General features: G+C 32.0%; 9 protein-coding genes across 10 annotated transcripts in view; 5 read left to right on the top strand and 4 right to left on the bottom strand.

Moving 5' to 3' along the window:
• Positions 1 to 34409: 34409 nt before the first annotated feature.
• On the top strand, positions 34410 to 36710 carry LOC139510708 (galactoside alpha-(1,2)-fucosyltransferase 2-like). Its single transcript, XM_071297242.1, has 2 exons — positions 34410 to 34547; positions 35571 to 36710. The coding sequence occupies exons 1-2, from the start codon at positions 34505 to 34507 to the stop codon at positions 36521 to 36523; spliced, it is 996 nt and encodes a 331-aa protein (XP_071153343.1). The 5' UTR covers positions 34410 to 34504; the 3' UTR covers positions 36524 to 36710.
• Positions 36711 to 38493: 1783 nt separating this feature from the next.
• Positions 38494 to 39288, top strand: LOC139511075 (galactoside alpha-(1,2)-fucosyltransferase 2-like). Its single transcript, XM_071297647.1, has one exon. The coding sequence runs from the start codon at positions 38494 to 38496 to the stop codon at positions 39286 to 39288; it is 795 nt and encodes a 264-aa protein (XP_071153748.1).
• Positions 39289 to 46298: 7010 nt separating this feature from the next.
• On the bottom strand, positions 46299 to 88602 carry LOC139513359 (F-box/LRR-repeat protein 4-like). The gene is made up of 15 exons (XM_071301766.1): positions 88358 to 88602; positions 85687 to 85777; positions 81147 to 81276; positions 80261 to 80353; positions 79617 to 79980; positions 78839 to 78909; positions 71985 to 72054; positions 70587 to 70699; positions 70071 to 70180; positions 68809 to 68938; positions 55174 to 55266; positions 54621 to 54728; positions 53187 to 53273; positions 52507 to 52611; positions 46299 to 49900 (listed from the first exon to the last, which is right to left on the bottom strand). The coding sequence occupies exons 1-15, from the start codon at positions 88571 to 88573 to the stop codon at positions 49771 to 49773; spliced, it is 1911 nt and encodes a 636-aa protein (XP_071157867.1). The 5' UTR covers positions 88574 to 88602; the 3' UTR covers positions 46299 to 49770.
• Positions 61472 to 65239, top strand: LOC139513360 (putative nuclease HARBI1). Its single transcript, XM_071301768.1, has 3 exons — positions 61472 to 63343; positions 64181 to 64381; positions 65118 to 65239. The coding sequence occupies exons 1-2, from the start codon at positions 62512 to 62514 to the stop codon at positions 64378 to 64380; spliced, it is 1032 nt and encodes a 343-aa protein (XP_071157869.1). The 5' UTR covers positions 61472 to 62511; the 3' UTR covers position 64381; positions 65118 to 65239.
• On the bottom strand, positions 64393 to 66807 carry LOC139513361 (myb/SANT-like DNA-binding domain-containing protein 4). The gene is made up of 3 exons (XM_071301769.1): positions 66380 to 66807; positions 65291 to 65469; positions 64393 to 64692 (listed from the first exon to the last, which is right to left on the bottom strand). The coding sequence occupies exons 1-3, from the start codon at positions 66767 to 66769 to the stop codon at positions 64476 to 64478; spliced, it is 786 nt and encodes a 261-aa protein (XP_071157870.1). The 5' UTR covers positions 66770 to 66807; the 3' UTR covers positions 64393 to 64475.
• A 201-nt stretch (positions 88603 to 88803) lies between the features above and the next one.
• LOC139513357 (peroxisomal bifunctional enzyme-like) lies at positions 88804 to 117274 on the top strand. 2 transcript variants are annotated; one of them, XM_071301761.1, is made up of 18 exons: positions 88804 to 88897; positions 96904 to 97082; positions 100093 to 100232; positions 101072 to 101210; positions 101469 to 101625; positions 102914 to 103043; positions 103878 to 103927; positions 104530 to 104676; positions 105254 to 105403; positions 106032 to 106175; positions 106598 to 106717; positions 108494 to 108715; positions 109819 to 109921; positions 112903 to 113049; positions 113822 to 113946; positions 114590 to 114687; positions 115380 to 115489; positions 116447 to 117274. In XM_071301761.1, the coding sequence occupies exons 2-18, from the start codon at positions 97012 to 97014 to the stop codon at positions 116545 to 116547; spliced, it is 2154 nt and encodes a 717-aa protein (XP_071157862.1). In that variant the 5' UTR covers positions 88804 to 88897; positions 96904 to 97011; the 3' UTR covers positions 116548 to 117274. The 2 variants fall into 2 exon arrangements, with proteins under 2 accessions (XP_071157862.1, XP_071157863.1); XM_071301762.1 differs by having other exon boundaries at positions 88816 to 89044.
• A 7230-nt stretch (positions 117275 to 124504) lies between these two features.
• LOC139513355 (uncharacterized) lies at positions 124505 to 133483 on the bottom strand. The gene is made up of 5 exons (XM_071301759.1): positions 133192 to 133483; positions 129959 to 130098; positions 128638 to 128750; positions 127656 to 127862; positions 124505 to 127025 (listed from the first exon to the last, which is right to left on the bottom strand). The coding sequence occupies exons 1-5, from the start codon at positions 133377 to 133379 to the stop codon at positions 126681 to 126683; spliced, it is 993 nt and encodes a 330-aa protein (XP_071157860.1). The 5' UTR covers positions 133380 to 133483; the 3' UTR covers positions 124505 to 126680.
• LOC139513356 (uncharacterized) lies at positions 131802 to 132860 on the top strand. The gene is made up of 2 exons (XM_071301760.1): positions 131802 to 132092; positions 132545 to 132860. The coding sequence occupies exons 1-2, from the start codon at positions 131897 to 131899 to the stop codon at positions 132796 to 132798; spliced, it is 450 nt and encodes a 149-aa protein (XP_071157861.1). The 5' UTR covers positions 131802 to 131896; the 3' UTR covers positions 132799 to 132860.
• Positions 133484 to 143155: 9672 nt separating the features above from the next.
• Positions 143156 to 144179, bottom strand: part of LOC139513354 (3-ketoacyl-CoA thiolase A, peroxisomal-like) — a 13428-nt gene continuing 12404 nt past the window's right edge. Inside the window, exon 12 of the mRNA XM_071301757.1 lies at positions 143156 to 144090. Coding sequence (XP_071157858.1) covers positions 144015 to 144090 — 76 coding nt within the window. The 3' untranslated portion in view covers positions 143156 to 144014. The remainder of the gene's footprint in view (positions 144091 to 144179) is intronic.

The raw sequence follows: 144179 nt of genomic DNA, 5'->3' as shown, positions 1-144179 counted from the left end.
TTTTAAGACGTGCATGAGTATCACGTCTTCTTTAATACACACATGAGCCGTACGTGCCACCATGTTCAAATCTTAATCCCTGTCATCAAAAATGTTGATGTAGGATGTTTAGGGGTTTTCATTATAAGACATCCTTCAGATTTTGCTCTCAATATTTTCATCAAACTTTTTAAAAGTGTGAAGGATGCACACTTTTTATTTTATAAACAATTCGAGGTAATAGATATTAATAATACACTTTTAAGTACTTATATACCTTTTTTGAGAAAAAAGCATCTCGTCATACTGCGCCATCTGTAATATAAACCTGTCGTTTGTATCCATAAAGTTTAAATTGTTTGGAATTAATTAGTTTAATTTTATTATAAGATGTAATAGGGGAATTTTTAATGAACATAATCTCCACCAGAGACTGACTGAAAAAGGAGTTAGCAAGTATAGATCACTTTACGGGCTTACAATGAACAAACCCCATACCTCATAGAAACAAAAAAAAACAAAAAAATGACAAATATAAAGCAATTCACATGAAAAAACTAATGGCCACATGTATGTACAAAACACTGACAAAAAACTAGCAATAAAAATCAACAAACAACAACAACTTTTAAAATTACATACATGTGAATTGCATACAGAATGACCCTGGGGAAGTAGTAAACATGTTTGCTGTTGCCAACTCTCCCCAAGTCTTTTACAGTTTCATAACATAACAGCAATAATCTAAAAAAATAATTGAAAAAGACCTAACTAATCACATCGATACAAAACAGAAACATAGACGGGACATGGTAAGGAATTTCCATTCCCACAACAAAAAGTCTGAGAGTATTCGCAGGTAATGACAACTATGTAAAGGTAATAACAAATAATGAAAAAAAATGATTTACCATAGACTAAAATACCAGTCAGTACACATCACACATCAAATAAATATAGTGTAAATAAGTCATTAACAGTCAGAGTAAAACTTGGCTTTGTGCAACGCAAAAGACAGGGATTGACAGATTACAAACCGATGATGTGCACATGTATATAAGTACAGCGTTAAATGGTAACCTTTTAGAATAAATTTATAATAAGGATCGATAAGTTTATCGGGATCGTATTTGAATTTCCGGCCTTGATAAACAACATCTCGGTAAAGAAGGATGTTCTATCCTGTTTGAAATAAATTTTCTACAGGTTCATTCCAACTTCTAATCGATTTTGTTTGTGTCTATGGAAGAATTTAGTAAAGGTTTTAAGTAATTTGTTGTAACGACTTAATAATTCACCCGTAATACACACATTACGTTCATTGAAAACAAAATTATAACACATACACAGGCTTTATCAATAAATTAGTATTCATCCCGATGAAGACAATATCCATATATCTTATTACAGTAATACTTTAGAAACCTTTCAGGAAACAAATATGTGAAGTAAAACCGAATCATATTTAAGTGTATCGTATTCTCGGTGCTTTAATAAAAGAAAATCGATTTTGGGGAGGCAAAGCAGTACATTATTAGAAATTCCTAGAGCAACGAGAAGCTTGCAACCTCTTTCAATGGTTTGTCTCGTCTTTTAAAAAGAGCTAAACGGATTTTTATACCGAACAGTCGCAATTTAAATGCATAGGCAAAGCACATTCACAAACGACGAAACCAAGAAGAAAGCCGAAGCTTGTGAACAACATTTTCCAATGTAACCATGCACAATAGGGGATTATTCTATATAAAAATGTTATTTATTACAGTTGTTTATCAAAAATATAAAACATGAGATTCTAGACGCAATAAAAGAATTGCACTTTTTACTAGACGTATCGAACTTTCAAGTTAAAGAAACCTCGTAATTCATAACGTAGATTGTGCAAATTTTACAAGCTGTATACATATTGTATTTCGGTATACTATGTAAATGTCTGAATACTAATGTTTCGACCTGATGAAGGAAAATAAATCCTATCATAAACTACTACTTGTCAGGATGAAAGGGTAGGATTTTTCACTACACTAATATAACTGTCCACTCGTCTGTGTAAAAGCATTCATAGATATTTAACGTCATGTCATTGTCATTTTAGTTGAGAGGAGACCTACTACATATTTTTTATTGCTAGGAATCTAAACACATTTTTTTTAAAGAGAAGTCCTACCATATATTCTTACGGGTTAGATATTAAAAAAAATTATAAAGTTTTCTTGTTTCGAATAATCTGTAGTAACATCGCTTAAAAAAATTATGTTCTGAATTTTATTAATTTTATGTCAAACCTATTTTTTGCTATAAGAGAGATTTTTTTATTAATATACTTCTGAAAACAGATGTTTAGATAAAAAAAGATTCAGTGTTTAAGTTTACACTACTAGTATTCTGCCATTAAATATTTTGTTTAAAGGGATTTTAGTTGCAGATTTACGAATAGAGAGTATATAAAGATAATCAAATCTTTGGTTTAAAAGAAATCTACGAAACATTGATTGGCAAATGGTTTTATTGTTTTTGGAAATCTGAGCATGTTGTCATTACGATAACTAACAAGCTCCGGTCTTTTTTGGTCATTTTAAAATACTGAACTCCGAGGAATAAATTTTTAACGGAAAGTCCCTAAGCAAATGCAAATTTCAAAAGCTTAAACACATCCAAGGAATGGATAACAACTGTCATATTCCTGACTTGGTACAGAGATTTTCTTATGTAGAAAATGATGGATTTAAAATGGTTTTATAGCTAGCTAAATAAAAGCAACAGTAGTATACCACTGTTCGAAAGTCATCAATCGATTGATAGAAACAAATCAGATTACAAACTAAAACTGAGGGAAACACATCAAATATAAGAGGGAAACAACGAAACAACAGAAACAATAAGGTGCAACAAAAACAACAACAACAAAAAACAATCTACAAGGCAACACACACAGAAACGAACTATAAGATTACAATTGCCATTGTACTGACTTGTTACAGGATAATTTAAGAAAAAAATGTGGGTTAAACCATGTTTTTGGCTAGCCAAACCTCCTGCTCTTATGGCAATTTTAAATATAACACTAAAATGACAATATTACCTGACAGGACTACAATACAAATAAACCTCTCGTTTGTATGGCAGTAGCATTAAATTCCATTATATTGACAACAATGTGTGAACATAATAATAGGTAAAAATGTCAAAAAAGGGGTACAGAAGTTAACAGTGTGTTAAAATTTTAATTACTAAGCATTTTTGTTTTTATGAATAAAAGTAAAAAATAACTTAAACAGTCTGTAATTAATATTATAAAACTAACTATATGTATGGTATTATATCCCTGCTTTGATGAAATGTCGTTTGTCATTTCTTAACAATATTGAGTTTTGCAAGTTTTAGTTTTTATGGACCACAAAGTGAAATATCTCCAAACATTGCAACATGAGTGTGTTAATTTCATTGCAAGATGAATATTACTGTCAATTCGTTCACTCAACTTCGTTAATCTAACCTTTTAGATATTAGTAATCGGAACTATTGAACCTAACAGATTTGATATTTCTTGATAATTGAAATTTCATTAAAAAGTATTTGCGAAAATGTGCAATATCCCCGGTATTTGTCTTACCGAATATTTCTTAATAATCATATATTAACGTGTTGAGAAATTACTGAAGAAAATATTTATTTTTTCTGTGCCTTTGGTGTAGACAAATTGTATGATAAAACTACTGATTGTTGTATGAAACCATTTTAGTTTTTCATGATTTAAGATTTTCACAATGTTAAAACTTTAAACACTATCAACATGTAAAGTTGAAAGAAATCCAAAAATCATTTGAAAAAGAACAAAAACCAACAAAAAAAAGCATGTTGAATGATTCCAAAGAGACAAAAATATAGGCTTAAGATAAAAAGGGGATATTCAAAACTGAAAATTTGTGATAAACTGAACTATAGGTGAAATTATTATATGTAATAGTATGTCTCAAAGTATAAGGAATATCTATACCGAAATATACTATTAACGTTCTGATGTCAGGTTATTATTAACTTTTCTAATATGACGTGCTTCTTTTGCTTTGTGAATAAACCCATGCTCTAAATCCAATAACATTTGTTTGGACATGCGTATATTGACTACTACAGAATAATGAATTTTATCAAATTGGCATGCATTTAAAATATTTCATTAACTTAAAACACTTCCAAACTCTTAAATGATGCACATGTTGTTACTAATTCATTTATAATGGCTATATTGTGCTGCAATTGGAAATTGACAAATTTGACCTAGATACGACTACCGTACAGTCATGCTGGCTGTTCAAATCTGCTTCCTCTGAAAAATCACAATGCCAGTCGTTTGCTTGTTTACAAACAAAAAAGGGAGATTCATGGAAGAGCCTACACAAACATCGGACATAAACATTACCTTAATTGTCCTAATCATAATCGAAATAATTGATGCAAGCTATACTTCATTGTAGTTTTAACATGAGTAGGCATTATATTCGTGTTATTTTAGCCCTCACATTTTTCGCTCGGGCAAAAAGAATCACTAATTTTATGCCTACCTATGTTAAAACTACAGTAAAGTATAGCTTGCATCAATTATTTCTTAAAGAAATCTTTAAACAATGAAAGTCAAACGCATATATTTGTGAACGCCAAGCCCGTTAATTATGATTTTGAATTCGTAGATTCAATAGTTTATTATATCATTATTTGGATTTGTGAAAACGGTTAACGGAGCATTTCAAGATGATAGCTATTGCCCGTAACACATGATGAGGCACACTGCTTGACTTAATATCACTGGGTTGATATCAAAGTGGGTAAACAAAAAACAAAGTAAAAAGAAAAAAAAATCAATTTTGTTTCATTGTGGTGTAAGACAAAGAACACTCACCTTTTTGGAGGTACATGGTTTAAAATAAAGTTATTTCAAGATGAAACTAAAGGCGTAATGAATACTGCGTTATATTTTCAGAATAATTGTTCCTGTATGTATTTCTTTTAATAACGCGAAAAAGGTGGGTATTTTTTTTAGAGATTGATACATTCTTTTGTAATGAATATCTCGTGTTTCATATAAGAAAATATCTTTGTTATATAAGAAGCAGGAATTTTATTTTTCGATTTTCAACATATTAAAACATAACTTTATATGAATTACTATATAGTTAGAATCAAGTCGTAGAAAAACTATTTTGGCATTGTTTTTTTTTCTTTAATTGTGTATGAAGTTTTGACACATTTTCATTTTTTTGAATGTACTGATTGACATCGGAGTCTGGTAAACATGACGTATTTATTAGTTGTTGTCACCATTTGAACCATTTAGAGTGTAGTATAGATTCTAGCATCTTAGATAAGAGCTTTGTGTCTTTTGTTATTTTGTTATTTTTTTAGATGTTTTTTCGTCATGTGCAAATCATTTTTTTTTTTTTTTTTTTTTTTTTTTTAAAGCAGCCCCACCTCTGCTCAACGTGAAGGAAAGGTAACAAGCGCTCAGAAATTGTACAATACCATCCTATTCAGATCTATAAAGATGATGAAAGATTTAAAAATCTTGTTTGATTTTTATTTTAGTTTCTTGTGTATAATTCTGAGTTGAGTATGACGTCCATTATCACTGTACTAGTATACATATTTTTTAAGGGGCCAGCTGAATGACACTTACGGGTGCGGGAGTTTCTAGCTACATTGGAGACCCATTTGTGGCCTTCGGTTGTTGTCTGCTCTATGGTCGAGTTGTTATCGCTTTGACACATTCCCCATTTCCTTCCTCAATTTTTATTAAAAAAGAACTGTGTGAAGGAAGCCGATTATTTTTCTCAAAGAAAAAAATGCCTGAAGGATTTCAGGTTAGTAAATTGAATCGTAACTGATAGAAAAATTGTTTTCCTGAATGGTTGTTATTATTACCAAATGAATATAGTTATCAAAGGTACCAGGATTATAATTTAGTACGCCAGACGCGCGTTTCGTCTACATTAGACTCATCAGTGACGCTCATATCAAAATAGTTATAAACCAAACAAATACAAAGTTGAAGAGCATTGAACAGTTTCCATATTTTCTTAAATTACAAAAGTACTTGTCAAATTGTGCAAAAAGTAATTTAAAGATTCATATATTCACGTTTTAAGTTTTTGGTGTTGAAATATTTGTAAAAGCAGATTATACAAATGAATAACCATTTTACAAATATGTCGTCTGGATCAAATCTGTAAAGCTGCTTGATTTTTTTTTTGAAACAACGTACACTGAAACCTGTCTTAAGAGTCCACTTAAAGGAAAGCACAAGTGGTCTTATAAGACAGGTGGTCTTTTAATACAAGTTCAACTAGTATTTAATGCACTACAAATGGACCTAAAATTAATGGTCTTAGAACTAAGGTTTTGGCTTAAAGCAGGTGGTCTCTTAAGCAGATTTTGCCTGAATATGTTATAAACCGATTTCATGCATATAAGTGCAGGGAATAAATCAAGGGTAAAAAACGGATAAACAATACACTGATGAGGGATTGATATATACCCAGCCGCGTCATGTCTATGTTTCTGAAGCTTTTCTTTGTATCGATCTGTTGAGTTAGGCCATTTGTAATTGAGTTTTATAGTTTGTTCTTATGTTGGGATGTTACACAACTGAGCACCAATACACATGTTTAAACCCACCTCATTCTTTATGTGTCTGTCCCAAGTCAGAAGCCTGTAGTTCAGTGGTTGACATCGGTTCTTATAGTTTGTTCTTATGTTGGGTTGTTACACAACTGAGCACCAATAAACATGTTTAAACCCACCACATTCTTTATGTGTCTGTCCCAAGTCAGGAGCACATAGTTCAGTGGTTGACATTGGTTCATGTCTGTCATAGTTTTTGTAAATCGTATTGTTATAAATTATGCCATTAGTTTTCTCAGTGGAATTATTTCATATTTTTCAAATCGGGGCCTTTTAGATATCCATAGTTGAAGGTCTTTCGGTTGCCATTTATAGCCTACATCAACAACCACTGCAGAAGATTCCAAGGTGACAACGCCATGGCAAAAAAAAAGTCAACGAAAAGACCGAAGGCCAAACTATTATAGGTCACCATGTGGTATTCAATTATTAGCCATATATTTACCTTAAAATAAGAAACAAAGGTAACGGTATTACAAAATAAGAAGCATGTGAATAATGAATACCAGATGACTATGTTAGTATAGGCCAATCCTGTTTATAACTTGGGACAATGGCAAAACAACACAACATGAGAAAAAAAACCTAATTTATTGCATCGTTTGGAAATTTTATGGAAGTCATCATGGGTTGAAATGGTTACAATTGCATTTGAAAAACAGCCGTGAAATATTATACAATATACTTACATGTAGGGACAATTTCGTCGGGCACTCATACTAATAATTTCTAAATATTAGAAAAAGGTGACCTAAAGTTGAAGTCAGAATTTCCGTACTTGTGAACAGATCTGCTCCCCATTTCAGAGAAGCTTGCATTACCCGCAGATTTGATGAGGTTTTGGGTTGTTTAGTCAATAGTTGTATCTGTATTATTTAGTCTATTGTTTAAGATCATCTTATTTATATACCACCTCAAGTATTTTAGATCCTTTGCCTTCAGTAGGTTGGTTTTAAGCAGTCTTGATTAAGGTAAAGCGCTTGCTTGTGACGTACTATCTATGTAATTTATTTGTTTTCTCTTATTTGAGAAACGCCATCACGAGTTGGTTGACCGTTATGGAATAACCGTTTCACAAATGATATCGGATATGTTCCTTACGTCGTAACTACAATCCCCTTCCCTTTCACGAATATGACCTACCGAATTAGACTATTTACCGGATTTGTAATCACATAAGCAATACGACGGGTGCCACATGTGGAGCAGGATCTGCTTACCCTTCCGGAGCACCTGAGATCACCCCTAGTTTTTGGTGGGGTTCGTGTTGTTTATTCTTTAGTTTTCTATGTTGTGTCGTGTGTACTATTGTTTTTCTGTTTGTCTTTTTCATTTTTAGCCATGGCGTTGTCAGTTTGTTTTAGATTTATGAGTTTGACTGTCCCTTTGGTATCTTTCGTCCCTCTTTGGTTAGAAGTAAGCAGAAACGTTGGTATCTTGCTAAATTGTGCTTATAGCATCATCCAATCATCGAAGTATTACTTAAAAAAAAAAATAGAATATATTTGTAAATGATGGCTCTATTTTTACGTTTGAAGTTGGATTCATAACAAACTGCACATATATATATATATATTATAGTTAATTGCTATTAATAAGTATTGCAATATGCATTGTGTTTAAATGCAATATCAGTATTTAGTTCTATTTTATCTTTAATCAATCCTAATTCTATCTTACTTTTGAGATATAGTTTTTCATATGTTCAAATGTGACGTAATTTTTAATGCCTTTTCACCATCGTATGTGACGTAATTTTTAATGCCTTTTCACCATGGTATGTGACGTCTTTTTCATAATTTACTGCGTTGAGGCCTGGACTGAATCGGGTGTGTCTATTCTGTGTTGGTCATTCATTATGTATTCGTGTTTGTTTTATGTAATGAGTTAATACTTCAGTTTCATTATGTATATCTGTTATATTCATTTGATAAAATTTACTGTTTGCAATAGCATTAATTGTTCTAAATAATAAGGATGTTCTTATCCCAAGCATAAAAACTTAGCCGTATTTGACACAACCTTATTTAACTTTTGATCTTCAGTGCTGTACAACTTTGTACTTTTTTTCGCTTTCGATCTTTTATATCTGGACGTCACTGGTGAGTCTTGTGTGGACGAGGCGCGTTTTTGGCGTATTAAATTTTAAACCTGATGCTTTTTGTTATTCATTAATCATGTGTTTCGTTGTCTAATACGTTTTCCTATTTATTTGTATTATAGTCCTGTAATATTATGTTGTCATTTCTATGTTATATTTAACATTGCCATTACAGTGCGAGGTTTGGCATGCCACAAAACCAGGTTCAACCCACCATTTTTTCCTTTAAAAATGTCCTGTACCAAGTCAGGAATATGGCCATTGTTATTTTATAGTTCGTTTCTGTGTGTGTTACAATTTAACGTTGCGTCGTTTGTTTTCTCTTATTTTTGAGTGTAAATTGACATTGCGATAAGACGTGTCACGGTACTTGTCTATCCCAAATTCATATATTTGGTTTTGATGTTATATTTGTTATTCTCGTGGGATTTTGTCTGATGCTTGGTCCGTTTCTGTGTGTGTTAGTTACATTGTAGTGTTGTGTCGTTGTTCTCCTCTTATATTTATGCGTTTCCCTCAGTTTTAGTTTGTTACCCCGATTTTGTTTTTTGTCCATGGATTTATGAGTTTGAACAGCGGTATACTACTGTTGCCTTTACTTTGCGACACTAGCCAGTCTTATAATGAGTAACACACGTCTTTATTGTTGAATTATAAGATAGGTACCGTCTTCAGTTGTGTTAAGATGTTTGTGTTATTTGAAACTACAAGGTTTGTTTTGAATTCTAAGAACTGGTAGCCTTGGCCTACCAACCTGCATGAACTTTGTTGTTTTAATGATTTTCGTGACTGATTTGTCTTCCAACTATTATGTTATCAGCGCTGATGATTAGACAATTGTTGACGAAACCCACCTGTGACATATTAATGTAAAACCCGGGTTTGGTAAATGTATTTCTTTACAATTAACCAATGACATATCTGTTATCTCTGTACGTTCGGATACCGTTCTGATATCGATGTTGTCATTTACAAAGTTTCAATAAATACCATTGCTATTTTCAAAACATACTTCCCGAACGAATGGTTTCAGATTATAACATGCCCTTTAACGTATTGGTTCTGGTTTCATTCCGAGGCTCATGCCGAGCGCTAATATGGGTCGAGTGAGGCTAATTTGGAAATATCATGTTATTAAAGTTCTACAGAAAAGAGAAAAATAAATTTTCAATTATTACCATTTGATAATCCACAACATGTAAAATCCAAAAAGATCTATCACATTATTACGTTGCCCTTATTTTTTAAAATGATAATACACAAAAGCGAGAATTTGGTATAACTTGGAAAAAATCGATAGTTGTTTGTTGGACATTGTTACTAGTGGCCTATGTAGCAGAACTCTCAGAACTTTCAATACAAACACTGTCATTATTTTTCTTTGTCGTTAAGAAAGCAATGACGTCACGTATTTTTAAATCAGGGCACAATAACCAATAAAAACTTTTTGTCCCAATATGCGTAGAAAAATTTTACGGTTATTACAAAACTCAATGTTTTCGTACCAAATATGTGATAAGAAATGATATGTAATCAGATATAATTTAATTTTGGATGAAACGCGTCTTCTGATTGGCCGACGTTATTTTGTTATCAGACCATAGAAATAATTTATTCATGTGACCGTGACGTCATCAACGTTTTTTAAAGGTTTTCTACGGTTTAAAATGGAATTTAGAATTAAATTAATAACATACTCCTGACTTGGGAAAGACTCAATCCATACCTTGGACAACGATGTAGTAATATGGCACAAGGAAACCAGTAAAAATCAGCTAGTATAAATGACTTCATTCATCAGTTCTGCACGAAGCAAAAAATAAAATACAAAAAACATGAATACACAACGTTACGATATAAGTGTACTCAGAGTCATATACAACCCAACTTTATAGGGCTCGATACACAAATGTTGTTCTGCTTGTTTTGTTTGATATTGATTGATTAACAATTTCTCACAAATAGTACTTGTTAATTGTCTCCTACAAAGATCTTCACAGAATGTAACTGTGTGGTGTTAACTCTTAAAATCATGTGTCTTGAATTTCAAATATAAATGAGTGTATTATAAGTTTGAATATGTTTGTCAATTTATAATGATCACACTCTTTTATTAATGGTAAAATTGAGAATAGAAAAGCGGAAGGTATCAAAGAGACAACAACCATAACAAAAGACAGAAAACAGAAAACAGCCCAATACCACAAATGGGTCTTCAACACAGCGAGAAAATCTTATTTGTGTTGATAATGGTTAATCTTTAAGTGTACTTGTAGTGATAAGTTGATTTTTCACTTTTTGTTTATTTTGTATTAATATACATTTTTCTCTGACATATATATTTTTAAACCTTCTCTTCCTTTAGAAAAGATCTAACACAGATACATGTTTAAACGAGTTTCACGTTCCTATTTCAAAAGAAATTAGATTATTAATACAAATATGGTTTCTGCCAAAATCATTTCAAAACAAAAATTGTGTTTAAACTTAAAGTCTGATATGTTAGGTCACTGGACGGAAATATGTTCTTAAGGATGATACCTCCAAACTGTTTGATATGGTCTGTTATTTGCGTTTATGAAGGAAGCTTAATTACATTTTTCCGAGAAAAAAACCCCAGTTCTTTTGATGGAGATAAAAAATTATCAGTATTTCATTTAAGATAAGAGCATACGTGAAAGTGGAGAAATGTTTGTAAATGAGTTTGATTGAAGAATACAGTTAAAATCTACTAAAATATATATTAAGCTGTAATGACTTAAGATACCTAACATTAAAAAAGAGTTGAATACGTTTTATATCCTTGAATGGCTCAGTTTGAATATAAAATACGTGTCCATGGACTTTATTTTAAAAGAAACTCATTTATCTTATCAAAGTCTACAGAAATATTCTGCAATAAATTTTAATGTCTTTCCGTTTTGTAACTGCCGACATATTTCCGTACGAAGATACCTTAATGACGAAACCATCCTTCAGTTATAAAAGAAGAGGGACAAAAGATACCAGAGGGACAGTCAAAAATCGAAAATAAACTGACAACGCCATGGCTAAAAATGAAAAAGAAAAACAGACAAAACAATAGTACACATGACACAACATAGAAAACTAAAGAATAAGCAACACGAACCCAAAAATTTGACATCCACATCCAGCAAGAGTGAGAAATATCCACGATGAAAGAAAAAGAAAACAAACGTGACATTGCGACTAATGTTAATTGATTCTGAAAGAAGCATTCTGGTACCGTAAGACCAAATCATTCAACAACTGTTAATAAAGTCGAAATAGAAACCTAATTCCACTCAAGACAATATAAGAGGTCCAGAGCTAATTCACCCCTAACATTGGACAGTGATTGCAGTTGTTATCACATAGCTCGTTTCTATGTATGTTGGCGTTGTTTTTGTTTTTGTTGATCAGCAATTTTGTAATGAAATTCATGCTGTTCGGTTACATTAGGGTCTAACAATAAGAACCCACGTTTAATATTTGCGAAAAACAAAACGATAGGATTCAAAACCCTCATGGTTTCTGAGTATCAAAGACCCTTAAACATAAACTGCTTATTCGCTAAAAACAAAACTGTGAGATTCATAAAAATCAAACGTGGTCAAAGGTAATGTATGCTAACCCGACTAAATATGTGTTATTTTTAAATATTGAAAATAGTGTAATGTCTGTGTCATTTTGGTCTCTTGTGGACAGTTGTCTCATTGACAATCATACCACATCTTCTTTTTTATATTAGGCCATTAAAATTAACACATACATATTAGATATGTAACAACAAGTGTCCTGCACATTTAAAAGATATTTTTTAGAAAAGCAAAGTTCAACACTAGATCACTCTAATTCGATGTTGTTCTTCCTTGTTGTTTAAGTGGACTCTTTATTTTAACGCGTTTACGATGAACTATCAAGAGCAAAACGACGGGTGTCAAGTTTGGAGCAGGATCTGATTAGCTTTCAGAAGCACCTATGATCACCCGAATCTTTGGTGGGACCGTGTTATTTCGTTTTTAATTCTGTGTTGTATTTTGTGTACTATTCATCGTCCGTTTGTCTCTTGATTTTTTTTGACATGGCATTGTCAGCTTATGTTTAACTTATGAGTTTGAATGTCCCTCTGATATAATTCCGAAAACACAAAACATCTATAGACAGTGACTTACACTGTGTGCTAGTGGTAAAGAAAGGCAACAGTAGTATACGGGTGTTCAAAAGTCATTCAACCTGTTTTAAAATTAAAATGAATAAGACGTTAGGTGTAATTACCAGGTAAAAACGCTTTGTTTAAAAACCAAAAAAAAAAAAACGAAACAAAACATAATATTTATAGTAGATAAATAAATGATGGTTCCAAGATTTAAAATCAACCAGTAGACATCAAAAGAATTTCGTGTAAAGACGTAATAATAATTCTGGATGAGTCATTAACTTGTGTAATGTCAAAATTTATGATCTACATGTGGCAGGACCTTGATTTCTTGATTGCCAACATATCTGTTACGTTCGGAGGACGTGTTTTTCAACAGACTGTCGGCATTCCAATGGGAACAAACTGTGCCCCTCTACTTGCCGACTTGTTTCTTTACTATTATGAGGCTGACTTCATGCAGGAACTTCTTAGGAAGAAAGACAAGAAGTTAGCAATATCCTTTAACTCTACTTTTCGCTATATAGATGATGTTCTTTCACTAAATAATTCAAAATTTGGTGAGTATGTGGATCGCATCTATCCAATCGAGCTAGAAATAAAGGATACTACAGATACAGTTAAGTCGGCCTCATATCTTGACTTACATCTAGAAATTGACAATGAGGGTCGGTTGAAAACAAAACTTTACGACAAAAGAGATGATTTCAGCTTTCCAATTGTGAACTTTCCATTTCTAAGAAGCAACATTCCAGCAGCACCTGCATACGGGGTATATATCTCCCAATTGATACGATATTCCCGTGCTTGCATTTCCTGATTTTCTTATAGAGGGTTGCTGCTCACAAGGAAGCTATTAAACCAAGAGTTCCAAATGGTGAAGTTGAAATCATCCCTTCGTAAATTTTACGGACGCCATCACGAGTTGGTTGACCGTTATGAAATAACCGTTTCACAAATTATATCGGATATGTTCCTTACGTCTTAACTACAATCCCCTTCCCCTTCATGAATGTGACCTACCGAATTAGACTATTTACCGGATTTGTTATCACGTAAGCAACACGACGAGTGCTGCATGTGGAGCAGGATCTGCTTCCCCTTCCGGAGCACCTGAGATCACCCCTAGTTTTTTGGTGGGGTTCGTGTTGTTTATTCTTTAGTTTTCTATGTTGTGTCGTGTGTGCTGTTGTTTGTTTGTTTTTTTCATTTTTAGTCATGGCGTTGTCAGTTTGTTTTAGATTTATGAGTTTGACTGTCCCTTTGGTATCTTTCGTCCCTCTTTTAGTGCTCTTGACTATAAAACAGGAGTATATGTTTTGTTATATTTTATCTGTTATATTACAAAATCGGTATTAGTACCAATGATAATAATATATATATCTTTCTACAAGATTAAATGGATATGTTTTTAGTATAATTGTTTGAAAGTATCGATTGTTTACATGGATAGTATCTAAATTCTAGATTAAAGTGTATCTATCTTGAAGCAAAGTGTTTGTCGACTGAAAACCGTAATACTTTTTTTTCAATGTCTACAAGACAGTGTCACTTTAGCTATTCCTATTATTCGTTCTTTCTGAGTATCACAGCTACAATAAACACAACGTTTTTAGTCCTTGCTAAAACAAACTTTCTGTTCCTCCTGGTTTCTGAGTATGAAAGACCCTTAGACAAAACTTCGTATTCGCTAAATACAAAACTATAAGATTTATAAAAAAACCCAAACTTGTTCAAAAGCCCTGTGTCTTCCAACCCGATTTTTCTAGTGCTAATTTTTCAAAATTGAAATTCAGAGACACATATAAGATTTATAAGAACAAATGTGCTGATATTTAAAAGAACATTTTCAGAAAAACAAAGTACAACACTAGATCACCGAAATTCAATGTTGTTGTTCCTAAAGTTATTTGAGTGGGCGACTATTCTTGATTTCAATGCGCTTACAATGTACTATGATGAACTAAACTATGGGTGCCACATGTGGAACAGGTTCTGATTACCATTGCAGAGCACCTGAGATTGCACCCAATTTTTTGGTGAAGTTTGAGTTTTTAGTCTTTAGTTTTTTATGTTGTGTACTATTGTTTGTCTGTGACTGTTGATGTTTTTCTTTTGTAGCCATGGCGTTGTCAGTTTCTTTCGACTTATGAGTTTGAATGTCCATCTGGTATCTTTCGCCTCTCTTCTACAAATTATACAAAATTGATACATGACTAGGATGTATTCAAAGCTGCAACAAAGCAACATCTGAAAAAAGGTAAATCTGAATTCCCTTAGAGGCTGAACTTCAATAAATACCATGCCTCCACTGATTTTTTAATTTAGATCTTTTCGATATACTCTCTGAGGACCAAATTAAAAAAACCAGACTCGCTTTAAGGAGTTTTCCTTGAAGGGATATCAACTTGTAATTGCATTTAAGCCTTGCTGTGTGTTTAAAATTTCATTTTTTTATTTACGCATCATTTAAACTGTTTTTTAACATTGTTGATAATAATTACGAGAATACGTTGTTATAAAACATCAATAGACAGTATACTACAATGTGCCCTTGTGGTAAATGAAGTAGTATATTTGTGTTAAAAAGTCACCCAACCCGTTTTAAAATAAAGATGATGGAGACTTTAAGTGTTAGTTACAAAGCAAAAACGCATTGTTAAAAAAAAAAAGACAAAACAAAGCATTACATTTATAGTTATCTTTAATATTTCATTCAATATTTCTTTTACACTTCGTGAGCTCTGTAGACGAAATAGCCGATCAGTTTTCTATCTTACTAAAAGTCTATCCAGTGTGAATGTTATCCGTTCCATAAGCAATGTTAATATCATCTAAAGCTTCCGTCAATCGTATAATTGTCCTATTTTAGTATGAATTATAATACAAGAAAGGAAATAGATTATGTTCAAAATAATCACAAACGCGAAATCTAGACGAATCAAAATCTCCCACATGTATGATGCGGTTGTGAGTTGTTATATTCTGTCATCTTCGACACTATTTGATTACATGAGCAGCTAACAAATATTCTGCATGCTTTGCACGTCTGTTCGTCGTACGTCTGTTTTTCTATGGAAAACGATGATGAGAAGACAGTATATTTGGCATCAAGTGTAAGAGGCATTACTATTGACATGGTACTAATAACAAACAGCAAATCTTACCAATGCGTCGTGTATCTTGACATATGCTATAAAATTCTTAGACACTTGTTTTTATAGTTTCTTATAGGATTCTCACACTTATCACGACGACTTAAAATGTAGATCAAGTATTCTTGATTAGTATAGAATCTCATTGGATAAAGCTAAACGTATAAGAGCCTCCTACTAAAACAGAGTGAGAAATGTATGTAACACGTTTTTCTATTAAATAAACTCATCTTAGATACCAGGATTGATTTTTTTTATTAACGTCAGACGCGCGTTTCGTCTTCAAGAGACTCACCAGTGACGCTCGAATAAAAAAAAAAAAGTAAAAAAAAACAACAAATAAAGTACGAAGTTAAAGAGCATTGAGGACCAACAATTCCTAAATTTTTTTGCCAAATACAGCTTAAGCAGTTTATTCCTGAGGTAGAAAATCTTGAGTAATTTATTCATGTCAAATGTTGAAAAATCTTTTGGTAATGAACATTAACTCACACCACATTTACTTGTTTATTGATAGAGACTGGCAACAACAGATTATCGATGTTCAAATTTCACACATCATCAAAGAAAATACAAATCAATATAAAAATTAAAAAACAACAACAAAGGGAGAACCACATCATACCCAAAAAGGAGCGTACACGTGGTAAGCTTCTCTTGCTATGCATGCATCACCTACCTGTAAATTCCGCGCTCAATCAAACTATCACAATCTGGAAATGACATAATCGGTACATTTCGTCCTTAACAGATTTAGACAACTATTCTGAGAAAAGAGTCTTGGATGCTTGAAATTTATAATGTGTTGGTTTTATTCCCTTCTTTGAATGCTTGAAATTTATAATGTGTTGGTTTCATTCCCTCCTTTGAATGCTTGAAATTTATAATGTGTTGGTTTCATTCCCTTCTAGTATTGTGTGTGTGTCAGAAACATTCCCTTGTTATTGAATCTATATATTGTGAGCATGCACGATCGTACTAATTGATACCATGGGACAGAGGGTATGTTGCTGCAGAGAAATGAGAAGTTAATCACGACCATATAGCTTTATTATGTTTTAAATTTATATCTATTAAGAGTTGTTTTGTATTAATTTTGTAAAGTTACATTATTCACCTGATTTTTAATTTTTATTTTAACGTCTTCTGATTCCAGCCACCAATTGACTAATTTGTTGCTGAGTGATCCGCAAGCATTCCTGATGAAGGGCATTATTTATTTCATGTCGTGTTTGAAACTTGGGGTGTCCTTTCGCGCACTTCACTTCCAATAGTGTCCCATATATGCTCGATCGAGCCAAGGAAGATAAACCGAATTCCACCAGTAGCGATGACTCGATCTCGAGCATTTCTTGTTTAAAGTCTTCTGTATGGCAACCACTCCTTTTTTTAGGAATGTATTGTTTGCAATGAGTTTCCTTCTGACCAACCTTCATTATGCTTGATTTTCCCTAGCAGATGTTTGAGGGGGTCTTCTTGATCTCGGAAAGTCTTTAACATCGTTTGCTGCCTGATTTTTATTCTGAAAACGACTTAAAGTGGAATGGTGTATCCAACAATAAGTGCAATTGTCACAGCGACATACCTGCTTCTCTCATGCTGATAATCTGCCATCTTGCTTTAGTTGAGAGTTGTAGAGGACCCAGTTCAAGGTATCAATCACATAACTTTATCAACTTGATTAACTTAAGTGTTACGGGTACAGTAGCTGCATGTGCAGATAAGAACTTATCGACTTGATATTCATTTATTGAACTCAGGTGAGATTTAAATAATGTTTAACTAGTTCTATTTCAACAAATTATATCCCAAAAAAATAAAGAGTTTTTTTTTAATTTGAATTTCAATTCGATGTTGCAATACTTTTTACCATGTGTATATATTGTTAATGTCCAAATTATTTGAAAACATAAACAGGAAAGCTGATTCCCCCCTTTTTTTGGGGGGGGGGGGGGGGTCAGTACTCCTGATGTTGAAATACTGATTGACCAATTATTCAATTTAAATTTGAGCATACACGTAAATGACGAACTTTTCAAAATGAATGTGACAAATAATAGACTTAATTAACACTAAAATATATATTCGTAGTTCTTACAATTTCAGAAAAGGTTGAATACGTTTTGTATAGATTAACGGCTAATTTTTACTATGAAAACATGTACATTGATTTCTGTTAAAAGACATTTTTTTGTGTTATCTAAATCTTCAGAAATTTACTGCAATTAGAATTATTGTCTCTCCGTTTTTTATTTCAACTATAGGTTTTACATACGCAGTTACCTAAACTACAATAACTCTTGTTTGTACTGGTTCAGAAGGACCCTGAGAGTGTAAGAACAAGCCGCGAGGAAAGTAAGAACAAATCAACGTGGAAGTGTGATAGTTTTAATTCATTCTGAAACCAAACACCAAATCATTTCATTCAACAATTATTATGACAAAATGTATGCAAACAAATACACACGCATAGAAAATATAGTGTGACATCAACAATGGGTTTTCGTTAAGTCATTGACGACTTTCAAGGGTCAAAACAATTAACATTTCCTCAAGGGCAACATAGAAATGATATTTTTCTAATAACAGTTTTTGAGTGTCGAGGCCATTTCTTTTTAACACGAAGAGAATGTTAAATTGGCATATGCTACGAAATATAAAAAAAAATATATGAGTGAAATAATGAAATAGTAATTCGCTTTTGACAATCATATTTGTTCAACTTTGTCAAAATAAGCTAGGAAATATCGTTAAGTGTTAAAAGTAGCGATTAAAGTTTGTAAAATATGTTTGAAGCTCTTCTTCATTTAAAAGTACTTGTTTGGCTTTATAACTATTTTGATCTGAGCGTCACTGATGAGTCTTATGTAGAAGAAACGCGCGTCTGTCGTTTTAAATTATAATCCTGGTACCTTTGATAACTTGTAAGCTTTTTTTTAAATTTGAAGTTTCATATGACTTTAACCATAAGAGAAAAAAGGTCTAACAAAAATGCCTTTTGGATACATTTTGATACCAACTCTCGATATTTAATTTAAAAGAAATAATATACTCGCTGTATGCGATTTTATAAGTAAATGTAATAACTCGGGTTGATTTCAAGCAGTTTCCATTTTCACCTGTTTTGAGACTTAAAAGATATCACTTTTTTCATAAACTTTGATATGACCTTTTTTTGTGAAGATTTTTCATATTCATAATTTTTGTCGGAAAGTTTTGTTCTCAACCTGCCTGATTATATAGATGTGATAAGATATAACGCATACTCTTTTATATCTATTTGACAGGCTCGATGGATATGTGCGTTCAACTTAGTCACCAAACTTTAAATTATATAGTAAGAGGACATCATATATAAAGCAAAAAGTAAAATTGAAAGATTATGCTTGCCTCTTTTCATTCGTCGGTCTCAGTCAGAATTAAGCCGAATGAATGAAATGAATATGTCTTTCGTCAGAATAAGAGCACATTGGGTTTCCAATGATATATACATTGTTTGTTGAAAACACATCTTCTAAAAGATCTTTCAAACTTGGGGATACGCATCAACCTTTGATAGATTGCAGCTTAAAAACACGTTAGAAAACCATCGATAATCTGGCGTAAACATTTTTAGTCCTGGTATTTCTATTGATTTTGTTTACAACCACTGGGTCGATGTCATTGCTGCTGAAGTTTGGAAGGATATCCCATGCCAGTTGTCAGCACGCGTGTTTTGACATGAATGATCATTGATATAGTCATAATTATAAATCAACTATTTTTAAAATTTTAATTTTGAAATACAAATAAAATTGAGAATGGAAATGGGGAATGTGCCAAAGAGACAACAACACGACCATAAAGCAGACAACAGCAGAAGGTCACCAACAGGTCTTCAATGCAACGAGAAATTCTCGCACCCGGAGGCATCCTTCAGCTGGCCCCTAATCAAATATATACTGGTTCAGTGATAATGAACACCATACTAAACAAATTGTACACAAGAAACTAAAAGTTAAAATGATACAAGACTAACAAAGGCCAGAGGCTCCTGACTTGGGACAGGCGCAAAAATGCGGCGGGGTTAAACATGTTTGTGAGATCTCAACCCTCCCCCTATACCTCTAGCCAATGCAGAAAAGTAAACGCATAACAATACGCACATTAAAATTCAGTTCAAGAGAAGATTTATATTTGGCAAAATGTGAAAAAGGTTTCGTCCTTGATGCTCTCCAATTTCGTACTTTGTTTGACCTTTGCTACTTTTCATATTCTAACGTCACTGATAAGTAATTTTTTTGATAAACGCGCATCTGGCGTACCAACTTTCCATCCTAGTATCAATGATTGGTTCATCTATCAGCATTTTCTTTCTTTTGATATTAAGGTACAAATGTATATATTTTCGAATTCCGTATGTGTCATGCAAAGCTGCTAGTTAATGTTGAAAAGGGGATTGAAACCAATGCTATATAACTAAAATCAAAAGGTTTCTTTTGAAATTTAAAAAAAAAAAACAAACAAAAAACCAAGTGCATTAATATTTGTTCACCAGTGTTCGATTGGACTTAGTCTGACTGAATACAAGGTTTAAAAGGAAATGGCTTTTCATATTTTGAATTTTGTATTATCTATATTCCGGCATTTATGAAAATTGCAGTTACTGTTCTGTCCAGTTGTTAGAAGTTTCCTTTTCATTTAATTTTCCTTCCCTTATTGGAGATAATCCGTTTGCTCAAAAGCAATATTTCTCTCGTCTGGTTCAATTTTCGTTTGTGTTTTGGTTGGTCTCAGATATCAGTAAAATCTGTTTTCATTGCTTCAAAACTATCCAAAACCCAGGGTAAACAGTTATCCTATGATTCGATATTTGTTTGTTTTGTTTGTTTTTATAGGTCTCACGTGTAGAATATAAATTGGACAAATAAATTGGAAAACGTAACATTTCACATCAAGTCTCAGATATGAAGCAAACAAGTATCATTATTGCAGATTATATTTTTAAAAATAAAAAAGAAAAAAAGTTCACAGTTGTTCAATCAGAAAAAGCTAACATGAATATAAGTTTTATCTAATTTCAGGCCAAAAGAAAAATTTAAGTAACGATCTCCTCTCATCGGAACATTTATATACATTCATTGTTATTCATTTAACTATATTCGTTTAATATACATATTGACAACACAGACAACAGCTATCCAAGTAAATTTATGCATAATTTTCCTTCCAAATGTTAACATAACATACTGTTACGCACCATCTGGAAATCGTCTTGTAATCAATTAATTTACGACAATACAAACGGTAAGTTTATATATTAATTAGTGGTAGTGTTATGATTCAATACTGATTAAGAGCGACAATTAATGCTACTCTAGCTCTTTCATACAGAAAAGTTATCATACCAATAAACAAAAATGGTCTAAAGTTAAATTAGAAACTTAAAACTACAAATAATCACATACATAAAACAATGTTTAAAATTTAAAAACGCAATTTGTCTCGAAGATTGTCCCACAGTTTATTTTTTGCTTTGGATTTGATAAATCGGTGGGTCGTGATTTAAAAAAAGCAGAAGATTTTATTGTAGAAAATAATCGGCGGGCTCTTGATAAAGCCGAAGATTGAATAATTGATAATAATCGGCGGGGTCATGATTTCCAAAGTCGAAGATTTTATTATCGAAAATAATCGGCGGGGTCTTTATTTTTAAAAGCCGAAGATTTTAGGATTGATAATAAACGGCGGTGTCGTGAATTTCTAAAAGCCCTGAAGATTTATTTGTATCCATGTATTTTTAAGGGAAAAATTATAATGATTGGGGTTCACTGTGGCTTTCCATAGCTATATATTGTGTAAGGCATTTATTTGGTACAGCAACAATTGATTAAACAGCGACTTATTACTTGAAGGTGGCATCTTTCAGTTCGTGGGTTCAATGTAGATGTTGTACACGTTGCAACTTAGACAACGATATATATGTATTTTTCATTAATGATTTAAACATGTACTATTGCAAACAAAATTGGTTATGAGCTAATAAATGATCATTTGTAATCACTACATAAGTCAAACTAATGACCCTATTTCCAGAAAATAAGACCAGACAGAGTTAAGAAAATTCTCTTTTGTATCAAAGTGAACAAGCTTCTTGATTATATGCCGGCATAAGATGTCAAATGTAGTAAATCTGTTGTTTCGTGTCAGATGACATTATTCATAATATGTTATAGCTACATGCGTTTCCCAAATAGATTGTAAGAGAAGGATTTAGTTAAACTGCAACATAAAATAAGTTAATCCATATCTTTGTCCTTTCCGTGCAGAGCACCTTACCGGGTTTATAATAACTTGAGCAACACGACGGATGCCACATGTGGAGCAGGATCTACTTACCTTTCCGGAGCACCTGAAACCATCCCCAGTGTTTGGTGGTTTTCGTGTTGCTAAGTCTTTAGTTGTCTTTGTTGTGTCATGTATACTATTATTTGTCTGTTTGTCTTTTTCACTTTTAGCCATGACATTGTCAGTTTGTTTTTGATCTATGAGTTTTAATGTCCCTCTTGTATCTTTCGCCCCTCTTTCATGGATATCCATACTATTAAGACTGCTTTAAGATGTGTGTTCTGCACTTGATAAATACCTTGATAATGCTGCTATTATGTCCGTTTGTTTTGTTTAAACATCGTTGTCAATATTATGAAATTTGATTCAACTGTCATAAAAGTGAGAGGTTAAGCTAGCTATAAAACCAGGTTTAATCCACCATTTTCAACATGAGGAAACGCCTGTACCAAGCCAGGAATATGACAGTTGTCTATTTGTTTGATGTGTTTTAGTTTTTGATTTTGCCATTTGATTAGGGACTTTCCGTTTTGAATTTTCCTCGAAGTTCACTATTTTTTGTGATTTTCCATTTTTATGGACTTTTCAAATGCAATATTCTGTGATAAAATATCGGCTTGTGGCGTTTGGTCGTCTGTTAAATATTGTGTGATGCGTCTAGTGTGCTGTGTTTTGTGTCTGTGTGCTTGTCACCTCTCGCTTTCAGCACCGCTGGCTAACAGAAATGTGAAAAAGTGAGCAGTTTGTCAGTCTCATCCTGCCAGTACATAGCCTCTCCACATCAAGTCCTATGTAGTACCTCCCCGTGGTAACAAATGGATAATGAGCACCGAAAGGACTCAGGCATAACTACAAGGGCGACGGGAAGATGGGTCTCGTGAGCCTAGGAAAGCAGCCTGTCTAGGAGAAGGAAAATTCTGATTTTAAATCCCGGTTGGTGGTAACCGTTGTCCTTTCAAGACAACCACTCCAGCTATTGGACAAATAGTGGGGAGATCACTGTCCCAGCAGAAGATTGCTGCCAAGCGACAACGGTATAGGGCGTATGAGGGCAAACAATGCCCCACCGGCCAGTGACCCGTATGGGGAAGGCTACATTCTAGATACCTTAACAAAACCACCTGGAACCTTTAGGTAGGCTAATCCCCCGCTTAGAGGTTAAAACGGATTACAGAAACACGAAACGAAAATTTACAAACCTTGGATGAAAGAGAAAGAAGACCTTTACATAGAAGGAGAATGACGTTGGATGACTAAAATCGAAAGGAAGCTACACAACTGAGACTTTTGAACTCTAAATCAGCAACAAAGATAGGAACATGGAATGTGAGATCTATGTACATTCCAGGAAAAGCGCAAACCATCGACAATGAAATGAAGGCATATGAAATAGGCATACTAGAAATAGCGGAAGCAAGATGGAATGATGCAGGACAATCAAAACTAACATCAGGAGAAATGATTATATACTCTGGACATATGGAGGAGAACACACTCAACATTCTGAAGGAGTTGCCATTATGCTGTCAAAAGAAGCTCAGAAAATATTAATTGGATGGGAGCCAATAAGTGCAAGAATCATCATGGCAAAATTCAAGACCAGAAATAAAAGGATATCATTAAACATCAGCTATGCCCCTACAAATGGCGCAGAGGACAATATCAAGGAAGAATTCTATCGATTGCTGGAAAAAAAAACACCAGGAAATGTAGCTCCAAAGACATCACAATCTTAATGGGAGACCTACATGCTAAAGTAGGAAGCGACAACACCGGTTATGAACAAGTGATGGGAAGACATGGGCTAGGAGAAATGGAGAGCTCTTTGCCAACCACTGTGCAAATCACAATCTGGTCATCGGTGGAACAGGTTTCCCACACAAAAAATGTCATCTAGCAACATGGGTATCTCCAGACATGAACACTGAAAACCAAATAGATCATGTCTGCATCTCCAAGAAGTTTAGGAGAAGTTTACAAGATGTCCGAGTTAAAAGAGTAACTGACGCTGAAACTGAACATCACCTTATTGTAGCTAAAGTCAAATTGAAGCTGAAGAAACACCAAAATATTGAATCAACAGGAAAACTATTTAACTTATCAATGTTGGAAAACAAAACAAAGAAATCAGAATTCCAGATAGAGCTAAAAAAAATCGCTTCTCAATATTTCAGAATGCAGCAGAGGAAATAATTTCATTAGAAGATCACTGGCAAGAGATTAAAAATGCTTTCTCGGCAGCTTGCGAAACACCAGTTGCTTTAATAAATAGGAAACATCAGGGGAATGGATAACGCCAGAAACACTTCTAAAAATAGAAAAAAAGGAAAAATATAAAAAATATCCTGAACAACAGCAAAACAAGATCAGCAAAACAATCAGCTTCAAGAGAATATACTATATAGCTAACAAGGATGTCAGGAACAGGGCAAGGAGAGATAAGAGGGCATTTGTAGACAAACTGACAGCAGAAGCAGAAGAAGCAGCCAGAGCAAACAACATCAAAGCTCTGTATGACAACATAAAACTGCTAACAGGGAAATACCAGAAAGGAAGTAGACCAGTCAAAAGCAAAGAAGGGAAAACACTCAACACACATGAAGAGCAAAGGAAAAGATGGGTTGAGCATTTCAAGGATGTGCTAAACCAGGACCAACCTGTAAGAAAAGCTGACATCCCACCCTCGGAAGAGCTTTTGGCAGTAGACTGTAAAAGACCATCAACAGGAGAAATAAAGAAAACCGTAAAAATGCTAAAGAACAACAAAGCTCCAGGTCCTGGTAACATACCTGCAGAAGCACTGAAAGCAGACATTGAAACATCAACTCAAATGATATATGAGCTGTTTGCTGATGATGTAAAGATCAGAATTGGCAAAGCCAGATCTGCATTTAACATGATTGGGGCAATCTGGAAAGCACGAAATATCACGCTTAAGAACAAAATACGCTTGTTCAATTCAAACGTAAAAACCATACTATCAAATGGAGCTGAGACTTGGAAAACAACAAAAATCCTGCTTCATAAACTTCAAGTCCTCATTTACAACTGCCTCAGGCGCATCCTTAACATCAGATGACCTGAGAAGATATCAAACAAAGATCTTTGGGAAAAGACTAACCAATCCCCAGTTGATGAAGAGTTAAAAAAGAGAAAATGGCGAAGGATAGGACACAGACTGAGGAAGCCAAAAACTAACTTTACAAGGCAAGCCTTACAGTGGAACCCACAATGAAAGCGTAGCAGGGGCAGACCAAGATACACCTGGAGAAGGAATGTTGCAGCCGAGACGGAGAAAGAAAGGTACAAGTGGCACGATCTGGAGAGGCTAACAAAGAACAGAACAAGGTGGAGAAAAATTGTTAGTGTCCTATGCTCCACCAAGGGGCAACAGGATTAAGCAAGCAAGTATGGCGTTTAGGCCTATCTAGTTTCTCTTCTTAAATCATAGCGGCCAGATAGATAGAAACCAGCTGATAAAATTGATATCTGTTCTCAGTAGCTGGTAATAGATCTAGAAGGGGAGACCCAAAGGATCTATCATTGTATCTGTCCTTATAAACATGTTAAAACATAATTGTGTATATTTATCAAAAAGAGACTACAGTCCAATTTTTAGATGATAATTAGTTTTCTTTTATAATTTATAAATCACCGCAAAAAATGCATTTGTAAATTTGACAAAACATTAATATCATTTTATTCTATTTGAAAAATTCTTGTCAACTTTGGTACGTTCGGTTGAGATTAAAAATATAGATATATTTTTATATGTTGGTAAAACCACGTCTAGTAAAAATCCTTACAATTGCTCTTGGTTTTACAAAATTGAACCAAACCATATTTCTTTATAATAATGAATTATCTGAATCAGCGATATATTTTAATATCAAAAAGCTTTAAATTAAAAATAAAACAGAATGAAACCATTAGATACAATCATATTTTTCGTTCATTAAAATAAAAGACCCCTTAAATATTCAGTTTTTGCATCAAATGTGCTATTCAGTTTGGTTAAAATATAGGCCGATCATTATTATATTTGCAATTGAAAATTAATTTAAAACCCCGATATACATTAACTTAACCAGACCACTATTCCATGTGTTGTATTGCTTGTATTGATTTGCTACAACGACAATATCAATTTATATAAAGTGCAATAAATTAAAAAAAAAAATTGATTATTTGAAGAGTCAGGAGAAACGTTTTTTGGAGAAGAGATTAAACTAAATAAGAGTCAACTACATTAAACAATGACAAAATCATTGTGCACTAAATAATCTCTGTTATAGGAACGTTACTACACGTGTTCTTTGAATTATCAAATATAATAAACGTGGGAGTTGCACCTGCCTTCTATTAGCACTAGATACCAGTGTACATGAATATATGACTATGTCAATAGGCAAACAGCAGAAGGAGAAAACGTGGGCTAAGAATAAAAACTAAAGTTAATATATGAAATAAGCATCCTACTATGGCGTTATTTCAAACGTGTTGAGTGCACGACAGTGATAAGATACAAATATATTATATCATCAAGCTCACAAGAGACGCCTTAAATAAAATAGTTTAAAAGGTCAGATGAATTACAAAGTTGAAGCTCATCTCAGCTGACAGTATTCATAATATATTAATGTTTTCCAAATAGATCGTAGAAGAAGGCTCTTAAGTTTCCCCACAACCCAAGAAAATTAGTCAGTAAGGCTATCAAATTACAGAATAGAAAGTTTCGAATTTCTTTCTTCCAAAATTTTTGAATTATTTTTAAGTACAACTTCGTGATGATAGTGATCCTTTTATTAGCTCACCTGACCTAAAAGGTCAAGCGAGCTTTTCTCATCACTTGGCGCCCGTCGTTCGTCGTCGTCTGTCGTCCGTCGTCCGTCGTCGTTAACTTGCACAAAAATCTTCTCCTCTGAAACAACTAGGCTAAATTTAACCTAACTTGGCCACAATCATCATTAGGGTATCTAGTTTGAAAAATATGTCCGATGACCTAGCTAACCAACCAAGATGGCCTCCATGGCTAAAAATAGAACATTGGGGTTAAAATGTATATTTTGGTTTATATCTTTAAAACCAAAGCATTTAAAGCAAATCTAACACTCGGTAAAATTGTTCAACAGGTCAAGATCTATCTGCCCTGAAATTTTCAGACGAATTCGACAACCCGTTGTTGGGTTGCAGCCCCTGAATTGGTAATTTTAAGAACATTTTTGCAGTTATTTGTTATATTATCTTGAATATTATTATAGATAGAGATAAACTGTAAACAGCAATGATGTTCAGCAAAGTAAGATCTACAAAAAATTCAAATGACCAAAATTGTCAGTTGACCCCTTAAGGAGTTATTGCCCTTTATAGTCAATTTGTAACATTTTTTTTGTAAATTTTTGTATTTTTTTTATAAAAATCTTCTGCTCTGAAACTACTAAGACAAATTTAACCAAACTTGTCCACAATCATTATTAGGGTATATGTTCGATGACCCCGCCTGCGAACCAAGATGGCCGACATGGCTAAAAATAGTACATAGGGTAAAATGCCGTTTTTGACTCATATCTCAGAAACCAAAGCATTTAGAGCAAATTTGACGAGAATAAATTTGTTCAATTGACCAAGGTCTTTCTGCCCTTAATTTTTCAGACCAATGAGGCAACCCGTTGTTGTTTTTCTAATTTTAAGAAAATTTGAAGCTTTTGGTCATCATCTTGAATATTATTATAGATAGAGATAAACTGTAAACAGCAATAATGTATAGCAAAGTAAGAACTACAAATGAGTCATCATGATCAAAATGGCCAATTGACCACTGAAGGAGTTATTGCCCCTTATAGTAAATTTTTAACAATTCTCATCAATTTTGTAAATATTTTAACTACTAGGCCAAGTTCATTTTAGATAGAGATAATTGTAAGCAGCAAAAATGTAAAGTAAGATCTACAAACACATCACGATCACCAAAACACAATATTGTCATGAATCCATATGTGTCCTTAGTTTATGATATGCACATAGACCAAGGTGAGTGATACAGGCTCTTTAGAGCCTCTAGTTCCATATATTTGTCCTTTCATAGCTGGACAGAAATATCAAACCACAATACTAAGACTGCTAAGGTTGTTTTCTGCATTTGATAAAAAGTCTTCATATTGCTGCATTTCACTGCCGACCACATGATATTTTCTTTGACAAATTATCAGCAAGTTATACCTTTAAGATAGATAAAAAGTAGCAGATATAATAATAAGCGTTTTTAGTATCTAGTATGACATATAGAAGAAAAGGCAACAGTACTGTACAGCTGTTCAAAAGTCGTAAAAAGATTGAGAGAAACAAATCCGGGTTACAAACTAAATCCGAGGGAAACACCGAAACGAAACCACAGAACAACGAAGTGCATAAAAAAAGCGACAATGCAACATACATAGAAACAAACTATTAGATCATAACTGCCATATTCGTTTACTTGGTACAGGACATTTTAAAAAGAATGGTGGCTTGAGCATGGTTTTACAGCTAGCAAAACCTCATAGAAGGGGATATCCCAAGGGTTTATCCTAGTGTCCGTCCTTATGAACATGTTATTACATGATATTTTTTATCTATCAAAAAGGGATTACAGAACAAGTATTCATATGTTAGTTTTCTCTCTTTTTGTAGCCCTGGTTATGATTCTTTAATTTCAAAATAGGGATCTGAGTCACCTAAACTAATACATTTGGTTCCTGGTGAATGAAATGTAAGCAAATACGAATGAATCTAAAATTTTGGATATTGATTAAACCACAGTTACTAAGTACTGTGTAACACGAATTTGTTTTCTCTTCATGGATTAATGACTCTTGAACACCGATATACTGCTGTTGCCTTTATGTATTGACACGTATTGAGTTCTTTTCTAAAACTTAACTTTTCACAAACGTTAATTTATAAAGTTTGCCTATAAAACATTTAAAACTGGCATAGCAAGTTATTCCTGCGACTTAATCTCTGAGGATACTTATAAGATAAGAAAACGAAATAACTAGACATGATAATGATTACTTATCTTGACATTAGAAAAAATATTACACTAATATCCAAATATAAAGCTTATCTTTTATACAAAAAAGGAAACAAAGTAAGACATTTACACTTTTTTTTAAACAGGAACTCTTATTCTACCTTAATAAAACAGTTGTTCAGATTTTGATACAAAAATTATCAATGTATATGTTTTCATAATTTGCTTAATAGCAAGAAAGTAAACATTAAAATTACAAAAAAGGGAAACATTGTTCACTCCAAATGCCGAATTATTGTATGCACGTGTGTAATATCGCGTTCGGCAATATACGAACCTTTTTATATTAAGGGTAGACTGCTGATTTTATCAATAGTTAGGAAATTTAAAAAATGCCAATGTAAAGAACATGTTTTGCATTTTTCGTAAGTGGTATCATGCATAAGGCTTACAACGATTTTCTAAGAGTAAATTTAAATGCACTTCCTGCTTTCGTAGAAACATTTTAACTGAAAAATGCCAACAACATTTTGTCAAAAACATTTGATTAATTAGATATTAGAAGGTGTGATATGAATGCCAATAAGACAACTCATCCAAATCACAATTTGTAAAAGTAAACCATTATAGGTCAAAGTATGGTTTTCAGCACGAAGCCTTGCCTCGCACCGAACAGCAAGCTGTAAGAGGCCACATAAATTACTAGTGTTGAACCATTCAAATGGGAAAAACGATAAACGAGAAACACTTATGAACCACATTAGACGATAAATGGATAACCCGTGTTACGAGAGAGCAATATTTCTTGCAGGTAAAAAAACACCCTGGTAGATTTCAAAAACGAACAGGCTAATGCCGCTACAAGTCTGCACTCGCACCCGCAAAGTGTAGAGAGATTACTATAAGTTGTTATAACTTCTTTCCAAATCCACTATGAATAAATATGTTTATTATAAAGACTATATGTACACATCTTTTGAATTTATATAATTTTTAAATCACCGAAAAGATTGCATTGGTAAATCCATGTAAACAAATTGATATCATTCTATTCGGTTTAAAAGATTCTTGTCAAGTTGTCTACGTTCATGTGACTTTTAAAAATAGGAAAATGTGTTGAAAACGTTCAATAGAATACTCCTCTCTATTTGTCCAAAAAACAATGACAAAGGATGAATATTTCGGGTGACAATCTTTATAGAAGTAACGTGTTTAAAAACATATAATTGTGTAAGTGATAGAAAAGCAGCATTTTAACATCATCAGAACTGGGTAAGGCCTATTTGTTTAAAGATTTAGAACCTATGACTACTTTGGTTACTCTTTCCACTATGTATAGCTTTGTAAATTATATACAATATTTATATTTTTGCTATTATATATAATGGAGGTTATTTCCTTCAATGGATATAATTAATACCGGTTACTATTACAAGTAATAATTCTTTACTCAGATAAGTTATTTGACGGTATCAAAGCTAGCGCTTATGAACTGATGGCCCGAAATTATACATCCATCAAAAAGCACATTTTTTTAATGCTTACCTTATGCAAAATTGATTCCTCGAACAAATTGTAATTTAAACATGTTAAAGGTTGCATGCATATGAAACCAGTGCGTTTGAATTATTGTTCACCAAGACAATTGTGTATATATCAGTGATGTTTTAAGCAAAATTGAACCTTTGATAATAATTTATCTGAACCAGTCATATCTCTTAATATCAAAAGGTTTAAATAAAAAATAAAACAAGATGTAACCATTAGATAAAATCATATCTTTCGTTTATTGAAATAAAACTATCCATAAATATTTCGTTTTTACATCAAATATGCTTATTAGTTAGGTTAAAATAAAGATCATTTATATATTTGCAATGAAAAATCAAGATAGAATCCCGATACAACTTAACTTTACCAGAATTTGTTTTTCATGTTTTGTATTGCTTGTAACTACAATTTCAATTTATAAAACGTGCAATGAATTCAAAGTATTATTTGATCATTTTAGCATTTTAAAAGAGTCAAGGGAAATGAATTTTAGAGCAGATCCTAAATCATGGTCAAATACATTAAATTATGACAAAATAATTGTACTAAATAATCTTTGTCGTGTCAACGTAACTACACGTGTTCTCTGAAGAATCTATTACAATAAATGTGTGATACATTAAACTCGTGAGACGCATTTGTCTTCTATTAGCACAAGATACTAGTGTAAATGAGTATATGAATATTTTAATAGCGAAAAAAAAACCAACCAATAAACAAACGTGGGCTTACGATAGAAACTAAAGTTAATATCTAAAATCTACATTCTAATATGGCGTTAATTGAAAGTGAGTGTACACCAGTGATAATATACGAATATATAGGTATGATGCTGTTTGAAAATGATGTTAGTAACTAGTTTACGAGCATTGTTAATAACTTACTGAATCAATACTAATAATGTGTTCCACTGAATAAGAAAAACTGATGTGGTTTTAGTGGAGATTTTTCGACTGTTGATTCTTTGTTCATTTTCTTTCAAGTCTTGAAGTATAATACAAAAATGTTAAGTTATGCATTTGTGAACTTCGAAAAGGTTTCTGATACTGTATGTCAATAAAATAACTTATACCCCAAACGCACGTTAAGTCTGATAAAGTTCACCAGAGAGGCTCAAATAAAACGATCTAATAGGTCAAGTTCGTAGTGGAAGAGAATGGAGGACCAAAAACTCAGAAAGGTTTTGCCAAATATAGCTAAGTTAATCATTCCATGTGGTTTTAAAACCCTTATCATTTTGAACTTTTTTTCACGTCTACACAGACATATGCTTCCTTATATCACATTATCCTTTATAGAAAAATATTTGGAAAACTGAAAATCGTTTTTTGATTTGATTTTAAACATATTTTATTCATTAAGATATGAAAAGGATTGAGCAACAGGCACAGCCTATAAAAGCTCTCTCCATATTACATGTTCAAGGTATAATTCAATTATAGCAACTGTATTTAAAATAATGCAATATAGTGGAACATGCATGCTACTTATGAGCACACACGAGCAAATGTATGTTTACAGTGTTACTTACTAAATGCAAAATATATTTAAGTATATAGGCAATTATTCATCATGTATTCAAGAACCTTGAAACATCCAAATATCCTTTATAAGTCATTAGAAATATATACATGGCTTAAAAGAGACACTAAGCTTGCTTAGTGGATAAAATGAATTAATGTTTAAGTGGAGGAGAGAAAAAAAACCTAAATGAAACAAAAAATAAGTAAGTTTCAAACAAAACGTTGAGTGTCACTGATATATTTATGAACAGATTTAAAAATAGCAATATTCATATCATATGAAAATAATCTGTTTCAAAAAGTAATAATTCAATATTTTTATCAGCAATGGAGTTAATGGAATCAAGAAGGATTTGTCTAACATCATTGTACTTAGGGCAAATGAAAAAGAAATGTTCGTTATCCTCAACAGGGTGATTACAGTTTGCACAAAAAGTGTTCTTGGATAAGAACTGATTAAACAGATGAGATTTTAGGTTGCTAGCATTATTTCTGAGTTGACAATGACTTATATATAGTTTCCTTATCCCATAGTTGAAAGGTTTAAATATATCATCAGTCCTATAAAACTTTTCCATTCCACTTCTAAATATACCCAAACTTGGGGATTTTTGGAAACTCAAAGGAAGACTATTCCAAAGTCTTATAGTGGAAGGAATAAAACTATTAAAATAAGAGCTAGTTCTAGCAAGAGGCGGATGAAAAGTGTTATTTTCATTCCTTAAAGTATAAGGGGTTTGTCTGAGAAGATATGGCTGGACTAACTCATATAAGTATGCAGGTATAATATTTTATAGAATAGTATAAGCTTATGTTTATTTCGTCTATGCTCCAGAGTTTCTAAACCTAATTCAATATAAAGTTTTTGTCTGGAGGAATTACGTCGTAAACCTGTAATAATTCTAGCGGCTTCTATCTGAATATTTTCAAGAAGCTCAGACTCGTGCTGGGAGCAATTGGCCCATACAACATCACCATACTCTAATATAGGTCGAATAAAAGCATAATAAATACGTATAAGTGAACTCCTATCTAATAAATGTTTAACTTGACGAAGCACAGATAGACGAGAGCATGCTTTTTTATAAATAATATCAATATGTGAGTTCCATGAAGCTGATGACTGAAATGTTATCCCAAGATGACAGTGAATATTTATTTTCTCAACCTCTTCCCCATTTATCTAAAAAAAAATACAGGTGGGTGATCCCTTTCCCTTCTAGTAAATACAATATTTTTAATTTTCTTAGAGTTTAATTGAACAGCCCATGATTTTGCCCAATTTGAGATAACATCCAAGTCATCAGTCAAAAAAGCAGCTGCTACAGCAGGATCATCATCTACTTTAACAAATAAAGAGGTGTCATCTGCAAAAAGTCTAATATTATTAGAAATGTCATTTACTATATCATTTATATAAATAAGAAACAGAAAGGGTCCTAAAACTGATTCCTTGGGGACACCTGCATGTATACTTCTTAGAGTTGACGAAAATCGTTTTTCGACATGTATTGCATATCGAAGTATGATTATCAATTGTCGACGAAAATCAGTTAACTTTGAATACTTAAAATGTTTGCAAAGATAAATGATAAAGAAGAATATCAACAAACAGGAATTATTACCTGATGATGTACAAACCATAACGAAAGCTAATTGTAACTAATGTCGGCACTTACTGAACATTTTCTCTCTTTGATTAAATTAATGATTAGGTAGGGTGCAGCGGCGTGAAGTCATTCGTGGGCAAGGATTCTCTTATCCCAGAAATAGATTACTTTGGCCGTAACTAGTATCACCATCCAAGTAATCAGGCTTGTGTAGACGAAACGCGCGTCCTGCATATTAAAGTATAAGTAACGTACCTTTGAAAAATATTAACACCACTGGGTCGATGCCACTGCTGGTGGACGTTTCCCCACCAGTCTGGAGCACCTAATAAAGACATTTGTTAATAAATATGTTCATGTGGAAATGCTATAATATATTCCTTATTTAGATGCAAAGGCGATATTCAATACCATGAGAATAATACAACGGTGTTTTAGGAAAACACTCCTCAAAAGTAAGTAGTTAATACATGTTCAAGTTAAATCCCGCCTTACTATAAATTGTTTACCGATTATAGTAAAATTAAGAAAAGATTTATTTAGAACCGTATTTGTCTTTGAAATCATGTTGTGCATAGGAAATCATATGTAGTTTTTTTTTCAGTAGAACTAAAGCACTGGTTTCATTTATTATTAAATTGAAACAATTGACACATACTATTCCGAAGTCATCATTCCAAAAAATATTATTTAGTCTATATAAAAAAACCCTGATCTGTTAAATACAACTAAACCACCGTATGACCATTAAAGGGTGTCACTATCACAAATGGCATCTAAAGCATTAGAAAATCAAAATAATAGTTTATGGTCTTTATCCTTAAACACACACAATAGGCGGGAAAAAATGGATTTTATTCAACAATAACGTTTATAAAAAAAAGAAATTCCCGGAATTGGACTGAGACACTCATTTGTTATACATTACCTTCTAACAGTTTACTGGTTCACAACGAATGATGCTATGTCCGATTAAAGACATTTTAAAAACACTAAAATGAAACAATTTAGAGAATTTAACATTCTTAATTTTGTTTTTAATTTTGCTTTATGATTTTACCTATTTTGCATTATGGTATTTGATCCTATACAATAAAGAAAAAATAATAATAATTTGTAAGCGTGTATTCAATCATGGTTTTTTTCTGTCTTTAATTAAACTATTCTTATTTTTGATTTCACTAAAGACAATCTCAGTATTAACAACTGTCTTTGAATCTTCGACGTTCAATTTTGTTTATATCAAAATATAACAAGGAAAATAATTGCAGTAGTGAACTTCATTCTATATATCTTTATTTCGTTCGTAGTATTTGATGATTTTTTTAAAGTCCTGTAGGGAAAGCATGCGGGTGAAATATGAATGGACTGTTTATATAGTTATTAAGACAAAAGATATAAGAAGATGTGTGGTATATTTATATATATTTATTAGTTTGTTATCTTTTAAACAAGTGTCACTTTTCAATATTTTTCAGTGTTAATTTTCCTTCTTTGTGGCATCACATTCCTGATTTTCATTGCTGTAATGCTAAACATAGTGTTAATGCAGAAGGCAGATTTACTGGGTCGCCAACAAAATCCTCTAATAGTATATAAAAGATCGCACGTAGTATGTGTTGTTGCAAGGGCTAGAATGGGAAATAACATGTTTCAATTTGCCGCTGCCCTAGGAATAGCAAGATCTAAAAGAATGATACCCGTCATTACTGAATATTTCCCTCTTAGAAAAATATTCAAACTAACTGTCAGTGTGGTTCCATTTAACAGTGGCATTTGTGACAGTAGTCGCATTATTACAAGAGTAGAACAAAAACCATCTAGTTATGACAAAGAACTAGTCAATTTTACAAATTCTCATGACGTGCGTTTGGTGTCATATCTAGGATCATATTTGTATTTTGACAAATACAGCAGTGAACTCAGGAAGCAGTTTTTATTTCAGGACAATATTCAATCGGAAGCAAACAAAACGATGGAAGGTATACTCAATAGATTAAAAATCATTACTCGACGAAAGGTGACTTTAATCGGGGTTCATGTTCGTCGAGGAGATTATGTAAAAAACAATGAAGGGTACTTACCGGCAACAAGAGAGTACCTTTATCAAGCGGTTGAGTGGTATGAGTTAAGGTACACAAATGTCTACTTCATTGTAGCATCTGGTGGAATTGATTGGACAAAAAATAATATGCCAACTCATATTAAAGTCGCATATTTAGAAGGACATAGTCCGGCGGTTGACATGGCAACTGTATCCATGTGCGATCATTTCATATCGACTGTAGGTACATTTAGTTGGTGGTGTGGATGGCTTACAGGTGGAAATGTTTTGTATTACAAATGGCCATGTAAAGAAGGAAGTCTAGTTCGTGCAATGTACAGTTCAAATTATTCAGATTTCTTCTATCCCCACTGGATTGGATTGTGATTCTATATCAGTCATATGACCTTTACTTTCGAATGTATTAAATATCTATAAAACGCCATAAGTCATCCTGTTGCATAAATTCTGCCATCTGCAAAGTGCTGTTCAACTCTTCTGTATATGATAAAAAAAAATGCAGTCAATATCAAGTGGTAGAAAGAAATGTTTCAAAATGATAAAAGTTATAAGTTTAAAAGAGGGACGAAAGATACCAAAGGGACAGTCAAACTCATAAATCTAAAACAAACTGACAACGCCATGGCTAAAAATGAAAAAGACAAACAGAAAAACAATAGTACACATGACACAACATAGAAAACTAAAGAATAAACAACACGAACCCCACCAAAAACTAGGGGTGATCTCAGGTGCTCCGGAAGGGTATGCAGATCCTGCTCAACATGTGGCACCCGTCGTGTTGCTAATGTGATTACAAATCCGGTATTTAGTCTAATTCGGTAGGTCACATTCATGAAAAGGAAGGGGATTGCAGTTACGACGTAAGTAACATATCCGATATCATTTGCGAAACGGTTATTCCATAACGGTCAACCAACTCGTGATGGCGTCCGTAAAATTTAAAACATGTTAAATAAGCAGGATACTTGCTTTTAGTGGTGACTTAGGTGTTTCAATATGTATTAAAATTTCCGATTTGTGTTTTAATTTCCTTTATAAATTAATAATACAATTAAGGAATTAGAATGAAAGTAAAAAATAAATATAGTTTCCTCGTATTGTTTGTATAAAATAGGGAATACTATTCTAGATTAAATACTATATAATTTTGAACATGTAAACATTTGTCAAGCGATGAAGGAGTTTTGCATACTATACTTATTGACAAATCGATGGGTATATAGATGGAAAGAAAAACGACACCATAGATTTCAAGATAAGCTACAGGGATACAGGCATATACAAAGACTAGAAAAATGGATATAACATATCAGACATCACCATGATTACTTCTGGTTATAAACTACTTTGACTATACTTTTCGCTTTATATAGCTTATTAAGTTTTAAAGAAAAAGGAAACAAAGACAGACATATTCAAACTTTTAAAACAGAAATAATTAAAATTCACCGATTAAACACGTTTAGAAATATTGAAATTGAAGAAATTTTACCAAAGACAATACAATATTTTTACTTGTAATAAGTTACACAAGTAGTAAGTAAATTCTTGAAGAAACATATGGTACTCTGATATGACATTTACTGTTACAGTCAATTAAGTACAAAAATTACTCATTTATCATGTTTCAATTGATTTCATGTAGAAGATGTGTGACATGTTTATCATATATATTTATTTTCATATTTATAAATTTACACGATTATCGGGGATACCCTACTTCATTTATTGTCTTTTGGAGATAACATGAATTATATTTGCGATCAAGTAAAACAGACGGCTGTAAACGAGAGACGACGGTTTCAAAAAGGCACATTTAAACTCATAAATAAACTGACAACGCCATTGCGAAAAAAAATCAGAAGACAAAGAAGAGTTCACAAAACACAACATAGAAATAAACGGAGCAACACGAACAGCACCAACACCGAGTGTGATTTCAAGTTGTCTGGAAACGTAAGCAGATCCTGCTCCAAATGTGGAACCCGTCGTGTTGCTTATGAAGTTACAAACATATTCCTTTGATGGGATGGGCTCACGTCATGGTGTTATTATTGTTAAATTTGTCCTTTATAATTAGAATATAATGTAATTACATCATACGAGTAATAGTCGTTTGATGTATAAGATAGTTTGGTATCTTTTAGATAAGTATTACTATTCAATATTTTTCAGTATTATTTTTCCTTCTTTGTGGAATCACACTCCTGATTTTCATTGCTGCAATGCTAAACATAGTGTTAATACCGAAGGCAGATTTTCTAGGCCGCCAACAAAACCCTCTAAAAGTGTATAAATGATCGCACGTAGTTTGTGTTGTTGCAAGGGCTAGAATGGGAAATAACATGTTTCAATTTGCCGCTGCCCTAGGAATAGCAAGATCTAAAGGAATGATACCCGTCATTAATGGATATTTCTCTCTTATGAAAATATTCAAGCTAACTGTCAGTGTGGTTCCAGTTAACAGTGGCATTTGTGACAGTAGTCGCATTATTACAAGAGTAGAACAAAAACCATCTAGTTATGACAAAGAACTAGTCAATTTTACAAATTCTCATGACGTGCGTTTGGTTTCATATCTAAGATCATATTTGTATTTTGACAAATACAGCAGTGAACTCAGAAGGCAGTTTTTATTTCAGGACAATATTCGATCGCAACCAAACAAAACGATGGAAGGTCTACTCAAAAGATTTAAAATCTTTTCCCGACAAAAGGTGACTATAATCGGGATACATGTTCGTCGAGGAGATTATGTAAATAACAATGAAGGGTACTTACCGGCAACAAGAGAGTACCTTTATCAAACGATTGAGTGGTATGAGTTAAGATACACAGATATATTCTTCATTGTAGCATCTAATGGAATTGATTGGACAAAAAATAATATGCCAACTCATATTAAAGTCGCATATTTAGAAGGACATAGTCCAGCGTTGGACATGGCAACTGTTTCCATGTGCGATCAGTTCATATCGACTGTAGGTACATTTAGTTGGTGTTGTGGATGGCTTACAGGTGGAAATGTTTTGTATTACAAATGGCCATGTAAAGAAGGAAGTCTAGTTCGTGCAATGCACAGTTCCAATTATTCAGATTTCTACTATCCACATTGGATTGGATTGTGATTCTATAGTTTGAAGTCATATGACTTTTACTTTCGCATGTGATTTATCTATAAAAAAAAACCGCCATAAGTCATCCAGTGATTCTTGCTTTCAGTAGTGACTTAGGTGTTTCAATATGTATTGAAACTTCCGATTTGTCTTGTTATTTCCTTTACAGATTCATAATAAACATTTTAGAAATTAGAACGAAAATTAAAAGGAAATAGTTTCCTCGAATTGTTTGTATAAAATAGAGAATACTATTCTAGATTAAATCCTTAGGTGTACTATTCAATTGTAAACATAGTAAACATTTCTCAAACGAGGATGGAGTTTTGCTTACAATATCTTTTAACAAATCGATGGATATATAGATGGAAAGAAAAAAGACAGAAAGATATCGAGAGAAGCTATAGTCACATACTAAGACCAGAAAATATAACAACTGGATATAAAATATTATACATCCCCATGATTACTTCTTGATATATACTACTTTGACGACTGTTATACATTTCTCTATATAAATCTTATTTTGTTTTAAAGAAAAAGGAAACAAAGACAGACATATTCAAACTTTTAAAACAGAAATAAAATGAAATTCACCAATTAAACACGTTGAAATTGACGAAATTTTACCAAAGGCAATAAAATATTTTTTCTTGTAATAAGTTACACAAGTAGTAAGTAAATTCTTGAAGAAACATATGGTACTCTGATATGACATTTACTGTTACAGTCAATTAAGTACAAAAATTACTAATTTGTCATGTTTCAATTGATTTCTTGTTCCTCAATAAGTACAATCGAAATGTATGATACTAGTTATTCGTTGCTCTATAAAAGGAATTTCTATCTTTGTATTGATAACAATTTTCTTGTAACTTATTTAGTTATTTAGTGAATTTGTTCATGTTGTTTACAATAGTGAACGTAAATGCTAGAACGGGTTACATTCTGAGGATTATACTTCAAGTAAGCTTTTCGAGATAAATGATAAAGTGATGTTAGGGAAACCAGATGTCGATTTTTCTACAGACTGACTGTAGAAGATAAATCTTTTGCATATATAAAAAAACATAAAGTACAAAAAAAAACCACCCACCAATACTTACAACAAATCAACCAAATTGGTGGTAAAAGAAACAACAAAATCATTAGAAAAAGTATTGGCAGTGTAATAAAATCAATTTGAACGTTTTTTTCTCATGAAACCGAGAAGCCTTGATGAATAACAAAATATTGTATTGAATGGTAACTTTAATAAAATATGTTTGTGTACTTGTCATTTGTTCTCTCGTTTATGTTTATTTTATTCACGTAGGAAAAAAATAATTCAGAAATCGATTGACTTTTTTCTTGAACTATCATTCACCTGTTAGAATCACTTACGCTAATGTGACCAACTTCGATTCGACGTAACTGTGAGTACCTTCGATACTAAAACTAAGTCCATTTCTAAGTAAAATACGAATTAACAGGATTGTTTTGACAAAATTTATTTCTGGATACTATCTTATGATCATAAACAAGCTTATGTCTATGTTTGGTAGAAATCCAAAATAGTTTAAGAAATCTATTAAAATTTAATTTTTGTTTACCACAGAGTGAATAAACTCATTAAAGATACCGGGATTGAAATTTTATATTTACGCCAGATGCTCGTTTCGTCTACTCATCAGTGACGCTTGAATCAAAACATGTTAAAAAGGCCAAATAAAGTACGAAAGTTGAAAAGCATTGAAGACCAAAGTTTCCTAAAAGTTTTGCCAAAAACAGCTAAGATAAACAGTTAATTTATTATTATTAGGGCAGTGGTTATTTGACCGGCACCGGCAAAATAGAAAAAATGCTTTTTTGCCGGCTCTGAATATAATTGTTGATTAATGTAATTAGAAGAGAATAAAAAGACTAAATAATAATTTAAAATCGTGTTATCCCAACATCAAGCAATAAAAATGCAGTACAATAGAAAATAAGATATTGAAGATGTTCATAAATAATAGTTTATAACTTTATAATATTAACCAAAAGCATGAAAACGCATTTGTATATAAATTATTAAATATGTTTTTTCTAAAATATTAAAAAAAGGTTGATTTTCAAATCTGTGTAAGCTCTATGGGTTAAATATCCTGTCATGTGATAAAAAAAAAGTGCTATGAAAAACTACATCACAAAACAGACAATATTAATAGTTGTTTGCTACGATTTTCAAATGGACACATGATCTTATACCGGCGTCTATTTTGCATAGCAACCATCAGCGTATAGCTCCGACGTACGCCGGGCGAGTTAAAAAATCATGCACGCTGACAATACGCTAGTAATTTTGGAAGATGCATTCAACTTGTCAATCATATCTGTAACGTGTCGGAACGGGCTTTAAGCGTGTATTGGGCGTACGAGAAGCGTTCAAGAAACGTATGGTTGCGTATCTCTGGCGTTTGTCTAAGTTAACGTAGATGGAATGCACGCTACCAAGGAAAAAGTTTCTTGAACGTATTTGAGAAATGTCCCGGTCGTATCTTAGACGTTCTATCATGGGCTGTTTTTTACAAACACACCCGCATACGTTTTAGTTAAAGTCGAACGATCTCGAAGCGTATACAACGTGCCCTAAACGTGTCTCAAACTTATCTGTAGCGCGTTAAACGCGCTTGTAACGTATGTATAACGTGCGTTTAGCATACAGGTATACGCTAGACACACGCTTGAGCTGGATGAAAATTGTTAACTTATGTAGCGTTCAACAAGCGTATACCTTTGTTTTTCGACGTACTTCAAACTTATGCAACGCGCGTTTAACGATTGCTTAGCGTTCCTCTGGCGTGCAACTAACATATACCGACTTTGTAAATTTTCTCTGTACGTTTGGTGCACGCCGGTCTATACGCCAATGTGTGACGCCGGCATAACATTTGCAATTGTTACAAAACCAATTATTTGCCTTTTGAAGTTGTTTTAGTCTAGCACAAGATTAATGATGTCACTCCAAACAGGAACTTTTGAATCAGCGTCATGTGTGCATTTGTTACATACGTAGATATAATACCGTCTTCTCTTTATTGCGCTGTGAATAGCTTCCCATGCATCTTTTTGACAATAATTTTTAATTAAATCAATGTTTACAATTGAGTCCAAACAAGAGGCATGTTAAACGATCCGGTCTTGTTTCAACTTGGTCCTCGGTTATTAAAATGTTGTTATTAACAGCATTTTTGGTAAATCGCTTCCAACAAACCATTCTAATATAAGGAATCCAATTTCTTTGGAACTTTTCTTATGAAATGGTAAACAATTGCTTTTTCGGGTACGCCTTTTTGGAAAACCAAGGACAGTTTAGGTCAAACCTTTTGGCCTTCCACGTTTCGTTGTTATTTGGTGGCAGTAACATGTGCGAAACACGCGATCCACAACATTTTTAATCCAGAATGTGTTCTTCATGTTGAGCTGTACCTCGTTCTTCTTCTTGAGAAACTAGTTCTCTTGAATTTTCCAATATTTGGACTTTATCAGTTTTATTATAAGAATCATTTTCTTTATTATCTATTACATTTAGGTCATCATTGATGTCTTCACTTTCCTCATTAGTATGCACGTCTGTTTCGTGTTCGTTGCCACTTGAACCTGTATTTTCCCTAGAATCAGATTCAAGAACTTCAAGAACCATAAACTTCTTCCCATGACTCCAATAAATTTGTAATTCTCTGAATAACATATAATCTATGTTGATATTCACCACCAGTAGCTTCGGATGCAAGACTTGCCATTTGTTTTAACAGTATTATGTCACTCTGCATTTTGTGCTTTGGGACATTTTCCTCACTCTTTTTGGTGTACATATAATAGAAAACACTGATGACTGGGTTTCTGATATATCGTCAAATAATCTCATAGTATGTGATGTCCTGACTGTGTTAATCTTCCAACAAGCTGACACTGCTCCAGCAACAAAAAGTACTCACCCTTTCAGTTCATTTGGTTTGTACTATTTTTCTAATTTCAATAGAATTGCCCTAAGTTATATACAGGTATATAATTTTTTTTTCTGTTAAAGGAGAGTTTATTGTATATCAATTTACGTTTGAAGTTGGATTCATAACAAACTGGACATATATATATTACAGTTAATTGTTATTAATAAGTATTGCAATATGCATTTTGTTTAAATGAATTATCAGTATTTAGTTCTAATATAATCTTAAATCAATCCTAATTCTATCTCACTTTGATAGTTTTTCATATGTGACGTCATGCTGTTTCTATATTTCATAAATTCAAATGTGGCATAACGTTTGTGCCTTTTCGCCATCGTATGTGACGTCACATTTTTTTTTAATTACGTTGACGCCTGGACTGATTCTGGTGTGTCTATTCTGTGTTAAACTTTAATAGCATTATGTATTCGGGTTTAGTTTTCTGTAATTAGTTAATACTTCAGTTTCATTATGTATATCTCTTTCATATTCATTTGTTAAAATTTACTGTTTGCAATAGCATGAATTGTTCTATATAATAAGGATGTTCTTATCCCGGGCATAAAAACAATGCCGTATTTGGCAAAACCTTTTCAACTTTTTATCTTCAGTGCTGTACAACTTTGTACCTTTTTCACTTTGAATTCGATCTTTTATATCTGGGCGTTATGTATTCGGGTTTAGTTTTCTGTAATTAGTTAATACTTCAGTTTCTTTATGTATATCTCTTTCATATTCATTTGATAAAATTTACTGTTTGCAATAGCATGAATTGTTCTATATAATAAGAATGTTCTTATCCCGGGCATAAAAACAATGCCATATTTGGCGAAACCTTTTCAACTTTTGATCTTCGAGTCGTTTGTGTTTTCTCTTATTTTTGAGAAATTGAGATAAGACGTGGCACGGTACTTGTCTATCCCAAATTCATGTATTTGGTTTTCATGTTATATTTGTTATTCTCGTGGTGTTTTGTCTGATGCTTGGTCCGTTTCTGTGTGTGTTACGTTTCGGTGTTATGTCGTTGTTCTCCTCTTATATTTAATGCGTTTCCCTCGGTTTTAGTTTGTTACGCCGATTTTGTTTTTTGTCCATGGATTTATGAGTTTTGAACAGCGGTATACTACTGTTGCCTTTATTTAGACTCTATTCAATTTGATAGTTAAAAGTTTAATTTAATCAGAGTCGGCAAAATAACATTTTTCTATTTTGCTGGAGCCGGCTAAATAGCACATTTGCTATGTTGATGGTGCCGGTCAAATAGCCACTGCCTATTATTAAAAACTTTTATCACAGAGTGAATATTTGTGGAATCGCTATGTCTCGACAAAAATGCAATATTGACAGCCAAAAAACAATGTTCTTTTATCAAAATGGGGGACAGAATTTTATTTTAAAATGTTGCTTCATGCATAATCTTTTTATCACAAATGTTCTTAAGTGTCGTAAAATTTGATGAAGGTTTGTCTGTTTGTCTTTTTCTGTATTAAGTCATGGAGTTGTCGGTTTATTTTCGATCTATGTGTTTGACTGTCACTCTGGTATCTTTCGCTCCTCTTATTTTGAAAATATTTTTTTTGCATGAAAAAAATTAACCAATGTTAATTAAGTCTATAACTTATCTATTGTTACTATCTTTTGATCTTCAAAAAGCTTCTGTCAAAGTTTAAATAAAATTCCATGATATATTGACAATGCAATGGATGGCTGAAGCAGTTTTTAACCATACTGAATGTTGACCACGCAAGCAGAATGTCTGACAATAAGCCTCGACAATAAGGCAATGGAGGAAACAGAATAACGTACATATAAGCAACTTTAATGCATCAATCGAGTGTTAGGGATGAGTAAAACCTTTAGCATATAAATAAAATGTGAGTAACTTGGGTCAATGTAGCCTTTCATTGATGAGCAAAACCCATACCCTTAATCATGTTTAAAATTTTGAAGAATTGAAGAAGTAATTTGCATGGGCCATTGTACAAGTTCCAACTCGTTTATCTGTCTCCGTCAAAACGAACATTAACATAAAGCCTTTCATGACCTTGGAAAAACATAAATGCAAACAAACTATTACAAAATAGAGCACATGAGTCCAAAGCACAAATACTATACGTTGTGCAGCAGTCTTACAAGTGTCATAAATGATCACCAAAGATAGCTTACTTCCTGACTATACATTGTGCAGCAGTCTTACAAGTGTCATAAATGATCACCAAAGATAACTTACTTCCTGAATTCCTTCATTCCGAGGGACTGGTGTTCATCAATTGCTAGATGATTTATTTGTATGATTCTTTAATGGGTTGACATCTACTTGCACATATCTGGGACTATTATAGTCCCAGCACATATGCATTGCATAAAACCCTACTGAACAAATAATGTTTACAGAAATAATCATATAATTATTTTATGTGTTATATGAGTCCCCGCATATCCCACACATATAATGAAGTAATGCATCTCTAATCAAACAAGACACACATCCAACAGAAACCCCCTCAACATAAATACATACCCTTAAACATGAAGAAATGTTCACTAATGATCAATGTAGTAAGCATGTATGAAATATTTCAATTACAGGACATTGGTCTTTTAATATCTGAGGTTTTTGAAAATCATGTTCATACTTATAAACCATAGAAAGAGCAGTACACTTCAAAGGAAGAATTGATGAAATTACATTTCAAACCACTACATGCAGTATTTGGCAAAACTTTCAAATTTTGGGTCTTCAATTTTCCTCAACCTCAATTGGCCTTTTTTTCTTTTTGTGTTCAAGCGTCACTGGCTCACTGATAAGTGGTTTGTAGATGAAATGCCCATCTGACATACAAAATTTTTATCCTGGTATATGATGAGTTTATAAACACCTGAGAAAACCTTTTTCAATGATAACATCTTTGTGTAACAGTCTCATTTCAACAAATAATAACAGAAGATTTATCAATACTTCAATGATTTGTTTGATTCGACATTATTTAAAATTAATATCATTTCATAACAGTTGCAACTACAAATATACATATACCATACAACATAACAAATAAAATGAAAGCTTGGATATACATTATCAAATGTAATATAATATGAAATAAAATAGCTTAGAAATTGTTAAATGGAAAAAATATTTGAAAAAAAAGACCAACAGAGATAAATTTTAAAATCCATTTAAATATCACAGTTTTGCTACATAACTAAAAATCATAAATTAAGAAATGAATTTTATGTATTGACAACATATACCCATCTACAAAAAGAGGGGCTGTTGAGTTTGTCACTATTCACACATAAGTTCAGTAAATAAAATATATCAATTGTACTAAAGAGATCATATGAAATGAGTGATTTATTTTCTTGACTTCTCAAATACAAAAATAAAAACATATTAATTATCGTGGATAGGTCAACTTTGAATATGCACCAAGAAAATATGAAAAGACAAAGTTATAATAATATAAACTGCCATGAATTTACTAGAAAGAGCTAAACATATGTTAATACAAATTGATTATAAAAATATTAGTTTGGGTAATGTGGCATTTCTGTCATTATTTTTTGGACATTAAATATAATTCAATTTCTTTTCCTGATAGAAAAGGCCTTTGACCTTTAAGTTTATTTGGTGGGTGCAATCAAGTTTAGAAAAATACATAAGCAAACAAATATATAATAAATATCAACAAAATTACAACAGTTTATAATCAACAACTTTTTTTGTACAATATAGTGTGATGCTGTTTTATATTTTTGAAATGGTATCTAAAAACATGAATTTCCTACATGTGCAGCTAAAATGTAAACAGAAAAATAAAACTTTTTGTAAATTTCTTAATGAACTCCTGATTGTGACAAAAAGTGATGTGACATGAAATTGACATGTACAAAATATTACTTTGTAATTCAAATGAGAGAGTCAGGCAACAGGAGGTGTTGTAACTGTTAAATTACAATGTGTAATACAAACATGTTACATGACAATGTAAATATTCATTGATAAAACTAACAATAAAATCCATAAATATAACATTAAATGGCAGTTTTCATTTACTAGTACAAAAATGTACATAAAATAGGTAGATAATAAATCCAGTTGGCAATGGTTTCTGGGAAAGGTGAACACATTCAATAAATGTATATCATTGGCAATTATAATGTAGTTAACTATTAAATAAAATGTCATGAAAGCTTGATTTCAAACTATAATTTGAGGTATTGTACAGGCAATCATAAAGTCATGATTGTTCAGCACCTAGTTTCATTCCTTTTTGAGTTCATGTGTTTCCCTAAGTTTTGTTTTTACCTTGAATTTTAGCACCATAAAGATTTATGAAATTTGAACCTAGGTAAACTGCTGTTACCTGTAATAAAACCATGTCCCATTTTGTTACATATTTTTTTATGTAATGAAACCAAATGAATATTAACTGGAGGTCACTTTTGGGTAAAATATAAGTCAATGGTTACCCAGTATTTAATGCTCCTATTCAGATGGGTTTACTTTTGTGTTAGATTAAAACCTCAAAACAACAAGAATGTGTCCCAAGTACACAGATGTCCAATCCGCACTATCATTTTCTATGTTCAATGGACCGTGAAAATGGGGTAAAATCTCTAATTTGGCATTAAAATTAGAAAGATCATATCATAGGGAACATATTTACTAAATTTCAAGTTGATTGGAATTTAACTTCATCAAAAAGTTTAACCTGAAGTGGGACAGACAGACGGGCGAACAGACGGACACAAGCACAGACCAGAAAACATAATTCCCATAAATGGGGCATACAAATTATCCCAATTCATAAACATCCCATGTAGTTTATAAATGAAACCTAATGTTAGCATTCAGCTTTACAGCAATTTATGAGGTACACACTGATAAATATTTCTTACGTCATCAAGGAACAAAATTAAAGTAATTTTTATTTACCATTACAAATGTTGCTATATTGATATCATTTTTCATAAATCAACAAATTAGATCAATGTCAACCTAATCTTATTAAGAAATTAAGTTGAATTGATGATATCAACACATAATGTACAATATACAGTTCAATAAAATAAATCTTCAAATTATTCTAATAAATGACTAGACTTCTTAAATCACTTAATTATTTTAAAATCCGATTGGTATCTTAACTGACATTAGAAAATATGCAAAGCCGACTTAATTAAAAACAGGTCAATCTATATAAATCAGCAATACTGCCCTAGTTGTCAGATCTTTTTCATTTATCAGAATCTAAATGCTGAGGATATGTTCATTAGTTGTAATAAAAAAAAAAAAAAACATCACATAGTCGTTTGTTGGATATCCATTCAGGACACACTGTTAACCAATCACTGTTTAAATGTGCTCTTTTAAAAAAATAATCTTCAAGGCATGATATTCTGAAACTGAATTTCGTTTCTGTTATAAGGAAAATAGATCATCATAAATTGAACTTGATATTAGGTTTCTTGATGCAAGTGGTTTTAAACTTCCAATAAAAACAACTATATTTATACAAACAAGGATAACATTTACAAAAATCATAGATAACAATCAACAACAGCAAATTAAACATAATTTAGTCATTGCACTATTTCAGTGTACACTCCATATGTCATCAAATTGCCTACTAAGTTTGTTGCACATCAGCAAAATTGTAGATGTATATGAAAATATTGTTATGTATAAATCAAGTGTGTATAAAGCACTTTTCTCAATAAACCTCCATCAAGAAAACGTGAAACATAAACAATTGAAAGCCATGGATGCATAATTATGTAGAAACTTTGATAGACATATGAGGACCTTAAAAAAAGCCAAATTCTCCACGGTAAATTTGCCTGAAGGAGATAGAACTTTTAAGTTTCTTAGTAATTTCTTAATTTATCAACAGTGAATGCAACAAAAATATGTAGCAATACTTGCAGTTTTAGAGATAACTTGATAAACAAAAAACAAAAAAGAAATACTAAAAAAATTTTCCTCTGGTCAATTCTGACAGATTTATCCAAAGACAAATCATAAATTTGTATTTTTGCAAAATATTTCATTTGATGAAATTTCTACAAAGCTTTCTAACAACTATAATATGGTTTATTACTATTGAATTATATCTGTTTTTAACTAACTGTTCTATGAATCTGCTATATTAATTTTGCAATTTTAAATGGAAATTAGTTGTTATTTTTTAATTTTTTTAAATCATTGCTTAGCATAGTTTTGTTTGATGTATTTTTTCTGTCATAAGATATACTGTATTAAATAAGAAGATGTAGTATGAGCATTTATTCCTGTTCACATTTGATTTATCTGAAGTATGATTGTTTGGGTATAGTTTGGCAGTATATTTAGAGATTTCTTAAATATTTAAAGTAAAAATAAAACTTGACAAATATGGTGTGAAAAGGATGGCATTTCTATTAAAATGACCACTTGAAAATAAATGATTGCCCTTAATAGAGATTATATTGAAATAGTTTTAGACCCTGAGATTGGATAGTTATTGATGTAAACTTTTCTTTATTGTTGAAAACTTTTCTTAATGCTACAATTTGGAAAGATCCTGCTCCACTCATTAACCACTTCATGCTCTATAGAGAAACAGAATGACACATCAAACATTATCATCCTGGGGCAGGACTGTAGGATTCTGAAAAGAAAATACACAGGTTAATTGTAATCAATTAAAACTTTATCATATCAGAGTAAGACTAGCTTTCTGAAACAAAATGCACATGCATGTAACACATAAAAACATAGTTTTCTAAGGACAATTCTGTAGAACTCTGAAACAAAATATATAATATAAGTAAAAATTTATTTAGTGAACATTCTCCTGGGAAGAATTTTATGTTGCAGGAGTGTGTGAATGCACTACATATGCTGTTAGGGATCATATTCACAATCATTTATTTAATAACACTTTTATTGTATAGGCAAAGCTTGAATCATCGTGCTTGTCTGGGGAAAAATTGCAAACATTGTGCATTGGGAAAGAAAAGTTGAATATTGTATTGTAATAAGCCTTGGAAGGCAATATAATTGGAGGTAGTTTCTTTAGTATATGTGGGTTCAACTACAACTATGTACGAGGGAAAATAAATCAATTTCAAATATTACTTTTTTAACATCATCATTTATATTTGTAGAAAAGATACTAGATTCAATCTCATGCAACATGCACCATTTATGCAATTTTCTTGGGCAAATAATTTTGTAAATTGAATATCTGAGTATATGTTTAAGTCATTTTTTTTTGAAATACATATTAACGGGATATAAATGTTGTGGTCAATGCACGCACTACTTTTGTTTATCTCAAAAGTAATGATAAAGTTTAAAAAATGGATAACTAGGAAACCAGCAACATAAGGGTCTTGGATGCAATTTTTACTCCAAAAACTGTTTCAAATGTATTTTATCCACTGATGAAGTCAATAATTTGATGCTTTATTCATACATGTGATGGACTGTAAAATTCAGATCAGGAGATTTGGAAATTTTGGTCAGGAGATTGGACCTCAGATCAGGAGGTTTTTTATCGACATATTTTTCGTCGTAAAACTAACCGTATGATGTGTTTTTTTCTTCAATCTTCCTTGTGAATGGCATTAGTTAAAGTCTGCATATGTTAAGGAATAATTGAGAAGAATCTTTTTTTCTTTTATTTTACATTGTTGATTGCTGATGAGATTATTTTTTTCTTTTGTTTTACATTGTTGATTGCTGATGAGATTATTTTTTTCTTTTGTTTTACATTGTTGATTGCTCATGAGAATCTTTTTTTCTTTTATTTTACATTGTTGATTGCTGATGAGATTATTTTTTTCTTTTGTTTTACATTGTTGATTGCTCATGAGAATCTTTTTTTCTTTTATTTTACATTGTTGATTGCTGATGAGATTATTTTTTTCTTTTGTTTTACATTGTTGATTGCTCATGAGAATCTTTTTTTCTTTTGTTTTACATTGTTGATTGCTGATGAGAATCTTTTTTTATTTGTTTTTCATTGGCATTGGCTTGAGATATAAGAGAGATTTATGCTATACATTTATTACATAATAAATAAATAATAAATTAACAAACATTGTTGAACTTTGTCAAATATTTCTGTTGTTTTGAAACTGGTGTCTTTGAAGATAACTGTCGTTTTGGCATTTTGAACACATATAATGGTGTACAAAATAATCAATTTGCTTATATAATTTTTCAGTCAGCTTGTGTAGCAAACAGCTCACATTGAGCTGAAACCATTCCTTTTTCCAGTATTTTCATCTCGAGATTTGCATATACAATAAGTGTTTTTCTCGGCATCAAAAAACTTCCGATAAATTTTTGGACAACAACATTCCATTTTCCATCAATGCTGGTATTTATCGGTATTTGCTTTTAATCATCCTTGGCGTGTGCCATAAACAGAAGCCACATCGAGTAATTGATATACAAACACCTTATGATTGTTCAATCAAACTATTATCACTTGTTAATTAGCCTTTAGCAAGAATTAAAATCTCCACATGTTGCGTAATCAGGTAATGTCAGTTACACCGGATATGTTCGATAAACCTCGTGTTTTTACGACTTAAAAAATCTCGGGTTTTTACGATCTCAATGATAAATTTTGTAAACAAAATAGTAAAAATGGCGACTGAAAATTTTCATTCATGAAATTTTTTCTACACGGGATTTTTTTCTCTTCGACGGGAGGACGGGAGGGGACCCCTGAAAACGGGAGTTTTGTACTCCCGTCGAGAGGTTCACATGTATGTTTATTTGCACTATATTGTAATATATGTTTAATAGAATACTTTTTGTTTGGCTATTTGGGAAATAGTTGGTTCTGACACAAGAATATTAAATTTAAAAGGAAAATATAGTTTTTCTGCAAAAAGGTACAGTCAAATATCAGCTGTTAACTGCCACTTCCATTAATAATTGAATATGGGCAAGCGCTTAACCAAAAACAAATTTTGTCATAAACAAACAAGCATTAGTCATTTCTGAAATAAAATATTGAGACTTTAACATATTTTGCCTTAATTGATTTATATATTTTGAAAGAATCCAAGAGGTACAAAATTTAGAAAATTATTGGGTAATACCATGCCTCTTTTCATGTCTATTTTGAATTTTCCTTGGGATTTACTTTTTAATACAGGCTAATAACAACATTATCAAATACACGCCAAATGGAACATGTTCCAATGACCATTAAATGAGTATGAATGATAAGAATGAATAGATAATTTGACTTACCTGAGTACTGATTCCTCACTGACTTGTCTAGTTCCCAGTATGTCTAATTGTTCTAAATCTGGACAGTTGGATGCAATAGCATTCAAATCATCATCACATACTGTCCTGTTACAAATACAAATGTTATCAATGCAAATTATGCTACTTTGACTGAGAATTTCTATATTTTTATCAGTCATATTGACTTACAGTATTACTTTGCAGTACATTCTATAACTACGCCAACATGACCACTGTAGAAAACCTAATTTTGCTGAGAAGAGGTCACTTTAGAGACATGCATGTACATATGTACATTCTTGATGCAGAGGTTAATATAGAAATTTATACTTACACCAGTGACAAAATTGACTTTTTGCCAATATGTCTTTTTAGTTTCAATTTCTATATATGGTTTTTTCTTTTGTGTTTTTTTCAAAACAGGAAAAACAAGAATGTGTCCTCAGTACACAAATGCCCCATCATTTTCTATGTTCAGTGGACCGTGAAAATGGGGCAAAATCTCTAATTTGGCATTAAAATTAGAAAGATCTTATCATAGGTAACATGTGTACTTAGTTTCAAGTTGATTGGACTTCAACTTTTTCAAAAACTACCTCAACCAAAATTTTAACCTGAAGCAGGACAGACAGGCGAACGGACATACATCTTAATCTGATAACTTATTATGACATCCTTACCTGTTGGCAGTTAAGTATAACTTTTTGATTTTATGACATCTATCAACCAGATCCAGGTAACAGCAACTTCCTGATCTTAGTTCTGGACTGAAAAATAAAATAAAAATAATATAAAAATAAGTGCACACCCTAAAACATCTGACCTGCTTTATAATTTACTGATTATCCATAAGCACTTATCTCTGAAAAATAAATACCTTTAAACTTTCAAATAACACAAGAAACATAACTTATATTTAAGAGAAATTACACTTTGTCCAAAATTTACATTATATTTCAATTTCGCTGTTTTCATCCAATTGAAACTAGTTATATCATCAATCTAAAAAAAAGTAAAATAATGTGTGTTAAGGCAAACAACATTCAGCCTATTACATTGGACATCGAAAAAATAGAGATAGTAGACAGCTTTACATACCTTGGAGCGGTCACCGACAATGCAACAGCTGACATTAGAAATAGAATTAAAAAAGCAAGAGCAGCATTCTATAAGCCAAAAAAAATATGTACATCAAACCAATACAGTAGAAACACCAAAAGGAAAATTAAAAAAAAGCAATGTAATATCAGTGTTGCTATATGGGGCAGAATGTTGGAAGATAAGCAAGAGAGATGAAGATAGACTTAACACCTTTACCACCAGGAACCTGCTACAGTCAGCCAACATGTGCAGCATAACCAACACCATTAAGAACAGGAGATGGAGTTGGACAGGTCATATCCTGAGGATGGACCCATGGAATGATTGTAGAATAGCCTTGACGTGGACACCACCAGGAAAGAGAAATGTAGAAAGACCAAAGAAAACATGGAGACGAATGGTAGATAAGGAAAGAACAGAATTTGGATGGAGAACATGGGGTGAAGCACAACAAGCAGCAGCAGACAGACTCAGATGGAGGGCTTTCATTTGCGCCCTATGCGACACATGGCGCTAACGGGAGTTGTATGTTGTAAGTATATCATCAATCTTCATTTAATCATTAGCACCATGTTAAACACCATTTTGTAGATAAAGGTTAGAAAAGTTGACAAATGAACCATATGAGAAGATATATCCACATATTCAAACACTGAAGTATGATAGTTATTTGGATTATCTCCCTTTCTTTAGATATAGAACCAATATTATATTTCTTTATGTACATCCACAGGCAGTGTGTTCTACAACTGTGTAAAGTTCTATCTATATCAGTATATGGGTGGATTTTTTTTCACATTGAAGGTGTTTTTTGTTTTTTATTTATCAAGTTTGCATCATATCATTAGAGGTGTTTACTGTTTTGTTGATTTTTAGGCTACTCATTTGTTGTGATTTTATTTTTCATTCAAGCATGTTGTTCAGAACTTTTGTTGGTTAATATTACATTTTTGTTTTATTCAAGTTTGTAGTGATGTTTCTTGTTTGTCCCTTTGTCTTTTTAATTTACTCACCACCATCCTAAATCCAGTTCCTCTAAATCTGGACAATTATAAGCCAGAGCCCTCAGACCAACATCTGTAATAGTTCTAGATCTCCACAAATCCAAGGATTTCAGCTTCCTAAAATATATCAAAATACATTAGAATAAAGACTTTTGCATTTATCATTGGAATGAAATGCTAATACATGTGTAATAGACAAATATATTATTCAACAAAATATTCTATAATGACACTAATTTTTATGAAAATAAGGATGTAAGTCTCTGAAAATTTTTGCCTGTGTTTGGACATACACAAATGTATAAGTCTTACTGTGCATGCCTCACACTTTAAAAATTACATTTTAACTGTCTCAAGTGGAAAAATAATGTAAGAAACTTGTTTTCATGTTATTTATATTGACATAAATGCACATTTCTCCCACACTACCTTCTGTATAAATGCTTCACTGCAAAAATTAGAAAGAAAGATATTCAGGGCTTCAAGAGAAGTACTACCTATATTTTGCTTTTTTTGCCATATATAAGTATAACCTTATGTACTGGAACATAACTTGACTTACTTGCAATGTTTACTAAGTTCAATGGCTACTTCATCAAAATTATTTATCCTGCTACATGATCCTAAGTTTAGACATTCAAGGTTTGGAGAAGTTCTGAAAAAGAAAATGTGATAAAAACTAACAAAAGTTCTGAACAATATGTTCAAAATTTCAGTCCATTTTAAGACAGAATTTATTAAAGTGTCCAACAAAATGTTCTAAATTTAGATCAGCATGTAGACATCTTATAAGTTCTGGTATTTCACATCCAATCTTTTATGGTAATATTCTATTCAAAGCACAAAAATGTCAGCATTCACCTCGAAGCTCACCAAACCTCTAAACAGACTTATTCAGAAGAGATATACCTACTGGTATATACTACTGTTATGATACTGTTGTCAGGTCATTAAAGATTGCATATTTTGGAATTTATATTGATTCAAAAATAGGGTATTTGGTCCGAGAACACAATTAATTCGTAGTGCATTTCTTTTAGAACATAAATGAAGATTAAAAAAATCCCACCTGCACTTTCTCAATGAAATGTTTACAGTGTGTTGTACTACTTTTGGGACAAATTATATCAAAAATATAGAAAACTTCATCGCCTCTAACTCAAAATATGGACAATTTTGTGTTTAGGGTGTCTTGAAATCTTTTGATAGCTTCCGAAGTGCTAATTTTTAACCTTTTTCAGCTGGACCAAATCACTACTTTCCTGTAAAATTCTGGACCCAAATGTTTTTACAGTGTAGTTTTACCCCCCTACTTACAATTTGAGGCATTAAACATGGAGAAATAAATTTGGAAGGGGTATAAAAATTATTGGCAAGTAACCCACTGTTAACACTAGGGACTATATTCGTGAACAACGAAAACAACGAAAATCAAGGGACGACAATTGTGGTCTCGGACCTAATAGGATAGAAAGAGTTGACAAATCTTAGAAAAACTTGGTATGACCAAAGCTTAATAAATTATAACACTGCTTGCAAAGTTTCATAACAATAGGATATATATTATAGACAATATGTTAAATTCTATACTCATCTTTGAGTGTTAAATTTTGACGTTAAAATTGAATAATTTCAACTATCAACATTTTGGGCTTTGAAAATTAAAATATGGCAAAAAAATACTTTTTAAATGCCCTTATATATCATTTATTATGTACTAAAAGCAATAGAGTACTCATTTGATTTATGAGACTTAGCATAATTATTCAAAAGTCAAATTTATATCAGCATGGGCCTAAAAATTGAGGTTTTTCAATGAAAGGGGGCTTTACATGAAGATGTAATATTTTCCAGCAATTTTAAATTTGTGAAGCTTTTTGGTTATAAATAATCCCTACATATGTATTGAAAGTACTTTAAATGGAAAGAAAAGTCACAAATAACATATCATATTAGTTTAAAAGGGTATTAAGCCAAGTAAGACTGGAAAAAAATAAGGGTCAATTTAGGCCGTGCCACATATTTACATTAAAAAATGCATATTGAGGCTATAAGAAATAAAAAATTGTGTCTTTTTTATCATTTCTATACTCATGTGACATGATACAACAAATCTGAGCACAAAAAGGCTTTTGCAATTAATCTTTCTTACAGAAAGTATGGTCTGATATAAAGATTTTTGCCTTTTTAATGAAAAACTTGGATGCAATTTTAGTCTCAACAGGCCTATATTCAAACCACTTGCTATCCTACAGAAGAAAAGAAAGATATTATGTGAGATGGAACAGGTACAATAGACATTGCAAAGTGCTTTTGATACAAATTTAGTGAGGTCTTTATTGTGGACTTCAAATTTTATGTACCAAGAACCCCACTTTTGACTTCATCCAAACAGGGCGTTAGACAAGGGTCATTTATACAACACATTTTGTACATATTGTCTGAGATAATCTCCTTTTCTGTAGATTCTGAGTTCATAAACAAGTGAAGGAACTAGATAAAGGCATAGAAACACAAGTATTGACACATAAAAACCTGTCAGATAAAAAGTCAGGATGCCATGTATGCATCAATATTGAAAAAGCCTTAAAATGCCTATTTTGACCATAACATGCCAAAATTGGTCATTTTTGCAGAAATTCTATAAAATAAAAGTTTAAATCCTTTAGTTTCATGCTATTTGACAAATTGAAACCACCAAATCATTTAGGGAAGTTGCCAAAGTACAGATTCTATATTTACAGACTTCACCTCTTAGGTCCGAGAACACAATTAATTCGTAGTGCATTTCTTTTAGAACATAAATGAAGATTAAAAAAATCCCACCTGCGCTTTCTCAATGAAATGTTTACAGTGTGTTGTACTACTTTTGGGACAAATTATATCAAAAATATAGAAAACTTCATCGCCTCTAACTCAAAATATGGACAATTTTGTGTTTAGGGTGTCTTGAAATCTTTTGATAGCTTCCGAAGTGCTAATTTTTAACCTTTTTCAGCTGGACCAAATCACTACTTTCCTGTAAAATTCTGGACCCAAATGTTTTTACAGTGTAGTTTTACCCCCCTACTTACAATTTGAGGCATTAAACATGGAGAAATAAATTTGGAAGGGGTATAAAAATTATTGGCAAGTAACCCACTGTTAACACTAGGGACTATATTCGTGAACAACGAAAACAACGAAAATCAAGGGACGACAATTGTGGTCTCGGACCATTTGCATATGAAATAAACTGGTCTATTCTAAAACCAGATGTTGGCATGATACAGGTTATGTTCTTCTTGTATATTTTATGATGGTTTGTTACTAAACCCCTAAATAGAGGGATTGTGCTTGATTTTCATATAATGAAGACATAATATTTCAATCAGTTAAATTGAATTGAATTGGAGCTGGCTTGTCAGTAACTGCTAGTAGTCCTTTGTTAATTTATGTATCATTGTCATTTGCCTTAGTTGCTTCCTCATACCTATTCTGACATCAGACTTGGACTTCTTTTAAACTGAGTTTAACTGCGTATTGCTGTGTGCTTGTTAATTCTACATTGGCTGGAGGTATAATGGGAGGGTTGAGATCTAACAAAACAAGCCGCATTTCTGCGCCTGCCCCAAGTTTTTTAGGAAGCTGTACCCTTTGTTAGTCCTGTAATTTTTTTTTTCATTTTAGTTCATTTATATATTTTGGAGTTAAAGGGAAATTCCGCGATTTTTTACTTATCATCTAATTATGTTCATCTTAACATAAAAAATACATTTGCAAAGTTTTAAATTTATATTCCTTCTAATAACGGAGAAAATCAAGTATTTGTATCTTTTTTGGTTGAATTCTCGAGTGGGTCGTGACGTATTAGCCCGATTTATTGAATTCTGGGAAAAAATAAAATCTGTTTAACTCTTATAGCTTATCGACAATATACGTAATTAAAAGCGCACAGCTGACGAATGGTCGTAGTTATTAACCACAATATAATAATGAACGAAAATGAATATGCATATACCGTTTTGTATTGATTGAATTAAACTCCTATAAAATGATCTCTAGTAAATGTTTTGAATAAATTTAATTAATAATTGTTGAGATTTTATTCATAAAATATTTATTGAACATTTTTACTGATATTGAACTGAAAATATTTCAGTTCTATTTACCGTTATTGTTTTGATAATCATTTCAATGCAACTAATGTGTGAGCAGAGTGTGTATATTATTTTGTAAAGGTCACTGTATATTTCTCGGCTTGAGGTCAATTCGTTTACCTTGAAGCTATTTAGCCGCAGGTGTGAGTTCAAGCGTACACAGGTATAAATGTTGTTATTTGGAAAGGATAAACAGAAAGGATTAGAAAGAGTATGATGTCACGATGTTAATACACTAAATTTAATACACGATTTATCATTAGAATAAAGATTCAATAATTAAATTGTGTAAATTAATTGAAAATAAAATTCAGATTCGTAAATCCGAAAATGTATAAAAATAAAAGGAAACAATTTTTGATTACTTTCTTAGCGGCAATTGGCGTAAAGATTCAAATATGAAGTTAAAAATAGTAGTTTTAATCTTTAATAAAACCTAAACGCAATATAACCCAATTTGATATACCATTGTACATCTGTTTGATATCATTGACTTTACCGGAATTTCTTAACTTGTATTCATTTGACAATCATTTACACAAACTTTTTGTGAAAAAATACCAATTATCTAAGCTAAGGCATTATTTTTTTTTAAGGATTTTTGCGGATTTTTTTTTATTCTATGATAATATTTGTGCAATGTTGAACATGATAGCCGTCATTAATCCAAATAAGTAATACAGTAGTTGTAATAAAAGTATATTTTGGTCATGCATAACTGATATTGACGAATTTAGAATAGTTCGTCCATACATCGTTGTTCTTGAAACAATCATTATTAGTATACATGTAAGTTTCCTGACGTATAAGAGCCATTGAGGATGAGCTCCAGAGAAAGCAGACTAGTAGCGTTTCGTTCGTTTGTTTATTGGGAAAGGAGAGGAAATGCAACCGCTTGTACAGATAAACGACAGAATTACCATACAAGCATTTATAGTCAACACAATCAGAAACAGTTCCCATCATTAGACGGGGAATATGAAGGCTTTCAAGAATGAACAAGTGACATGTCTAACTCGAACAGTTAGAAAACGGACTATCGACATCGACCGCTTGTTCTTGATATTTGAAATTGTATGCATATATACGTATACGTTTATGATAGTGATGAGTTCGTGTGTCTGACAAAAACTAAATTCCTTCATGGTTATATCTTGCCATACGTTTATATTGGTTTGTAAGGTGATTACTCAAAATCGTTATTTGAAAATCCTGTTTGTGAGATGTATATTCATTTCAATACAGAAATTTCGTCTAAATATTTCACAAGTGTATAACACGGAGAAGCTCTGAAGGTCCATTACTCCCATTTTGTTTGGGTGTGAACCATCGATGTTGACAGCAATATCAAAGAATAAGATGATGATGGTAGAAAGAACTATGGGCGTCATGTGGCAAATATTACATGCATATTGGACAATGAGGTGTCAATCTGTATGAAAAGATTTCCAATACAACCATATTATTGAGAAGGAATGTTTACATGCTATACTCTCGTACTAGTATTACAGGGTTCTTGTGGCGTTCACCTTAGACACACATCTTTTTAACGATGTTTAAAAAAAAGACAGAACCAATTTAATGTCATATTTCCCTATTTTTTAAATATAACTAAAAGTCTTTCATCTGACAAGAATACCCCTATTTAGCGGACAAGTAATTAAAAAAAAATCCAGAAATTAATTTGAAACTTTGATACTCAAAAGTTTCCCAGCAAAATATTCACATCCCTTCGGGATTATTAGTGTTCGTCCAGTGGCATATATAACAATTGTGATGACGAATTTCTTCCTTTGTTCGAGAACAATCTTATTGAAATATAAATCTGTGATTTTACTATATGTCCACAACTTCAATGAACCAAAGCAAAAGTTATACATCGACCTGTATTTAAATAAAATTGGTTCTCTTCTTCTTCTGGTATACAATAGTCTATCGACATTCGATGATTACATACTGTTGGCATACGTGGACTAGTCTATTTACAACACTTTTACCCCTATTTAATCAAAATATATATTTTTTTCTTATGTTCAATGTATACATGTATATATTTTAAATTGCGCTATAGTTCCGTTACTTTCTATCCAGTCGTTTAAACGAATCGTCGGCAAGTGCGTACATTTTTTTAAATCAATATTTCTGGTATGTTCCAATCTGTCCTTCACTTTTGACAATGAGTATATATTACATTTTCCCAAATTCACCCTTGGAAAAAATATTTAAATAGATTTTAATTTCATCAAATCTTATATTTTGGGTATTATTTATATTTTTATGAATAATATTCTTTACACCAGGGACCTTATTCACAAAGCATCCGTAAAGCTACCGCACCCGTAAACGTTGCGGAATGGCTGCGGAATTTGAATTTTCGTATTCACAAAAGTTGCGGTGATTTCGCATCCGTAAACGTTGCGGAATATGTCCGGAAATACCTGAGAATATTTACGGGACGTCCTGACTATCCGTAAACGTTGCGGAATCGGGCACTTGTGTTTATTTTAAATCATTTTATATTAATTTTACTTTAAAAAAATCATTACAATTTTAAACAAGTTTTACTTTACTCCTGTATATTTCTTTGCAATCATTTGTATGGAAGTGGATACTTTGTGAGATTCTCTAGTAAGACCGTAAATGAATATGACGAATAAAAATTGTACAATAAAAAATTGAATAGAAGAATTATACTTTAGAACGTTTGCTGATTGTTTAATAGATAGTCACCATTCCGTTGTTGCCATTCATTTTGAACCGGGTTTTTACGTTCCTTAACAATACTGTGTTTTGTATCATTAAAAAACACTTTTTTTCATTTTTATGATATAGAGCCTACAGGAACCAACATTTTTTCAAATTAAATGTGGAACTATATTTTTCATCTCCCTCCTAAAAAAAAAGGTTTTCTTCAAAAGAATTTTAGTTTCGGGAACACCATCAGAACGCTTAACCTGCTGCTCTTAATTAGCTCTATTTTACAGATTATGCGTTCTGTCCATGGTGTTCTGTCAGGAGATATTCCTGTTCTTGTAGTTTATTATTACATAAATTACGCATATTTGAAGGTTGTCAAAGCATATTGTTACCAAGAGATAACATTGTCAGCAAAGTTATTACGAAACATAAAGGGGAAACAAGATGGTTTCTACAGCTATAAGTCTATGATTAAAGGTCTGAGACAATTGTCTTTTGAATAATAGATGTAAATTTAAATAATGGTCATTTAAGTTATAGTTTTTATAAAATAAAAACAGTAACAAGAATGTGGCAATAGTTTAAAGGATGTCTCGCTCGCACTATTATTTTCTTTGTTCAGTGAACCGCGAAATCGGGGGGTAAAAAATCTAATTTGGCATTAAAATCATAAAGATTATAGTATAAGGAACATGTGAACTAAGTTTCAATTTGATTGGACTTCAACTTCAACAAAAATTACCTTGACCAAAAACTTTAACCTGAAGCGGGACAAACTAACGAACGAACGAAAGAACGCACGGACCAGACAACATAATACCCCTCTACTATAGTAGGCATAATTAACAATAATTAACAACTATAGGTCACCGTACGGTCTTCCACAATGAGCAAAGCCCAAACCGCATAGTCAGCTGTCAGATCTGATTGTACGAGTTGAGCGCTGGAAAAAACGGACGAACGAACGACTATATTTCTGATGTTTCCCCTCAGCATTGTGGCGGGAACACCTAACGTAGGAAAGGTATGACGTCATTGAATATGTGTGACCTCATATATCTAAAATGGCGTTCCAACTGATGTTCCAACAACAAAATAATAACGCAATGAGAAGGGAAAGAATATTTCGTGACAGAACGCATCCTTTAGATGTATATGACGATTTTGATTTAATTAGAAGGTACCGAATGCCAAGAGAAGCTATTCTCAATGTAATTGACATGTTAACAGATGATTTAGAGCCAAAAACTATGCGTTCACATAGTGTTCCTGCAAGTCTCCAGGTTTTGACTTCACTAAGATATTACGCTACTGGGTCATTCCAGCAGGTTGTAGGTGATTTAGTTGGTTTAAGTCAACCCACAATATCTCGAATTGTAACAAAAACTTCAAGAGCATTAGCAGCTAAAGTCGCTGATTTTATTAAATTCCCATTAACTCCACGGGAACAGCTTGCTGTCAAGCAAGGCTTTTCAAATGAATTTAATATGCCAAATACAGTGGGTTGTGTTGATGGAACACTAATAGCCATCAAGAGACCTTCTGAAAGAGAAGATGCATATGTTTGCAGGAAAATGTTCCATGCATTAAATGTGCAAGGTGTATGTGATAATAAAAAAAGACTGACAAATCTTGTTGTCAAATGGCCCGGATGCACACATGATGCGTACATTTGGAACAATTGTGAACTAATGAACTATATGGAAAATCATCAAAACATGGGTCATCTTCTTGGAGATTCTGCATATCTTCTTCGCCAATACCTATTGACACCACTGAGGAACCCCGTTACACCAGGCGAGAGAGCTTTCAATACAGCCCATAAAAGAGCGAGACAAAGAATTGAAGACACATTTGGTCGATGGAAGAGCCGATGGATGTGTATACATAAGTATGGTAGGTTCAAAATTAAAAAAAAAAAAGTATTATTTGTCATAGTTCAAATTAACCAATAATTTATCGATTTATCGATTTACAAAGAACGATATAGCACTTTCTCTATTAAAAATAAATAAATTATTGTAACAAAAAACAAATATTCTGATTTTTTTCTACTCAATTTTTCAACTTTTGATTTCTTCCTTGTGTGAGTGGGGTGCTCATTTACGCCATATCTTTCAATGTTTTCTTCAGTTTATGTTCAGGTCTTTATGTTTTTGGAGTATACTGATATTTTTATATGAAGATAACTTCAAATGCAAATTATTCCTAGCTAGAAAATGTTTTTGTTGTGAGAAAAATCGTCTGAAAATTTCATTATAGATGAATAGCAGACATTTGAAATGTGTAAAAAACTGAAATTTTGGGCAATCAGTCAAGAAAATAAATAAGAAATACTTCTTTGAAAAAATTTTTCATTGAGGAAATTGGCTGAAAATCATTATCCCTTTTTCGGTCTTTTGCGGTTAGTGCCGAAATTTTTGTCTCATTTTCAAAAATAACCATATTTGCTATAAAAATATAATTAACCGGATTATGTCTTCCATTTCAACCATCCTTTGAAGTTTTTACACCTCAAAATCATGAAACGGCGAAATTGTGTCCACGGCGAATATGAGCGCCCCACTCTAGCGAGAAAGTCGATCACCTTTACTTTTATTTTTATTTTCTCAACTCTTATTTATAAAACTTGTTTTCTCATATTTATTTCATTTCAATTTCTTTGGCATATTGTCTTTTAAATTAAATTAATATAAACATTTGTTTTAATTAATAGTTTTGATTTCCCTGTAGGTGGACCATTAACAGTTCAACTTGAAACTGCAATAGATGTCATTGTGTCAACTGGCATTCTACACAATATATGTGAAGATTTGGGATTACCAGTAGACCTTCTGGAAGCCGAGGAACAGGAAAATGAAGACGAAAACGATGACATCCAAGACATTGATGGGCGTCATTTAAGAAACAGGCTAATAGCTGAGAGATTTTAAGGTAACGCTTAATGAATTGACTCTAAAATCTAATATTTAATTTCACAAAAAAATAATATTCTGAATTTTAGACAGACACACAGGCACAAATAATGTTAGTTTCGTGAATTCGAATCCAGAGACATAAACGCTCCACGAAAAACCTCAAACGACGTTGGCTCCTGTAATCCGTCATTATCTATCTCCTGTCTTTTTGCTGATTCGAATCTCTTTTCCTCGATAAAAAGGCGTCTTTTTTCAATTGCTAATCGCTCCCTCTCAATAATCAAACGTTGTTCCTCTATTTCGACATGTTTTCTTTGCAAGATTAAACTGAAAATCGAAAGACTTAATTATAACAGTTGGTTAGGTAAAAACTGATATAAGGTTAAAGAATATACTTTTTGCCACACTATTGTTCAGTTTCATTTGAATGAATAAAGTTCTAAAAGAAATGAAGGTCGTGTGTTTCATTGACACCGGAGACATATAATGCAATCGATGTCTATACAACAATCTTGTATTACATGTAAGTGTGAAGGTCGTACGATGATATCTATATGTTTTATTACTCTATTGTTGAAGGATTGCTGTCTGATTATTTATTATATACAAAATCTTCTTCTTTTTACATCGATTTTATATATTATATATATTATTAGTAATAACTTTGTCAAATTATTTAATATTTCTAAATCAAAAATAAACATATGTGTAGTGCTGTGTTATCATATTATATTTTTATTGTATCTTTTCAGATGTAAAGTAGCCTTGCTGCAAAGGAAAAAGATTAATTTAGCCTTCATCACACCAAAGACGCTGACCGTGGATTCTTTGAAATGGCATAGTTATTTCAGATATCATTAAACTTAAACATAAAAAGTTTTTTTGTGATAGTTTCATGATAGTGTTAAATTCAAGTGTTATTTACCTTTCACTATCCGTTTTCTTCTGCTTTACTGGTAGGTTGTTTTCTGATTCTGTTGGCCTTTTAGGAGTTTGTCTTGTATGATCTACATGTAGCACATGTGTGATACTCCCAGTAGCATTTCCAAATGGAGGCATAACGGCAGATGCAGCAGTCTCAGCACATGACGCTTTCATTGGTGTCTGAAAGCAAAATATGATATTGATCCACTGTCTTGTGAAATAATAACACGCATAAACTCTTTATTTGCATTAAGTTGAGATACAAGTATTTCTTTATTTTTATATATATATTATATCAATTATAATACTTTTGATTTGTGATTTACTTTTATATTGCAACCGGATTATACTGGCAGACAGACAGTAAATTCAGATACAAATATGTATATTCAAAACACTGCTTTTAAATTATTTCATTTAAACATAGAATGTTCATTCAATGCAGTGTTTGATAATGATGTACAGTTCCAGATTGAAATAACTGCAATCCCGTGATTTACAATATTTGGCCAATGTGAATGTCCATTTAAAAAAATACAGCATCAGATAAAATTTGTTTTACTCAAGTCAAATTTTTATCAGATTGAAATATTTTTTGCTCTTCATCCTTGGCAGCGTGCTTGGTTTGAATTTAGCTATCTTTCGTAGCAGGTAATCTTTCCTTCTCTTCAAAATAAGCTACTTTCGGAAGGTATGCGCGAAATCAACGGACATCGGAGGAACTCTCAGAACAGGGGTTTTCCCAATTTTGGACACATATTACACAAAATCTTGAGAGTGAAACCCTACAAACTGATAATTTTGTGAAATAAAAGTTTGTTATGAATGTAATCACACAATATTATACAATGATTGGTTTTATCAGTTGAATGAAGTGAAGTCAAAAGTCTTAGGTGTGAGGAGACACCAGACTGTACCGTATTAAAAACTTAATGAATCATTGAATGATAAACGACTCACTCTCTCTGTAAAAAAAATTAATAATACTATGATGGATAAAATTCATAACTTTACATTATTTTGAAAAGGTTTGCATTATAACGGAAGCATAGAAAAAAACATAAATGTTCAATCTGAAAAAAAACCATACCTTCATGGTATCGCAACCAGTTGAGATACCAAATACTCTTTCTTCCCCAACAACTGCTACAACGTCTTCTTCCATTTTACTTAAGGCTATAAAACTAGGAACTCCGCCTCCTGTTTTCTTCCGCTCATTTGTAATAGATGTAGCCTTCTTTTTGGTCCCTCTCTTGATGTCATCCCATTTCTTTTTTATTTCCTCTATGGTTCTGCTGGTGAAGGATACTGCGTTTACCGCGTTTTGTACTTTTTTCCATGCTTCTTTCTTTCTTGTATTAGAAACAACATCAGAAAACTTGCTAAACAACATGACAGAATTTTCTTTGACATTGTCCACAATGGCATCTATTTCTTTTTCTGTAAATCTTGGCTTCTTTGTTTTCTTCGCTTCCTCCATGGCTGACGTTTCTTTGAAAATGACGTCATATTAATGACGTCATCAGTTCCATTAGATACTGGATGATTGATTAATGGATTGATTGATTGATTAATGGATTGATTGATTAATTGATTGATCGATTGTTCGCTTGAATTTTAAATTAGTGGATGAAATTATGATATGATAGAGTGTTGAATGTATAAATTGTGTAAGTAATAGACTAATAGATTCAGAGTACGGTTTTCTAGGGTTCAATTTAACAGATAAAAACTGACTTCTAATTGACGTGTGTACACCGCCTCGCTGTTGTGGTAGCGTCTTCACCTCGAGTATGGGAAGTTCTTATATCAAATCGAAGCAAGGTCAAATCAAACACGCCACGGTTAAGATTGACAATTGCAGCTTATCCACTAAACACGCCATGCTAAGGAGTAGAGCAAAGACTCGTCGGCTTAGAGTAAATTTTATGTGTCCAGAAGACTTATTACCTTGTGAATTAAAAAAAAATCTGCTGGGATTGTCGGTTTAGTACAAAGCAGGGTATATAATCATTTAACATTAATATGTTATCGTTCGGAATAAACTTATCAATTTGCCGCTAGACACACAACCGTCATCCATCAACCCATATTGTTCATTGACTTACACGTCTTAAATCGACATGAGGAGTATTTTGGAAAACGAAATGTACAGAAGACACATGACTCTTTTAAAATGGTTATATGTTTATACATGTATATTATATTGTTGGATACATGTATACTTAACTCTCAACAAACATATTATTATTTATTTGAAAAAGAAGTAATTAAGCTAATGACTTTCGAAGTGATGTTTCAAGTCAACATAGAAAAAAGAAAGATGACTGAAATCGAGGCTCAATATGAAGAACATTTTATTTCTTAGAAAAAGACCAATGAAAACAACAGCGTAGACTATGATAATCAAATACAAGTTATATGAGACATGTTGATTAAACTTAATTTAATTAGGTTTAGACGTCATAAGTACTGCGCAAACTTTCCGTAAACTACGGTATCTTTACGGATGTTTTGTGAATACGGCGTAAACGTTGCGAATAAGATGCGGATTTCTTCCGTAAACCATCCGTAAGCTTTCCGCAACTGAAATATTTACGGAACCTTCGTGAATAAGGTCCCAGAAATGTTATTTATAAACAAGCGTATGAGTTTGGTAATGACAAGTAAGACAGAGTTGTATATTATACATCTGATAGTTCAAAATGGAAAGTTAAATGTTATCAGCCGTGTACATTGATCAATACCTGCAGAAGTGAAACGATGCGTGAACTTGCAAGCCCGACGGGAAATCGCTGGAATACCTGGACGTGTCACCTCACACCCCTCACAATACCTTTGGAAGTAATACCTTTAGCCATGCTGGTGATCAGAAGAGGGAAGATCAAAATTTATTTGAAAACAGTTTATTACTTTAAAGAATTATGAACAAATTAGATTTTCGAAAACAATTTTCACGGAACACTTAGATATATGATTTCAACTTTGACTTTTTACCTAATTCCAATATTAACAGTTTAAAAACAACAGACCATGTTCATTTAAAAAAAAAAAATAAGAACATTTTCCGTATCAAGTTAAATTGTCAGATAAAACAATCGTACGATTGACAAGATATTGACACGCAATTACGACTACATTGGTTACTGTAGTTTTTGTTCTTTGTGGTTTATAGACATATCGGGACTTTTAATCGGGGAAGACGACAAAATGGCGGAATGCAGAGAATTGATACTCTAAATTTAAAATCGATAGTGATCTCTTATCTAACGGAATAAAACTTTAATATCTATAAATTTGAGCATTTCTATATAGAATGGACATAATATCAATTTTTAATTTTTTTGCGAAGTTTCCCTTTAAGTGTGATTTCCATTTTCTCAAAACTAGTGAAGATTTTTTTTAGAGGCCAGCTGAAGCCAGTGTGAATTTCTTGCTGTATAGAAGACCCATTGGTGGCCTTGGACTGGTTTCTGCTTTTTGTTTCCTGTTTCCATTCTCAATTTTATACATACTAACCTAATTATAGCTATAAGACTATGTATATCCACATGTGTTCTGTACAGGTTAAGTCTCTTTAATCCTTTTAATTTTGTTAAATGAATTAATCCAATACCATCTAATCCCATACAGCTCTGTAGATCTAAATCTGAAAGTAAAACAAAATTATTATTGGACTAATAAATTTAACTTAACTGTTTTCCAGGTTGCTTAATGGTATATTAAATGCATATAACATTTGATTAACTAGAATGTGTCCTAGTACAATGATGCCCCAACACTCTAATTTGGCATTGAAATTACAAAGATCATATCATAAGGAACTTGTGTACTAAGTCTCTAGTTGATTTGACTCACATTTCATCAAAAACTGCCTCGACCAAAAACTTTAACCTGAAGCGGGACATACATACGAACAAGTGAATGGACAGATGAACAGACGGCAGACTGACGCACAGACCAGAAAACTAATGCCCATAAATGAGGCTATAAAATAAGGCCATTTCATTTTTTTTATATGGTTGGTAAGGGTCAATTTGGCCTCAAAATTTAGGTTCATCTGAAAAATTTTGAACATTTTTTAAACACTTACGTGTCTACTTCAGTCGATTCAATTAGTTTATGTGAAAGATTTGAACTGATTTAGTCTGACATCCGTGTTCATTCTCAATCTTTATATATGTTATGTATTATTATCAAATACAACTAACATTTAAATATTAAGAATGAACACAAATGCGGCCACTTTCATATCAGACGGAAACCGTCTTAAAATTAACCAAAATGCTAAAATTTCTAAGATTTCAGTAATTTAGCATGACTTTATGATGCTAGTATCCAATACATGTGCATTGTATTGTCAAAAACAGCCCATATTTATGTAACAGAAGTATTCTACTTTCCAATATAAAATATCTAAAAATTTACATTTAAACAAGACTCCCATATTAGCCCAAGGCACTAGTCAAGGACTCACATGGGTAGAGGGATAATACCAGGTCTTTTTTTTTCATATATGATACAAATGCTTAAAAAAGTTTATAAGAATTCTATTATTCCTTCTGGTAAGTCGTGAAGATAATATTTTATTTCTTAAATATATTCTGCTGTTGTTTTTAGTCTTCCTTATCAAAATGAGCATCTTCTTCCTCCATTATTGTTGAGGAAACCTTATGACATCATTAATAATAAGGCATAAATATGACTAGGCAAATTTGTGGTTATTGCATATGTAAAACTGACAACTTTTGTAATAAAAATGTGAGAAAAATCACTGTTACCTGCTAATTTTGGGCAATATTCTGATAACAACCTCAACACTTCTGAGTCAACAAATTTACAGTTAGCCAAGTACAGAGTGTTTAACTCACTGCCACATTCTTTCATAAAGCTGAAATTAATCAAATTTCAATAATTGTAATTATCATTTCTTAAAAATTATACCAAAATGTGCATCCTATTTGGCTCAAGATTAGAAATTTGTATTTTTTACTTCTTTATATATATACAATACGTTCCACCAATATCTATATTTGGTATCTTTTAGAGCACTGCTCATTAATCTGCACAATATGACATCAAAAAATAAACACTTAAATGTCTTACCTGATGCAAAATTTGATTTCAAAAGCCATTAACTCTTATATACAGTGGTCAATTCACTGGTCAAATGAAATCAGTAAGATGCAACTATCATCTTTTCCACAGTGGTGGAATATTTGAATATTTATGTGAATTATACCTACTTTCCAAAGGTCATTCTCTACATGAACTTTACCTATGTAAATTATACTTACTTTCCAAATGTCATACTCTGCATGATTCCTCTGTTTCCCCCACACCATGACAGGTTTAACTGCTGTAAGTGATGACATCTGCTTTTTAAACATTGCAGAGTATGGTTATTAATCTGTAAATTCACAAATATTTTATAAATAAGTGATTCCCCTGCTGGCATATAATCTTATACAGGGACATAACTCAAGAACTGTACAAGTGAGGCTACCTAAATTTGTGTCTGATCTGAGTTTTGTGATAATAAGCATTGTGTATAATTATGTTTCATAACATTTAGTTGAAACAAACTTAAGTTAGAGAATGGAAATAAAAAAAATTCAGCATTTTTTCCATTTGTAAAGGGGTATAACTCTAGAACGGTAAAAGTGATGCCATCGAAATTCAAGCCAGATCTGTGTTTTGTGGTAATGAGCATTGTTTTTTAGTTTCATAACATATTGTTGAGGCAAACTTAAGTTAGAGAATGGATTAAAAAAATCAGGTAAAATTGACGCCACCAATATTCAAACTTGATCTATGTTTTGTGGTTATTCAAAGTCCGTTATTATTTTGTTTTCTGTTATATTCCATTATTTCAGCGTTATAATCTATTAACTACTAATTCTAAGTTTCTTCTCCATGGCGATCACTGCTATATTATATAAAGAGTCTCTATATATTATACATGTAGTAGTATATTAATCATAGTTTACATGCAGATAAACGCGAAAATAGTTATCCTGTCCCGGTCCGAGTACTTATGAAAAATTATGTGCAAGTTAAAACCGAGGTATAATGGTAGTGGTTCTTACGATCTAAAAACTGCGATATAGACAACGCTCTGATTGGTTTATTAATTTATCACTTTTGTTATCTATCCTACGATTGGTTCTCAATGTTAAAACCTGTAGTCATGTCTGATTAAAAAGTCGGTCTGATGATGGAATCAATATCCGGACCCTTTATTTTCGTTTTTCTCCGAAAATAACCCCCACTGAATAGTCATAAAAATGGATGACAAATGCGATTATGCATGTTACCTATAGGACACAGAGGCGTGATGATTAATTTTTGTGGGAGGAAGAAAAGCAACACACAAAATGAGGTCTTCTCGTTTAATAGTATAGATAAGCATATATAAATGTGAGAAGCATAATTACTTGTATTCTAAATGAAGATTTCTATACTTAATATGCAACCAGGCAAATGAGACAAAAATATAAAATTACGCAGCACCACTTACAGAAAACCATTTGTATCAACCGAAGGGTAAGATGCAATATGTTTTTTGGATGAAAATTTTGTAAATTTTGACTTTTTGCAATTAATTACTTGTATATGATCTAGTCTAGGTATATCCAGTAAACAGCCATAGTACAATATTTTGTCTGGACTGATATGTTATGAAAAAAACCTACCTGTGGCCAGTGTGGCTGTAAATTTAACTCTGTATACTGTAATGTATCATAACAATGTTTCTTCATTAGCCTAAAATTAAAACAAGAGTGCACACGCTGAAATGTCTCGCCTTCTATACTAATCATTGATATTATGTTGATAGTCTAAAGTTAAGCATTATAACAACTGTCACATAAACTTAACATTAACCAAGATAACTAAACAAGGACCAATGAACCTTGAAAATGAGGTCAAGGTCAGATGAACCATGCCAGGCAGACATGTACAGCTAACAATGCCTCTATACAACATATATAGTTATTATACTTCACGTTAAAATGCCATATTTTGATTGGCTAATACGAGGGTGTCATTTTACTCTATCACATAGCTGAGAGGGTGACAATTTTTTTGAATGTTACCCTCTCGTCTAAACCAATCAAAAATCGACAATTTAAAGGACAATGGATTGAATTTACATCAAGTAGATGAATACAAAGTCAATGCTTAAGTTTTACGTTCTGGATCAAATTTTATTATTTAACTGTCAAAATGAAAAAAAATAAACCATCTTGTTGTTTATTTCTAACACTCGTAACGTTGTTATGTACGTGACGTCATAGAAAATCCTTTTGAAATAAAATTAATCTGTAAAAGACAAAAATGGTAGGACGTTCAGTATAATAAATTAAATAACACATAGCTGAGAGGGTGATAGAGCAGATTGGTACCCCTTGAAAAAGCATTGTCAACCTTGGCTTCGCCGCGGTTGACAATGTTTTCTCGGGGTACCAATCTGCTCTATCACCCTCTCAGCTATGTGTTATTTATATATTGACCTATTACTACTATATTTCCATGAGGTTTTAAGACAACTGCAGCATACTTCGGTATCCATCTTGGTTACTCTACCAGCTTTTCCGTTAGAAGGTGTTGGTTCACTGGTCACAAATTATTTATTTTTCTGTGAACCCCTGCATCCGCACACGATCCACCTTAGCCGTCCTGCGTTGTAGTTACAACCGTCAGCCTCATGTCTACCGACCAGTTCCATTCTACCACCAACCTCACTGAAGAAACAGCCCATACCTCGAAGAAAAGAAAAACCCGCGACGAAGATATGGAAGATAATACAACCGCACCCGCAACCGCACCCGCTCCTACTACGATAACCATCCAAGAGAAAAACTTAGCCCACTTTAGAACCTTACGGAAATTGAACATTAAATTCATCCGCAGCATACCTAAGTACACAAAGTCAAAGTAATTCGGAATACCAGGCATTTTACTTAAAGAAAAAGGGAAGGAACCAGAACCAGGATGAACCACATAAACCACAAACCTAATTTACAAAGAAAAGCCTTATCCACGGACATTTTATTATCAAAGTTAATTTTTATGAACATATCTACCAAGATTTACAATTCCCAAAATTGCGGCAATCATACACTTCACCCTTTACTACCTCAATGGAAGCAGTACCTCCCTCAGAGCGAAGCCAGTTGAATTGGTACGGGATGGCCAATGGGGTGTTGTCCTATTTGGAAATGAACTGACATTTTATAAACCACTATGAGGACCTCTACACAGACGTGCAAAAATAGCAGCTAACCACATCGGTAATAACTTTATTGACTAACTTTCACTTTTAACTATACTAGATTCTTATTTTAATTTCACTTTCACTTTCTATTTATATATGAACCTCAATCACAGTGACTACGGTACATACCAGTCAAGATAAACATTTGTTTTTATTTCTATTTTTAACTTTTATTCTTGCTACATTATGAACACTATTTTACTTTTTCACTTTCACTTTTATTCTTTTACGTCACAATTAATACAACCGCATTATATACACTTTATGAACATGTAAACTCTGTAATATTGTCCTGATGATGCCGCATTAGCGGCGAAACATGTCGACTCAATAAAACTATCACCTTGCGGTAACCCAGATGTTGTTGTCTCTACATATTATACACAAACTACCGGTAATAGTTTAAGAAAAATAGACCAAAACACAAAAACTTAACACTGTGCAATGAAAGGTGAAAATGAGGTCACAGTCAAATAAAACCTGCGCGACTGACATAAAGATCATAAAATATTTCCATACACCAAATATAGTTGACCTATAGCATAGAGTATTAGATAAAAAGACCAAAACTCAAAAACTTAACATTGACCACTGAACCATGAAAATGAGGTCAATGTCACATGACATCTGCCCGCTAGACATGTACACCTTACAATCATTCCATACAACAAATATAGTAGACCTATTGCATATAGTATGAGAAAAACAGACCAAAACACAAAAATTTAACTATAACCACTGAACCATGAAAATGAGGTCAAGGTCAGATGACACCTGCCAGTTGGACATGTACACCTTACAGTCCTTCCATACACCGAATATACTAGCCCTATTGCTTATAGTATCTGAGATATGGACTTGACCACCAAAACTTAACCTTGTTCACTGATCCATGAAATGAGGTTGAGGTCAAGTGAAAACTGTCTGACAGACATGAGGACCTTGCAAGGTACGCACATATGAAATATAGTTATCTTATTACTTATAATAAGAGAGAATTCAACATTACAAAAAATTTGAACTTTTTTTTCAAGTGGTCACTGAACCATGAAAATGAGGTCAAGGACATTGGACATGTGACTGACGGAAACTTCGTAACATGAGGCATCTATATACAAAGTATGAAGCATCCAGGTCTTCCACCTTCTAAAATATAAAGCTTTTAAGAAGTTAGCTAACACCGCCGCCGTAGCCGCCGTAGCCGCTGCCGCCGGATCACTATCCCTATGTCGAGCTTTCTGCAACAAAAGTTGCAGGCTCGACAAAAAGGATATATTACTTCTAATCAACACAAGAGTGTACATGCTAAAATATCTCGCTTAATTTACTGGTCATATACTTGAACCTATGTTTCATAGAATAATTTTTTCATATGTGCACTACAAGTATTATATAAATCAATATCACCAATGATCCATGGAAATGAGGTCAATTTTTAGTCAGATCAACCCTATCAGATTGATGCATTATTCCCTACACCAAAATAGTTGACCTATTATATGTAGTACCTGAGAAACAGACCTTACCATGAAAACTAAACATTGTATTATTCACCATGATGTCAGGGTCAGATGAACACTGTTAGGCAAACAAGCACACTTTAAATTTCAAAATCTTATTATTCATAACGAATGAGAAATACATATGACAAAATCATTATACATTCACTGAATCATGAAAATGAGGTCAAGGACAATGGGGATATGACAGTCAGACACTTCTTAGCATAAGGCATCTGTAAACAAGTTATAAAGCATCCCGGTCTTCTACCCTTTGTTACAAAAAGCTTTATACAAATAGTTTCAGCCACCTCTGTTGTAAATGATTATAACATAATACCGGTATATAAAATCATAACCAAAATTACAGAAAATATTGAACAGTATAACAAACTTATAGACATCTCATTTTAGTGATAAACCAGATGCTCCGCAGGGTGCAGCTATATACGACCGCAGAGGTTGAACCCTGAACAGTTTGGGCAAGTATGGACACAACATTCAAGCTGGATTCTGCTCTAAATTTGGATTGTGATTAAATAGTTGACACAGCATAGGTTTCTGACACAGAATGAATGTGGTCTAATGAACTTAAAAAATTTTTTTTGCCTTTGAGCAATTCACTATGCTGTTGAATATTAATCCTCTCAAAAAAATGTTTGAAGAAATTTTCTTTTTATTTATAAAATCTGAAATGAGAAAAATTGAACACCCCCACCCAATTTTTTTTTTCACATGCCCCTTTCCCAAAACTGATCTCAATTCAAATTTCTAATGGAGTTTGCAACAATAACTACTCATTTAAATATATCATAAAATATCAAAATGTAAAAAAAGTGCTTTTTATCACTGAATGGTAAAGATTGTTTTAATTTATCAGTTGGTAGTAAAAGTGAATATACATTGTATATAGTATAATACAATGATTTAAGTCGATTCAACTACTATTCTGGACAAAGAAAGATAACTCCAATTGAAAATTTCTTGCTATTGCACAATATTGTGCAATTAGATATTTCTTGCTATTGCGCAATACTGTGCAATTGAAAATACTTGCTATTCCACATTACTGTGCAATTGAAGATTTCTTGCTATTGTGCAATACTGTGCAATTGAAAATTTCTTGCTTTTGCACAATACTGTGCAATTGAAGATTTCTTGCTATTGCTGAATACTGTGCAATTGAAAATTTCTTGCTATTGCACAATACTTAATATAATAATTTTGGATCCTGATTTGGACCAACTTGAAAACTGGGCCCATGATCAAAAATCTAAGTACATGTTTAGATTCAGCATATCAAAGAAGCCAAAGAATTCGATTTTTGTTAAAATCAAACTTAGTTTAATTTTGGACCCTTTGGACCTTAATGTAGACCAATTTGAAAACTGGACCAAAAATTCAGAATCTACATACACAGTTAGATTTGGCATATCAAAGAACCCAATTATTCAATTTTTAATGAAATCAAACAAAGTTTAATTTTGGACCAACTTGAAAACTGGGCCAATAATCAAAAATCTAAGTACATTTTTAGATTCAGCATATCAAAGAACCCCAAGGATTCAATTTTTGTTAAAATCAAACTAAGTTTAATTTTGGACCCTTTGGACCTTAATGTAGACCAATTTGAAAACGGGAACAAAAAATAAGAATCTACATACACAGTTAGATTCGTCAAATCAAAGAACCCCAATTATTCAATTTTTGATGAAATCAAACAAAGATTAATTTTGGACTCTTTGGGCCTCTTATTCCTAAACTGTTGGGACCAAAACTCCCAAAATCAATCCCAACCTTCCTTTTATGGTCAAAACCTTGTGTTTAAATTTCATAGATTTCTATTTACTTATCTTAAAGTTATGGTGCAAAAACCAAGAAAAATGCTTATTTGGACCCCTTTTTGGTCCCTAATTCCTAAACTGTTGGGACCTCAATTCCCAAATCAATCCCAAATTTCCTTTTGTGGTCATATACCTTGTGTTTAAATTTCATTAATTTCTGTTTACTTATACTAAAGTTAGTGTGCGAAAACCAAGAATAATGCTTATTTGGGCCCTTTAATTCCTTAACTGTTGGAACCAAAACTCCCAAAATCAATCCCAACCTTCCTCTTGTAGTCATAAACCTTGTGTTAACATTTCATAGATTTCTTTTAACTTAAACTAAAGTTATAATGCGAAAACCAAGAAAATGCTTATTTGGGCCCTTTTTAGCCCCTAATTCCTAAACTGTTAGGACCAAAACTCCCAAAATCAATCCCAAACTTCCTTTTGTGGTCATAAACCTTGTGTTTAAATTTCATAGATTTTTATTTACTTAAACTAAAGTTACAGTGCGAAAACCAAAAGTATTCGGACGATGACGATGCTGACGCCAACGTGATACCAATATATGACCAAAAAATTTTCAATTTTTGCGGTCGTATAAAAATTATTGTTTTATAAATTTCAATTGAAAAAAAAGACTACAGAACTTTTATTCTTATTCGGGTGTATAACAACATGAACAAAAAGAATTAATGCACAAGAACTTGGAGAAATCTACAAAATAAAAATAAAATAAAATTCTGCGAGTCATTTAATGCTTTTGGTGCATTTAAACCTCTTGCAGCTGGAGGGACACATGTGTCCACACTGACTGTGACGGAGGGACACATATGTCCATGTGATGTCATATAAGGAATGACGTCATTGTTTGGCATGTCAAGTCACAAACATGCAGCAGTTGTATTTGCAGGCATATGAAATGCAACTCTGAAAAACAACTGGCAGCAAGAGGGTGAAGTCAATTCAAAATATGACATCATACAAATGAAAATCTAAAGCTGAAGTTTTTTCGTTACTTGAACCATCTAAATTCGTATAATATTACATTAAAATGGATTTTTGAGGTATGTGTTGTTTTATTTTCTATTCTATTGCATTATTTGCATATTTACTGATTTCAGCAAGTTAACATGGCAGCTCCTTAGTTACGAAATGTCAACTTTGAATTTGACGATAGATTACAGGAAAAACATGTAAATTCAAAATGGCAAATGTTGGGTTTGAGAATAAAAAGAACTAATCACATTTTTACTTGTGTTTTTTTACGAAATAATTCATGTAAGCTACAGATTTATTAAAATGTTTTAGCTTTATCCAACAGGGAGTGAAAAAGAACAGCCACACACACAACATACCCACCCTCACTTCTGTTTTTTTAAATGACCGTATTTGTCCTATTAAAATCGAAATAATTCATTGAAGCCATTGATTTGTTGTAAATTTACACATGGCCCACGCCAGTTGTAAATTTACAACAAATCTATGACTTCCATGAATTATTTCTTAATTAATTTACAACTTGCCTGTAATTTGAAAACCTTGAGGAAAGTATTCTTTGTTCTTAACTGCTTGGCTGATGTTTAAAACACATGTAAGCTCTGGTGGACAAGCAGTGAAGAGTGATAAAGTCTTGAGTGAAACCAGTTAAACATTTCAATGTGAGGGATATGTGAATTGCAGGATACTAAGTCTAATTACCTGTCAGGTATATTCATGGTATGTGGCTAGTTATGAAATGATAGCTAGTACTGTAGCTAAATAATGAAGTAACTGATCTTCAAATTCTGAAGATCCATAATTATGAATGTCCAAGTTCTGAATATCTGTTTCAAAAATTCATGGTCAGTATTCTGTCATGACTGGCACATATGACTGTTTCCCTACCCCTAATTGAATACTAAACTTCTGGTAATTATAACGTCTAGGGTTAAAATGATACGTACATACAAGCTCTGCTGGTGACACACAAAGCTGGTACATCTAAATAGCTAAGTATTAGCTGTATAACTTCATCCTGTCAACATTAAAAATACTTGACTTATCATAGCAGTAAAACTCTTATAATTTCCGATGTCTCTTTGAATAAAATCATTCACAAATGGACCTCGGTTTTTGCCCTGTGTTTGTTAAATATGTCAGTTTTGTTATATTTAAGTCTTTACGTCGGGCCTTTCATAATAGTTTTTGTAAGAGTTCTTTACTGCATTCCCTATTATTCCCTATTCCGTAACTGTGATCCTCATTTAATGTTACAACCTCAGGTCTTTTTTTTATATAGATTAGACCGTTGGTTTTCCCGTTTGAATGGTTTTACATAAGTAATTTTGGGGCCCTTTATAGCTTGTTCTATGGTGTGAGCCAAGGCTCCGTGTTGAAGGCCGTACATTGAACTTTAATGTTTACTTTTATTAATTGTTATTTCGATGGAGAGTTGTCTCATTGGCACTCACACCACATCTTCCTATATCTATATAAAGAAAATAGTTTTCCAGTTTCAATTCTAAAAATATCAAAATAACAAAAGATCAAATGTTGATATGCAAATGTAACTGTAAGATTTTTATGATTACCGGTAAGTAGTAGTTTATAACAAATTTGACTGTAATTTGTATTGCTTGGAGTATTGAAAAGTTCTTCAAATTTAAGTTTATGTGCAATATATGTTAAATGATTTTAAACTAAAATTAGTAAACACCCAAAATGTTAACCCATTTAACTCACTGGTAAATCATCAAAGTATCCATTTCCCATTTCAGGATCTTCTTCAAAAAAAGTCTCATCGTTTGTAACTTCTGTTGGAGTAACTTGCTCTTGTTTTACATCAGTAGTCTCTCTTGGCAAATGTCCAGGATCCTTGTTTTCATCCAGACTTTCCTGATGAGATGACACAGATAGTGTATTGATATACTTCAGTGTCTGTGATACAATTTCATCAGCATCACTACAATCTTTCACCTCAAATGATGGAGCTTGTTTAAGAATGGCCTGCATGTCAGAACATGGATTTAATGTACCATACATACAGACACAATCTAATTCTGTGTAGTAATGACACAGTGTAGAACACAATTCTAACCTTATCAAGCTGAAATATAAAATATATATAATAAAGGACGTTATCAAGGTCATATACACCTAAACTTATTTCTATGAGGTAACTGCTAATGGGTACAATAACAAAGCATTGATTCTTTATTAATGAACTTTCAAAGATCTATAAATTAGAATTTTCATTGAATGAAAATACATGTAGGTTTCTACTGACATTCAGTATAAATACAGTCTGTCTAAAAAAAAAGTATATCAACTTGAGACTCGTAGAAAGTACAAGTAATTTATAGGACACATATGATCTATAAACTCACCTTGTTTTAAACAATGGTTCTCTCAATGTTGGAGAAAATATTCTGGATTTATCAGGACATTTCTCTGGTTGGCCTTCCCACAACACTTGCCATCTAAAACAAAAACTGTAATTCAGTGGTTGTCATTTGTTGCTGTGCTACATATTTTTTTCCCATTCATTATTTTGTACATACATTAGGTTATTAGTTTTCTTGTTTAAATTGTTTTACATTTGATCCTTCTGGGTCTTTTCTCATCTTTGAAGGCATTTTTGTATGCTATAGTTGTTAATTTCTGTGTCATTTGGTCTTGTTAACTGTGAAATTGGAGTCAACATCCAAAATTGGCTTATAATTTGAATTTATACATTTAAAATAACAGCCAATTAAAAGAAAACTGGACCCTGTCAAAATAAACCAGTTTCCTGTCCATTCTGGCAGACTACAGACTTTTTTCATATTACTGACGTTTGACTCAAGAATTTACGTTTTAGGACTTGTAACCTACTCTTTGGTCTGAAATCCTGGAACTTGGTCAAGTAAGAGCAACATAAAGAAGTATAACCAAGCATTCAAATGGTGCAATTTTTGTTAGAAATATTTTTTTTTATTTCAATACAGAACAAAATAGCAGTTCATTATTTTCTATTATTTTCTTTTTTTGCTCTTTTTTACAGCTGTTTATCTTTTTACCCATTATCATGATTATTCTGAAAATCCAATGAATCAAGACCATCTTATATGTTACTTTTATAATAGCAATCATTTAATTCTAGAAAAAAATCATTGCAGGTTCATTTAGAGTGTATTGAAGGTTTATGAGAAATGTATTGGTACAGGGATAGTTAATTCTATAGAAAGTCCCTGATTGGACCATGTACACTATATAATTCCAATAGTATGTTACCTAACTCTGCCATCATCTACATCAGTCCCTGAAGCTGTATCACAAGCTAAGATTCTCACTACTGATCCAGGATTATAAGTTTCCCAAACTTCAATCTTACATGGATAAACATCTAAATCAAAACTCAATTCTGAAAAACAGAAAAGATATAAACCATGTTAACTGATAACTGTATTAATGAGCACAAAAAAACCCACTGACAATTACTATAGCATTGAGACAACCACTTAAGGTAACACGATACCGAATGACGTTACGCCATGAGTTATCGTTCCTGACGTTATCGAATAACGTTCACACATATAAGCCAATGCAGCGGGTTTTGTGTGGCATTTTTAACGGTAACTTTCCCTATGTGCAGAGTGCCGAGAGTTTTGATGCAATACGTAGCGGTTATTTGACATAGATTGTTTTGTCGTTTTCCAGCCATCATTCTGTTCATTGTTAATCTTTAAAAAGTATTACTTTGATACATTTACACCACGCAGAGTACAGTATACTACATGTATTGTATGTACCAAGTCAAGAATATGACAGCTGTTTATCATTCTTTTGATGTTTTTCAGCTTTTAATTTCGTCATTTGATAAGGGATTTTTTCGTTTTGATTTTTTCTTGGAGTTTTGTTGTTTTATTTTTTGGAATGTGTATTTTATCATGATCATTATTTTCACAAATAACAGAATGTTTAATCTTTTTTGACTGGTGCATCAAATGTGTCTTTTATAAACAACTGTTTTCAAAATTGTAGTGTATCGTCCCGAACATGCATGAACTATTTGCCACTGAACGTTAAACAACCATCACACCGAGTAATTAAAAAACTGTTAAATGAATCAAATTTTTTTAAATACCATATTTCTGCATCATGGGATGCAGTGATGATACTACCATTGTCTAATATGATGGAGTTTAAAATCAGTAATTCGGATAAATCTCACGTGAAATGTTTCATTTAATTTTCACGTAAACTTAACAAAAATCTGAAGGTATTTTTTATGGTTTTAATCAAATTTTAGAACAAAGATATTATTTAAATAATTTTATTTGAAATATTTACGTGAATTTAACGTGTACAAAATTCCGGTGATTTATGCATGAACTATTATCATAAGATTCACATGGAACCTGTTCACGCAAGTTTCAAGTATATGCTCGTTTGATGTGAAAATCGGACGATATTGATATTAATTCATATAAGTGAAATTCCATGTGAAGGACGAAATAAAATTATATCTGATTCAGTAGAATTTTATATTGCATTACTAGGAACTTTACGACAGTCGACAGGGGAAATGAAAATAAAATATACTCATTCAGATCCCGACACATATGTTTTTCTCCATTCTCTGAGAAGAAATAACGTTATATTCCGTACACCATAACGTCACACGTTTTTGGTCAAATTCTAGGCCTATCGATCAACTTTGAAGCCATTTATTTCAAAAACAAGCATGGTGACATATGAGTTTCTATACGTGTCTGGATTCACTATGCAATCCTGGATATTATGTTAGTTTTTCGTTTTTCTCCGTATATAAGAAAATAGCCATCCATTCGAAAATCTAAAAAGGTAAGCCGAAAAAAAGGCATTTCCCCTATATACCTAAGTAAATTTGTCGCCAAAATTGATGTTTTCCTATGAAAATTACAAAAAAACAAAAATGGTGACCCCCATTTTTTATTACATATTCCGATGTAACTCGATTCAAAGTACACGTATGCCAAAAAATTTGGAAATCGGGAGATATGCCATTCGGTATCGTGTTACCTTAAGCTAATCTTGACAGCTATAAACAAGATTTTGATAAAAATTATCAAGCAGTTTGAAATAATGGACTACATGAAAACAATCTCTGATAATTTGTTACTTATGTTTTATAAACATGATATAATGCAAGTTTGAGGTCTAAACATTAATCAAAGAGCAGATTGCTCTGAGGGATACGATTGCCATTGCTTTCATTGATACATGTATTAGTATTATTTTCAAAAATAATTCAGCTGCACGTGTAAAATTCTCGTAAAATGTAATTTACGTAATCTGAATAGTTATTCAACTTTATAAATAGCCAATCCTCGATACAAGTGTATGAACAATGTACTTATAATTATTGTGTTTTAGTTTTGTACTATCAATTCCAAGTTAACTTTCCACAGCAGTCACTGAGAGTGAGAGAAAGTATTTTACTTCGTACCTTATCACCTATTTCATTTGTATTTTCCTACGTGAATTCTAGGTGGAACTCCATTCCTAACTCTTTAAATATTTAATTTCCTTTGGGTCAGTGGGCAGGACTCCTTTCCGTTTAGATTCCTTTGTTTATATTGCGATCGGTTTTAATATAATACGATGTCTATCGACAGAACGAGTTAATTTTTCTCGACGCGATAATATGGAAGACCTCATTTTGGCTGAAGGGGTGTTCTAGTTACACCTTTACGTTGTGAACTACATTTATTTTAATTAAAATGATGCATCATGATTTAAAATTATGCAACAACAATAACCCTCAATAGCAGCAGCTGATAGCAGACAGACATAGAAAGGATCTCGTGAGTTTCAAATTAATCAATGGAGTGGGGAATCCAGAGCAACCATTCAATCTGATACCCCTTAGGTGTTTCTAAATTTATAAAAACACTAAATATAAATACTGCTTAATTCTGATTTTCCGTGTTGTAAAAGACATCCATACAAGTCAAGGGAAATATCAAAACATGAAGATTATGAGAAGAACATTGATAATAGGACAGTTGTTTAAATTCAATCCTTTTGTTTTTTATACCATTTAAAGCAAGACAATCTCAAGTATCTGAGATGTTCCTTGATGTTTAGAATAAAACGGTTGATGTGAGGGCATGGCCCTGAGTCAATGGTATAAGGCAGATTCCAAATAAGAAAGTTGAAAAGTTCCCAAAATTATGTTTAACAATATCAACACCAATGAAGTTCTGTTTTGGAATACATGTTATACTTATATAAGTAAACACTTTTTGACCAAAAATAGATCTATTCACATTATATTTTTTAAATAAAGACCACCTTAAAAAAATGTTGCTATCATAACAAAATTGACAGACATTTTGACGGAAAATTCTTATGTTAGCAACACAAAAAATCTTGATATTTTCAGTATTTTCAAGGTTTAGATGTTTATCTTGATTTAACATGAAAGGCAAATTGGAATAAAACATTTCTGAACATCTGCACCAATAAAAAAGGAATTGGAATAACTTTTAAAACGGATTATCTTGGAGTTGCTAACATAAAATTTGACAGACATATGCAATGCTGCTAACATAAGATTTGACAGAAATTAAGTTGTTGCTAACATAAAAATTGACGGACTTTATTGTTGCTAACATAATATTTGACGGACTTTTTTGTTGCTAACATAACATTTGAAAGACTTTTTTGTTGCTAACATAATATTTGACATACTTTTTTGTTGCTAACATTAAATTTGACAGACATTATTGTTGCTAACATAAAATTTGACGGACTAAATAGTGTTGCTAACATAAGATGTTGACGGACTTGTTGCTAACATAAGATTGTGCTAACATAAATAAATTTGACGGACAATATATATTTGAGATTTTTAACCAACATTGGAGCTCTTATCCTAGTTGAAAGTCATATTAAGAACTCCTGCAAAATACCGATGCCTGAAATTTAAAAAGATTTTAACCCAGGACAGATAACTCTAATTTGTAGCACATCCAAACGTTGCTAACATAAAATGACAAGTTTGACAGAAATTATGTTAGCAACAGATTTGATAAAACTATTGATTAAATAAAGTAAATTGAAAGATCCAAAATGTGTATGTATAATGTACAAATGTACAAAAATTTTCATCCTAGCCCCCCCCCCCCCCTCCCCCCCCCCCCCCCCCCCCCCATAAAAATCAAATGGTAGCTACCTAAGTAAGGTATTAGAAATTGAAAAAATACATATCACAGATGTTTTTAACAAAAGAAAAGCAAAAGATTTGGAAACAGAGATGTTTGAATAATCAGACTACACTAATAAAAACCATTATACCAGTGTCAACTTAAAGCCTCGTAAAACATGAACCTTGTGTCAAAAAATGGGAAGTAATTTCCGTCAAACATTTCACATTTTTCAACTTGTTGTGATCATTTCTACTTTTAATGGAAACAATCATATCCAATAATTGGTTTGCTTGCTTTATATAACATTACTATTCAATAAAACATTCACATATTATCATTCAAATAACAGTAAGTATTATTTTTCTTAATTTGTTCTTTTTGACGGAAATTTTCTTTTCTTTTTGGAATCTGCCATAAGTCTACAGATTGCTTAAAAGCAATCGTATCCCAAAAATTGAGAAATGCTGACCAAATTTTTCTGTTATCATATGTGTCCATTAAATTTAATAATAAATGAGAAGGTTTGTTTTTCCCATAGATTTTGGTAGTCAAATCAAGGATTTGTATAGTAAGATCTAACTATACAAATCCTTGGTCAAATAGACTCCACTCTAAAACTATTTTGAATGTTATCTTACCAACATAATCATCACTTATGAAGTTAGGTGGTGTTCTCTTGAATTTACGAGGTGAAGATGTTACATTCTTCCACCATGGTCCGTATGTTCTCTGTAAAAGAAATCAAAGAGCTGATAGCTCTGAAGTGGAAGAAGGTGAATAAAAGGTAACTTGAATAACCATAAAAGCAGCCCCACTTACCCAGGCTGCTTTGTTCCATTATCGTTAAAATGTATTTTTTTTCTTCAAACAAGAAAAGGTCATAAGTACATGGATTTCCCATCCGTACAATCATTTTCTATGTTCAGTTGACTATGAAAATTAGGTAAAATCTTTAATTTGGCAGTAATTAAGAAGATCATATCAAGAGGAACACATGTGTACTAAGTTTCAAGTTGATTGGATTTCAACTTCATCAAAAACTACCTCGACCATAAACTTTATAACCAGAAGCAGGACGGACGGACAGACTAGAACACATATTGCCCATAAATGGAGCATAAAAATAGTAAGACTTGTTACATACCTGCCAACTTTTGAAAGTTCCCATATGGGTTTTTACTGCACAACAATTTTAAAGGTTACAATTTTTAGCGACGTATTTTGCAAGATCTGGATTGTCTAGAAAAAGTGTCATATTTGTATGATGAACTTACATGCCTTTTCCTTAAGTCTGTTTGCATGATTCTAGTTATATATTAAATCGGTAGAAAAAATATACATGAAGCTAGCAGACCAGGGTTTATTTTCCAGATTAAGAATATTAGATGCTTGTTCATGTTGTTGAAATTTCCAATTTTGAATTATGCACAAAGATGGACCTTTAACAGGTTGGGAACAACACTCCAAATGAGGGTAACCTAACTGGAAGATCATCACAACCCACTGTAAAAAATGAACACAAAATAGAATTTTTCAATAAATGCTGAAAATAGGCTTTAAAGTATTAAAATGCATTGCAAAAAACAAATATTTCATTAAATAAATTTAAGTAGAATATTCCTATGATATTCCTTTTCATATTGGATACAAATTTTATTGAGTCTACTGCAGACACTTTGTAGTCAAAGTGTTTCAACTGAGGTACTACACAGGTGTCAAAAGGCGTCATTATGGAGTAAAGGGGGTGGCGTCAAAAAGCGTCATTATGGAGGAAAGGGTTAAGTACTGAATGGTCAAAACATCATGTTTTTTTATCGACATAAATTTTGTCATAAATGTAACCAAATGATGTAGAAATTGTGTTTTTTCTTCAAATTTCCATCAAATTGTAATGTTTATAGTTCCATTATTGCCTCTCTATTTGAATAAAATAAAATAATAAGAAGAATCTGTTTCTTGTTTTGTTTTGTTTTTGACAAATGATTGTTCACTGCTAGCAAATGAATCATTATATTTATATATCTTATCTGTATATATTTTTGTTCATGTCTTCATCTCCTTATCATTTGTAAATGTATAGACAAATAAGAAAGAAATAAGCTCCACATGTATATTTGCAACATCGTAAATTAATTAAGAAAATATTCTGTTGTAAACAAAATTATGATATAAACTTCAATTTAATCCTTGAAAGGAGGTCTAGATTGCTAAAATAATTTATAAATTTTAATTTTTTTATTTGTCCAAAATCATTTAAATTCATTTAATCAACATCCCTTTATCATGTTTATGATTATTTGATTAAAATCTTAATCATTTATAGTCTTTTTACAATTTACATTTTTAAAAGCAAAATAACTGAAAACAGGATAAAACAAAGGGAAGTAACAAAAAAATATTTCAATATGCCCAATACACATCGTTTTGATAACACAACGGCAGTTAGCCGGAGGTAAACATCGTTGATTACCAGTATGTTTGACACCCAAGCTGTCAAGTGAAGCCTTATAATTATACATCTTCTTTGATGTTCAGGTAAAATTTAACACAGGTGTCAATTACACCCGTACAGTAGTAAGAAATGATCAAATATGGCGTCTGAAAAATTTCATACACGGGAGTTTTTTCTCCTAAACGGGAGGTTCACATGTATGTTACGAAGGGCATCTAATTCACATGACAAAGGAAAACCATGAATAAAGACAACACTTTATATATCCTTTTTATTTATATAAAAACAAAATCTTCTTGTCTGCAGGATTGCAAATTCGTAACTTCAAGGGCGAACTTGTAAACAGGGCGAGTTGTCCCGATACCAAATTCACGCATGCGTAATACAAATATCTACAGTTAAAACATCCTGTTACAAGTAAACAAATAACGTTCATGTGGATGAGATGAAATCTAATAATTTACATAAATAAAAGGGTCATATTTACGATAGTGATTGTTTTACAATCATAATTTACAAATTAAATGATTCAGATGCCTAATCATGTGTAAAAATCGGTGTCAGGAATCTAAGTTGTTTTGAAATTGTAATACACGAAATGAATGCGGCATACGGAGACTCAATGCCAATGGTCAGCCCCTTAAGTCTTCAGAAGACTTGACGTCTTCTTCCACTAAAAACTTTGTAAATTGCATCATGTACATTTGTAAAATGTTTTCTCTCAAAAATTGTCAATATGAAGGTCCTATAAAAACACCAAGTTTCCATACCCTATAAATTTTCATAAAAGAATTTTATGAAATTATTTCAATCTAATTTAAATGATTAAACGTTCAACTAATATCTGGAAATCTTACGAAAACAGCAGCCTGTGTAAAATCTCCATAAGCAGGAAATATGTTACTCCTTCCTGCTAGGTTGCTGACTGTGTAAGATATACTTGTTTCACTACCATACTGACTGCTGAAATCAGTCACTTCCTTTGAAAATCTTGAAATTAAAACTGCCTTTGATGTACTGCCTGGCTTGTGTGTTTCTGTTATTTTATCTCTGGCAAGTGCATTGTCAGCCATTTCTAAAATTAGAAATGAAAAGTGAAAGCGAAACTGAATAGCTAAATTCATTAGTGTCGTCCGATCATGTGTAATATTATATCATACAATAATACATCAATATTAAATTATTCAATTTAGATAATAATGAATATTATTAACGTTTTAATCAAAGGAAAAACATCGTAAAAACGAAATTTCCAAGATAAGGCCGATAGAAACACTATTATAATTGAAACTGGCATACGGGATGAAAGACCTAATTTTTCTGAAAATTTGTCTGGAAAGAGTGTTATTTTTGGAGAGTATTTTTGGGCCTAACAAAATATCAAGTTTTATTATTTTGTAGGTCTACAATGCAAATTTCACAAGTTTTATTGGCTTATTTAATCTTGTCATGAAATAGAATATACAGGAGAAGTCAATGATCAAGGACTTTATATTGTACAATATTTGCAATGAGATACATGTACCCCTCCCTTGTCCACAGGGGTATGTACCTATCATACATGTTTTCAGGGTAGAAATATATCACTGTATGCCCGTCAACTGGTGGGCATTATACATTATGTAAAAAGGTTGGCATATATTTACCCCTAAACATGATCCCGGTTGTCAACGTATATATATATGTTCCTTTTGGAACAAATATTCTATACCATTTATTCCATTAGGAGCATTTACTGTAATATTTATTCCAGTGGAAATAAAATTCCAGACTATTGTTTCCATTTGGAACTTATATTATAAAGGAACTTGTATTCTGTGACACGCTAAAATGTTAATTTAAACCCTGCCACAATCTATTTGTATGTGCCTGTCCAAAGTCAGGCCGCCAGCAATTCAGTGGTTGTGGTTTGTTATGTGTTACTTATTTGTTTTTCATTTAATTATTGAACATAAATAAGACCGTTAGTTTTTCTTGTTTACAGTCATTTCAGGGCCTTTTATAACAGACTATGTGGTATGGGCATTGCTCATTGTTGAAGGCCATACAGTGACCTATAGTTGTTAATTCCTGCGTTAGTTTGGTTTCTTGTGGAGAGTTGTCTCATTGGCAATCATACCACATCTTCTTTTTTTATATATAGGTCTATGATATGCGCCCTTGTGTATGTGTGTCTAGTCCAAATAACTATGAGGTATTGAAGTACCTTTTTTTGGGATACGATTGCTTTTAAGCAATCTGTAGACTTATACCATTGACTCAGGGTCATGCCCTCACATCAACCGTTTTATTCTAAACATCAAGGAACATCTCAGATTCTTGAGATTGTCATGCTTTAAATGGTATAAAAAACAAAAGGATTGAATTTAAACAACTGTCCTCTAATGTTCTTCTCATAATCTTCATGTTTCGATATTTCCCTTGACTTGTATGCATGTTTTTTACAACACGGAAAATCAGAATTAAGCAGTATTTATATTTAGTGTTTTTATAAATTTAGAAACACATCAGAGGGAATTCCCCAGTTTTGATAACATGCAAGAGTTTTCTTAATTCCGATCGATAAAATCTATTTCTGTCATATAAGAACTGAAGTGGAGTTTTCTTATATGTCACCGTTATGAAACTGATATTTGATATTGTACTTCCATAAAGAAATGGAGGTCGTTTAATTAACATTTAATATACATCCTTGCTACAAATCACAAGTCTAGGGTTTGTTTAGGTATGTGCATGCATATAGTTTTCTTGACTTGAAGGGGTATCAGATTGAGTGGTTGCTCTAGATTCCCCACTCCATTGATTAATTTGAAACTCACAAGATCCTTTCTATGTCTGTCTGCTAATGAGGGTTAACTCGTTCTGTCGGTTACCGATCGTGCAAGCTAGGGCTGTATAACAAGTCAACAATGGTCAAGGTCGTTCAAAACTTCAATTTTTTGTTGTTCTGTCGATAGACGTATTATATTAAAACCGATCGCAATTTAAACAGAGGAATGTGTATGGAAAGGACTCATGCCCACTGACCCAAAGGAAATTAAATATTTAAAATGTTAGGAATGGGGTTCCACCTAGAATTCACGTAGGAAAATACAAATGAAATAGGTGATAAGGTACAAAGTGAAATACCTTCTCTCACTTTCAGTGACTGCTGTGGAAAGTAAACTTGGAATTTATAGTACAAAAATATAACAATAATTACATTGTTCATAAACTTGTATCAAGGATTGGCTATTTTTAAAGTTGAATAACTATTCAGTTTACGTAAATTACATTTTACAAGCATTTTACATGTGCAGTTGAATTATTTTTGAAAATAATACTAAATACTAATACATGTATCAATGAAAGCAATGGCAATCGTATCCCTCAGATCAATCTGCTCTTTGATTGACTTTCTGTGAATCCACCATTTTCTACATTTGAAAATGCCTGTACCAAGTCAGGAATATGACAGTTGTTGTCCATTGTTTGATGTGTTTCATCATTTGATTTTGCCATTTGATTATAGCGACTTGCCGTTTTGACTTTTCCTCAGAGTTCAGTATTTTGTGATTTTACTTTTTCCTATATTGTGGACTACCCACCCCCTGTAAGAGAGACATGTAAGGAACAGTGATAGAAAAAAAATAATTTAAGGTTTAGTATGATTACTTGCTTGCGACTTCTGACTAGTACTGGCTTGATTATATATGTACATATACATCAGCATATAGTAATGTAATAATAACAAAAAAAGATTATTTTTGTTGGACGCTCAGTATTATAACCAGAATGCTGGATTGGTTTAGGAACCAATTAATTAGGAATGTAACAATAGCGCTTTGAAGACGGGCCAATCACATTTCCATGACATTCATATATATAGGTGTCTGCAATACCACCACATTGTCCATAGGACGTATTGTCCATCATGTGTCCTTGTAAAGACATATGATCAATACTTCATGTACTTAAGGGGGTTCGCGGGTCTAAATCATTTATATAGGATTTCTCTATATTTTTCTATAAATGAACTTTATCTTATAGTTAATAGAAAATTAAAATAAAAAAGTGGGATCACCGTTCATTTGCGCTCACAATCTGCCTTCGAAAGAAGCATACATTTTTGTAAAGGTGGTTGAAGTAATAGGAGAAATATAGGTAATATCGAAATAAAAAAAGAAATTTATTACAGAAATCTCTCAAATTTTACAATAATTTAGTTTAAGTACAGCTTATATGGAAATTATATTAAAAAATATATGTCACCGATGAGTTAAAAAAGATATTTCAATTTTAAAGCCAAAAAAAAGCATTTTTCCACCAAAGGGAGATAATTTGGAACTTTTTCAATGATGTACACATTTTAAATGTCATCTGGGGCCAACACGAATTGATTGTTTTGAATGATTTTTGTACCATATGATAAAGTAACAACTACAAAAAGTAATAAATAAAATTTGTAGTGAAAAACAAATGTTTATTTTTTTCTGAAATTTTTATACCCTCGAGCCTCCTTAAAGTAATTATTCCATAGAGGTTACAACATAAATATATGATTATACAACACTATCCAATGTATGTTTGTATCTGCTTGAATTCAGCTTAGGTGCTGTATTTTTACATGATCTTGATCTTCAGAAAATATTGACTAAAGCATAATTAAAACTTATGTTCATCAAAGAAATAATAATAAGCAATTAATATTCTTCTTGAATGTTAAAATTAATCAATATCTGATTACTTTGTTTTGTATTTCAAACATCTTCTTTTTTATAAACTTATTGTTTTAACAATGACAAAAATTGATCTCCCAATTTGGATATTCTTTCTTATTTGTTTTTATTTTCTCAGTTTGGTTTCCATAAGATAATAAACATCCATTTAGAAAATGATATAGATATTTTATTAAAAATTAACACATACATGACATAGGGTGTCAGGAATTCTATTGATTAACACCCTTTAACTCAGGCAAACAATCATTATTATCTGTGTATTTGAAACACTTTGTATAAACTTAGAGTTATTTCCCTTCTTTTAATATGTTTTTCAAGTTACACTTGTGAAACAGTGTGTGGATCTCTCTGAAATTGTACCAAAAGTTTCCATACCACAAAGGGATGGATAGGATTGGCTCAAACTGTTTAGGAATTAGGGGCAAAAAAAGGGGGAAAAACAAGGGTTTCTTGGTTTATGAACAATTACTTAAGTTTTGGTCTTTGGATCTTTATGAAATAGATATTGGATTATTATATAAGGGATAGCATTTGATTGATTCATGATATTTTACAGTATATAGAAGAGAACAATATTTTTGGATTACTGCTCTTTATTGATTTTGAGAAAGCTTTGATTTATTTTTGAACTTGTCAAAACTCTTTGGAAGTTTTAAACAAATTATGTGCTTTTGATGGTCCATTCAATTCAGTTGACAGTTATAATTTTTTAACTATGTATACTACTCTACCACACAATCTTATTAAACAGAATTTCTCTTATTTAATAAATGATACTTTAAAATGTCTGTAATCAAATGATTAAAGCTGTAAATTTTCATTATGACAACATTTATGTACTTTCTAGGAATAATGTTAATCAACAGGTTTAAGGTATTCCTATGGGAACTACTTGAGCCTCTTTAATAATAGACTTGTTCTTGTGTTGTAATAAATCTCAGTTGATGGCCAAATTCAGTAAAAGATCTGTCTAAACTATATTGAAACTTTTAAAAACACTACATTTAAAAATGTTTTCTGTTACATTGATGATATTTTTGCTTAGAATTCTTACATTTTACATTTTACAGCTGAAATATACCAAAAGAAACTTATTTTGATTAAATCTAATACAGCCAACAATAGTTGCACTATTTAAAGGATATCCAATTTCACACAGGAAACTCTACACATGCTATATAACAAAACAATTGAGAAGTATGTTGGTTCCTTGATTGTTAATTTTCCTTTTTTGTTACCAATCAACTTTTGTCGAAAAAGCGAGACAAAGCGATCCTACATTTCGTTGTCGGCATCGTCTTCTAGGTCGTACACAAATATTCACTCTGTTGTTAAAGTTTTTAAAATTTTAAAAACTTTCTTAAACTATCCTTGATTCCTACAAAACATGGACAGAATCTTGTTTTTGATCATAAGATAGTATCCAGATATAATTTTGTGTAGAAAAAAATCCTGTTTATCCAAGTTTTACTTATAAATGGACTTAGTTTTTCTGCAAGTTTACATAACATTCACTCTGTGGTTAAAGTTTTTTAAAATTTTAAAAACTTTCATAAACTATCCTGGATTTCTACCAAACTTGGACAGAAGCTTGTTTATAATCAAAAGCTAGTATCTAGAACGAAATTTTGTTAAAATATATTTCCAGTTTTTCCATATGTTACTTATATATGGACTTAGTTTTTCTTCCAGTTAACATTACATACAGTCTGTAGTTAAAGTTCTTAAAACATTTATTAGATTCATAAAGTAGGCAAGACACTGGGTTTCGTGGAACCCTTACAAATTTTTTGACAAAGATGTTACTTTCTTATGTTGTGTATATTTCACAACTTGTTCACTATGCCTGTGTCTGCAGTCGTGTTTTAGATATAAATGAACATTATTTATGTATAACTGATAAATTATTAAGTCTTGGTTTTCATAACCACAAATTAATTATAATCTTTACCAAATTCTTTGTTAGCATTACAGATTTGGTTAGAAAATTTGGGCAGAATCAATTTGCGCCAATTGCAGTTTTGAAAAGGTATTTATTGCGCCACTCTTTTTTATTATGATGGTATTAATTGCGCCAATAAATGAAATGAAATTGCGCCACATTTACCTGTTAATATTTTTTTACTTATATCATACCTGTACATGTTTTACCTATATCAAGACAAGACAAGACAAATACTTTATTAAAGTCTCGCCACTTGTAACATATAAAATATACAGCTTTTCAAAACACTAGTTAACAACAAGAGCCACTCTATAAAGAGTTTTGAGAGACTATAATATATATTTTTTCTTAAAATTATAATGCAAATACAAGTCAACTATCACGAGTATAAAATACATTTTGGCTTTATTAAAATTTCATAGCAGATTTTGTCAGTATAAAATATCATATTTTCGTTATCAGTGTCCAGAAATTAGAACGTCATATTTTGAGAACTGCGTGTAAAAGAAAAGCAACCAATGTGTTGTCAGAGCGACCTTCAAAAATAATAAATTCAGAGATCTTCAAAATTGAAGAAGAAAATTTAGAAAAGAAAGATTTAAAATATGTGTGTCAGTCTAGTATGTATATATAGAGAGAAGAAAACTGCGTCCGGCTTAATATAAAAATCGAGCAGAATTTCACAGAATATTGGATGATATTGGTGTTGTTACAAACAAAGATGATGACTTTGTATTGTGTAACGATCCAGAAAGCGGTATAATTTTATTAGGATGCGGAGGCTAATTTGAAATTTCAGTGTACAATGTCAGAGGAATTTTTTGCTGTTGGTACCTAGTCAATCATTTCGTTGTTATATATAGATAAAAATATTAAAATTGGCGCAATTAGATGATTATTTTATTGGCGCAAATGATACCTATAGTTTTGAAAATTAGGTGGCGCAAAAGAGGTATTGGCGCAATTAAGTTGTGGCGCAAATGAGTTACTTTTTGGCGCAAAAAGATATCGCCCGAAAATTTGCTGTTACCTGTAGTGTTCTTATAAAAAACAAGATATCACTTCCTAATGTTTACACTGATGTTGTTTATAAAGCCTATAAACTTAGACAATAATATTTAGCTTTACCCCTATGTCATTGTATGTGCAAGAATATATTATTTGGTTGTTTGATTTTCCAAAAATATGATTATGTAATTGTATTCACCACGGTTATCTGATCTATGCAAAAAGCAAGATATTAATAGATTTAACTACTTTAATTTGATGGTTTTTAAGTATATTACATATATTCTATTACCCTGTACTTGTTACTACCACAAAAGGTTTTAAGGAGGCTCGAGGGTTAAAAAAATTCAGCAAACATTTTTTTTTTCATTACAAATTTTATTTTTTACACTGTTAGTTGTTACTTTATGATATGGTACAAAAATCAACCAAAAAATCAATTAGTTTTTGTCCCAGATGACTTTTAAAATGTTTATATCATTGAAAAAGTTCCAAATAATCTCCCTTTGGTGAAAAATTGTCATTTTTTTTGCACATGTTGCATTTGAATTGAAATATCTTTTTTAAATCATCGGTGACCTATATTTTTTATTATTTTTTTTTGTTAATAACCTGTTCTTAAACTAAACTATTGTAAAATTTTAAGCAATTTCTGTAATTTAGTTCTCTTTTTATTTGGATGTTACCTTTTTTTCTCCTATTAGTTCAACAGAAAATAAGTACCTTAACAAAAATGCATGCTTCTTTCAAAGGGATATTGTGAGCTTAAATGAACGGTGGCCCCATATTTTATTTTTATTTTTATGGTAAGTATAGGATAAAGTTTATTTATAGAAAAAAGTAGCGAAATCCTTTATCTAAAAAAAATGTGATTTATAACCGTGCGCCCCCTTAATAATGATTCTTTCTCATTACTTGCAAATGGCGATATTGAAACTTTTATTTAGATAGATTAATGCAGTGAATTCTGGAACAAATATAAATCACAGTCAGGCCAAGGAGGCTTTACTTGATTGCTGATGTTTCCTATAGCTACATGAAAATATTCTACATAAATTATCATAAACTTTGTGATAACTATAGAATCATATTCAAAACAGTGTGGCTGTGGCCATTGATTGACAACCTTAATTATCCCATTGACTGGGACAGATTAGGTGAACGTTTGTCTTACTTATTATAAAATTTAAACTGTGGGGTAACCTAAGGTTCTTAACGCCTTCAATAATAAAATAATTCGAAAAATTAATCAGGAATAACCTTTATGTTTTGATTTATATTATTGAGATAAATCATAACATCGTGTTATTCCTGATTAATTTTTCGAATAGCTTAGGTGTTGAGAACCTTTGGTGACCCCACAGTTTAAGTGTCTTTAACAAGTACATAGTGAGCAGTGGTCTTTAAAGACAAACGTTCACATAATCTGTCCCAGTCAATGGGATAATCTAGGTCGTCAATCAATGGCCACAGCCACACTGTTTTGAATATGATTCTAATTTACTTAGTATTTTCATGATTTTACTGCAATGCATCAGGATTATTAGTCTTATGCTGAAACACACATTGTTATAAAATATTTAAAAAATACATGTTCATGTATACCTTGATTTTATTTAGTGTGTGTTTGTTTAGTTCCTCTTGTGTCTGAATTTCAAAATAAGATTAAATAACCATGATTATGTTAATTTTATTTTTTACCTTGGTCAATAGTTATGTTATCTTTCAGGGTTCATAATGTAGGATGTTGGGTTCATAATGTAGGATGTTGGTTATCAGTGAAGTTTGTCTACCTGAATTGACTGACAAAGTTTAACGTACAATATTAATTAGGAAGATGGTGGATTATTCAGTACATGGACAGGTTGCTGTCTTCGAAGTGAACAACCCACCAGTCAATGCTTTCAGGTAATTGGGATATTAATCTTGAACATGGGTAGATTTATGAATGCTTGAATTTTAGGGAGCTACCATTTGATTTTTATGGGGGGGCTAGGATGAAATTTGAAAAAAATAGGCAGGACAGGAGTTTTGAGTAAAAAAAAGGCAGAATGAGACACTTGCAAAAAAAAAAGTCAGGACGACAATTTAGGTAAAAAAAAAGTCAGGATAAACTAAAAAAAAAAAAGAAGGCAGGACCGAACAGAGTGAAAAATAAATAGGCAGGACAGAGATTACAGCTAAAAAAAAAGGCAGGACAAAATTTTTCATCCTAGCCCCCCCCCCCATAAAAATCAAATGGTAGCTCCCTTAGAACTGATTGACATATGAAAACAGTAGCAAATTCGAATATCAGAACTGTTTTGCATGTGCATGTGCAAAACAATAAAAATTTTAAATCTCACTATAACTGTTAAGATTTCTTTGATATTTTGTAAACAAGATTACATTGTTTTTGTTGATATTCTTAGATACTATTTATCATGTTTATGGATTTGGCTGTCTGTGAGTACTTTTCTTTTGATTATAAAAGTAACTCATGAATATTTGTGACAAAAGTACACTGAAGAGTCAGTATTTCAACCATTTTAACTTAGTTATGCTCTAGAGATACTAAGAAGGAATCTAAAATAAAAATAAAAGGATGTGGTATGATTGCCAATGAGACAACTCTGTACCAGAGATCAATATGACATAGAAGTTAACAACTACCAAATCCATCATATCTCATTATTTTGCAAGCTACGAAAGAAAAAGAAATCAGTTATCTTTTATTTCTATCGTTTGAACATTCACTATGCTTTATTCCTTACTCTCATAAGTTGTTTAATTATTGAGATTACAAATGAGTAGATGACATTCAGATTAGTTTGTCACAATACTTGACATTTTATATCATACATGTATCTAATTTTTTTTTAAAAGGGCTAAGAAATATTTAAATGGCTTAGTAAGTTGTTTTATTTATAATCTTTATATTTTGAAATCTGTTACTGTGCTTATCCAGTGACCTTTGGGGTCTCACAATAGCAATGGCTCAAACAGTTTACCAAATTGCAGTTAGGTTTCTTCTCCAACTAACTGATCAACTGGTAAAATAATTTAGCAGATTGCTCAAGTGAAATGTTGTTAGTATGAAGTGAGTGGTAATACTTACCATGCAGATCCAGTTAGTTCATATCTTTGTCATTCTTTTCAAACACAATAATGACTCACTATTGTATGAGTCACTGAATAAGAAGGTCTAATATTGACAAGAAAACTTCTATCATAAATAGATTTTATAAATAAATAGTTCAAAACATTGTTTTGTAAGTCTATAATTTATAGCTCCGTTTTCCAACAACAAGTTAGTGCATAATTGTAATTTGGATTTTTTTTTCTAAAGCAATTACTTATCTGCTACCATTAAAGGGAAATAATTTACATTACTGAAAATCAGCAAAATTTTGTCACAATTTTTGTCTGACAAATATCAACTTTCCTCATTTATTTTGTTTGAAACATTATTTCTATGATTATTAAACTTTTATCCTCTGTTTTGAAAAGAACAATGAAATTTATTTTTAAGATGATTAAAATTTTGAAAAAAAACTGTTAAAAACCTATTATTGAACACATTCAAAGTTTTATAAATCATACAAATTCCCCTGTAAATTAAGAAATTGTCACCAGTCCAGTAGCCAGTAATTTTATTTTGACATGAATTTTTATTGATATGGTAAAATTATAGATTAACAGCTGTTTTGCAAAACTTTGTATTGTTCAAAGTACTAAGGATTCTCTACCATGGAGCACATGATAACTTATAAGCAGTATTTGGCAAAACCTCTGTAATTTGTGTCCTAAATGCCCTTCAACTTCCTCCTAATTTGGCAATTCAATTTTTTTTTTATTCAAGACGTATTGATGATTTTTTTTAAATCATAAGCCTGGTATCATTGATTAATTTTTTAGTGTACTCAATAACTCAATAAAAATTATTTCCCTTTAATGCCAGCAGATAAGTAATTTGTATAGAAAATATTATACGAATCATAATTACACAATAACTTTGTCTTAGAAGACAAAGCCATAAAATATACATCTACAAAAGAATGGTTTGAACTATTTATTTATAAAATCTATTTATGATAGAAGTTTCCATGTCAAAATTATACCTTCTTATTCAGTGACTCGTACTATAGTAAGTAATTTTTTTGTTTGAAAAGAATGACAAAGATATCAACTAACTGGATCTGCATGGTAAGTATTACTTTTGATTTTACAGCACTCACTTCATATTACCTGTAACAACATTTCACTGGAGCAATCTGCTAAAATATTTTACCAGTTAATCAGTTTGTGGGAGAAGAAATCAAACTGCAATTTGGTAAACTGTTTGAGCCATTGCTATTGTGAGACCCCAAAGGTCACTGGATAAGCACTGTAACAGCATGTGCAATATTGTTGTTGAATTAAAGAATTAGAACATGCTGTATCCTGAAAATAATTAACATAATTTGAAACTGAAACAGTTCATCAACATAGATGTACATTTAGAGGAGAACAACATTGTGTTTGACTGTTGAGTGAAAGGGACCCTTTTCTCTGGCTTTGACAAGTATTGTTGACTGTTGAGTGAAAGGGACCGTTTTCTCTGGCTTTGTCAAGTATTGTTGACTGTTGAGTGAAAGGGACCGTTTTCTCTGGCTTTGTCAAGTATTGTTGACTGTTGGGTGAAAGGGACCGTTTTCTCTGGCTTTGTCAAGTATTGTTGACTGTTGAGTGAAAGGGACCGTTTTCTCTGGCTTTGTCAAGTATTGTTGACTGTTGAGTGAAAGGGACCCTTTTCTCTGGCTTTGTCAAGTATTGTTGACTGTTGAGTGAAAGGGACCCTTTTCTCTGGCTTTGTCAAGTATTGTTGTGTCAAAATAGGAAAGGAAAAATACTGTAAAAATTAATATATTCTTAAATTTACTTTTATTTAATTTTCTAGCCATAAAGTTAGAGTGGGATTAGATAGGTCTATTGACAAAGCTATTAGAGACACAAATGTAAAGGCCATTGTAATATGTGGAAAAGGAAGAACCTTCCCCGCAGGAGCAGATATACGGGAATTTGATCAACCTCATAAAGGTATGACGCTAATAAATATTAGTTTTGGTTAATTTTAACCAGCAAATATAGAGTAATAACAAGTATCTAATAATAACAAAAGTTTATTGATTTGTACAACATATCTCTATTTTAGTAAGTGCATATATGCTCAATATTTTACACACACAAATGTCAAAATTATGATTTTTTTTAATTTTCAATAAAGAGTTGAAGTTTAAAATTAAAACTGTTTTATAGGTCAGCAGGTTCTAGCTCATTGTATTTTCTTTTATGTTCATTAGTCCATAATGTCCTTCCATGTAGAAGTCCTCTTAAAGATTACATTTTCCAGTAAATTAATGAAAGTTCAACAGTTTTTGATGAATGAATGAATTGTGAATAAGCCAGAGTTAAGTTGAAATATTTCTGTCTGTTCTCAACAACTACATTACAAGTAGCAGTAAAATTATATGATAAAATGTTTTGTTATGACAAGTTTATATTCCTTGATGACCCTTCATAAAACTTTATGCTCCAATTAGAAGCATTATGTTTTTTTGGGTCTATTCATATTTTCTTCTGTCTGACCAGCTTCAAAAGTTAGTCAAAAGTTTTTGGTTAAAGTTTTGGTAAGGTGTTTTTGGTGAAGTTCAAGTTTAATCATAGTGAAATTAGTACACATGTACACTATGATAATGATCTTTCTAATTTTAATGCCAGATTGGAGTTTTGACCTAATTTTACGGTCCATTGAACATAGAAAATGATAGTGTGAGTGGGGCATCTGTGTGCTTTGGATACATTCTTGTTCAATATTGCAGTGAGCAAGACATCTATTGTTCATGTTGTTCATGCTACATGCATATATACTTTTTTAGAACCCTGGTTGACTGGTGTTTTTGAAAAGTTAGAGAAAACAACCAAACCTGTTGTTGCTGCTATACATGGGACATGTTTAGGTGGAGGTTTAGAGTGCGCATTATTCTGTCATTACCGCATTGCACAGAAAACTGCAAGGTGAGTACATAAAGTGAGTAGATAATCTCCTTGAATATCATGTTTTTATACAGACCTTAATTAATAACAAGTTCAGCATTTGTAATTTCAGCATCAAATCCCCATTAATGATATAAAGCATTTAGTAAAAAGAAAGAATACCATACAAGAATATTATAATTAGCCAACTATGGCAAAGGTTTGTCCATCTAGATAAGTCAACCATTTGTACTGTCAGTTTATGAACATCTGAATCAACAAATGTTTATTGAATTGTAGGGTAGGCTTCCCTGAGGTTCAGATAGGTTTACTACCAGGTGCTGCAGGAACTCAGAGACTACCAAGGTTAACAGGTCTACGTGTTGCCATGGATATGATTACATCAGGTCGACATATACTTGCCCCAGAAGCTCTTAAGTATGGTATTATTGATGAGGTGATTAATGTTCAGTTACATGATCAAAAGCTTTCTTAATGTTTTGTACAATTCAATTATGAGAGTTAGATTGACATATGGTATAGAAAGAATGATTTTTATATATCTTTTCTTTTTAGTTTGTGTTGTTGACAATATTATTGACAGATGGTCCAAGGACACAGTTATCGTCCTTTGGTTTTCGTTGTCTACGAATATAGTCCCTAGTGTAAACAGTGTATAACTTGCATGTCTTATTTGATACACTTTCCCAATTTATTTCTTGATATTAAATGCATGAAATATCAAGTAGGGGGATGTAATTACATGTAAAAAAAAAATTGGGTGCTGAATCTTTATGTTAAGAAGTAAATTGGTCCAGTTCTAAAAGGTCAAATTTTAGCACGTCTGAAGCTGTCAAACTGAATTTTACACCCCCTTAACACAGAATTGTCAATATTTTGAGTTAGAGCTGGTAGAAGTTTCTATAATTTTGATATTATTTGTCTCACTGGTAGTACACTACACTGTAAAAATCTTTTTGAGAAAGAGCAGGTGCGATTTTTTTAATTTGAATTTATTGTCTAAAAGAAATGCACTACGAAATAACTGTGTTCTCGGGCCAGATACCAATAGTCTCCCTTTGTTTATCATGTTCATTAATATGTTGACTAAAACTTGCAATAAAATATGTGAAAAGCTGATATTTTAGCTTAGTCGTCACTCCATCACAACATGAAAATGGCGAGAGATAACTATTAAATCCTTGATATATTGTAAGCTCCATATCATAGCTTTATATAGATAATTTAATATTTGATGTAGTGCGTCTTCTGATTGGCTGACATTGTTTTGTTTATTAGCCCATAGACATAATTTAGACATGTGACCGTGACGTCATCAAGGTTTTTTCATGGTTTTCTCCAGTTTAAAATTGAATTTAGAATTAGTTTATAAGAAATGATTTGATGAAATTTAAACATAATTATCACCTGTCAAAGGCGTTATTCAGTGTGCACCACATTTTTTATGTTATTTCTTCATAGACAGAAAAAATATTACAGTCATTCCTTAAAAATCAATTGAAAGAAATATGAATAGATTCAGAAGTGAGGCCAACTTTGCCCCTTCTCCTTTGACAGGTGATAATTTTTTAAAATGTGCAATGATGTATGACATTGAAAAACTAATTGTTAAACTTCTATAAAAAAAAAAATAGAAGAATATAGTGTTTTTGTTTATTCATGGTTATGAAAGCTTTGTCATTAACTGAAATTAAAATACCTATATACATGTCTATCATTGACAGATGTTTACTGGAGATGTTATAAACGCTGGAATAAAGTTTGCCAAGTCTGTGATGAACAAACCTTTAGAGGACAGATGCCTTAAGAACAAAACTGTGAAAGATGCTGACCAGGCAGATCAAATTGCTGATGGTAAGTTAAAAGATGTATTTAGGTGATAAGATTGCACCTGATTTTGTAGGTCATATACCAGACAGAGGGATCGACTGTATCCCATCACTATTAACATTCATCAAGCGTATAAGTGATTGTCATTGTGCAGGATAAACTAAAAATAATGTTTGTTCCGTAGGTACTTAATCACAATTCTCGTATGACAGCAGTGCTGGTCGTCAATCATGAGAATCAATTTGCTGAATTATTCGTACAATAAAGCATCATAGTTTTCCAACCACTCGCTCAACATGGGAACTGAAGTGACAATGCCCCTAAATGCATGAATATTGTTCACTATAAATAACAATGTTTTTGAAGGAAATGCCTTGAAAAGTTTGCCTATTAATCCATCTCTATATACTAAAAATCTTCATTTTTAAAAGTGGTGATTTTTCATATATTAATTTTTAAACAACAACTATTAGCTTTCTCAAAAAAATGTAACATTTGAATGTATAAATTAGTTTGACTTAGGGATTTAGGCCTCTGAAAATGTTTATTGATTGAAAAGCATGTTATTCAGGCAATAGTAAATCATTGTAAATTGCTTCAGTATTTCTTTATAAACACACCCACCTCTTTTTAATACTTATGGATATTTTAGAATTAAAAAGTGTCTTGGCCATACATTCTGTCTTTTATATGTTTTGATGCATCCAAAAGTTTACAAAATATAAATGTTCTAACATAAAATACAACTATGGAGTGGGGGGGGGGGCAGTGTTAGAGACTTTGACTACATGTGGAAGGGTCTTGCATGGTCAGTAGTTAACATTTATCCTTTTATCATACTATGTCATAATTTTGTAGAATTTATGTCATTGGTGAAGAGGAAATACAAAGGATTTGAAGCTCCCATTGTAAGTAGACAGAGCATATGCATTCAATAATGATCTAGATAAGTGATGTTGTTATTTGAAAATTGTAATGAACTTTGATTGATTTTGATTGCCCAAGTTTGTGATACATAAGCTTACTCTACCAATAAAAACTTTTTGGCATAATAAATTGGTGTGATACACAAAATTCCAAACAATTAATCATCTAAAACTTGTAGAAACTGAGAATTTGGTGTTATTTAGTCTGCTTTTCATGTTTTTTAAAAGATGTTATAATCCTTGAAACTATTTGTTGCCCCACTGGCAACTTCTTTTATATAAGAGCTTTGATCATGTATCTAGTTATGTCTAGCAATAAGATATAAGAAGTAAAATATTTCAGATGGATGACCTAAATAGATTAATGCATGAAGCATTCATTCTTGTGGTGACAAGAATTTTTCTAAATGCTGATGCTGAGGAAGAAAAATTGTTTAACAAAGGTGCAATCAAACTTCAGAGAAAAGATGACTGTTGAAGCAAAAGCCAAAGTACATGTGTTGCCTATATTTTGATTAACTGAAAAAAATAAGTTTGACAGTTACTTTTCATGTTCACCATGTTTAATTGATATTTTTTCTTAGGATTGTGTAAAAGCAGTAAAAGCATCAGCTACATTACCATACAGAGAGGGACTAAAGGCCGAAGCTATGTATATGCAAAAACTTGTTTTATCTGGACAATCTGCTGCACAGAGATATGCTTTTTTCTCTGAAAGAGCTGTTTCAAGGGTAATTATTAGATTTGTATAAATTAAAGTTCTAGTTTACTCAAAATATTTAATGTGTCTAACCCTGTGCTACATTAGTAACAACAACAACAATACTGTATTTTAACAGGGTAAAACAGTACGTTAGCAATAAAACTAATCTTCCACAACATCCTCAGTATAGAAAAAGCATGCAAAAAATGCAAACATATACATGGCATACATTAGTATAAAAGTCAAGAATTATGTAGGATTAAACAATTCCAGAGGATAAAATTATTGATCCCAAATAAGAATGAAAACTGCATTACATACATGGATATCCTGATTAATTATTTCCCCTGAATGAAACATATATTTGTGCAAAGGCTATTTCCCCTGAAAAATCTCAGATTCTTTGAAAGCATATGATTACTTAATCATATTCAGTTGTATTTCTGTTTGATAGTGTTTAGCTACAGCAATTCAAGAGGTAGAGGAGGAATAATATTCAAATAATGAAACACGGAATATATACCATAAAAAGTTAATCTTGTGTTCACCCTCATACCAAGGCTTGAATTGAATAATGAAAAAATGTTTTTTATGTATACCCACAGTGGAAGATACCTGGAGGAAATTTTCAGACAGCCAAACCACTTCCTATCATGTCTACAGCAGTGATAGGTGCAGGTACCATGGGGACTGGTATAGCTGTCTGTTTATTAAATGCAGGGTACCAGGTTTACTTACTGGAACAAAATCAAAAGGTATTATATATATAATATAGAGTGAGGGTTGGTATAGGGTCTACAGAAAAGAGAATAATGAGCAAAAAAGAACAATAGAGAACAAATTGGGGTAAAACTTTAAGAAAAGAGATTAATGTGGTGCTATAAAATCAAGAATATAAAAAAAATATTTGTGTGTCTTATCTCCCTTTTTAAACTTCATGAAAACATGTTTTAGTTTAATATAATTTAAATAAGTTTTTAAGGATTAAGTTAAAAAATATTATTCTGTAACATGTAAAGAAAATGTCAAGGTCAAAAAGAATCCTTTTAAAACTTAAATTGGGCAATTTTTTTAATATCAATTAAAAAATTACTCCTTCACCATTCAAATTATTCTACAAAATTATGTATTGAAATTACAAGTTTTACTTAAAGAGTTCTGACCATGTTGGACCCTCATGGGTCATCAAGGTTGTTGAACACTAGCTATAGTAGTAAATATGAGGGGGAAAATAAAATATATAAGGATGGTATATATTTTCTCATTTAGAATTAATTCAATTGAGGATTTGATTGTGGTTCTTATAATAGCAGTTTGATAAAATTTCTGAATAGTTCAACAGGCTGATTTGATGAAACAAAATTAAATATATTTACTTTATAGTTTTTAGAAAATGGTGTGAAGACAATTCGAGGAATAATTGAAGGAAGTGTAAGATTAGGGAAAACACCTATGGCTGTAGCTCAGAAGGCAGCAACGTTACTAAAACCTACAATGAAATACGAAGATTTAGCAGATGTTGATTTGGTATGTGTATAATTTGACGGAGGAACTGTTGAAAAATTTGATTTAAGGGGTTAATAGGCTTTACACGATTTGAATTCAGGATGAGATAGGTACCATCAAGTGTAGCCTTTTTCCTTAGAAATAATTCAGTTTTACATTTGCTTCTGAAATGTTGAACAAATTTGTCTTTATAATAATTCTGTAGTAGTAAAAAGATTCTGTATAGTATAATAATTCTATAGAATTACAATAAAACATATCTCACAGTTTTATCTATGTAAAAAGGATAGCACTATAGCTTTGGAACTTAATCATATATAACACAAAAAAGTTTTTATTGTTTTTAAATTTTAAACCTAATTCAAGGTTCCTGGAAAGGGACACCAGATATAATATTTTTATGGTTATTTAACTTGTTTTCTCTTCATTATTTCATTTTACAGGTTATTGAAGCTGTATATGAAAATTTGAGTTTGAAAAGAGAAATATTTAGTAAGTTAGACAAGCTGTGCAAACCTACAACTCTGTTATGTAGTAACACATCTAGTCTAGACATAAATAGGGTAAGATTCTTATACTTTAAGTTCAGAAATTAATGCAATGTTTTTATAATTGCCAAAAATGTGACAGGGTTATAATCGCAATAATACATAATTTGAACTTGCATTTTGAATTTTTATGTCCCACCTACAATATTATAGGGGCATTATGTTTTCTGGTATGTGCGTCCATCTGTTCGTTCATTAGTCTGTCCTGATTTCGGTTATAGCTTTTGGTCAAGGTAGTTTTTGATGAAGTTGAAGTCCAATTAACTTAAAACTTGGTACACATGTTCCCAATGATATGATCTTTCAAATTTTAATGCCAAATTAGAGTTTTGACCCCAATTTTACGGTCCACTGAATATAGAAAATGATAGTGCAAGTTTCAGATTAAAGTTTTGGTCAAGGTAGTTTTTGATGAAGTTGAAGTTCAGGTGTAATACCACCATTGATTTTTCCCTATTAGTCTTTGTTAAATTGGCACTTTTAAATAAATTGTGCAGTATTTACCTCTATTTCAACCAAAGAAATACTTTGCATGTGTAAAGTTCAATCCTTTCCAGTGATACAGTGAAAATTTCACACTACATTTCATTGCATATAAGAAAGTAACCACCGCCGGAAGTAAACAACCCAATTTTTACACTGTTATTTACTGGTTACCTGCTTTGGTAACTATGTAACCTAAACGTTCCAAAATATTTTATAAGACCATCAAATAAAAAAAGAATGATTATTTCAGACATCCAACATACATATTTACGACTCAGAAAAATTTAAGTGCATTGAAATGCAGGGTTAATTTTCTACAACTGTCAAATTCAAGGGAATATTTTTTTGACCTACTTTCGTATGCAACCGGATGTGACGTACCATGATTTGGTGGTATTACATCTTCAATCAACTTGAAACTTAGTATACATGTTCCTTATGATATGATCTTTCTGATTTTGAATACCAAATAAGAGTTTTTTCCCCAATTTTACTGTCCATAAAACATAGAAGATGATAGTGCAAGTGGGGCATCGGTTTACTATGGACACATTCTTGTATTTATATGAATTAAACAGGAATTTTCTTAATATTGCAACAATTAAAATCACATTCAAGACTAAAATGACAAAATTGCAATAAAAAATGCACGCAATAATTTATAAATTTACAGTATTATTTTGTAGTATTGGGGAATGTTGAAATCTCTATCCTTTGTCTTCTGTCTTTCAGAAGACTTCATTATGTTTATAAGATTTAATGTGATACATAAAATAGATGAATAATAGGGAAAAAATCATACAAAGAAATAATTATCATTTGTAAGATATTTCTACTGTAAATAAAGACAACAGTAGTATACCTCTGTTCAATAGTCATAAATCGATTAAGTGAAAACAAATTCAGGGTACAAAGTAAGACCTAGAGTAGTCCTAGAGAAACACATCAACTATAAGAGGAAAACAATGGAACAACAAAAACACTGAACTACAAAAACAACAAACACCAACTTACATAGAAACAAACTATTTGATAGTAACTGCCATGTTCCTCACTTGGTACAGAACATTTTAAGAAAAAATTGTGGATTGAACCTGGTTTTATGGCTAGTCAAACCTCCTACTTATATGGTAGTGTAATGTAGGCATACAGACATTTGTATCTATTTTTCTCCTTGAACTGTTAAATGATAATAACACTTTGATTGAGTATTTTTTCAATACTCTCAGATATTCAGATATCATCCACTAATTGACTTCTGAGATCTAAAGATCAGAATTTGCAATTTTGTTTTTTCTTTTTCAGATTGGAACTGCTACAAATCGAGGAGACAAAGTAGCAGGAATGCATTTCTTTGCCCCTGCTTATTACATGAGATTATTAGAGAATATATATAGTACTGAGACTTCACCAGCTACTGTAGCTACTATCATGGATGTTGGAAGGAAAATTGGAAAAGTTTCTGTACTGGTTAAATCTTGCCAAGGATTCCTAGCCAATAGGATGAGAGGTCCCTTAAGTGTTGAGGTTTGTTATAATTGGTTCCACATATTTCACAGCTTGAATAAATTTGTTCAGACATTTGAGTCTTACATTTTAAAAATTATAAATAGCTATAAATATACATTTATTTCCTGTGTCTGAAGGAGAAATGAAGATTAAATTTCTTAAAAAATCCTATTTTACAAGGGCATTGCTTTGGGATAATATAACTTTTCAAGGATGAACCAATGCTCATATCTTCCTTAGCCAAAGGAAATAAAGGTTTTATTCCACTGCCTATACTTCATATATGTCAGTTTAAGGGACAAATTATGGTATACCGTTGTCCGTCCGTACCTGCGTCCTGTCCATCTGTCCATCCATCTGTCCATCTATCTGTCCGTCCATCGTCAATATGTCAGACATTAACTCAAAAAACCTTCGGCGGATTCGCTTGAAACTTTGGTGAATTGTTCATATCTATTGACATGAGCTACCTTTCATTTTTGATAGATTTATGATTTTATGTTTCTGAGTAAAGGGCTTGTATTCATTACCAAAAGGGGGATTTTCAAGTTTTCTGACAATAATTCAAAAACGCTTTCACCAATTTGAAAGAATATATTATATTTATTGATATGAGCTCCCTTTCAATTTTAATTAATTGTCGATTTTATGTTTCTGATTTATGTGGTATGCACAGCTGTATTTTTAAATTCCTAAACATAAGACATGAAATTACAAAACTAAACAGGACATTAAAAATGATAATCAATACCGATGAAAAATTTTATTATTTATTCTTTTTGTTTGATTTTAAGATCTAAAGTAATTATGAAAACAAATTTAGAAGTACTATACTACCACTTAAAAACCTGTTAAAAATGTTGTAAACTGTGCGTTATGTCCAATATGGAAGTCCCAACGTTCAGAATGGAATATGAGATTTTGTTTTACATCACAATTTTAAAAATATTGATTACACTATCAATATGTATATACATTGGAATGATATAATATAATATTATTCAAACAAGAAATATAGAAAAAAATAACAAAAACTCATGCATTTTTTTACCAGTTTTATTTAAATTGATTTCTATATTTGTCCTGCAACTAAAACGGGACAGAAATTTATTTGATTTTAGGCTTATTTTCTGCTTGAGGAAGGTTCTACACCACAAGAAGTCGATAGTGTTCTGGAAAATTTAGGAATGCCAATGGGACCATTTAAAACTGGGGATCTCTCAGGTAATGACTCTTTACATAGATTAAGATTCAATATTTTAAAACTGACAGCCAGTACTTAATGGAAATCAAGGTAATGTTCAAATTTACCTACATGGTTCCTTCGACGTTGTACGTTTCCGCAAATTGGCATTACTTTTCCGGGGAAAAAAAGATGACGTTTCCGCAAATAATTATTCCGGAAAAAAGGAATTATTACTTTTCTGCAAATAATTAAGGAATACCTATAATGCTATTATAAAAGCATTCTTCACTCATGTCTGTTAGCAAGTAAGCCAAACCAAAGATTTCTCAATGGAGTTTAACTAATCCGAGTCAACTAGTTAAATCTAGTAAATTGTAGATATAAGATCAGAACATTTTCTTTATTAAAAAGATAAAATGAATAATTTATCTAATATATATTCAAATATTTATAATTTACCAAGAAAACTTTCGGAAAAGCAATTAATAAACGTAGTATTGGGACTTTGAAAAATTAGCGGAAATGCAATACGCCCGGTTCCTTACCTTAAGTTTTATAGAAAATTTAATTTTTTAATGTTTTATTAAATAGTATAATATCACAGAACCTTATGACAGTAGCAGTTTATACACAATATCAGGATAAAAAACACAGAACCTTATGACAGTAGCAGTTTATACACAATATTAGGATAAAAACACAGAACCTTATGACAGTAGCAATTTATACACAATATTAGGATAAAAACACAGAACCTTATGACAGTAGCAATTTATACACAATATTAGGATAAAAACACAGAACCTTATGACAGTAGCAGTTTATACACAATATCAGGATAAAAAACACAGAACCTTATGACAGTAGCAGTTTATACACAATATTAGGATAAAAACACAGAACCTTATGACAGTAGCAATTTATACACAATATTAGGATAAAAACACAGAACCTTATGACAGTAGCAATTTATACACAATATTAGGATAAAAACACAGAACCTTATGACAGTAGCAGTTTATACACAATATCAGGATAAAAAACACAGAACCTTATGACAGTAGCAATTTATACACAATATCAGGATAAAAAACACAGAACCTTATGACAGTAGCAGTTTATACACAATATTAGGATAAAAACACAGAACCTTATGACAGTAGCAATTTATACACAATATTAGGATAAAAACACAGAACCTTATGACAGTAGCAATTTATACACAATATTAGGATAAAAACACAGAACCTTATGACAGTAGCAGTTTATACACAATATCAGGATAAAAAACACAGAACCTTATGACAGTAGCAATTTATACACAATATCAGGATAAAAAACACAGAACCTTATGACAGTAGCAGTTTATACACAATATCAGGATAAAAAACACAGAACCTTATGACAGTAGCAGTTTATACACAATATCAGGATAAAAAACACAGAACCTTATGACAGTAGCAGTTTATACACAATATTAGGATAAAAACACAGAACCTTATGACAGTAGCAATTTATACACAATATTAGGATAAAAACACAGAACCTTATGACAGTAGCAATTTATACACAATATTAGGATAAAAACACAGAACCTTATGACAGTAGCAGTTTATACACAATATCAGGATAAAAAACACAGAACCTTATGACAGTAGCAATTTATACACAATATCAGGATAAAAAACACAGAACCTTATGACAGTAGCAATTTATACACAATATCAGGATAAAAAACACAGAACCTTATGACAGTAGCAGTTTATACACAATATTAGGATAAAAACACAGAACCTTATGACAGTAGCAATTTATACACAATATTAGGATAAAAACACAGAACCTTATGACAGTAGCAATTTATACACAATATTAGGATAAAAACACAGAACCTTATGACAGTAGCAGTTTATACACAATATCAGGATAAAAAACACAGAACCTTATGACAGTAGCAATTTATACACAATATCAGGATAAAAAACACAGAACCTTATGACAGTAGCAATTTATACACAATATCAGGATAAAAAACACAGAACCTTATGACAGTAGCAATTTATACACAATATTAGGATAAAAAACACAGAACCTTATGACAGTAGCAGTTTATACACAATATTAGGATAAAAAACACAGAACCTTATGACAGTAGCAGTTTATACACAATATTAGGATAAAAAACACAGAACCTTATGACAGTAGCAGTTTATACACAACAGAACCTTATGACAGTAGCAGTTTATACACAACAGAACCTTATGACAGTAGCAGTTTATACACAATATAAGGATAAAAACACAGAACCTTATGACAGTAGCAGTTTATTCACAATATTAGGATAAAAACACAGAAGAAATAAGTAGAATACTTTCTATGAAATGAACTTGGTGTTGAAAGAAACTAAAGTTGTTCATTTCTATGCTATTGGTTTGTTTTTGAGAGTTGTCTCATTGGAAAGCATACCACATCTTCTTAAAATTATATTAGCCATTCAGGCTGTGAACGATTTTGGTACTGATCTATTTTGCTTACTTCACAAAACCCAGATTTAGATTTTCCCCATACTACAAAGCCATTGATATGAAAATAAGGAGATGGTGTGATTATGGTGATAAACTTTTTTTTTCCCAGAAAGAATTAAAAGGTGTGATGTTCATATTCATACAATACCGTTTGAGAATCTAAAAAACTTTTATTATAGCCATCATTTCAAAAGAGTTGTATATTCTTTTTTTTTTCTTTTTTTTCATAGATTTAAGATATGCAAAGACTTTTTCATTTAAGATTTCATTATCTGTATACGCCATCTATGATTATAAAATAGCAGTATAATTTGGCAATTTAACCCAATTAGTACCGGTAACTTGATCAAAGCCAGTTGATCCATACATTTAAAATTAGGTTTTTCAAAACAAGCATGGTAAAATCTATGTTTTTCGACAAAATATAAAACATTTATCTGAGGGAATTAATACTGATGATCCATCCATCTGAAAGTTTATTGGTTTTGTTGTAGGACTTGATATTGGTTATAAGATACAGACAGAGTTGGCGAAATCAAAGGGTGTAGAATTAACTGCCGATTCTAAGTTTCTGATGGGAGAGAGAATATCCACATTGACAAGGACAATGTATGATAAGGGAAGACTTGGAAGAAAAACAGGTTATTTGTGCTTAAATTATCTGGAAAAATATACAATGTTAAATACTGTATAAAATATATTGTTAATGGACAGCCATATACCATACTAAATGTGGTTGTTTATTGTGTAGGCTCCTTACTTCCATGTCAAACAGAAAAAAATCCAAACACACACAAAGATATAACAGTCATACACTTAAAAAAGATGAAATGAATATGATGTAGAATGCTCAGCAAAATTAATTTTTATAGTTATTCAAGTCCCACATTAAAAAATATACAAAAAGTTTCTGGTAAAAATATTACCCTTGGTATTTTCTACATTTGTCCTTTTGATTTGATTTCACAATTTTTTTTCATTTTTAAGAACTAATTTTGAGCATCTGCTTGATTTACTGGATGAAAAGATAAAAAAAAAGAATCTGTGTATCCTAAAAACTACTTAAAATATATAAACATAAGTTCTATTATGTCAATATCTTGTGAAATAAATCTTTTGGAGACACAGCTGTTGAATATTTCCATATAATGTTTTATTTAAATATTTTTCTCTCATAGAGAAATGCAGTTTATGTTTTCCCTTACTTTATTTTTTCTATTTTGCCTGATAATGTCATCATGGTTTTTTCTTAATAATCCCCGAAAAGTCACTGAAACAAATATGATTGAATTATGTTTTATGGTTACCTACATAACAAATTTTAATGTGAATGGTATAAAGATAACTTAATATAGGTTTTACAAAATTTCTCTTCTTAAAAGGTTATTCAAACTTATTTATCTGTCAAATTAGGAAAAGGTTGGTATAGGTATGAGAAGCCAGGAGGAAAGTTAGCTACCCCTGACGAGGAAGTAATGGAACTTATAAAGGATCACTGTATGAAGGCTGGAATACAAAGGAGAAATATATCAACTCAGGTAAAAATATGCAGTATAATTTTTTGTATGAGTAATCTGTCAACTTTTAACATAAAAATCATAGAACTTTTAAATAAGTTGAAAATCATCAACCAGGAAGACCAATACCTTCTTAATTTTTGTAATTTCTTTATTGTAGCAGAAATCTAAACACAGGTTATTTATAGTATTAAAACATGTCATTTTGTATAGCAAGGAAAAGTTGTAATCTACTTTAAAACATCTACATGGAAATATTATCCCCTATCTGACAATACAAAAGTAGTCTGGAAACAACTATCAAATTTACAACATATTTATAATGATATGGATTCATTATTACTTGTGGGGTAGCAATTTTTGTGGATTTCTTGGGTTTAAGATGAGCCTAGAATTTGAATGTTCAAGAAATAATAAAAAAAATATTCTATAGGCTTGTAAGCAGACTTTTTGGCAAGTCATGAAATGAAATATTTAAGAAAATATCAATTTTCCTCATATCATACATAATGTTACTCAAGAAAATAAAAGAATCCCCAGTGTAAAACTGTTGCCTTTATTTAAACCAGTACAGAATCTATAAGCAAATGAATTTTGTTTTTAATATAACCATGTCTTGTTATTTTATTCTTATAAAATGAAAAGTTAATGATACTGTTTGCAGGAAATTTTAGAAAGATTAGTGTATTCATGTATCAATGAAGGATTTAAGATATTAGAAGAAGGTGTTGCTGCCACTCCCGAGGACATTGATATTTCCTGGTAAGATATAAAAAAATATAATAGACTCATTGTAGTGGGTATGAATTATGAAAATAAGTTGTGGAATGATTGCCAATGAGACAGTTCTCCAAAAAAAAAAATGCCACAGAAATTAACAACTATGCTGCCTTCCACAATGAGCAAAGCCCATACCAATAAGTCAGCAATATAAGGCCCAGAAATGACAAATGGGAAACAATTCAAATGAGAAAATTAACAGCCTAATTTACTTTAAATAAAATAAATGAATAACAAATATGTTACACAGTAACAAACGGCAACCACTAAATTACAGACTCCTGACTTGGGACAGGCACATACCGAATGTGGCAGGGTTAAACATGTTTAAAGGAACCATTCTCCCTTACCTGGTAGTTTAACAGTACAAAATAAGAAAACAGTAAGGAAAAAGTTATCAAGCAAATTAAGGTAATCAAGATAAAAAGTTTCTTACTTATTTCTTTAAGGTATTGAAAAAATGGTTTTTGTCAAGTGACAATATAAACCATTTTCATTGGCAATCATACCACATCTTTTATTTAACATTAACCAAAAATATAAGGAAAATGAAAGAATGGTTAAATACAAAGAAATTTTAGATGATGAAAAGTTAATACTACACTATTTTAAGTCATAAACTAATTTTCATATTTATATTTTTCATATAAATATAGAGTTTGTATTATTTTAAGGATATATGGATTTTCCTGGCCAAAGTATTTAGGTGGACCAATGTATTATGCCAACAAAATAGGATTAGACAAAATTTACCAAAGAATTTGTTATTATCACGAAAATTTTCGTAAGTATATATGCTTGTAAACAAAAGCTTTAAAATTTGAAACTCATTTACCAGTTGATAAAGTTGTAAGTTATGTTATTTAAGGATTTATCATCATAATCAAAGAGAAAATGTTATATTTAAAGTTTCTATGTAAGTGCTAACTTGGATTTCTTTGTATGCGAAAGATTTATTGCCAAAAAAAATGAAACCTTAATCCAGAATGAGTTACTCTTTGTCATCATGGTCATGCAATATAAATTTATTCAATGGGACCTTTAAATTTCTCCTTGAAAGCCAATCTTTGATTGATTAATATAGCTGAACAAAAGAATTTAAATGCATATACCATACTAAATAAGGACACACAAAACTGCATTTGATATTGTATTTATTCAGAATCAACAAATTAGTTTATACTATGGGAATGTTGACTGCATTGGCAATTTGCTTTATCAGTCCAAAGTTTTATCACTATAAAATCATAATAAATGGATATATTTAATTTGCAGTAAGCACTAATCATTACTTTTTCATAATCTTTTATAAATGTTTAATTTTTCAACTTGTTCATTAACACTGACTATTAACGCAAAAAGTTATTTCTGGCATAAAATTTTGACATGTTCTTATGAACATTTGTGCTTTTCAAATTTTTCATACTTTAAAGTTGATGTGAAAAAGTAAATTAACAAAAATACTGAAATCGTTATCAAATGGGAAAATCAATGGAAAACAATTTTCATATTACTGACTTGTTACAGGCATTTCTTTACGTAAAACATGGTGGATTAAACCTGATTTTATAGCTAGCTATACCTCTCCCACGTATGACAGTGACATACAATTAGAGACTTGAGACTATGACTACAGGCTAAAATGGCTTAGTGCTGGCACATAAAGAAAATTCTGGATACAACAATTTGCAAGAATCAATTTAAATGGTTTTGACTATTATTCTTCTTTTTTAATTGACAGCTTACAGTAGTCATTGGATACCAAGTAGATTGTTACAGAAATTGAGTGAGAACAAGGTACCAATGAGTCAATGGTGTTCAGAAATGGACAGCAAATTGTAAAATAATCATTGAGCATCACTCAGCAATAGACAGAAATCTGATGTTAAAATGTTTTATATAAACAAATAGTTATTACTACAGCATTCCATGGACTTACTTTAATTCTTATTGAAAAAAAAGCTATTTGTTTGTGCTACAACAAATAAAATATTAAAATCAGCATTGTGTTCATACTAAAATGATTTAGAAATAGTTGATGGTTCTTGTATACAGTTTTCCATACTATGAATGATAGAACTGTAAAATTTAAAAGGATATGGTTTTCTAAATTATTTTGGTCAACATAAATAAAACAATTAATGTTGCTAAAAAATTATGAATCGAAGACATTTACACTCTAATAAAGCTATGGAAAATCAAGAGAGAACGTTGTCAAAATTTAAATAGCTAATATCTTGAAAACAAGCACATTGACCTATATTATATTTTTGCTCTCTGGGTTCCTTTATTTAGTCACTACCAATGTATTCTAGTGTTATGAAAAACTTGTTATTTTGAAACTGAGAAGTAAACTTCCTTCATTATGGTAAATTACCTCTTACAGACCAAAATATGATAAAAAATTGCATAAAATTTTATGAACAAACTATGTTATAGATTTCAGATTGCGTATTGATATTTATATTTTTATAACTGTGATGCAATAATATTCTTGTTGATGTTTCTGATGTATATTGTTTTTTATTGATTTATAGAATATATATTATACAGAAATATTTTTTTGAAAGTTGTTGATGTTTTTGATGTTCGTTGTTTTATATAAGTGGTACACAGAATTATGATACAGAACTAATTGTGTTTGTTTGTCAGGTGCATACAATTTTGGTTGCACTTTTCTCAAGAACCACAAGTCAAAACTTCCTGTAAGAATAAGGAGAAGAAAAGATGTGGTTTTTGCGAATGAGATGGATTTCAACCGGAGCTCAAATGACATCCAAGTCAATATGTATAGGTCACTGTACAGACTTCAACAATGAACAAAACCCATATGACATAGTAACATAACACTGTGATGCATTTTCAGGCTCATTTCTCATCCACCTAATTTTTATTAAATTCTTGGATGTTCTTTCAGGGAATGGCCATGTACAAAATTTTAATCACATGATTTCAGGTTATGTTAGGTTTACTACAAATGAAGGCTTTGTGAGATTTAAAATCAACCATTATATGAGCATGCTAAACTGTGTAATGCATTTTTAAATCCATCACTCATTAACATCCTGTTACTGAACACTTTTAGCTGGAGTTTCAAAAGGTGAAGTAAGCTATTCTCATCACTTGGCATCCATTTAGTTTTACACAAGAATGTTCTAGCTGAAATGTCTTAATTGCTTTAATGACCATGATTGATTTAATGTTGAAAGTCTTAAAATCAGAGATAAGGTTTTTACCTCAAGTATCACATAAACTTATTATTGTCTATAATCAATGAGAATAATGTTAAGGTCTTTCCCCTCTCTTCCAGATTAACATGCAGACAGACATGTTCACTTAACAATCATTCCATATACCAAATAGTGTTGACCTTTTGTTTATACAGACAAAAGCATGGAAAATTAACACTGACCAATGTTACTCGAACATGAGGTTAAGGTCAGATGATACATATTTAACCAGGAAAACTTAAGGCTGACTAATAAACTATGAAAATGAGGTCAAGAAGTACACTGCCACACAGACATGTTTACCTTACAATCCATGGAACAAGGTCAAGAAAGATGATACCTGCCAGACAGACATGTACTAGAAACAATCATGCAATATACCTAATATTGCTGACATATTGCTCATTATATAGTATTTGAACAGGAGTGCACATTCTGAAATGTCACCTGCTTTACTGACCATGATAATGTTATGTAAGGGTCTGAAAGATAAATGGTCAACTTCAAGTAATGCATTGCCCTATGAACCTTGAAAATGAGGACAAGGTCAGATGCTACATAGCAAACATGCACACCTTAAAATTATTAATTGCACCAACTTTAGTTGACCTATTGCTTTCAGCAAGGATTTGTATAGTACAAATCCTTGCTTTCAGTATCTGTGAAACAAACCCAACCTTGAAATTTTTACATTGAGCAATCCACACTGAAAATGAGGTCAGAGTCAAATGAACCCTGCTAGAAAGACACATACACTTAACAATCATTCCACACACCAAATATAATTGACATTTTGCTTATTCTCTATCTGTATGGGTACGTCGTAGTTACCAATTCTGGCTTTTATACAATGGGAGTGAAGGCGTCGTCGATTTATTGACGTTTCGCGAGAGCAGATTTAAAGCTCTCTACACTAGTTGCGCGAACAATAGTGTCTTCTAGATGGTTCCAATTTACTATTGTGGACACAAAGAATGAATTTGAATGTTGCGGTGTTTTGCTGGTAGGAATGTCAAAACACCTGGTATTGTTCCTCACTTGTTTTTCAACAATGTTTGTGGCTTGGTAGTTGTCAAACTTTTTAGCTGTGATGTTTCGTCTTGGTCTTGCTGATTTGAGGAAGTCGTCTGGATCAATAGCAGGTACCAGCCCCTCAACCACCTTGTACATAAATATAAGCTTTTGGCTCGTGCGTCTCAATTGTAGTTCCTGTAGTTCTAATTTTGTAAGCATGTTTGTTATGCAGCCATCTTCTCTAGTTCTGTAATCGCCTGTTATAAAGCGTGCTGCTTGTCTTTGTATTCTTTCTAGCTTGTTTGAGTCTACAATACTGTAGGGGTCCCATACTGTTGCTGCATATTCCATTGTAGATCTTACTAAGGAAATGTAAGCAGTTTTCTTACATTCCTGTGGGCAGTATCGTAAATTTCTTCTGAGGAAGCCTAGGGTTGAGTTAGCCTTTTTGGCAACGTTTGTTATATGCGTGCTCCACTTCAGGTCTTCTGATATCTGCACTCCTAGGTATGGGTTGCTCTGAACTTGTTGGAGTATGTGGCCGTTGAGTGTATAGAATCTCTGGCTTTTGTTCTTTATGCTTAGTATGTAGCATTTCTTTGCGTTGAATCGCATACCCCATTTATTTGCCCAGTCTTCTAGGCTAGCTAGGTCTTCTTGTAGCATTTTGTGATCTTTCTCTGTTTTGATGGTTCTGTATAATAGACAGTCATCGGCGAACAGCCGTACTGATGATTTGGCAGTGTCCGGGAGGTCATTTATATGACATAGGAAAAGTAATGGTCCTAGAACTGTTCCCTGTGGAACACCTGAGTCCACTTTGACTTCTTCCGACTGTTCTCCCTCTACTACTACTTTCATCGTTCTCTGTGTCAGAAACATATTTAGCCAGTTGTTTAGTTGTCCTCGAATTCCGTATTCTCCCATTTTTGATAATAATTTGTTGTGTGGTACTGTATCAAAGGCTTTTGAAAAGTCCAGGATTGCGATATCAGTTTGTAGTCCGGCGTCAAATGCTTTCATGAAGTCATGTAAGGTGACTAATAGTTGTAGCCAGATCGGAATCCATGGTTGAGTGATGTTAAGACTCTGTGCTTTTCAAGATGTTTGAGGATGTGCTTGCATATGATATGTTCTAATAGTTTGCAAGGTACCGATGTTAATGAGACTGGTCTATAGTTTTCTGCAGCGTGTTTGTCTCCTTTTTTGAATACACACGAGATGTTTGCGTTTAGCCAGTCTTCGGGTAGTATGCCAGTGTCTATTGATGTTTGGAAGATGGCAGTAAGTCCTGGTGCTATTTCTGTGGCACATTCTTTAAGTATTTTGTTTGGTATACCATCTGGTCCAGATGCTTTCGATGGATTTACATCTTTGAGTAGTTTTTCTAGTCCTTTTGTGGTAATAAGTAGATTTGGTATTGTTTCCAGTATGTATTTTGTTGTTTTTGGAATTGATGTTGATTTGTCAATTGTGAATACGGATCTAAATTGTTGGATTAAAATTTCTGCCTTTCCTTTGCTGTCGCTGACTAATTTCCCCTTGTCTTTTAAAGGTGATACACCAATGTTGTCTGTTTTCCTGGATTTGATGTACTTCCAGAATGGCTTTGTATTGTTTGTTTCTAGGCCTTTGATGATAGTATCATTGATGTATGTGTATTCTGCTTTCCTGACTTGCCGCTTTACTTCTTTTTGGAACTGTCTGTAGTTTGACCACTTTTTAGTTTTCTTAGCTTGTTGGTATAGCCGCTGTTTCTTTTTGAAGAGTTTTCTAATTTTGTGGTTTATCCAGGGCAAGTTGTTCTTAGAGCGGATTTCTTTTGATGGGATGTGTTTGTCCATACTTTGAAAGAGTTCTTTCTTAAAGGTGTCGCTCATTTCTTGAACGTTTGTTCCACGATCCTGCATGTGTCGGAGTTTTGTTGATGTTATTGAAATCTCCTCTTTAATAGTGTTCCAGTTTGCCTTTGAGTATATATAGCACTTCCTGGGTTTGCTACGTTGGTAATAAGGTTTGGTGTCACAGTCTGTAACAATCATTTCGTGGTCTGATATGCCAGGTGTGTTTTTGCGATGTTTTGACAAGTGATGGATTTGTGGTTAATACTATGTCAAGGAGGTTGTCTTCTCTTGTTGGTTGTTCATGGATTTGAGTGAGTTGGTATGATGATGTTATTTCCATGAGTTTCGTTTGTATCTCCTTATCACTTGAGTTATTTGGTACTGACATTGATTCCCAGTTTATGTCAGGGCAGTTAAAATCTCCAGTTAGCATGATGTTGGTGTTTGAATTTGCTATCATTTGTAAAGATTTTTCTAGTTCATCTAGGCATTTCATATTCCTGTGTGGCATATAGAATGACCCAATAAGCAGTTCTTTTTTGCCTTTAAGGTGTATTTTTACCCATTCTATCTCACAATTGGTGACTAGACTAGACTGTTCAACTGATATGATATCTTTATGGACCAAGATAAAGACTCCCCCTCCAAGTGTTCCCCTGTCGTTCCTGTAGGCATAGTAGCCATCTGGGAATACTTCGCTCGATTTGATAGCGTCTTTTGTGCTGGTTTTCCCGGGTTTTTTTCCTTTGAGCCAGGATTCTGTACCACAGATGATGTCAGGTTTTATGTAATTAATGGCTGCTTTAAATTCTGAAGTCTTGTCTTTTATACTTCGGCAATTGACGGTTAGAATTCTCAAGTTCCTTTTCTCGTTCAAGTTAAATACATTACTGCCTTGTGTTCTACTTTTGTTACTGCAATTTTTGGTATTATTTGTTGTTGAGGATTGAGCTTTTAGTCTTGGGCTGCTGGTCTTTAGCGGACTAAATATGCTTGATGACACAGATTCGAATGAGATATCATGTGTGAGTGGTTCATAGTAGTTTGATGTGTTTAGTTCATAGCTGTGAAATGTAAAAGATGACACATTTATACTTTCGCATTTACAACAGTGCCATTGTACGTTTGATCTTTGTAGAAGTTCATAGTCAACTGTACAGAGTTCAATACATGATCTATGGTGCCATATGTCACAATCATCGCAACAAACCCCATCGCACTTCCATGTTACTGGGTGGTCACATAGTCCACATGGGTATATGCTCTGTTGTTTCCCTCTTGGCCCAGGGTTTAGTTCTATATCGCCTCTAATATGAGTAATAATAGTGTGAGGTGTTGTTTCACAGTTGTTGTTGTTGGTAGTGTGATTGGTCTTCTGCCTGTTGTTGACATGTTCTTATTTAGTACACAGGTAAGTAGTTGTTGATGTTCCCATGTTTTACTGGTTGTTAAGTTTGTTCCGATATTGTACAGCAAGCTTGCATTTGATGCATGACCAATGAACTATAAAATGAGGTTAAGGTCAGTTGTTACCTACAAGTCAGACATGTTTAAATCACAATCATTCCACACACCAAATATGATTGACTTATTGGCTATAGTATTCGAGTATTTTGCGGTCGTATATTGGTATCACATTGTCGTAATCAGTGTCTGAAAAGACAGATGGTTTCCGGATAATAACTTTAGTATAAGTAAAAAGAAATCAATAAAATTTTAACACAATGTTTATAACCACAAAAGGAAGGTTGGGATTGATTTTGGGGGTTATGGTCCCATAGGTTTAGGAATTAGGGGACCAAAACATACATTTATCTAGTTTCAGGACAATTAGTTGCAATTGCTCTGAAATTGTACCACAATGTTCATACTATTAAGTAGAAGGTTGGGATTTATTTTAAGGGTTATGGGGCAAACAGTCTAGAAAGTAAGGGCCAACCAGATGCTCCGCAGGGCGCAGCTTTATATGACTGCAGAGGTCAAAACCCTGCACAATTAGCCTGAATTAGGGCAAGTATGGACCCAACATTCAAGCTTGATACAGCTCTGAATTTGGATTGAGATTAAATAGTTGACACAGCAAAGGTTTCTGACACAGAATGAATGTGGTCTAGTGAACTTAAAATTTATTTTTGTTGCTTTTGAGCAATACACTATGCTGCTGAAGATTAATCCCCTTAAAAAAATATTTGAAGAAAAATTCTTTTTTATTTCTAAACTCTGATTTGAGAAAAGTTTTACCACCACCCAAATTTTTGTTCACCTCCCTCGATTCCTTATTCCATAAATAATAACAATTCAAATTCTAATGTAGTTGGCAACAATAACTCATTTCTTATAATTTAATTCTAAATTCCATTTTAAACCGTAGAAAACCTTGAATAAACGTTGATAACGTGACGGTCACATGACTAAATTATGTCTATGGTCTGATAACAAAATAACGTCAGCCAATCAGGAGATGCGTTACATCCAAAATTAAATTATTAAAATATAAAATAACAGTCAAAATTAATATTAATTAACAGCAACTTCTAAAAATAAATTTAAAGCTACACATCTCATTTCTTAATACATAATTTTCAATCAGTGTAAGGGAGGTAATAAAGTAATCAAACATATATTTAACAGTGTTCTTTACATTTTAATTGGATAACCTCCCCTTCACTACTTTTAAATTGTCTAAATTGTCCTTTAACCAGAAAAAACCTAGTTTTCCCCTTTGTTTGTCCCTTATTGCTTGGTGATTTGAACCATAACCCCCCATAAACATCCCTTTGTAGTATGGAAACTTGTGGTATAATTTGAGAGAGATTTATACACTTAAACATAAGTTATTGACTGAAAACTACAAAAATGCTTATTTGGGCCCCTTAATTGGCCCCTCACTCATTGAAACCCCTCTTGGAGCTAGAACCCTAAAACTCAATTCCAGCCTTTCCTTTGTAGTAAGAAGCCTTGTAGTATAATGTCGGAAACCTTTGCTGTGTCAACTATTTAATTACAATTCAATTTCAGAGCTGTATCAAGCCTGAATGTTGTGTCCATACTTGCCCCAACTGTCCAGGGTTTGACCTCTGCAGTCATATAAAGCTGTGCCCTGCAGAGCATCTGGTTTTATATAGATCAGAATAGGTTTTCCTATTTGAATAGTTTTGCACTAGTCAATTTGGGGCTGTTTAAAGCTTGCTGTTTTATGTGATCCAAGGCTCTGTGTTGAAGGCTGTACTTTGACCTATAATTGTTAACTTTTTATACATTGTGACATGGATGGAGATTTCTCTTATTGGAACTCATACCATATCTTTTTATCTATATCAAACATATAAAGTCAACCTTTATCACTGATCAATAATGAGGGTGTTCGCCATGTAGAAACCCATATACCAAATATAGTTATCCTATTACTCATAATAAGTAAGAAATTCACACAAAAAAAACCCCACCTTTATTTCAACCAGTCGCTGAATCTTCTGATGCCAAATGACAAATGAAATAAGATGATGATTTTTATACAGGGTTTTCTAAACATTATGGCTGCAATAGATGATGCGAAAATGAAATGCATTTGATCTTAAACATACATTTGTAGCTCCTTGCTGTGAAATAACCAAACAAATCCAATAAGAAAATAATTTGTCATATATTCAACTACTCAACAACAACTGGAAGGTTTGTAAATGCAGTAAAATGACTGAATCTAACATTCAGTTATTTTAATCCTGTTTTATTGACAAATATATTACATGTATTATAACTAAGGTAAAACAAATAAAATAGAAAATGTAGAACAGGTAAATGATCAAATAAAATATTGTAAAATTATTTTAAAATAACAACATTAACCACCCTCAATGTATTTGTTTACCTTATAACTACTGTAAACCATTTCTCATCAGATACAATCCACACTTGAAATGCTTTTTTCATGTTTTTTGAAGAAAAAAAATGACATCAAAAGATCCATAAAATAATTTAAAAAAAAAAAAAATGCAAAACAACCTAAAATAATTATGACTAATTGTGATTAATATTTAGTTTTATTCAAGAATACAATTCCCTAATAGTTGTACATGAGTGTAATTTTAGTATGTAAAATCAACCTATTGTCTCTTTAGGCTATTCCAGTAGAAACTTTGTTCCATTTGAAGGCCTTTACAACAATTCATAAGTTACAGGGCTTTATGATCTTTATAACAATAACAATAACAATTTGCAGTAAATAAAACTTAAATCAAAAGTTTCCAAGTAGCTAGATAGCATATATTATTCATGTTATTACACTTATATGTACACAACCAACAAATATATATATATATAAATTATGTAAAGTTTGCAAATTAAATGTACAACGTTCTTTGTCATGTAATACAAAATGGCTGTGAATGCCCTTAACTGCCAGGCGTCAAATAGTCATTTGTCGCTACCGTTAGTGCATATTGGTTAAAATTTTACCGTAATTCTTCAAAATATCTGTATTGTGAATCGTCAGAGTACTCAAATATTTATCGTTACCGTTAATTTTTTAAATGAATCAACAAAACCATTGGTTTATTAATCATCTAAAAGAACGTGTACATTTTATCGTCATGCACCAAAAATTACCGTCAATGTCATTTGGCAAGAATTTTTACCGTTATTAGTCATGAAGGTACCACTAAAGACCCTCATAAAAAAAATAACGTTTCAGTAATTGATACAGTCTACATAAAAAGACAATGAGGTTACAAAATTAACAATAATTAATATTAGCATTTGTTACACAAATTATTGCTGTTTTAGGTAACATGTCTTAAATAGTTTTATAAATATGAGGAGAAAAATCATTAAGTCACATGTTTACATAAGTCAAAAGGACATAATTCATAGATATTGTTTATATATAAACAAGGTAAAACATTGGTATATCTATATGTAATATGCCACTGACAGTTTTAATCCATACTTACAGGAAAATATTTAGATGGTTTCTAATCTCTACATCAAGTATCAATTTAAGCAAACTAATAATAAGAAAATATGGAGTCTTTATGAAAAGTTGTTTAGCTATTAACCACTTTACTTTATCAGAATCATGTATTGCAAATGCTAAAAAAAATCTTATCATAAATACAAATTCTTGTGTATTTCTTTTTATTGTATTTTTTCCAATTATTACAGCACGATCATGTATGTTCAAAAAATATCAAGAATACAAATTTTAAAATGAAGAGCTAACTATATGTTTCCACTATAAAGTCATGCGTAGTACAAGTGAAATGAACTTCGACCAGTTAAAGGCAGTCATTACGAAGTAAAACTACAAGCTACCTTTAAAAACAAATATATATAATAAAAATATTTTTAACAATATTATCAGCAGTCACCTATTTGAGGTAAATGGCACAAATTAATAAAATGTAAAAAATTAACCTTTTATCATCAATTACAACTCTCTTTGTTCTTTTAACATAAAATTCAAATAAAAACAAATAATATACACAACCAAAATATGGCACTTACAATTGGTTCTAGAAAAATCTAACTGATACATTGTTCTTAAATAGAGAAAAATGATATTCCAACATTCCATATTGAGACTGAATGTTTCCTTTAAGAAAATATATACATGACATGAAATTTAGTCTATCCTATTGTCCCTATAACAGTAATCATAATCATAGTCAATAAAAAATATAGGTCCAAGTTTCATATAAGATTAATGATTAAAATTTATATACAAAAGTTATGGTTAATCTTAGCATTTATTTTAAATATATTATTACGATTAAGTACAAATTAAATTGTGATTATAATTGTACTAATGCTTTAATATTCAACTATTCTAAAAAGTTGATATTATATCACCGGAATCAAAATACACTTTAAATAATCCAAAATTGTAAAATCATGGAGAATATGGTGGAGGATTTGCCATCTGAGGACCTCCATACTGGACAGGTGGAACTTGTTGGCCTCCAAACTGCACACATGGAATTTGTTGACCTCCATAGGGCCCATGTTGCATCTGTTGTGCAGATTGTGGTGGGGGGAGGACATTGTTATACGGCATCCCATTCTGTTGACCAGAATGACCACCACCAGGAGGTTGATGTCGATACTGATCTGCTTGTACACAAGGTTCTGGTTGGATATGGTGCTCAATCAATATGGTTCTTTGTCCTGTTACCATGGTGACAGGCAGATCTCTGACATGCTCAACAACATCGGTGCATTTTAATTTACGATTTACCTACAATAAATAATGCAGTCAGTCATTTACATTTAAAAAAGATGCAAAGTCCATGGCACAGTTTTTGTCAATGATTTGGATATTTTGTTGTTAAAAACAATTCAAGAATTCAAAATGGTAGCTTTCCTATTTCATGTAGTAACAGACAGGTAGAATATTGAACCTAAACCTTCAAAATAATTGTCAGAGTCCAATGAAAATTATCATCTTAACAAATTGAATAAGAATTTAAAACTTCTTCATTTTAAGTAAACAGTGACATCCAAGTAAAAACTCTTATTTAGCAAATATTCTTAAGGTTCCCATCATAATGAAAATGTGTACTATATGTACTGTAAACTTAGAAGTTATTTAGAGGTTGTTTTTTTTTGCAAATAACGTAACTTTTATTGCTGAGTATCACAATAATAAGAGTCCACATTCTTTTAAAAACAGGATACATTATATCTATATGCAGATTTTCATGAAATCACAATAATTAATCATCCATTCTTGAAACATCACAATTATAAATTCACACAACAATTTCTGAATCTACAGTTTTAACTGAGTGACCACCTGGATACCAAGTATGTGTACAATATAATAAGCTTTGAGTAGCCAATAAATGTGACATGATAATGTACTTACAAAATAACATGGTCCCCCACAGAGTAACCAGAATGGGAAACAACAGAAGATACACAGTGGATGCATACAACAGTCCATAGGTGTGGAATAGTTGTGGATATAAATACTCATGTTACCATCATCACTGTTGGACCGGCTGTCACAAAGGGTAACCTCTGAATCTACAATACCACTGTACCACTGACGAACACTCTGGCCAAAGCCAATCTGCAACAAATATATCACATTTCTACATAATATACACGATAGACTAGTACATGTAGTAGTAAGCCAATTATATCCTAAAGATTTGAAACTGTTTATATTAATAAATATAAATGTGATTTTATTATCCACAGCTAAATAGCATGCCTTTGCTGCAAGATTTTAGTTAAAGACCTTTCATGGACTGTTTATCTAAAAAAAAATCAAAATAGGAAGCTTTCTTCTTGATGTATTGAAATGTTTTTCACTTTTTTGAATTATAACTTAATGTTTATCCAGATTTATTCAGGTATATGAGACAGGTTATCTATGGAAAACCATCACATATAACTGAAACTTGTATCTACATTATAAGACTTCAACAAAATTCGAGTTAGGTGTGTTTGGGCAACCCTACTGACCCTAATTTATAGGCTAACTTTCCCCCTTAAAAAACACATTTTTTTTGTGACCTTGCATGATAAATCAAAGCATCGTTGATGTTGGGATCCAGCCAATTTTATAGCTAGTCTGATATTTTTTCTGACTATACTTTTTTCGATATTATTTTTGCTCTTTTCATTTCCATAATAAACATTTCTATGCTATAAATTTTCTTTTTTTGCTTGAGAGTCTGGGATCTTTTGTAATATAACATATAATATAAAAAAAATCCCAGCATTTATCAAATTCATGAAAATGGTTTTCAATTGAAAGTACAAAATGTATAGATCTGCTTATTCAAACAGCAATGGTATTCTCAAAAAATAAAACTACAATTCATCCATAATAATTTTACCTTTAGACAAAAGTTTTTTCCTTCTGTCATATACTGCATTGCTTCTGACAAGCGTCTAGATAGAATTTCTCTTATCTGTGGATGTTGTGTATTCACAAGGATGGCAAATTCATCTGAAAAGATATTTAAAATATGCATATGAAATTACATTTACTCTTCTCAAGCATAGGGGCGAGGCCCCTGAAATATCCACATCCCATTAAATAATAAGAACATTATTGGAAATGTAAGGAATATTAAAATATTTGTTCTTGTATCCTAAATTACATTTACTGATACTAGAAATAGAAATGCATGTATATTGTTTACAAGGCTTGTATTGCTGTTCCTCATCTTGACATTAAAAACTTTAAGGTCAATCAAAGAAAAAGATGTTAATATTCCTCAGCTTCAATCATCTTCAATTCTAAAAATGTGCTTCCAACTATCATAAGTGTTCTTCTTTTTATCTTTTTTTTTGGGGAGGGGGTTAATATGCTTCATAATTCATATGATTGATTTAGTTTTAAATATAGATAGTAATTTCTTACAAAAATGTCTTTCATTTTAAAATTTCATTTACTGTTGAGTAAATTCTTTTTTAAATCAACCCATGACAGAAATAAGTTTAAACAAAAATACCATATGGCTATCAATAACCCTAAGCTGAAACATTATGACCAAAAATAAAAACAACACAAGTCTATAAACTACTACACAGACATGTATGACATCAATAAACAATGATAAAAGATGATGTTATTCCTGTCATGAATTTAAATGTATACAAAGAAAAAGGAAAAGTCAAAAGATGGTCACAAAATGCCCCAAACATCATTGTAAAAATAAGATTATGGAATGCGGAGAAACTTTCAAAATACTTCCGAATTTTTTTACCCCCTTCAATCATGTCAATGGTACAGACATCATAAACATTGCATGAAAAAAAGATGTCAGCATAGTTTGTAAGGAAAATTATCAGGTTACTTAAAGGCAAAGTCAGCTTTCATGTACATGTACATTTTAGTTTGAACCAAATAATATGTAGTGATATGGTGGATATGTGATGTTTTTCTTATGAATGGAGGAACACCAATGTTGTAAACAATTAAGGAGAACTCAGTAAATAATATCATCATTTAGTGTTTTAACAACTCAATTTGTATTGTAATTACATAGTTTAAACTTTTTTCAGTTTTATTTTTAAATATTTAGAACATTTATAAATTGGACATTTTAAAAATACAATGTAGCCTTTTTTGTTAATAAACAGAAAATGTTCAAATCATAAGTATAAATGGAAACACATTTAGTTACACTTTCTGTATTTACATGTAAATACCTCGCCACTTCTTTCTAACTTTCATCACAACATAATGATCTGTCCTTGTATGTTCTACTTTCACTCGAAACAAAATAGGCATTCTAAGCAGATCCCTGGTCAATCTGTGTAACTCTTCAACATTGTCCACTTTTAATTCACTGTAAAATATCATACAGATATAATTATCAAGAAATATTATATTGTGAATTCAGAAAATATTGTGTTTTTCATGGTGAGTATATGTTGTAATATTATCCTTGTGTGATGTGTTTTCATACTAATTACAATTTTCACTGCTTACGGTTTTCCTCACTGTTGAGTTTGTATTTAAGTGTATGCTCAAATTTAAAAAAACATGTTCTGTTGAATGTTTTTAGGTATTTAGACTTTTTTGTCAAGGCTTACTACGATTTTTTACTGTTTCAGACTATTTTGTGATTTTCGTATGTCAAAAAACAGCGTCATATGTTTTCGTATGAAGTAAAAACTGGATCAGTACGTAGAAAGGAAATGAATATAAAATCTGGAAATTAGTATTTCTTAAGACGAGGTTCTGGTAATTGCTTGAATCACAAAAGAAATATTTAATTCTTTTCAGTACTAAAGCTCAAATGTAAATAGTTTTTAGTAAATGTTTCGTGTGCTGAAATTGTAACATTGTGATTTTTTTCAGATTGGCACTGGGTTTCTACTAAAGACATTATTTTGGGGAAATTAAAATGCAATTTTCAAAATTTATGATTAAATGTTTTATTAAATTTGTTCTAACGTCTATAAAATACAGGGGATGATAATAGTCCGAAATTTCTCTGACGTCCTATGGCTGTTTTGCCAGACAAGCTGGGGCTGTGGGACGTCAGAGCTCGTCCCATATCAAAAAGTGGATACTTGCCCATCCAAAATAGATGTGCTGCTTCATCGCTTCTGGTGCCAACTAACGGCCTTGAAATTACATGTATATAAATCGGGTATCTATTTGTTCATTTTTCATTTATCTCTTCATTTTTGTAAGCTTCACCTCCCTGCCACTTTTTTTTTTTATATATTTAAACAGTTTTCACAGTGACCCATCGATTCAGACATTTTTACTTTTATTTTCAAAAGGACGTCAAGATTATCACGTGACCACAAGAAAAAAGTGATGATTTATGCAAATGACCATAATCGAACACCTCGTTCATTTACAATGCAAGTAATCTAAATGTCTGAGAGCTTCCGATTGTTATCGTGGTTGGCACTAAATGCTTAATACCGATCTCCTGTAAAGGCGGTGAAATATCGTGGTTGGCTACTTAATGTTAAACATCGATCTCCTATAAAGGAGGTGAAAAAAGTAAAACAATATTTGCATATTTGAGTCTCGAGGTCGCGAAATTGAGTCTCGAGGTCGCGAAATATCTCGTAACTTGACGTCCTTTTGAAAATAAAAGAGAAAATGTCTAAATCTATGGGTCACTGTGAAAACTGTTTATATATGGAAAAATAAAGGGTGGCAAGTTGGGTGAAGCTTACATAAATAAAGAGATAAATGAAAAATGAACAAATTGATACCCGATTTATATAATTCCAAGGCCGTTAGTTGGCACCAGAAGCGACGAAACAGCACATCTATTTTGGATGGGCAAATATCCACTTTTTTAATATGGGACGAGCTGACTTCCCACGGCGGCAGCTTGTCTGGCAAAACAGCCGTTGGACATCAGAGTAATCTCAGACTACTATTTTGGATGGGCAATATCCACTTTTTGATATGGGACAAGCTCTGACGTCCCACAGCCCCAGCTTGTCTGGCAAAACAGCCGTTGGACGTCAGAGTAATCTCGGACTAGGATGATAAGTGCATGCCCTATAGGAATTTTCGCCGTGACGTCACGAAATCACGTGACTTCCGACTGGTTGGCAAGAAAGTTGTTTACATTGTAAGGCCGATCATAATGAGATTAACGGTTAATTACGATGGTTGTGTCTTGTTGTGTAATCAACTGTACAACAAGATTTAATAATGGTGACCCTAAAAGCTTTTACCGAGTACCAAAAAAGCCTGACAAACGCAGACAACTTTGGATTTCAGCTATTAAGCGAGAAGGCCCTGAAGGGAAGCCCTGGGTGCCTGCAGACCATGATAGAGTGTGCTATCGACATTTCATAACTGGTAAGCTATTTTTTCTTTTTACATTGCCGTAGAGAATATTTAATTTTCAATATGTCCTGAAATATTTTCCTTTTGGGTACATAAATGCCGTTGAAACCGGTTATTTTGATGAAAAGGTGGGTGGGGGGAGGGGGGTAGAAAGGGGCTTTGATAAAGAACTGATGATAAAGAAAACCAATTTAACATGCATTTTCATCTGTCTATGAATTTTTCATGGCTAGCTCTTGTGAGTAACAAGTGACACAGCCAAGGATACATACTATTTACTTAACATAGTCTCAATACATAGCTTCCTTAGGTTGATTTTAAATGTCTCTTTTTTAAACTACATGCATATGTGTTCTTTTTTCATTTTATAAAGTTTTCTTCAATGAGTATTTTCATTTTGTTTGTAACGCATGTGCCTGCTTAGGGTTATAACTTGTGATTACATGTATTATATTCCATTTCAGGTCAGAAGAGCAATGATAAGACAAATCCTGACTATGTTCCATCCATCCACATGGGGGGATATGAGGGCACAACAACAAATGGACAGTTGCGTGCAGCCCGCTTTGAGAGATTTCAAAAGAGAGAGGCTGACAAAGATCAACAAGAGGCAGCATCAGTACTTCTGGACATATCAGAAAACCTTCCACCACCTACATGTATAGAGACAACAGAAGGTAATTTATTTATGATTTATATTGCATTTTTTAATAAATAAATTTTATAATTGATAATTACCAATTAATCAATGTGAGAGAACATTCCTTTTTTGAGCTTGTTGTGTACATAGTAAATCTCACTTATTTTGATTAATGCAATTATAAATTTGTTTAACTGTGTAAATAAGAAGACCTTTACCAAGTCAAAGTATTCCAATTAAATTGTTACATCAATTTGTATTTTATGAGACTCATTAGATTATACTTAATCATCACAGTGATTTGGGTATTGAAATGATTAAAATCTTATTTTGTCTTATTTGCATAATTTAATTATAGTAAAGATGGTGAAATGTTTTGTTATATTAGATATTAAATAGTCATGTGTGACCTGTCTATGCAGAGTAAGGCAGGAATAAAAACAATCTGAAAGAAAATATCTAAAATATTACCAAAGTTTTTGATTTAGTTTAGCGCCAGTCATGTCAAACACTTTGTCTGAAAAGTAGTTTCCTCCTGGTCGGATGGATGGTTCAAACAAATTATACAGTATTCGCGGATTTTGTTCGAACTGAGCCCATGAGACAGCTGTATATGGTGGCAGTCCCCTTAAGTCTAACTCTATTGCTTCAGTTGTCATCTTTTAAAATTAAGTATAATTTTGACTTTGCTATAATTTAAATTTCACAAGATCCTGGTTGTTGATTTTTTTTCATAACCGGAAATGAGATATTTCAAAAGGATGAGCTAAAACAATATACTCCAACCCGTGCCGAGTTCAGAAACATAAGACATAAGACATAAAGCTTTATTTAGAGTCGGTATAAGCAAGCAATTACAAACATAAGCTCTGAAGAGCTTTTAAAACCGACATAACAACAAATAAAACAAAACATACATATCGAGTCATGCACACAACATTAAACATATAAAGCAAGAGTTCAATCAGTATATAAACATGCAGCACAAAAGTTCTTTAAGCATCTTACAAGTTTAACACATACTGGTACATGCAATTATGAGATAAAAACACAAAAGCACAAATGAAATGGTTTGCACATAAAAGCATAAAAGCACATTAAGTTTCTAAAATTAGCACAAAAGCAGCAGAAGCACTATAGTAAAGATATTAGAATAAATTTGACATGCTGAAAATAAAGCAACAAAACAAAAAAATAATAAGCAGAGATTAACTGGTTTTGCAGGCAAAGCATTGGCATGAGCTGCCAGACCAAGAATTTATCAAGTTCTTGAATTGATTTAAAGATGATTGCTTACGAAGCTCATCTGGCAGCTCATTCCAAAGCCTAGCACCTGCATACCTGAAAGATTGTAGGCCATATGCAGTTGTTCTTACATGTGGTAGATCTGCTGTATTCTGGTATCTGAAAGAGTAAGTGTTTTCCTTTAAGTGAATCAAATCATGGAGATAAACAGGACAATCTTTATTTATAATTTTGAAAACTTCAATCGCCAAAGATCGCATTCTTCTTACTTTTAAAGATGGTAATTTTGATTTGCAGAGTAGATCTTCATAACTTGCTGATTGGTCTTCGTAGATAAACCTTAGTGCTCTCTCTTGGATTTTCTCTATCTTTTTTGTATTTACCTCCCCACAAAAGTGCCAAACTAGTGGGCAGTAATTAAAGTTGGACATTATGAAAGAATAATAAATTGTTAATTTTCCGAGTTTAGTCAGGTGTTTACCTATTCTTTTTAATACATTTAATTGTTTGGATGCTTTTTTACATATTATAGAGACATGTTCATTGAAATTTATTTTAAAATCTATTGTTACACCTAGCAGTTTAACGTTATCTTCACACTCTATTTCATTACCTTCTAATTTAAATTTTAGGTTTTTGTCTTTAGTTTTTTTACCTACAGCTATTGCCTGAAATTTTTCTGGATTTGCTTTCATTTTATTTATTGAGAACCAGTTTATCAAAATTTTACTTTCTTCTTCTAAAGTTTTAATTAATTTATCTAAATCGTTATCTGCGTATGAAAGGGTGTTGTCATCTGCATAATTATAGAGTTCACTTTTATGAATAAAATAGAAAATGTCATTTAAAAAAACATTAAATAATGTTGGCCCTAATATTGACCCTTGTTGCACCCCTTTAAACATTGTTTGCCAATAGCTTGAATTAGTACCTACTTTAACACACTGTTTTCTATTAGTTAAATAGCTTTCCAAAAGTTTAAGAGATGTGGCAGACACACCATAAGATTTTAATTTTAGTAGGAGGAGGTCATGGGGTAGGCAGTCAAAAGCCTTGGACAAGTCCATTAATATAGCTGCTACATATTTATTCTGATCTAAAGTCTTTTTCCAATCTTCAATTATTTTTAATAAAGCGGTTTGGCATCCATATCCTTTTCGAAAAGCTGACAGAAAAATGTGGAAAAATGAATTAAAATATTCAACAAGTTGATTTTCTATAGACCTCTCAAATTTTTTTGAAATCATGGGCAATATACTTACAGGTCTATAGTTTCCTTTATCAAGAGTGTTTGATTTTTTATGCAGGGGTATTACTTGTGCTTCTTTTAATTTATTTGGGAAACAGCTGATTCAAATGATTTATTTATTATTTTAGAAATTGGATTGGATATTTCAGATTCGGATAATTTTAGTATTTTTCAAGATATTCCATCTTTTCCTGTTGCCTTTTTGATGTTAATTTTATTGATTTGTTTTTTAACAAACTCTGGATCTACTGGGCTAAAATTTAGTTCTTCTTTTTCTGGTTTATTTTCTTTTATAATTTTAATACTTGGATGATGTTCATCTATTACAGTATCTATTGAGCCGATATCTTTGGCAACATTTATAAAAAAATTATTAAATAATTCAGCTACTTCATTTTGATTGTTAATTATCTTATTTTCTTCACAAAGGATTAGGTCTTTTGAAAAATGTGAACCTTTGTTTGTTAGGAAAGGCTTGATTGTTGGCCAAAAATCTTTGCTGTTAGGTCCTCCTATGCATCTTTCCATGAAATAGTTTCTGATGGATTTCTTTTTAATTTTATTTACTAGATTTCTTTGTTTTCTGTAGCATTCCCGTGAATAACCCGTGAATAAGCAGCGGTTACCTGTTTGAGGATTACTGATCATGTTTTACTAAAGGTTTATTTTAGTGTTCTTTAAATCAAAGATTTGTGTAGTATTTTACTTTACAAATCCTTGTCTAAATTGAATATGTGGACCGTCTAATTTAAATATTTTACGCACGGAAGAGAAAATCGTTCATACAAATTTTGTATACAATTATGTAAATTCTTTGACCTAGGACTATAATATGTCCCAGCTTTGCCTAAAGTTGTAATGTAGGGTTGTAACACAGCACAGTGATGTAGAGTGGCATATAGATCGTTACTGTAACTTGCAGATCAACTGTTTTTGTGTGTTTGTCGTAAAGATCATTTTACTCACATCAAATTTTATTTTATGAAAAAGTGACTAAATCTTAATCATGTTAACATTTTTGTACATTTACATTTATGATCATTTAAGAATACACTAATATTTGTGGTTATTTTCTTTTATACAACATCGATCCATACCGAACAAAAACTGTGAAAGAGTGGCGAAAGGTACAAAAGGGACACTCATATTCAGGTGGATATTCGGTAAATGTTTCTTCAGATAGAATTTTCTAATACTTTTCAAATATGCAGATTTTTACGGTGGCAAAATGCGGCCATGAAAGAAAAAAAATTATGTTGTTCCCTCAAGATACTATGTCGTTCCCTCAAGATGCTATGTCGTTCCCACAAGATAGTTATCTCGTTCCCTTAAGATACTATGTCGTTCCCTCAAGATACTATGTCGTTCCCTCAAGATACTATGTCGTTCCCTCAAGATAGTTATCTCGTTCCCTCAAGATAGTTATCTCGTTCCCTCAAGATACTAACCCCCCTTTTTAAAATGGCTGGATCCGCCACTGCAGTGGTCCGCATATGATACCAGCTGTGACCGAGGCAATCATTTTGTAACCATCTTAACATCAACGGAATTTTTTAACATGGCTAGGGATCATGAATACCAGCTCTGTAGAAGGTAATGTGACGAGACATCCATACTGTAATCATTTCCATATCAACTGTAAATTGTTTAGGACACCCTTACAGTGATCATAATTTATGATACCAATTCTGTCATACGAAATGTATTGAGGCAATAATGCTGTAACAAACTCAAAATATTAAACTGATTATTAATATTAGGGATACCATTTATCATTACAACGGTTATATGACTCCAGCTCTGTCATACGAAATGTATCGAGGCTACCATGCTGTAACAAACTCCACTTATAAAACTGAATATAATTAGGAAACCATTTACCATTACAGCGGTCACATGACTCCAGCTCTGTCAGATGAAATTGTAACGAGGCAATCATGCAGTAACAAACTCAACATAAACTGAACATTATTAGGGATACCATTTACCATTACAGTGGTCATATATGAAACCAGAGGAATTGTTATACGGCTTTCATACTGTAAATTTCGCCAAATCAACTATTCACCGTAAGGTATAGCATACATTGGTCATATGATACCAACTCTTACAGACACAATGTATTGATGCAATCATACTGTAACCATCTTCACATACATTATACATCACAAAGGATACAATTACAATGATCATATGGTATAAGCCAGACAGAGGGAACACTATATATTAATGTATTCATACTGTAAAAGAATCGTAAACGAGAGACAGACGAAGGGTACAAAAGAGACACCCATATACTGATGTAAACTCTAAAATAACCTAACAACGCAATAGCAAAAAAAAAAGAAGAAGATCAAAAGACTTAAAAGTCAGAAAAAAGCTCCCAAAACACTGAATATGGCTTACTCTGTGTTCTAATATTCATTGTAGAGTCCTGTTCAAATTAATTTTCTCAATCCACTCAGAATATTTCACTTAAACTGAATAGCATACAAGTTTAACAGATGGCAGTACACACAAGATCAGAGGTGCATGTGCAGCTTCCTATAATAGGTGTAATACCTCCATTGATTTTTCCATATTAGTCTTTGTTAAATTTGCACATTTAAAAAAAAGAAATACTTGGAGGAGTAAGATTTTATCCTGTCCAGTACTATAAAAAGAAATGAACACATACATTTGTAACATGTCAATGCATTTTTATAGAAAATAACCATTACTAGAAGTTAACCAATCAAATGTGTACCCCTTCTTTTCCTGTTTACAAGCATTTGTAACCATGTAACCACAATTTTTCACAAAGCCGATGTACTATAAGTTTTCAAAATATTCTATAAAAGCAAAAAATAACAAAAATAAGGGTAGTTTGAAACACCCAAGTGAAGACATATGCTTATGATTTTTTTTAATGCAATGCAATGTAGAATTAATTTCCTACAACTGTCAAATAATTATCAAAGGTACCAGGATTATAATTTAGTACGCCAGCCGCGCGTTTCGTCTACATAAGACTCAGTGACGCTCAAATCAAAATAGTTATAAAACCAAACAAGTACAAAGTTGAAGAGCATTGAGGACCAAAAATTCCCAAAAGTTGTGCCAAATACGGCTAAGGTTATCTTTTCCTGGAATAATAAAATCCTTAGTTTTCAAGTTCCGAAAAATTCAAGTTTTGTAACAGAAAATTTATATAAAAAAAAATGACCATGTTATTGAAATTCATGTCAACACCGAAGTGCTGACTACTGGGCTGCATGGGGATACCCTCGGGGACGAAACGTCCACAAGCAGTGGCAAAGTCAAGGGATTTTTTTTTCTCAAACCTTTCCCGTATGCCACTGGTTGTGACGTACTCTGATTTGGTGGTACATGTATTACACCTGTCATTTCCTTGTTCTAGATACCATTTCAGTTGACATTTGATATCAACTCTGCAAGAGGCATGTATAGGGGCATTCATTCATACCGTAAGCATTGCATATTAACTAACAATTCTTAGGGCACCATTTACCATTTGTTCACGCATCGTTGTCAATATAATGGAATTTGATGCGACTGTCATACAAGTGAGAGGTTTAGCTAGCTATAAAACCAGGTCCTATCCACCATTTTCTACATAGCAAAATTTCGGATTAAGTCAGGAATATGACAGTTGCTATTCATTCGTTTGATGTGTTTGAGCTTTTGATTTTGCCATTTCGGATTAGGGACTTTCCGTTTTGTATTTTTCTTTGAGTTCAGTTTATTTTGTGATTTTTTTTTATAATACCAGCTCTGTAACTATCTCCACATAAACTATACATCTTTAGGGATATCATTACAGTGGTCATAAATATCGGTATCTGTCGGTGACAATATAGTTAGGTTTTCGTATGGTAACTGTCTAAACATCGACTTAACGTTCTCAGTGACAAAATTACAATTGTCATAAGATACAAGCTCTGACAAAGGCAATGTAACGAGGCATTCATACTCCAATAAATTTAACATTATTAGGGATACTATTACTGTAGCCATATCATACCGGCTATGTCAGAGGCAATGCAATAAGACATTCATACTGAAACAAGCTCCACATAGGATGAACATTGTTAAGGATTCCATTACATAGGCCATATAATACCAGGTTTGTCAGAGGCAATGTAATGAGACATTCATACTGAAACAAGCTCCACATACACTGAACATTGTTAGGGATTCCAGTACATTGGCCATATAATACCAGGTTTGTCAGAGATCATGCAGTGAGACATTCATACTGAAACAAGCTCCACATACACTGAACATTGTTAGGGATTCCATAACATTGGCAATATAATACCAGGTTTGTCAGAGGCAATGCAATGAGACATTCATACTGAAACAAGCTCCACATACACTGAACATTGTTAGGGATCTCTTTACATTGGCCATAAAATACCAGGTTTGTCAGGTCATGCAATGAGACATTCATACTGAAACAAGCTCCACATACACTGAACATTGTTAGGGATTCCATTACATTGGCCATATAATACCAGGTTTGTCAGAGTCAATGTAATGAGACAATCATACTGAAACAAGCTCCACATACACTGAACATTGTTAGGGATTCCATTACTGTAGCCATATCATACCGGCTATGTCAGAGGCAATGCAATGAGGCATTCATACTGAAACAAGCTCCACATACACTGAACATTGTTAGGGATTCCATTACATTGGCCATATAATACCAGGTTTGTCAGATGCAATGAGACATTCATACTGAAACAAGCTCCACATACACTGAACATTGTTAGGGATTCCATTACTGTAGCCATATCATACCGGCTATGTCAGATGCAATGCAATGAGATATTCATACTGTAACAATCTCCACATAGGATGAACATTGTTAGGGATCTCTTTACATTGGCCATATCATACCAACCCTGTCAGAGTCAATACAATGAGACATTCATACTGAAACAAGCTCCACTTACACTGAACATTGTTAGGGATTCCATTAAATTGGCCATATAATACCAGGTTTGTCAGAGGTCATGCAATGAGACATTCATACTGAAACAAGCTCCACATACACTGAACATTGTTAGGGATTCCATTACTGTAGCCATATCATACCGGCTATGTCAGAGGCAATGCAATGAGATACTCATACTGTAACAATCTCCACATAGGATGAACATAGTTTAATAGGGATCTCTTTACATTGGCCATATCATACCAACCCTGTCAGAGTCAATGCAATGAGACATTCATACTGAAACAAGCTCCGCATACACTGAACATTGTTAGGGATTCCATTACATTGGCCATATAATACCAGGTTTGTCAGAGGTCATGCAATGAGACATTCATACTGAAACAAGCTCCACATACACTGAACATTGTTAGGGATTCCATTACTGTAGCCATATCATACCGGCTATGTCAGAGGCAATGCAATGAGATATTCATACTGTAACAATCTCCACATAGGATGAACATTGTTAGGGATCTCTTTACATTGGCCATATCATACCAACCCTGTCAGAGTCAATGCAATGAGACATTCATACTGAAACAAGCTCCACTTACACTGAACATTGTTAGGGATTCCATTAAATTGGCCATATACTACCAGATTTGTCAGAGGTCATGCAATGAGACATTCATACTGAAACAAGCTCCACATACACTGAACATTGTTAGGGATTCCATTACTGTAGCCATATCATACCGGCTATGTCAGAGGCAATGCAATGAGATACTCATACTGTAACAATCTCCACATAGGATGAACATAGTTTAATAGGGATCTCTTTACATTGGCCATATCATACCAACCCTGTCAGAGTCAATGCAAGGAGACATTCATACTGACACAAGCTCCACATACACTGAACATTGTTAGGGATTCCATTACATTGGCCATATAATACCAGGTTTGTCAGAGGTCATGCAAGAGACATTCATACTGAAACAAGCTCCACATACACTGAACATTGTTAGGGATTCCATTACTGTAGCCATATCATACCGGCTATGTCAGAGGCAATGCAATGAGATATTCATACTGTAACAATCTCCACATAGGATGAACATTGTTAGGGATCTCTTTACATTGGCCATATCATACCAACTCTGTCAGAGTCAATGCAATGAGACATTCATACTGAAACAAGCTCCACATACACTGAACATTGTTAGGGATTCCATTACATTGGCCATGTAATACCAGGTTTGTCAGAGGTCATGCAATGAGACATTCATTCTGAAACAAGCTCCACATACACTGAACATTGTTAGGGATTCCATTACTGTAGCCATATCATAACGGCTATGTCAGAGGCAATGCAATGAGATACTCATACTGTAACAATCTCCACATAGGATGAACATTGTTAGGGATCTCTTTACATTGGCCATATCATACCAACCCTGTCAGAGTCAATGCAATGAGACATTCATACTGAAACAAGCTCCACATACACTGAACATTGTTAGGGATTCCATTACTGTAGCCATATCATACCGGCTATGTCAGAGGCAATTAATGCAATGAAATATTCATACTGTAACAATCTCCACATAGGATGAACATTGTTAGGGATTCCAGTATATTGGCCATATAATACCAGGTTTGTCAGAGGCAATGCAAAGGGTCATTCATACTACAGCTTTCTCCACATCAACTGAACATTTATAGGAACACCATAACAGATGTCACATTATACGAGATCTGTTAGAGGCAATGAAATAAGACATTCAGACTGTGTCCATTTTTACCTAAACTTAACATTGTTTGGAATTCCATTACAGTTGTCATATAATACCAGCTATGAGAGAGGAAATGTAACTTGATATTCAAACTATAACAATATCTACATCAACTGCAGATTGTTAAATTGCTGCATTCTTCCGACTCGACATTTAATAAAAATGTTTTGTAAACAAGTTCTTTTATATCAGAGGTAGGTGATCTCAATATAAAAATTTGCGTAAGAACGTCTGCCTGGGATTTACCCATCACAAACCATTCAAATATTCATTCATGGACAACATAACTGATGATTAATATTTACCCAATGACATATAAATTTCTACCCATTGATTAATAAATTACTCGAAATAGCTTCTTATTGATATATCTGACATTAAAAAAAGTGACCCATACCAATGGTACGTCTGTGTATTCGAAATACTACGGATTTTCTTATCCCAAGCATATATTACCTTAGCCGTATTTGGCAAAACTTTTGGGAATTTTGGGTACTCAATGCTCTTCTAGAGGGATGAAAGACATCAGAGTGACAGTCAACTTTATACTTCTTTGGCTTTCTAACTATTTCTATCTGAGCGTCACTGATCAGTCTTGTGCCTGGTGCCTTTGATTAATAAAAATATTGATCGTTCTCTCTTGTGTATAGAATTCATTGAAGATCATACATGTACTTCAACCCCTTTATATATCACATTAAGAATCTCTGCTGATACTTTTAAATTGATTTATCTGGTTGTAGGAACCAAAAATGATAATCTATGCATATAACACTACAAAAAGACTTGATTAATTAAGTAAACTATAACAAGACTTGATTAATTTAGTAAACTATAACAAGACTTGGTTAATTAAGTAAACTATAACAAGACTTGATTAATTTAGTAAACTATAACAAGACTTGATTAATTTAGTAAACTATAACAAGACTTGGTTAATTAAGTAAACTATAACAAGACTTGATTAATTTAGTAAACTATAACAAGACTTGATTAATTTAGTAAACTATAACAAGACTTGATTAATTTAGTAAACTATAACAAGACTTGATTAATTTAGTAAACTATAACAAGACTTGATTAATTAAGTAAACTATAACAAGACTTGATTAATTTAGTAAAATATAACTAACTTATAAAATTCCTAAATAAACTACTATTATAGTATACTCAAAGTTCACATGGAATAAAATGAAGTTATATAGTCATACAAAATATTTATTTTCCATAAACATGGAGAAAATATCACAGTTCTTGTAACCATACAACTACGAGCAAACCATCATTTATTTTTTAAATTTAATTTACTTAATTATAAATTTGTTTCAGTTAAACACGCACTATAAAAATCTAACTACATATATCTACTACTGAATAAGTTTATAGAAATCAAATGAGCTTCTGATTAAAAAAGAAAGACCTGCCTTTTAACAAAGAAAGTTTGAAAAAAATCAACAATATCCATTATTTCTTTCAAAATTCCTTTTTTGGGTATAGTATATAAATTTCACTTCAAGCTGCAATGTGGAAAATTTCTAATTTATTATTCAAAAGTGATTTTTACAAATATGAAAAATCACAACTTGCATCAATTAATAGTGTTTATAACTTCAAACAGATTTCTTTGAAGGAAATTTAAATCAATACCTTAAGATTATTTTAACTACTAGATCCATATATTTAGCCACTATTTGCATGCAATTATTCCTCAAATTTAAAACAACATTATCTTATACATTTTTATGAGTTCTTTTCTTGAAACACTCCTCAAAAAAGTTCAATGAATGTGTAACTTAAGCACCAAAACATACAAATGCTAAGATTCCTCTCAATAGAAACATATCAACGATTTTAATGTTTTTATCATTTGAACTACAATAAAAAAAACTTTCAGGAATAAATCTGATTAGTGTATTAGTACAATCAACACTGCTGCTTTGATCTTAATCATCAGTTTAATTTATCACTTGAATCACATTAATATTATAGGTTATGATTTATTTGTCAGTGTAATTAATCACTTGAATCACATTTATGATTGACTAGTCTGTTGATCTCATCTTCCAGGATATTCAAACACTCCTGCAGCTCCCATACCAGTTCCTATACACATAGAGACAACACCAAAGGATCTGTAAAATAAAATGGATTGTCATCATGATTGAAAAATAGTTGATTTTTCATTTTCTATTGTTAACTATCCATTTTAAATGGTGACATT

Source organism: Mytilus edulis, chromosome 2, assembly GCF_963676685.1.
Source record: "Mytilus edulis chromosome 2, xbMytEdul2.2, whole genome shotgun sequence".
In the NCBI taxonomy this organism is placed as follows: Eukaryota; Metazoa; Mollusca; class Bivalvia; order Mytilida; family Mytilidae; genus Mytilus; species Mytilus edulis.
The sequence above is the reverse complement of the archived record's forward strand: the minus strand, read 5'-3'. Positions and strand labels throughout refer to the sequence as shown.

Coding starts and splice junctions, on each gene's coding strand:
- LOC139510708 (XM_071297242.1), top strand. CDS start 34,505: ATGAGAATAATACAACGGTGTTTTAGGAAAACACTCCTCAAAA. Junction 34,548..35,570: donor TAGGAAAACACTCCTCAAAA/GTAAGTAGTTAA, acceptor AATATTTTTCAG/TGTTAATTTTCCTTCTTTGT.
- LOC139511075 (XM_071297647.1), top strand. CDS start 38,494: ATGGGAAATAACATGTTTCAATTTGCCGCTGCCCTAGGAATAGCAAGA.
- LOC139513360 (XM_071301768.1), top strand. CDS start 62,512: ATGGCGTTCCAACTGATGTTCCAACAACAAAATAATAACGCAATGAGA. Junction 63,344..64,180: donor GATGTGTATACATAAGTATG/GTAGGTTCAAAA, acceptor ATTTCCCTGTAG/GTGGACCATTAACAGTTCAA.
- LOC139513361 (XM_071301769.1), bottom strand. CDS start 66,769: ATGGAGGAAGCGAAGAAAACAAAGAAGCCAAGATTTACAGAAAAAGAA. Junction 65,470..66,379: donor CTGGTTGCGATACCATGAAG/GTATGGTTTTTT, acceptor TTTTGCTTTCAG/ACACCAATGAAAGCGTCATG. Junction 64,693..65,290: donor AAGAAAACGGATAGTGAAAG/GTAAATAACACT, acceptor TTCGATTTTCAG/TTTAATCTTGCAAAGAAAAC.
- LOC139513359 (XM_071301766.1), bottom strand. CDS start 88,573: ATGGCTGACAATGCACTTGCCAGAGATAAAATAACAGAAACACACAAG. Junction 78,910..79,616: donor GATACTTTGATGATTTACCA/GTGAGTTAAATG, acceptor TAATGTTGACAG/GATGAAGTTATACAGCTAAT. Junction 55,267..68,808: donor AGTCTTATAGCTATAATTAG/GTTAGTATGTAT, acceptor TTTCTTTTTCAG/AACTTCTCCAAACCTTGAAT.
- LOC139513357 (XM_071301761.1), top strand. CDS start 97,012: ATGGTGGATTATTCAGTACATGGACAGGTTGCTGTCTTCGAAGTGAAC. Junction 101,626..102,913: donor AGTATGGTATTATTGATGAG/GTGATTAATGTT, acceptor TATCATTGACAG/ATGTTTACTGGAGATGTTAT. Junction 106,176..106,597: donor ATTTAGCAGATGTTGATTTG/GTATGTGTATAA, acceptor TTCATTTTACAG/GTTATTGAAGCTGTATATGA.
- LOC139513356 (XM_071301760.1), top strand. CDS start 131,897: ATGGTTGTGTCTTGTTGTGTAATCAACTGTACAACAAGATTTAATAAT. Junction 132,093..132,544: donor CTATCGACATTTCATAACTG/GTAAGCTATTTT, acceptor ATTCCATTTCAG/GTCAGAAGAGCAATGATAAG.
- LOC139513355 (XM_071301759.1), bottom strand. CDS start 133,379: ATGACAACTGAAGCAATAGAGTTAGACTTAAGGGGACTGCCACCATAT. Junction 130,099..133,191: donor AAACTAAATCAAAAACTTTG/GTAATATTTTAG, acceptor GATATTTTACAG/TGAATTAAAAGTGGACAATG. Junction 128,751..129,958: donor AGTTAGAAAGAAGTGGCGAG/GTATTTACATGT, acceptor ATATCTTTTCAG/ATGAATTTGCCATCCTTGTG.